At 44.9% G+C, this 144,179-nt stretch overlaps 1 protein-coding gene across 1 annotated transcript; it reads right to left on the bottom strand.

Moving 5' to 3' along the window:
* Positions 1 to 104,688: 104,688 nt before the first annotated feature.
* Positions 104,689 to 143,708, bottom strand: srd5a1 (steroid-5-alpha-reductase, alpha polypeptide 1 (3-oxo-5 alpha-steroid delta 4-dehydrogenase alpha 1)). Its single transcript, XM_068050631.1, has 5 exons — positions 143,286 to 143,708; positions 120,589 to 120,755; positions 108,845 to 108,946; positions 108,579 to 108,729; positions 104,689 to 104,940 (listed from the first exon to the last, which is right to left on the bottom strand). The coding sequence occupies exons 1-5, from the start codon at positions 143,609 to 143,611 to the stop codon at positions 104,874 to 104,876; spliced, it is 813 nt and encodes a 270-aa protein (XP_067906732.1). The 5' UTR covers positions 143,612 to 143,708; the 3' UTR covers positions 104,689 to 104,873.
* Between the last annotated feature and the right edge of the window lie 471 nt (positions 143,709 to 144,179).

The following is a 144,179-nucleotide window of genomic DNA, read 5'->3' as shown; positions in this document are numbered from 1 at the left end:
CTTGCTCTCAGGTCTGTGAGGAGAACTCCATTTCCTCATCAGTACCTCATTCTTTAAATAGTAGCAATCAGGGGCTCCATCTGCTTCAATTTCAGACTGTACAGCCTGTGTTAACTCTCGCAATACTGGGTCAGCTCGCTGAGCCTCTGCTCGGGAAGATCCAATAATTCATTCCCTGGGTCTCCTAACTTTCCAAAGAAAGTCTCAGACAGGCAGACTTCATGGTCATCCACCTGCAGTGCCAATGCAGTCTCCTCTGGGGGAGCTGGTTTGATCATTGCCTGATCCACTACACATTCAGGGAAACTGCAGGGGTCCATCTCCCACCACTGCCCTGTCTCTCTGACCTCCTGCGGTCACTACAGTGGCTGTACATGATGGTATACGAAAAACCAAAGCCCGCATAAGACAGCAGTCTAGCTGGTCAAAACTCCACAAAGATGTGGTGGAGTACAACAAGAGTTGCCACATGTGCCAGGTTGAGGGGAAACCCCAACCTACTTTGAAACCTGCACCCCTAAGTCCCGGTGTTAGGAGGACCCTCCAGCAGAGGGCTGGTGAACTGTAAGGGACCCCCCACCGAAAACAAAAGGGGACAGGCACATGGCTAGCAAAAGGGGAAAAAGTGACCAAGAGGGCAGGTTAAAGGAAGTCCAGGAGGAATCCCGGATGAAAACTCCTGTTGTCTGGTCAGCCAACTTCAAAAAATTTGAAAAGTTAGACACCACATCCTCCTACGTAAATGCAGAATCTAGAAGTATCCCACCAGAGTTGCCACCAGCATTTACGGGAACCTGCAGGGACAAAGAAAGACCTCTACGGGGCAGAGAAACCATGAGGGTGATGCCTCACCTAGTCAACGTGCCGCAGGGGAGTGCAGTAGAGTCTGCACAAATACCTGCAGAGTGGATTGTCCCAGAGAACAAAGGGGAGATTAGCAAAGAATCTTCCCCCACAGTCAGAGAAAAAGGGAACCACCCATCCCCTGAAGTCAAAAGCCTTTGCATGACTCAGCAAAGCACTGAAAGTGAGTTCAGTATAGACCCACCCACTACTGTCTCTCTTGGAAAAAAAATTCCAATTTAGGGCTAATTAAATCTAATCCCCCAATCCCCCCTCCCCCCCCCCGCCCCACCCTGCGCCCAATCCTTGGCAGACCTCAACAAGAACAAAGACCCAAGGCAGTCATGGCAATGGGCAAACTGAAGAAAAACTTCCTCAAAGAACCACATGGTTACTGGGATGCCAAAAAGGGGAAATTAAAGCAGCACTGGCACCAAGAAAAGACAATTTTAATAAGCTTTAGGATTTATGAATGAGAGAAATGCATGCTTTTTTCTGTATCTTATATATTTTCTCTTACCCCTTTTAATGAAATGCGCCTTTTCTCAAATTGCATTTCATTCTCCTGGGTGTGGAGGTGTCATGCAGGCCCCCACCTGCCAAGAATGAGGCACATTCATTTTGCCACATGGACATTAAATTTCAAATTGTTGCTGAGAAGAAGAGAAGGCCTGTGACAAGGGGTTGCCAGGCCCCTGGCTGAAAAGACATTTTTGCATTTTAACAGACAGTGTTGGAACAAAGGAGCTATTCCCTGCTCCAATACAATCCACAAACAGACCTGGTCAAACCAGTTAGTCACATGACTAACCTGCTTGTCAGTCTGGGCTTTTTTCCTGAATTGTACAGTTTGAACTAAAGCCTGCAGAAAGCTCTTTGCTCCTGGATTGAAAAGACCTCTCCTGGCTGGCTCGCCACAGCCTCTCCTGTCTGTTCCCATCTCTTTCTCACGGAACTCCAAAAACCAACTGAAGACACACAAACCCCAAGAGAGAAAAGTCTCCTATAGTGAACAAGGTTTAAGAAGAATACTGGACCCCACTGAAAAGCAAGAACTACCGACAAGCAAGCAGTCTACAGTGAGCTCGAAGAACCGTAACAACTCGTCAGATATTGCCTCAAACCTTTCCATTTTATTTTTCTTCTGCTCTTTTCTGTCCCTATTTGCCTGTGTGTATCGCATATGCATGCTAGCGTGGGTGCGTTATGTATTCGTAGGCGGCAACCAAATTAGTGTTGAAGTTTAATAAAATTTCACCTCTCTTCTTTAAACCTTAGAAAGCCTGTTTGTGCTGGTTTCTTTGCCTTATAATTGGAAAGTGGTGAACAAGGATTCACCAAGGGGGAACCAAAAACACAATGTGTTTAAAAATAAAACCCTGTTACAGTAAGACCAGGTGAAGGCTGAAAGGGAACCCTAGACCTCTTTCTCACCTGGTTGTGACACTATTCAACTGTGACAGACATGTCACCCAAATACATTGTACCACAATCACTGACATACTTTTCTCGCTATTTCAGGATAAAGTGGTCCAGAATAGATACGGCAGGAGGCAGGCATAGCAGCATGTGCTGACCCCTGTTGGGGAGATGCTGCTGGGATAATTGGAGCAGCAGTCACAGAAGCCATGGCCAGCGGTGTCACCAAGCCATCGAGGATGATGGTATGTTTCTGCCTAATCCACCTTCTCAAATCCCATTCACCCTCATCCCCAATTTGTTATGATGTTGTTGCGACCAGGTGAGAAAGAGGTCTCGGGTTCCCTTTCAGCCTTCACCTGGTCTTACTGTAACAGGGTTTAATGTTAAACACACTGTGTTTTTAGCTCCCGCTTGGTGAATCCTTGTTCACCATTTATTAAACTTAAACTTAAACTCTAATTCAGTTGACACCTATGGATACATGACGCGCCCACGCTAGCATGCATACACGATACATACATGTAAATAGAGACAGAAAAGAGAAGAAAAATTAAAGTGGAAAGTTTGAGGCACTATCTGAAGAGTTGTTGTTCTTCGAGCTTACTATAGAGTCCTTTTGTAGGTGGATCTTGCTTTTCATTGGAGCCCAGTATTCTTCTTAAACCTTGTGCACTGTAGGAGATTTTTCTCTCTTGGGGTTCATGTGTCATCAGTCGGTTTTTGGAGTTCCGTGAGAAAGGGATGGGAGCAGACAGGAGAGGCTGACCACGTCTGTTTGTGGATTGAATTGGAGCAGGGAATAGCTCCTTTGTCGACAAGCACTCTCTGTTAATATGCAAAAATTTCTTTCTAGCCAGGGGCCTGGCAACCCCTTGTAACAGGCCTTCTCTTCTTCCAAACAACAATTAGAAATTTAATGTCCATGTGGTGAAATTAATGTTCCCATCTCTTTCTCACGGAACTCCAAAAACCAACTGAAGACACACAAACCCCAAGAGAGAAAAGTCTCCTATAGTGAACAAGGTTTAAGAAGAATACTGGACCCCACTGAAAAGCAAGAACTACCGACAAGCAAGCAGTCTACAGTGAGCTCGAAGAACCGTAACAACTCGTCAGATATTGCCTCAAACCTTTCCATTTTATTTTTCTTCTGCTCTTTTCTGTCCCTATTTGCCTGTGTGTATCGCATATGCATGCTAGCGTGGGTGCGTTATGTATTCGTAGGCGGCAACCAAATTAGTGTTGAAGTTTAATAAAATTTCACCTCTCTTCTTTAAACCTTAGAAAGCCTGTTTGTGCTGGTTTCTTTGCCTTATAATTGGAAAGTGGTGAACAAGGATTCACCAAGGGGGAACCAAAAACACAATGTGTTTAAAAATAAAACCCTGTTACAGTAAGACCAGGTGAAGGCTGAAAGGGAACCCTAGACCTCTTTCTCACCTGGTTGTGACACTATTCAACTGTGACAGACATGTCACCCAAATACATTGTACCACAATCACTGACATACTTTTCTCGCTATTTCAGGATAAAGTGGTCCAGAATAGATACGGCAGGAGGCAGGCATAGCAGCATGTGCTGACCCCTGTTGGGGAGATGCTGCTGGGATAATTGGAGCAGCAGTCACAGAAGCCATGGCCAGCGGTGTCACCAAGCCATCGAGGATGATGGTATGTTTCTGCCTAATCCACCTTCTCAAATCCCATTCACCCTCATCCCCAATTTGTTATGATGTTGTTGCGACCAGGTGAGAAAGAGGTCTCGGGTTCCCTTTCAGCCTTCACCTGGTCTTACTGTAACAGGGTTTAATGTTAAACACACTGTGTTTTTAGCTCCCGCTTGGTGAATCCTTGTTCACCATTTATTAAACTTAAACTTAAACTCTAATTCAGTTGACACCTATGGATACATGACGCGCCCACGCTAGCATGCATACACGATACATACATGTAAATAGAGACAGAAAAGAGAAGAAAAATTAAAGTGGAAAGTTTGAGGCACTATCTGAAGAGTTGTTGTTCTTCGAGCTTACTATAGAGTCCTTTTGTAGGTGGATCTTGCTTTTCATTGGAGCCCAGTATTCTTCTTAAACCTTGTGCACTGTAGGAGATTTTTCTCTCTTGGGGTTCATGTGTCATCAGTCGGTTTTTGGAGTTCCGTGAGAAAGGGATGGGAGCAGACAGGAGAGGCTGACCACGTCTGTTTGTGGATTGAATTGGAGCAGGGAATAGCTCCTTTGTCGACAAGCACTCTCTGTTAATATGCAAAAATTTCTTTCTAGCCAGGGGCCTGGCAACCCCTTGTAACAGGCCTTCTCTTCTTCCAAACAACAATTAGAAATTTAATGTCCATGTGGTGAAATTAATGTGCCTCATTCTTGGCAGGTGGGGGCCTGCATGACGATGTACAAGCTGCAGATGATATAGCTATGCACCTCTTGCTTCCCTCCCACCTGCCTCACCTCAAACCTTCACTTGTGCATTTAAGCTTTCAGATCCCAAGAGCTGTCATCTGGGGTGGAATTTTATGTAAATAGGCCCACACACAGCAGGGAGGCCAGTAGTGAATCGGGAACTCATTTGTTCTGTCAACTGGCTTTGCCGTGGCTTATAACTCAGCCACGGCATAAGCATCCCATCTCTGGATTTCCCGACCAATTGGAGAGTCCAGGCAGGATGACGAACCACATCTGTCAAAGGGACCCTAGCAGAGTTAGAATGGCTGAATTGTACATTGTTCCCCATGGCTTCAGGAACCCACGCCAAGGTGGTGCAGTCCAAAGCTGAATCTTCAAGGCCCAGAGCCCCTGCAAGGCCATCTGCAGTCTCCCTCACTGAAAGTCAGCAGCCTTGCACCAGCCTTGCTGCAGCCAATGAGTGGCACAGTGTAGGAGCACTCGGCCAGGCAAATGCACTGCAAAACAGGCACTAAAGGAATGCATAAGAGTGATTCATTGAGTGTTATATGGAGTATTGGATGTATTAGATAAATTTAGTATGAAATGGTTGTTTGTGCTGTATTTTATTTCAGGATTGTGGCCAAGCGGGCCTGTGATTGTCCGGCACAGAGCGATGGTAAGGTGGGAAACTGCTGAACAATGGGAATTTGGGGTTTCATCAGGGGAATCACAGTCTGATGGTGTTCTCACGGACAGCCTATCTGGAATGCGGATGTGACAACTGCCTCCTCCCTTCCTCCACCTTGTGACCGAGCAGCCACCCTCTGGTTTCAACGTGGTAGCTGGAAGATTGCTGGAACAGCGGACTGGTACAAAATGGAATGCATCATCATAGGATAGCGGGCATTCTCTGGGCGTGGTCACATGTCAACTGAATATTAAATGAATGTTACCCTTTGGGGCTGCCATCCATTTCATCATTGAGATGTGGCGCCTGCAAAGCCACGTGTGTGCAGTCGATGTGCCCTGTCCCATTGGGAAGCCCACTATCCTGGCAAAACCATGTGTGCATTCCTCCTGCTTAAGACAATGAAGTCCTCTCTCCTGGCCTACAGAGCCTCTGTGACCACCTGGATGCAGTGATGGATGGCGAGCTGTGAGATGTTTGCTATGTCGCCTGTTCCAGCCTGGAAGAATCCGCTGATGAAAAATTCAGACCCTCGGTCAGCTTGACGGTCACTGGCAGTGCCATCCTGACCCTGCTCGGAGGCTGCAGGTCAAGTTCCAAGAGGTGAACGCCTCCTTGGTGAATCGCAGATGTCGGACACACTGCTTGTGGCTAAAGAGCAGGTAGAAATGCTCCCTGAAGACACTAAATGGGTAAGGCCTCCTGCTCAGGCCTCCACCTTCTCCTTCCTCTGCAAACAGCTTTCCTTCTTTGTTGCCACTGCTTCATCTCCCTCTGATGTTGCAGCCTAAGGGGGACTGCAACTATACTCCCATGACTGCAAGCAATTGGTGCACTCACGGGCCTTTCAGTAACAACCATGGCCTTCCCAATGTCCAGCGCCACTCCCTACAGATTTTACCCATTTTTCTGAACCCTTCCAAAAACTCAGTACTTTCACAAACTCTTGAAGAGCCAGTATATAATAATCAGCAACGAACCTGCAAGTTAGAGGGATCACTTTAAATAACGCTGCTGCGGGGCACCCTTGTGCAACTGAACTCATGTTCAGTTGTGCATATTTAAGAGAAGGCGATAACTAGAATGGTGAGGTCCCAGTGGCAAGTCGTGCGTCAATCAGCATTGGATGCTGACTAACGTCATGATCTCTCTATTCTGCATACTTCCAGTGTGTGCATGTGACTCCCACACTATCACTGTTTTGTTTGTCAACAACATGATGATTGGTGCATGCCATGCCGGAAGTGGTCGGGAGAGGAATGGCCTCACCTTTCACCCAAACTGGCACCCATAACTCCATACCTACTGCTGCTATGGAGATGAATTTTGTGGCCACCAATTAGGCAAGGAAATCTACAAAACCTGCTCTCTCAAAAAGTTCAAAATAACCAAGTAGCCAGCTATCTCAGAGCTGATATTGTGCCAGTTTTATTATGTTCTCTCAGCTGATCAAGAAACGCTCTTAACATGCGTTTTTATAGACATTCCTAAAACTGTCCCCAAGCTCTGGTTAAGTGACCTACTTGATACAGGTGTGCACTGAAGGCTGAGAGATGTAAAATAAATAATCCACACTTGCTTGGAAGAAACTTACCTATAAAAGTTCAAAAAGCTGTACCTCATCAGTCACTGACAGAAATATGCCAATTCTTATGTCTTGCTGCAGGAATGTGCATAGTCTGTTTACAGAGTCCTCTGGGAATCTCAGTCTACACAGGCAGCTGTCTTTGGATTGGTTCAAAAATGAGGATCTGGTCCTGTACACATGAGTGATGGCGTACTGACAAGTTTGAATGGTGCATTGCAACTGCAAATGCACCTGTCTGCTGTGCCTTCCATGATAATCCTCTTTAGAACATGCAAATAGAGAGGTATGCCAAAATGTATGCTTATTGTTGTTATAGAAACAGGCATAGATAACAGATGCACTACAGCTTTAATAATCATTCAAGGACGCTGCAAGGGTTTCTCCCAACTCTCTTTGTTCAGGATTAAAATAGTGCTACCACTAAAAATTACAACAATAAACTTTAACAAGGACCTGTTTGAAGTCAACAAGCTTTCCTTCCAGTGTCTGTTTTTTGTGGGTACTTAGCCTATTGGATGTTGCTTCGGCCTCAAGATCACATGATCATAATAGGTTTTTTTTTTAATAAGCCTTGTTACCTCTATAAATGTACGAGGATTCAAGTAGACTTCAGGTCTTCATATCCTTTTTTGTCTCAGAATCTATTTTGCATGATTATGCCTCAGTGAAGAACCTTAGGACATTTTCCTACATTAATAATGCTAGATAAATGTAAGTTGTTGCTGTCCAATAATATGACCTTCTTTTGCCAGAAGCATGGGCTTAGTTGACCCCAGTCACACCATTCTGCAAAGGAAAATACCAAAAACTATACATCTTGCTCCACTCTCCCAAATTCAAGACATGGTTGTGGAAATTCCTTTAGGCCGGAAGCTAATTCCTGGTGGAGGATGGTGGAGGTATGTAGCAACATCAGGGAAGGGGCTGATTGTGAGTATTGTGGAGTCAGGGGAGAACCTATGCTCCTTTAGGCCAACAGTTTGTCAAGTAAATTTCTATCACAGGTTGTTCTGTTGGAGCTACACTGAATTGGGTATGCCTTTTTAATGATAAGAGATATGGCTGAATCACATCATATATTGCTGATTTTATCTCTGTCATATATCATGTTATTTCCAATAATATGTATGCCAATGGTGACAATTTTTGAAAGGGCACATGTCCCAAAGGATTTTTTTCAGCCTGAATGAAGCTGGTAGCTCAGTGGTGCTCCTCCAAAGAGATGCGAGAGTTAAGCAAGTTGTCACATTTAACCAACTGTGGGAGTGGAAGCTGATATCAACTGTTTTGCTACTATTTTGTTAGTTATAGTTATTTCTTATTGAAAAAGTCACAGTGAGCTGAAAATTATTACAGAACACGGGACTATATTGGTTATTGGAATAAATTGCTGTGTGCAAGAAAGATAGTATGAAGCATTCTAATAGAAATTGTGAAATGGCATGTACACACTCGATCTCATCCACACGCTTAACTCTACTTCTCCCTTCCCGGCTTGGTTGAGAATCAGGACTATTTTTCATTCAGTAAGCTAGTTTTATAATTTTTTTGTGAATTAATAAATTGCTTGATGAATTGAAGACTAATGTGATAAATAAGTATTTCCGATCAGGAGATGCAACATTTAACAGGGCCAATTTTAACTCATTGAGCCGGGTTAGAACAGAGCATTAGCAGCAGCTCCCTCTCTTCCCTCCCTCCCTCCCTCTCTCTCTCCCCCTCCTGTCCCTCTCCCACTCTTTCTAACCCCCCTCTCTCTCGTCCCTCTTCTGCTCTCTCTCTCCCCCCCTCTCTTCCCCCATCTCTGCCCCCCTCTCTTCCCCTCCCTCTCTCCCCCCTTCCTCTCTCCCCTTCCTCTCTCCCCTTCCCTCTCTCCCCCTCCCTCTCTCTCCCTCTCTCTCCCCCTTTCTCTCTCTCTCCCCCTTCCTCTCTCACCCTCCCTCTCTCTCACCCTCCCTCTCCCTCTTTATCTCTCCCCCCTCCCTCCCTCTTCCACCCCCCCCCCTTTCTTTCTCTCTCTGACATTTGCAGAGAGTGGGAATTCTCCCCAGAGCAATTTTGTGATTGGCCATTTTTAAAAAACATACACAGCCCTTAGTTTCACAACTGACAGGTGTTTAGAGCGGGAACAGTGGCTTCCAAACTCAGGACAAGTTTGGGGTTTTCAGCAGGTTTTTAAAAAAAAGGGAACCCGCCGGAAAACCCTGAACTTGTCCTGAATTTGGAAGCTACTGTCCCCACTCCCAGCTCCTGTCAGCTGTGAAACTGAAATTGACAGCTGTGAATTTGTTTAAAGTCAGACTGAAATTTTCCATCCCTTAATTGCCAGTTATGGACCTCAAAATTTTTACCACGGACACTGGTGTCCGAGTACGGACAACTTGCCAACCCCTGTATACAAATCTTGTCCTATGATGTACAAAGGACCCCATTGAAACTTCAAAGTCTACGTTGGTGGATTGTACAGTGTACATGTTCTACCCAGTTGTGACGGGGAATAAATTGCCGAAGCAATGATCCTTAAAGTGGCTGCTGGTTGTTAAAAAATTGCTCAAGAATTTTTTTTAATATTATGTTTTTGTGGAGCCAGGAGGATCAGGAGTGCCTCCATTTGCTCTGGAAAAGTACTAGGGGTCACTCCAGGCACACTTACCACCCCACACCTGCGCCTCCAAACCCGGACTTACCTGTGGCCAGCTCATTGTATGAACTGGTCGACGTTGTGCCAGCCCAGCACTGGCAAGCTGTAATGGGATGCCTTTTTGAGGTATGCAGCTCACTGGCTGAATGGAAATGAGGCCTGGGCTCAGGTCTTCTGCTGGCAAAAATAAGCAGGTGTTCGAGGTGCTCTTACTGCTGTCTGCCTATTCTCGACTGGCAATTAAAATCGACCCTAATATGTCTCTCATCTCTGGATCTTTCTTGCAAAATACTAATTACAGAAGAGACTATTCCCATAGTGTCATGTTGTAAAATGACTAAAGAAAACTCCAGTCACCAAACAATTTGTATTTAATAAAAATGACCCTGCAAGAACTAGTTCCTACCACTAATTATCTAATCATGATTTAAAAAAAAAAATTTCTACACAGTAAAACACATTTCACAGTATGGTAAATATTTTCTACTCACCCGACAGCAGAAATAACTGCTTTAGAGAGACTATTAGCAGTATTTTGTCACTGGTTGATGACGCCAAGGTGAAAATGTGGAAATATTAATCTTGCAGATCTTTTATTAAAGTATTCCATTAGCCTGCTAAATGAAAAGAAAATGATAAGTTTGGATGCACAGATACGGACTGTAGTTAGAAGCTGTGGATCCATGACATTATCATGATGACAAAATTCTACCATCAATCTCTTTTCATTAGATCATGTTTGTTGTAACGTAGGCAAAAAAGCATGCACTTTGAAACTAGCTTTCATTGTATAGTTTAAAAAATGACAATTGGGGAATTTTAAGATGGAGGAGCGTGGGGTTTAGGTGGGGTAGGGTTAACATTGGTAAAAATATGATTGTGACCGGAAGCCGGCTCCCAAGCATGGAGTTCTTGTTTTAACTCATGTGCGTTTGGCTGCATATGTGTAAACCCCTCTAGAGAGGTGAGTTAGCAATTTGAATATTTGAAGCCATGAACTACAGTGATATTTTAATTGCCATTTAAATTTAACGATGCATGCACGGGTTTCCCGGGCTCCCTGAAACTCGCCATTGAAATCAAGGGATGATGTTCACAACAGCAATTCATTAGGCTCATTGAAGTCAGGCAAAAACTGCAATAAATACTCAGTGCTCATAGCTGCTTTCTTACCTACCACTGGGAATAGGTTGTTGAGAGCAATTGTGGTGAGAGGGTTAACTTATGTACTTTGGAAGTATTGTGGTTCAAGATCAGGATGGTGGTGCCATGGCTGCCTTAGATTTGGCCTTGGATGAGCAGAGAGATGACCATTAGCAGTGGCAATAGCCTCCTGCAAAGAGACTGGCAGGTGGTCGGTAGAAAGGGGAGTAGCAGAGGTGTTAACCTCACAGGAGGCGCTAACAAGGTGTACAGTCAGAGGCTCAGCTTTCTTCACCTCTCAGAAGAGCTGTGTGTCCAGAAGCTGAAGTTGTCAGGTCAGGTGGTCATAGACATATTCAGACTCCTAGAAGAAGACTTTCCCGCTGATGGATTTGGTGAGTACATATTACCAGTGGCTGTGAAAATAATGACCACCCTCAATTTCATTGCCTTTGGATCCTTTCAGGGCATGGTCTAAACATACCCAGGATCTCCCAGTCTGCTGCGCGTCACTGATAGGTTGTTTGCCAGGGCCAGCAATTATGCCAACGTTGCCTGTGATGGCACCAGTCAAAATGAGCAGATGCTTGGGTTTATATCTCTGGTTGGATTCCCACAGGTCTCGATTGCACTCACATGGTAATCCAGGCACCCCCAGATCAAACAGAAATATTCATAAACCACTGGCTAGTGTGCAACCACAAGAAGAGGTTTATAATGTGTGCACCAAATTCCTAGAGACCTGCCATGATGCTTTCATCCTATGAGTTCAAAGTCCATGTTCTCTTTGTGGCTGCTAGGAGACAAAGGATCCCCCCCACTCCCCACCACCACCACCCACCCCCCCCCCCCCCCCCGCCTTCAAACTTGGCTGATGACACCCGTGAGAAACTCAACCAATAAAATCCAAGAACAGTACAATGAAAGTGATATGACAACCAGATGTGTCATTAAACAAGTGATCGGCATGCTCAAGATGTGCTTCAGGTGCTGGACAGATCATGAGTTGCCCTTCTGTACTCACTAGGCAAGGGTTTCTGAATGATTGATTGTGTTTTGCTGAGCTCTGCACAACATTGCATGGCAGCGAGGGTTGGAGCTACAGGACGAATAAGGTGCTGAACACACATCATCTGAGACAAATCCAAGGAAAAAGAGGAGAAGGAGGTAAGGTTCAGTTAGTTACCACAACTGGACCAATGTCACAACCACATCTAATGGACAGTCTCCTCCCATACCCCGCCCTAATCCCATTGACACAAAGCAGTCCTATAACCAGTCAACCACCCACTGCACCACCCAAATTCTTGTCTTAACAATTCATCAACAAACAACTAAAAGGGTGAGTTGCCACCCAGCAACCAGGAATGGGCAATATGGGAAACAACCATTCCATAATGACTTTATCCAATAAAACATCCAATATTCCATACAAAACTCAACCAAGAACCCTTGTGCATTCCCTTAGCACCTGTCTTGTGGGTGCCTTTACCTGGCCTTGTATTGTTCTGTAGTGCTATCTCAGTGGCTAGAAAAGGGCTGACTTTCACTGGGGGAAACTTTGGGCCTAGAAGGCCTGGCTTTGGACTGCATCATCTCAGCATGGGCAGCAGCAGTCTGGGCAGGCTGGTGGACGAGTAACAGCATGGGCACTGGCAGAGTGACACTTGGGTTGGGTGACTTCTGCTTGAGCTGCAATAGCTGAGACATCGGCCATCAGGCATTGCTACATGGTTGGATCCATAAGTGTTTTCATGGAGTTGGCCATCACTTCCACACTGGGAAGGAGGGGCTCCAAGGTCTATGTAACACCCTATGCCAGGTTGGAGTCGTACTCCTCCAGGCTCCTTGACAGTGGGAGCATGCTCTGTGGCAGGCCTGCCAATAAAGCAAGCATTTCTGTGTGCATGCCCATTAGTCTTTTTCTGTATGGACATATGAATTAGGAGCAGGAGGAAGCCACTCGGCCCCTCGAACCTGCTCTGCCATTCAATAAGATCATGGCTGATATGATTGTAACTCGATTCCACATTTCCGCCTACTCCCGATGACCTTTCACCCCCTTGCTTATCAAGAATCTATCTACCTCTGCCTTAAAAATATTTAAAGACTCTGCTTCCACTGCCTTTTGAAGAAGAGAGTTCCAAAACTCACGACCCTATGAGAGAAAAAAATCTCTCATCTCTGTCTTAAATGAGCGACCCCTTATTCTTAAATCCCGAGTTCCAGATTTTCTCACATTCACCCTGTTAAGACCCCTTAGGATCTTATATGTTTCAATCAAGTTGCCTCTTACTCTTCTAAACTCCAGCCTGTCCAACCTTTCCTCATAAAACAACCTGCCCATTCCAGGTATTGGTCTAGTAAACCTTCTCTGAACTGCTTCCAAAGCATTTACATTCTTCCTTAAATAAGGAGACCAATACTGTACGCAGTACTCCAGATGTAGTCTCACCAATGCCCTGTATAACTGAAGCATAACCTCCCTAGTTTTGTATTGAATTCCCCTTGTAATAAACAACATTCTATTAGCTTTCTTAATTACTTGCTGAACATGCATACTAACCTTTTGTGATTCATGCACTAGAACACCCAGATCCCTCTGCATTTCAGAGCTCTGCAAATCTCTCATCACTTAGATAATGTGTTTCTTTTTTATTCTGCCTGCCAAAATGGACCATTTCTCATTTTCCCACATTATACTCCATTTGCCAGATCTTTGCCCACTCACTTAAACCTATCTATATCCCTTTGTAGTCTCCTTATATTCTCTTCACAATTTACTTTCCTACCTATCTTTGTGTATTCAGCAAATTTAGCAACCATACCTTAGGTATCTTCATCCAAGTCATTTAGATAAATTGTAAAAAGTTGAGGCCCCAGCACTGATCCCTGCAGCACACCATTTGTTGCATCTTGCCAACCAGAAAATGACCCATTTATGCCTACTCTCTGTTTCCTGTTAGCTAGCCAATCTTCTATCCATGCCAATATGGTACCCCCTACACCATGAGCTTTTATTTTCCGCAATAACCTTTGATGTGGCATCTTATCAAATGCCTTCTGGAAATCTAAGTACAGTACATCCCCTTTATTCACAGCAGAAGTTACTTCTTCAAAGAACTCTAATAAATTAGTTAAACATGATTTCTCTTTCACAAAACCATGTTGACTCTGCCTGATTACCTTGAATTTTTCGAAGTGCCCTGCTATAACGTTTTTAATAATAGCTTCTAACATTTTCCCTAAGACAGATGTTAAATTAACTGGCCTGTAGTTTCCAGCTTTCCGTCTTCCTCCCTTTTTGAATAAAGGAGTTACATTCACTATTTTGCAATCTAATGGAACCTTTGCTGAATCTAGGGAATTTTGGAAAATTAAAACTCACACATCAGCTATCGCACTAGCCACTTCTTTTAACACCCTAGATTGAAGTGTATTAGGACCCGGGGACATGTCAGCCCGCAGCTCCAATGATTTGTTCAGTACCACTTCCCTGGTGATTGTAATTTTCTTGAGTTCCTCCCTCCCTTCCATTTCCTGACTTATAGCTATTTCTGGGATGTTACTTGTATCCCCTATAGTGAAGACCGATACAAAATACCTGTTCAATTTATCTGCCATCTCCTTATTTTCCCTTATTAATTCCCCAGGCTCATGTTCTATAGGACCAACATTCACTTTGTTAACTCTTTTCTATTTTAAATATCTATAGAAACTCTTACTATCTGTTTTTTATTTCTAGCTAGCTTTCTCTCGTATTCTAATTTTTCCTTCCTTATCAATATTTTAGTCATTCTTTGCTGTTCTTCTTATTCTGTCCAATTGTCTGACCTCCCACCCATTTTTGCACAATTACATGCTTTTTCCTTAAGTTTGATACTATCTTTAACTTTTTTAGTTAACCACGGAAAGTGGGTCCTCCTTTCTCAATGGAATGTATCTATTCGGTGTATTTTAAAATATCCCCTTAAATGTCTGTCACAGCATCTCTATTGACCTATCCCTTAACCTAATTTGCTAGTTAACTCTAGCTAGCTCTGCTTTCATGCCCTCACAATTGCCCTTATTTAATTTTAAAATACTGGTCTTGGACCCATTCTACTCTCCCTCAAACTGCATGTGAAATTCATCATATTATGATCACTGCTACCTAGGGGGCGCCTGCACTATAAGGTTATTAATTAATCCTATTTTGTTGCACAATACCAGGTCTAGTATAGCCTGCTCTCTGGTTGACTCCAGAATGTGCTGTTCTAAGAAACTATCCCGAAAACATTCTATGAACTCCTCACCTAGGCTAGATTTGCCCATCTCATTTTTACACTCTATATGTAGATTAAAATCCCCCATGCTTATTTCTATATCTTTCTGACAAGCTCCCATTATTTCTTCTTTTATACTCTGTCCTACCGTGTGGTTACTGTTAAGGGGCCTGTACACCGCTCCCATGAGTGACTTCTTGCCTTTATCATTTCTCATCTTGACGCAAACCACTTCTACATTGTCATGCAGGCCCCCACCTGCCAAGAATGAGGCACATTAATTTAGCCACATGGACATTAAACTTCAAATTGTTGCTGGGTAGAAAAGAGGACCTGTTACAAGGAATTGCCAGGCCCCCTAGCCGGAAAGACATTTTTGCATACTAAGCAGATAGTGTTGGAACAAAGGAACCAGTTCCCGCTCCCATACAATACACAGAAGAGACGTGGTCAGACCAGTTTAGTCACACGACTAACTGGCTGTTGCAGAGTTTTGAACTGAGAGTTTTAAATTGGAGAAACTGTTTTGAAGACAGAAAACTGTTTGATCCTCTCTTCTGCCTGCTCCCATCTCGTTCTCACAGAACTCCAAAACCCACCGAAGACAAATGAATCCCTAGAGAGAAAAGTCTCCGACATTGAACAAGGTTTAAGAAGAACACTGGGCCCCAACGAAAAGCAAGACTACCTACAATCAAGGACTCTACAGTGAGCTCAAAGCACAGTAACAAACCCCCTTCAGAGATTGCCTCAAACTTTTTCACTTTATTTTTCTTCTGCTCTTTTCTGTCCCTATTTGCATGTGTGTATCGCGTGTGCATGCTAGCATGGGTTTAAGTTTAATAAATTTCACCTTTCTTCTTTAAACCTAAGAAAGCCTGCTTGTGCTCATTTATAATTGGAAAGCAGTGAACAAGGATTCACCAAGGGGGAGCTCAAAACACAGTGTGTTTAAAATAAAACCCTGTTACAGTAAGATGAGGTGAAGGCTGAAAGGGACCCCAGACACCTTTCTCACCTGGACGTAACAATATCCTGGTTTCCTGAACTTAGGTCATCCCTCTCTAATGTGCTAATACCATAATTAATTAACAGAGCCACCCCTTCACCTTTTCCTAGCTTCCTGTCCTTCTTAAATGCCAAGTGCCCTTCAATCTTCAGGTCCCAATCTATGTCATCCAGCAGCCATGTCTCTGTAATGGCTATCAGATCATACTTATTTATCTCTATTTAGAAACATAACATAGAAAAATAGGAGTAGGAGCAGGAGCCTGCTTTGCCATTCAATATGATCATGGCTGATCATCCAAACTCAGTAATCTGTTCACGCTTTCTCCCTGTATCCCTTGATTCCTTTAGCCCTAAGAACTATATCTAACTCTTTCTTGAATATATTTAATGATTTGGCCTCAACTGCTTTGCGTGGTAGAGAATTCCACAGGTTCACCACTCTCTGGGTGAAGAAATCTCTCCTCATCTCAGTCCTAAATGGCTTACCCATTATCCTTAGACTGGGACCCCTGGCCCTGGACTTCCCCGCCATCGGGAACATCCTTCCTGCATCTAGTCTGTCCAGTCCTGTTATAATATTGTAGGTTTCTATGAGATCCCCTCTCATTCTTCTAAACTCTAGCGAATACAAGCCTAATCGACCCAATCTCCCCTTATACATCAGTCCTGCCATCCCAGGAATCAGTCTGGTGAACCTTCGCTGCACTCCCTCTATAGCACGAACATCCTTCCTCAGATAAGGAGACCAAAACTGCACACAATACTCCAGATGTGGTCCCACCAAGGCCTTGTATAATTGCAGCAAGACATCCTTGCTCCTGTACTTGAATCCTCTCGCTATGAAGGCCAGCATACCATTTGCCTTCTTAACTGCCTGCTGCACCTGCATGCTTACTTTCAGCGACTGGTGCACAAGGACACCCAGGTCTCACTGCACCTCCCCTTTCCCAATCTATCGCCGGTCAGATAATCTGCCTTTCTGTTTTTGCCACCAAAGTGGATAACCTCACATTTATCCACATTATACTGCATCTGCCATATATTTGCCCAGTCACTCAACCTGTCCAAATCACACTGGAGCTCCTCTTCATCCTACTCACAACTCCCACTCCCACCTAGCTTTGTGTCATCTGCAAACGTGGATATATTACATTTAATTCCCTCATCTATATCATTAATATATGTTGTGAATAGCTGGGGTCCTAGCACTGATCCCTGTGGTACCCCACTTGTCACTGCCTGCCACTCGGAAAAAGACCCGTTTATTCCTACTCTTTGTTTCCTGTCTGCCAACCAGTTCTCTATCCATGTCAGTACCTTACCCCCAATCCCATGAGCTTTAATTTTGCATGCTAATCTCTTATGTGGGGCCTTATCGAAAGCCTTCTGAAAGTCCAAATACACCACATCCACTGGTTCTCCCTTATCTATTCTACTAGTTACATCCTCAAAATATTCCAGTCGATTTGTCAAGCATGATTTCCCTTTCGTAAATCCATGTTGATTTTGTCCGATCCTGTCATTGTTTTCCAAGTGCTCTGCTATTACATCTTTTATAATGGACTCTAGCATTTTCCCCACTACTGATGTCAGGCTAACCGGTCTATAATTTCCTGTTTTCTCTCTACCTCCTTTTTTAAATAGTGGGGTTACATTAGCTACCCTCCAATCCATTGGAACTGTTCCAGAGTTTATAGAATTTTGAAAAATGACCAGCATCTACTATTTCTAGGGCCACTTCCTTTATTACTCTGGGATAAAGATTATCAGACCCTGGGGATTTATTGGCCTTCAATTCCATCAATTTCCCTAACACCATTTCCCTACTAATACTGATTTCATACAGTTCCTCCTTCTCACTGGACCCTATGTTCCCCAATATTGCTGGGAGGTAATTTGTCCCCTCCTTTGTGAAGACAGAACCAAAGTATGTATTTAATTGCTCTGCCATTTCTTTGTTCCTCATTATAAATTCCCCTGTTTCTGACTATAAGGGACTCAAATTTGTCTTCACTAATCTTTTTCTCTTCACATATCTATGGAAGCTTTTAGTCAGTTTTTATGTTCTCTGCAAGCTTACTGTCATACTCTATTTTCCCCTTCTTAATCAATCCCTTTGTCCTCCTTTGCTGAATTCTAAACTGCTCCCAATCCTCAGGTTTGCTGCTTGTTCTGGCCATTTTCTATTTCTCCTCCTTGGATCTAATACTATCCCTAATTTCTTTTGTAAGCCAAGATTGAACAATTGTTGTAATTCATCCATGCGCTCTTTAAATGCTAGCCATTGCCTATCCACTGTCAACCCTTTAAGTAATGTTCCCCAATTTATCATAGCCAACTAGTTTCATACCTTCATAGTTTCCTTTATTTAGATTCAGGACCCTAGTCTCGGAATTAACTCTCTCACGCTCCATCTTAATGAAGAATTCTATCATGTTATGGTTGCTCTTCCCCAAGGAACCCCGCACAACAAGATTGTTAACTAATCCTTTCTCATTACACAATACCCAGTCTAGGATAGCCTGTTCTCTAGTTGGTTCCTCAACTTATTGGTCCAGAAAAACCATCACGTACACACTCCAGGAATTCCTCCTCTACAGTATTATTGCTAATTTGGTTTGCCCAATCTATATGTAGATTGAAATCACCCATAATTACAGTTGCACCTTTATTGCATGCATCTCTAATTTCCTGTTTAATGCCATCCTGTACATCACCATTGCTGTTTGGGGGTCTATATACAACCCCACCAACGTTTTCTCCCCCTTGGTGTTTCTTAGCTCCACCCATACAGATTCCACATCAGGATTCTCTGAGCTAATATCCTTCCTCACTATTGTATTGATTTCCTCTTTTACTAACGACACTACTCCAACTCCTTTCCCTTGGATCTAATACTATCCCTAATGTCTTTTGTAAGTGAGGAGATGGGAGGGGAAGTAAGAGGTGCATGCTTTCACCATCAGCAACTTGCATATCATAAGAAATTATGGGATAAGTGGGAAGTGAAACGTGAGAAGGTGAATTAGGTAGGAACATACTGTCATCTTCTCTGGTCTCGACCCTGCCACTAGCAACAGTCTCAGCGTTGGCTGCTCCAATGATGGCAACCACTGTCTCCTCTATGGGGTTGAGGACATGCTGCCATGTCTGTTCTCTGCCGTTTAGCTGCTGGTGCGTCTCATTGTATGCCACTTTGTTATGCAATAGAGAATGAAGTGCGTCAGTGAGTGTGGTGGAATGTGTTAGGGTTATGTGACTGTCATGGTTGAATTGCTAGCAGTGTGTACAAGTTGTGACATGTGCATGTGAGGCTAACAACAGTGCTAAGTGTGTGGGGTGAGGTGTATCTATGAATATGAAGCTTGAGTCACGCTTAATAATCTTGACAGGTGAGTGATGGGGGTATGGTGCATTGAGCACTATGTGAGACCAGTGGCTCAGTTGTAAGGGTATGACAATTGAAGATGAATTTACTGACCTTGATCACTCATTTGAGGTCAATGAATTTCTTTTGGCACTGCAGCCAGGTCTTTGGGGCGACTGTTATGACCAGGTGAGAAAGAGGTCTGGGGTTCCCGTTCAGCCTTCACCTGGTGTTACTGTAATAGGGTTTAATTTTAAACACACTGTGTTTTTAGCTGCCCCTTGGTGAATCCTTGTTCACCACTTTCCAATTGTAAGGCAAAGAAATCAGCATAAACAGACTTTCTTAGGTTTAAAGAAGAAAAGTTGAAATTTATTAAACTTAAACTCTAATTTGGTTGACGCCTACGGATACATGCCACGCTAGCATGCATCCGCGATACACACATGCAAATAGAGACAGGAAAGAGAAGAAGAAAAATAAAGTGGAAAGGCTTGTGGCAATATTTGAAGAGTTTTTGTTACGGTTCTTCGAGCTCACTGTAGAGTCCTTGATTGTAGGTACATCTTTTCGTTGGGGCTCAGTATTCTTCTTAAACCTTGTTTGCTGTAGGAGACTTTTCTCTCTTGGGGTTCATGTGTCTTCAGTGGATTCAGAGGCTTGTGAGAAAGAGATGGGAGCAGACAGGAGAGATCTTCTCAATTCAGGAGCAAACAAACTTTCTCAGTTCAAACTGTTTGTACAATTCAGAAAAACCCAGGTTGCCAAGCAGGTTAGTCATGTGACTAACTGTTCTGACCACGTCTTGGATTCTATCACCTTAGCAGTGCTCCTCTTACACATAATACCTGGTGATCAAGGTCCATTGTGGGTTGAACCTGTCAGGGAATGGTTCTTTGTCCTTCTAATCACTGTCTGTTAATATGCAAATGTCTTTTCCAGCCATAGCTGATCTGTTTAACAAGTCTTTTCTTTACTCCAATAACAGTTTAAATGTTCATGACAAAATTAATGTGCCTCATTCTTAGCAGATGGGGGCCTAGCATGACAGAGACACTGTTTGTATAGACTTCTGTGGCTATCGGTCTCTATTCCTTTCCAAGGGCTTGGCTGGAGGGTCTCCTGGCACCCTGTGGGAGGAGGCCCTCTCTCCTACTGGCTACCTCCTGCACCAGGGACTCAAGCGGAAAATCTGTGAACCTGCTCTCTGCCATGCTTTGCCATCTTTACTCTTCTGGCAGTCACAGACTTTTCAGTAGCAACTTCCAGCTGTAGTCAGAATGTGCCTCCCATTTAAGAGGTGCAGTCTGGCTTCAAGTAGTGAAGGCCAGCTTTAAATGGTGCTAGCTTCGCATGAAGTTGGGCCCCTGCTGAGGCATTCAGCCACTCAGCAAAGCATTTAGCCCTGGACTGTATGCTTCTATCATTTAAATGAGCATGCAGCAAAAAGTTTGTATGCTGTTTGCATTACCTTAAGGGGGTGCGGGTTAATTGTGTGTCACAATCTCTGCAGCCATTTTTGGGGACAATTGAATTTTTAGCTCTCTGTATTAAATGATCTTTGCTTTGACCACGACAAAAACCACTGCATCTCTTTCCACACCTGCTTTGCAAAGACACATTCCAGAAAGAGGTAGGCAACCATCTCTTTCCCCACTACAGCCATGGCAAGGGCATTGTGCAGAGGGTGTGAGACTCCGGGCGTGCAGGAAGGATCTGACAGGGAGGGCTCTTCTCACCACCAGCCAAGCTATATCTTGGTGCTTGTTTGAAAGTTCTGGTGATGAGGCATTCTGCCAAATGACTTTGGCAGTCTGCTCAGGGAACCATCCGACCGGATCCACCATCTCCTTTTCCCGTAGGGCCTTGAGGACATTCCGTGCAGACCACTGCCTGATGGATTGGTGGTCAAAGGTGTTTTTCCATAGAAACCTTTCCACGAAGGTGGTACAGCACGGACAACTGGATGGAGCATTCTGCGGCAATGTGACCAGACCCATACTTCGCAACACTGAGTCATAGAGTCATAGAGAGATAGAACCTGAGCACGTAGTGACACTCGGAGTTTACGTACTGGGGGTCTATGCACATTTTGATGCAGCCACACACAAAGGTGCAGTGGTTTTTTTGTCGAGGTTCATCCCAAGCAGCTCTGTAACACAGGAGCCTGTGCTCTACGGGCTGTTCCCAGGGACGCACACTGAGATAAACATCAATTGCTGCTGGAGGACTATCAATCCGGTGAAAGACGCCCTTTGGTCTGCCTGAAACTTGTTGGTCTTCCAGCGCAAGGAGTTGTCCACAACCAAATGTTGCGGACTGGCACATTCCAAGGTCCAGGACTACGTGCTGAGAGACGCACTAAAGCTAGGGGCAGCCGCAGCAAAGCCTCAATGGGGAAAGACCACTGTGTAAGGTTCCCCCACCACGGTGAACTGAGGGGCTGGACCCATGGAAAACCCCTTGAACTGTAGCCAGAAAATATTTGTTTGCTGTAAAATGTACATGGCCTGTAAAATGAAATGGAAGGGTTGTGAGGCAACTCACTCCTGTATTGAAGGAAACTGATCTCCTTTGCACTCTTTGTATTGTGCTTTTTGGAACTGTTATGTAATGTATTTTTTACAGATTTTATGAATAAAGTATATTTTGGAAATAAAAAAAACTTTGCTTTGACCAATATATTTCACTTCTGTTCTACCTTAATGTTTTCATACAAATAATTAATTAAATTGCTATGCTAAGCATTTTATCATCTAAAATTATTGAGAAGAAAATAAAGTTGTAATAGCAGGGTGACAGCCTGCAAAATATGCTTGTGTTATATTTCAAGGAATAGATCCAGAACATCAACAGGGTTCATTAGGGAATTTAAAATATGTGTTTATAGGCAAACAGCTGTTTGCTGCTACTTGTGGAGATTACAGAATTTCTCTACCATAAACTAAGAGGCGAATGAATGACAAAGATTGAAATACTTCGTACAGGAAGATATGTTTTCAAGAGAGGAAGGGAAGTTGTTTTCTGAAATGGCTGGGAGTTGGCAAAGCAAAAAGGATAAAGAGGGACTCAGGTCACCAAATGTAAAAATTAGCAAACATCACATATTGGAATGGAGATTGGAAAACAGTGTTGCAAAGTCTGGGAGAGCAAAGACAACAACATCACTGGAGCAAGGCCCAATCAATTTTAATGGCAGGGCCTCATTATAATATGACTGGTGGCTGGTCAGCCAATTGCAGAAGCAGGAGGCCACTCACCCACTTTTTTCACATTTTCCAGTGGGAGTATTGAGGCAGCATATTTAAAGGATGAATGTACCTCTTAAAGGAAGATTGTATTCATTGAATTTATACATTGCATTCTGTTATGAATTTGATTCTGCTGAATGCTCGAGATGGCTGGCATGAGGGGAAAGGTTACCCTCACGTTTTCAGATGTCTCCTAGGAGGTGTTGTTGGTCAGTGCAGGAGGAATATGCCTTTCCCAAAAAGTGGAAAGAAGGTGCCCAACATTTTTGCTAAGTAAGCTTTGATGGAGTTTGCAGATGATGTGGGTTTAGGAGCTTGGATACAGAACAGGATTCAATGACTTGACAAGTTCAGCCAAGGTGTGTGCAGTTCTTCCTTTCCCCAGTTCTTGCACGCAATTTGGCCACAGTCCCTCTCCTGACTCCTCCAGTATTCAGAACTATTACCACCCATGTATCATGTCCCTCACCAACAATCACAATGCACAATATCCTACCTCCCATTTTCACTCCTAACACACAATGATCTGCTACTTTCTGCCAGTTCCCCCAGGACCACTCATCTCCAGACCTCATTAGAGCCTTGATCCAAACATGGACAAAAGAGCTGAATTTCAGAGGTGAGGTGAGAGTGACTGCCTTTGACATCAAGCCAGCATTTGTCCAAGTGTGGCATCAAGGAGCCCTAGTAAAATTGAAGTCAATAGGAATCAGGGGGAAAACTATCCTTTGGCTGGAGTCATACTTAGCACAAAGGAAGATGGTTGTGATTGTTGGAGCACATCGCTGCAGGAGATCCACAGGGCGGTGTCCTTGGCCCAACCATCTTCAGCTACTTCACCAATGACCTTCACTGCATCACAGGGTCAGAAGTAGGGATGTTCGCTGTGTTCAATTCCATTCGTATTTCTTCAGATGATGAAACAGTCCGTGAACGCATGCAGCAAGACCTGGACAACATTCAGGCTTAGGCTGATAAGTGGTAAGAAATGTTTGTACAAGACAAGCAGCAGGCAATGATGCTCTCCAAGAAAAGAGAATCTAACCATCTCCCCATTACATTCAAGGGCATTACCATCGCAGAATACTCCACTATCAACATCCTGGGGGGTCACCATTGACCAGAAACTTAACTGGAGTAGCCACATAAATACTGTGGCTACAAGAGTAGGTCAGAGGCTGGGAATTCTGGGATAAGTAACTCATCTCCTGACTCCCCAAAGCCTGTCCACCATTTACAAGGCACAAGTCAAGAGCGTGATGGAATACTCTCCACTTGCCTCGATGCGTACAGTGCCAAAAACATTGAAAAAGCTCGATACCATCCACGGCAAAGTAGTCCACTTGATTGGCACCCCATCCATCATCTTTAACATTTACCCCCTCTATCACTGGTGCACAGTGTCAGCAGTGACTCTAATCTACAAGATGCACTGCAGCAACCCACTGAGGCTCCTTTGACAGCACCTTCTAAATCCGCAACCTCTACTGCTGAGAAGAACAAGGGCACATGGGAACATCACCACCTGCAAATTCCCTTCCAAGTCACAACTCATCCTGACTTGGAACTATATCACCGTTCCTTCATTATTGCTGGGTCAAAATCCTGGAACTCCCTCCCTAACAGCACTGTGGGTGTACCTACAGCACATGGACTGCAGTGGTTCAAGAAGGTGGTTCACCACCACATTTTCAAGGGCAATTAGTGATGGGCAATAAATGCTGGCTTTGCCTGCGATATCCACATCACATGAACAAATAAAAAAAAGCACCTGACATCATGGCCCGCATTTATGCGGAGCAGGAAGCACTGGAAATAAGTGGGATGGCAAGAGCTGGCAGCATTGGAGATGGTGAGGCAGGCAGCTTCTCTGAGCATGGTGACTGCCTTTTACTTGTATCCCTTCATGTACTATATCCAATTAAACCTTCATCGAGCCCTCAAAATCTCAACCGGTATGGTCAAGCCTTTCATGTGCTACTAGTGTTCAACCAATCATTGCCACCCTTACTCTTTTCCCTTTGCTCTTTCCTCCTGGTCCTTCTCAGCAGCAAGGACTTGTTCAAGAAGCTCCTGAAAAAGGAAACTCAAAGGAGGATAGCCGTCCTGAGGAAAACCATCAGGCCACCTTTTGCTGCTTTGAGGGAAGCTCAGATGGCTGCCAGCCAGACTCTGGGTTCCATCGGCTGTTCCACCTTGGAGGAACTAGTGCACCAGATGGATAGACTAGTAGACCATATGAGCAGGGACTTCCAAGGCATAACTTATCTCCTGCAGTCTGCTCTTCCTCAGATCAGGGAATTAATGAACCCCAGCCCAGGGGAATGATGGTGGTGCTATGAAACAGGCAAACACTGACCTCTCAGAATGACAGCATTTCTGCTTCCTCACCACTCCCTCAACCAATATCCACCATAGTGCCTGAAAGCCAGCTGGGCAGACTGCTGGAGAATCTATGGAGCTACAGTCTGCAGTCATGCCCTACCCCAAGAGGTCACTGGCCATGAGCATCTCAAGGATCCCATCATCATCCATGTCAGCCTATATGATCCAAGGAACTGAACAAAGGGAACAACCAGGGAAATAAATGTTAAAACTTCCCAAAACCAAGAGTTGAGAGCTGAAATTGTCAATTTACTTTTCTGGATTGCTCCTTTTTCTGCTGGAGAAAGGAATCGAATTCATAATATATTTTGGAATAAATTCCTGTTGTTAGGGTTCATTAAGGACATTTTAATAAACTTTTAGAGAAAGACTCAATAATTTTTCACAGTGAGAAATGAAAATGGCCAGCTGACAGATCACCCGCCTAGCTGGAATTCATTCAATAAAGCAAAAGCTAAACTTTTTTGGCAGAGTATCTGTTCGACATGGATTTTGTTGCGATTATTACATTAATGGTTCAGTGTTGTTGTTGGTGGTTTATGTTTGCCTGGGAATGCATGTTCCACCAGAGAATAATTATCCATTTTGCCAACTACCTTTGGGGCTTTTAAACTGTTTGCTGTGCTTACCATACTTGAATCAAATGAACAGGAAGATGCTTAAAAACCCAACTCGTCGTTCAGCCATACATTTCATTCTCACTCATGGGAATTGAAAATCTCAAAGTTTGTTTTCAATAAATCATTACAATTTTAAATGTAGCTAGAACTAAACAAGAAATGAATTTAAACACATTTTTGCATACAAACTACATGAGCATATTTTGTACACAATTTATAAAACTTGTTTTGTTAGAATCTTTGTTTTCAATAAAGCAAAAGTTAATTATATACATAGGAGCAAATATTTTGGTTCTAATATATCCAGATTTATAAATCAGCTGAATTGGAATGTCATAGTTCACTGCTTTGTTTGTTTCTGACTCTCCAGTACTAGTTTTTTGACTAGTTAGGTGGTGTTATGGACAGGTGGTAAGCGGTGTGGGTAACGTCCACTTAATTCCCAACTAAGTGTAATTGTGTTTGGTTGAAAATTGGTGTGTTAGTCCCTGAGTGCTTTAGGGTCAAATAAACAGATAAATGACAGGCTTTCTCGTAGGTTTAAAAAAGATTACATTTAGCTAAACAGTAAAAACCCGAATTTCGCAACCTTCACCCACCCACGCATTCACACACACACATGCATACACAGGCATAGATAGATAGAGAACGGGGAGGATGCAATTTAAGTTCAAGGGTGGTAAGAGTTCATGGTTCACAGAAAAACTGCTGTATCTTCTTGGGGGGAAAAGTCTTTTCAAAGGTTCAGGTCTGGATGTTTGTAGTCATGAATTTGCTAGGGTGTTGAAGATTTCTGGTGGTTAAAACTTCAGACTGGAGGTGGTGGTCACTTTACGTTCTCTGCTGCAGCAAGTTGAAGTGTAGAATTAGCAGGAGGGCTTCTTCCATGTCCTGGTCCTATCTCACAGCCTTTGGCTGGACTGGCTTTCTTTTTTTGTATCAATCTCCCCTTCTCTCTCCAGGGGGCTACCTTTTAAGGTAAAACTCCATCACCTGTGATTTTCTATGGGGTGACACATGGCCCTCTTCCCTGGACCAGGATTTGGAAACCATGACTATCTGTTGTTTCTGAATGGGGACCATTCTGTTACAATGGTGCTACTCCACAACTATGCATTTTATTTTGGGCTGTGAGTCAGCTTGTCTCCAGACCCTTTGTTAGTTCGTTCATGTAGATAGGAGTCATCAATATGCAATGGTACTCCTTTCAATTTCAATGGGTCCTCCACAGAACTATTCAGACACAGTTAATGAGTTTTGTCTTTGCAGACAGGTTTGTTGATTTCCAGTACAAGAGGGATCATGCAACCACTACACCATTTTGTCTGTGGTACAAGTGTCCATGTTCTTGTGGTTTAGTTGAACAGTTGACTTTTTATTTTCATAATTCCTCCAACTTATTGTTCATTTCATTGCAGCTCTTTCCGTGCATGGCAGTGGCTACTAGGCTATTTGCGAGGCATTCAATGAACAATATTGCAGAAGAGCCATGATTAGCCGGATTTCTGGTACGAAGGCAAATGAATACTATTCAATAAGCTCACCCCAAGATAGTATAAATATTTAATAATTCTATTTATTCCCATTAATTATTTTTTAAAAGCAACACTAATACCCACCCCACAAACTTCTAAAAGCAGAAAACTTAGCCCAGATTGGTAACTAAAAGCAGAAAAAATTGACCTTGAAATTAGATAAGATTAAGAAGTGACAGAAAATTATATATAATGCTATTTGTTGTGTTATAATAACTTTCACACAATAATATGCTACTTCTGTGATACTTATTTCTTAACTGGTTGTGCTATTTTGCTGTGTGGAAGATAATTTATTCTTAGTGAATCGCTTTGGGATGTTTCAGAGAACCATAATACAGCATATAAATACATAATGCTACATAAATACATGGTCCCTGATATTTACTGGGGTGGGATTTCTGAGCGGAGAGGAGTTTTGGTAGGTACTTTGCAGTTTTAATGTCACAGCATGTGTCTTTTTATTCCCAGCAGATTCCCCGCCCAAAAGACAGGCTCATTGATAGGCTTGGCTCCTTACTTGGCGGTGAATCCTCTGGAGAAGGATTGTAGCTGAGTTAGTGGTAGCATGGGTGGGGGGGAGGGGGGTCTGTATCTTGGGAGGCGAGGGAACCACTGAGCCCTTGTGGGGCGGGGGAGATCCGAAGGTAGGCAAGGAAGAGATAAGCTTGCTGGGCTGGAAGGAAGCACTCCTGGCCCACAAGCAGTGCTTAACTTTACCATAGAGCAGTCCTCGCCTTCCCTCAGCTTCTGTGTTTCTCAAGGCCCGAGAAATCCAGCTGGCCAGGGTTCAACCTGAAAGATAGGTTAAATCTGAGGCACACATTCTCTTATAATATTTAAATGATCAAGCTGCTTCCTGGGAACAGGTTGGCTGCTCGCCCCCCCCCCCCCTCACGTCTCAGTTAAAACTGGAAGTTGGTTCGTCAGAGGTGGGTTTGAAATATTTTTAAATGTTCATATGTCACCTGACACAAACCCACCCATTTTTGGGGGTTAAAATGCCCTCCAAAGGTCTTTTTCCTTCTTCAACTGTTTAAAAAAATGAACAGTTTCTGTAAGGATAACATTTAGCTCCTTGTATTTAATAACAAAGGAGGATGGCTAGCAGAGAACTGTTCAAGAGTATTTCTATCTGAGAACAAATAATTAATAAAGCAGTAGCTTGAGAATTTTTGTATTTACTTGCCAAATGTACCAATTGAACTTTACAAATATTGTTAGCAATGTAAGTGTTGTAACTGGCAGCATAAAGGCTAGTTTAACTTTGGACTGAATGTTCAGCTGTTTTAGATTAAATATGTGAAAGTTGGGAGCAAAATTTATTCTGAGTTGCATGGGATAAACTATACTGCAAAGCAAAGAACTAGAGGTGGTTCAAACACCGTGCACTGAGTCAATGGTGGTAAGTATACATCTGCTGCTAGTTGTAGTTGGCTCCAGTTCAACAAAAATTCCTATTGCTTTGTATTTACAAAGTGTTGTTTGAATCATTCCTTGTTCTCTCTTTGTTGTACAGCACAGCCTGTGTACATGCATTTCATGCTAACATATAAACATTTTTAAATTGACAAATGAGCATGAAGGGAAAAGGCACAGATTGCAGTACACCAACACTGAGATTTAGAACAGCAGGAACAAAAGTAAGACAAATAAGTAGTGGTTAATTTACACCAATTGAGCTTTCAAAGCCTGAAGATTGTAGCAGGAAGGAAAGACTAAGAAAGAAAAGAGGTTACTTTGGCCAAAGGATGGAAACAGGTGCTAAATGCAAGGCTAGTAAAATATGCCTGTTTGAAAGTCTGAATTTAGCACACAATTGCTGATTACCAGAATTTGAACTTGTCTGGAGGTGCTAAGCCAGAAAGCCACAGGTTTAGTACTCAAATGCTAACTAGATGCTTTTTTTGTAAAGCAGTATATGTGGGTTTCTCGCACCCACTTCCACTGAAGTTGTGGAGTGTGTTGGCTGGCACACAGTGGTTTGTTGCTGGAAGGCTGAAGAACTGAGGAAGAGAGAACATAGGTTCTCAGATGCGGCACTGGAGGTCTTGGTGGAGGAGGTCCAAAGGAGCAGGGATGTCCTGTACATCGGGTGGGGGTGGGGAGGGGGGTGGTGGGTAGGGGGGAGACGAAGGCGTCCACCTCACCCTCTCCCTACTTCTGTCCCTCTCTCCTACAGCAGCTAGTGCTGTTGTGCCTGACCTCAATCCTAGTCCAGACCAAGGGGGCCCCTAACAATATGCCAATGACTCCCTTTCTCCTGTTGACTCGTATAAGGTGGCAACACAGCACTGATTCTTTTTAGGTGGAGTCCTCAGAGAATTTCAGGGATTCATGTCCTTAAAGTGTTGGTGAAGTCATGACAAAGTTTCCCAGAAAGTCTCCCGATGCGTTTATTATGAGAGGAATTGAAAATAAAAGTATGGATATTATGCTTCAGTTATACAGGGAATTAATGAGACCACATCTCGAATACTGTGTGCAGTTTTGGTCTCCTTATTTAAGGAAATATGTAAATGCATTGGAGGCGGTTCAGAGGAGGTTTGCTAGATTGATACCTGGAATGCGTGCCTTGTCTTATGAGGAAAGATTGGACAGACTGGGCTTGTTTTCACTGGAGTTTTGAAGAGTAAGGGGAGACTTGATTGAAGTATATAAGATCCTGAACGGTCTTGACAAGGTGGATGTGGAAAGGGTGTTTCCTCTTGTGGGTGAGTCCCTAACTAGGGGGCACTGTTTTAAAATTAGGGTCACCCTGTTAGGACAGGGATGAGGAGAATTTTTTTCTCTCAGAGGCTTGTGCGACTTTGGAACGCTCTGCCTCAGGTGGTGGAGGCAGGGTCATTGAATATTTTTAAGGCGGAGGTAGATAGATTCTTGTTAGGCAATGGAATCAAAGGTTATCGGGGAGTGTAGAATTGGAGACACAAACAGATCAGCCATGATCTTATTGAATGACGGAGCAGGCTAGAGGGGCTGAATGGCCTACTTCTGCTCCTAATTTGTATGTTCGTATGAAATGGATGTTAGATTTTCCTCTGTGCCAGATTTAGTGCTAGGAGTAAATCCAGTCGGCATTTCCAGACACTGGTGTTACATTACCAGGAACTAACCTAATTTTCATTGATTCATTAAATAATCATGGTGATCTCCCAGCGATAATTGTGCTTCCCAGTGGGAGTCTTCTGGTGGGGTTGGGGAGGGAGGCAGGGTTGGGGAGTAATCCAGAACTACTGAAACAGCTGAAAAGGCCATTTTGTGTCAGTAAGGACATGACTCACTCCAATGGCTAGGGCCATTGCACCATCAGAGCACCAAGACGACAAATTTAAAAACTCTTCAGTTGAGGTTTTACCATCTGTAAATTGGCAACGATCCAAGGAGGAAAAATTCAATTGCTCCTGTTAGTGGCACGGTGGTCGTGATTAACCCACGCCTGGTCCTGTTGATGCAAACAGCATGCAAACTTTGTGCTGCTTCCTCATTTTAATGATTGTAGCATTCAGCCAAGCACAAGCTGTGCTGCTGGTTGGCTGCATGCTCAACAGAGGGCCCAGTCTAGCATGTGTTTTCGCTAGCCTGCACCTCTTAAAGGCAGCCCGTCGCTCTTAAAGGAGAGCTACACTCATTATAAGGAAGCTGCTGCTGACTGACTGTGCAGGTATTGGCTGCAAGGAGAAAACCTCCAAATGGAATAACAGCCAAGAGAGAGGGCCACAAGTTTTTCTGTTGTGGCGCTGGAGGCACGAGTCCACAAGGTCAAAAGGAGGAGAGAAGCAATGTTTCTGCAAGTGGACAGGAGGCAAACCTTGAGAAGGGAATGGGAAAAGATGGCCAGACTGGTCAATTCCCAGAGTCTTGCTGTAAGGACATGGCATGACCTTGCATGGATGATCATGGTCAGTGATTGTATTATCACCTGAGATCTCCGACCCACTGCACCACCAACCTCCCACGCTGCTCAATGCACCACACTTAAGAACATATGAACATAATGAATAGGAGCTGGAGTAGGCCATTTGGCCCTTTGAGCCTGTTCCGCCATTCAGTAAGACCATGGCTGATCTTCTACCTGAACTGCACCTTTCCGCACTATCCCCATATTCCATTAGTACCCAAAAGTCTATCGACCTTTGTCTTGAATATACTTAATGATTGAGCATCCACAGCTCTCTGGGGTAGAGAATTCCAAAGATTTGCAACCCTTGAGTGAAACAATTTCTCCTCACCTCTGTCTTAAATGGCCAACCCTTTATTCTGAGACTGTGACCTGTACTCTAGATTCCCCAGCGAGGAGAAACATTTTCTCAGCATTTACCATCTCAAGTCCCTTAAGAATTTTACGTTTCAATTTCTTCTCATAGGGCAATCCGCTCACCCCAGGAACCAGTCTAGTGATTCTTTGTTGCACTGCTTCTAGGACAAGTATGTCCTTCCTTAGGTAAGACGACAAAAACTGCATACAGTGCTCCAGGTGTGGTCTCATCAATGCCCTGTACAATTGTAGTAAGACTTCTTTATTCTTATACTCTAATCCGTTTGTAACAAAAGATAACATACCATTTGCCTCCCTAATTGCTTGGTGTACCTGCATGTTAACTTGCTGCGATTCATGTACAAGGATACCCCGGTCCCTCTAAATGCAAACATTTCCCAGTCTTTCACCATTTGAAAAATTTTCTGTTTTTTATTTTTTTCTATCAAAGTGGATAACTTCACACTTCACCACTTTGCATTCCATCTGCCATATTCTTGCCCACTCACCCAACCTGTCTACATCCCCCTGCACTCTCTTTGCATCCTCCTCACAGCTTTCTTTCCCACCTAACTTTGTATCATCAGGAAACTTGGATACATTACACTCAGTTCCCTCATCTAAGTCATTAATAAATAGTATAAATAGCTGTGACGCAAGTACTGATCCTTGCGGTACCCCACTAGTTACAGCTTGCCAAACCTAAAAAGTCTTGTTTATTCCTACTCTCTTTTCTGTCTATAAACCAATCCTCAACCCCTGCTAATATATTATCCCCAATCCTAATTTTATGTAATATCCTCTTGTGTGGCACCTTATGCAATACACACCTTTCACTCACCCATCAGCAATCTCTAACAATCAGGACTCAAGCCTAACTTTCAGATACTCCACCTTACCCTCACACAGCTTCCAACACTGTCAGCCTCATCCCACCTCTTGCTGCCTTCCCATACCTTTAGCTATTCATCCATGGCAGGAACATCGCCTAAACACAATGTCCTTGCAGGACAAGGTGATCCATAATCGGAGGGAGCAAACCAAAACTGGAGAGGAACTGGCATGCCTGCATCACCTAAGGCCTCTGGAGGAGATGGTTCTCCGCGACCTGGGGATGGCTATGCCAGAGACTGTTGCATCTGCTGTCACTGTGAACATTCACAATGACAGTATGTTCCTGCCTTATGCCCATTCTCAAGAGCACCTCACCCTCATCTCATTATTTGGCATGATGTGCAAGCTGCTGATGGTGTGTCCGTGGACCTCTTGCTTTCACCCAACCTCTTTTCCCTCACTCCAACCCTTTCCTTCTGTATTTGTCCTTTCAGATACCTAAGAGCTGTCACCTGGCCAACTACAGCAAATCCAGGCAGAAGAGAGAGAGCAACCACACACCATGATGAGAAAGTATTGTCAATTGATCTGATACTGGAGTACTCCCCCACGCAGTGGAACCATTGCTTGAGGAAGTCAATGGTCTGCTCCACAATGTTGCATCGGTTACATGGTTCTCTTTATAGGTGCATTGTTCTTGCATAGTCGGGTGGCAGAGAGAGGCTATTAGCTAGGTGTATAGTGGGTATCCCTTGTCTCCAAGCAGCCAGCCTCTGGTTCATTATCGTGACCTAAAGATGGTGAGAATGGCTAACTGTTTCAGAATGAAAGTGTTGTAGCTGCTGACAGGATAGTGGGCATTCACCAACATGATGTTCTGGGCATGGTTGCACACCAACTGCACATTGATGAAGTGGTGGCCCTTGCAGTTCCTGCACATCTCCCTGTTTCCATGTGGGGCTCATAGATTGGCTCCCTGCACCATTGGGAATCCACTACCCTGGCAAAGCCACATGCCCAATCTTCCTGTTTATCTCTGGAATATGATGAAGGCACCTCTCCTGACATACTGGGCCTCCATTACCTCAATGATGCAGCAGTGGACGGTGAACTGGGGAATGTTGGCTTTGTCACCTGCTCCCGCCTGGAAGGATCTGCTTCCATAGAAGTTGATAGTGATGGTGACTTTGACAGCCATGGCAGTACCGTCCTCGCCCTGCTGTGTGGCTCTAGGTCTTGTTGAAGGAGTGACCACCTTCTTGGTGAATCGTAGGTGACTCACTGCTGAGCTGGAGGTAGGAGAGGTGCTCCCTGAGAACCCTGGATAGGTAAGGCCTTCTGTGGGGAACCCTCCTCCTTCTCCCTCTGCACACATCTTCCCCTCTTTTCAGGCTATGCTCCATGTCTCTGCCATATTGTAGGCCAAGAGGGAGTGCAACTACAGCCCCCATAGCTCCAGCAGACTTTCTGTACACAGGGCAGAAAACATCTCCCATCTCCATGTAAGGGTGTGACAACACTCTCTTCAAAAGACATCAAGTCACCAAAACTCCTCCAAGAACACACCACAGTATTTCCACAAACTTTGAAAAACAAAAGTAAGTCAAAAGCACCTAACCTGCAAGTTGAATGGCTGGCCCTTGAAATAACACTAGTGGGTAGTCCCTCATGCAGCTGGGAGTGTTTAGGACATGACGTTAATTAGACCTGCCTGATGCAAATTGGCAGAATGTGCACCAAACCATCCTGAAAGGCTGTTTGACATCACAATCTTCCTACTGTCAATGCTTGTAGTGCCCGGCTTGCCCTCGCTAGCACCCTTATTGACATGGTGCACCACGCAAGCATGCTATTTTTGGCAACTCCAATTTCCATAGAGACTATTTTCCTTCCATTTTCAGTCCCAGTGATTTAGTCCTCAGGGTAGGAGACCCAGAAAGGATATGATCTGGGCCCATAGAAAAAGGTGGCCTTGACTGTGAATCTTACTTCTAGCAACACCCATGCAGCTACTCAAATGCTGGAAGAAGTTCTCTGACCTCTCCAGGGCAGCCTAGTTCACTGTAGGCAATGTAACAATGCATTGCAATAACCATCTTTCCCAGTGGCTGATACCTTGTATTCACTGCATTGAACATCAATACAACTTACCATCAATATAGGATGAGGTGCCACTATACCCTTAACTCCCCCATTCTTCTGTAAGTGTTTAAGATTGAAAATCAGGCCAGACTGGCCTGCTAGTAACAAAAAGAGAAAAGATTTATATTCCTGAATAATTCATTTGGCTATTTTTGATTTTTCTTTAAATAGTGAGTACTGATGACAGATATGGAGGGAAATAATACTCAGACTTCACAATGAATAGAGGCAGACTTTTGGGTGCTATTCAGGTGGGCAGGGACTGTAAAGGGGGTGGGGGTGGGGGTGCAAATCCACTAAATCCCTGCCCATCTTTGTGCATGCCCAATTATATTTTATTTCTGGCAATGGAGGAAGTGACTGCTCTGAAATGTGTGAATGTTTGTGAAGGTGACACCATTTTCCATATGCTCGGGACCAACCATGCCTGAATAAAATTGGCATCCGACTTTCTACATACTATGGAAGAGGTGGAACTAGATTTAAAGGGCCCAGCAGGTACTTTATAACGATTGACAGAAAACTTCTTCTGCAGCTGATTTTGTTTTTTGTTGTGGAAAACTGGTTTACCTTCTTACTTTGTGACTTCTCCATTTCTTACCCTCTCTATCTTTTGTTTGTTGAAGAATAGGAGCAATTGAAATAGGGCAGATTGGCTAGGTACCCACTACCACACCAGAATATACAAATTGAGGTGCTCCTGTTTTCAGTTGACCCAGGAACAGTTCTTGGGACAAGATGAAGAGAAGATAGAAAGGGTTATTGAGGATCAGAGCTCACAAGTAATTTTGAGTGTAAGGATTGTTATGAAGGTTTCATTATCTAGTTGCTGACAGGTACTGTGAGGTACAATAGGATGACAAGGAGGAAAAGCGAATGTCAGAGTAAACCTGCAGCTGGCATCTGCTCTTTTACTTCCCTTTCTCCAACTCCTTCGACTGCCTGCTTCCCAGGTGCTCAGGTGCTCCAGTTTCCCTTTGTATGGCATAAGAAGGTGCATAATTTGGGCATGGCAAGTCCACCACTTGTTGCCAATCTCTCTCTTGGTTATGGACAGTCTTATTCTTCAAAAAGAATACAATGTGTAAGAATGACCTTTGGGTGCCATTTGATGCAGTCAAACCCAGAAGTCAGCTTGCAATACAGGTGATGCTTGTACGGCTGTGAGTGGGTGTAAAGGGCCCTGCATTACCTGCTGGCCATTAATGGTAAGGTCTTCCAGCACTTTAACACATTGTTGGTGGCATACATGTGCATCCTTTGAAAGTACAGTTGGTTCTCTCACCTTCCAGACTTGGTAAAATCACTAAACTTTTTGGGACACTGAGTTACTGCATGTGAGGGTATGGAATTGACACTCAATGACTGTTCTGGTCTCCTTATTCCAATGAGAGTAAGCAAACCACTTTTGGAACCCTTGACCCAAAAAGAACCTCCCTCCTGTGCCTCACTCAGTCAAGCAGCAATTCTACTCCTACATCGAAGAATCTGATGGTTCTGTGACATTTTGCAGAAATAACAGACAATTTTTAGTATCAGTCTTTACTCCTAAACTAATCTTTGGTGTGCCTGGACCTTTAAGCTGCTGCTGGCATTTAAAACCTACAGCAGCACTTAATTCCCCAACTCAATGTGGAAGCTCCCTATGAGAAGAAATTATAACAGCTGGAGCATAATCTTCATATATTTATTAAGCTGATCAGAACTAGCACAATCAGGCTGATGGAATTCTCATTCTGTCACTCTTCCAGCGGGGATTGCATCCCATTTGAAAATCTTGGCTAAGAAGTCCTCATAGGATGAGAAAGTTGAATTAATATAATCCAACAAAATAGTGAGATAGCAGAAAAACTCAGTAATTACTGACTAATAATATCAATCTAGCTGTCTCATAACCTTAGACACAACAGTTCTAAGAATATTATTAGCACTCACTATTCAAATAAAAACATTCAAAAATCAAGATATTCAGAAAAACACACCTTACAGTTAATAATGTTTAAAAGAGGTGCTGATGCTGAGGCCATCTTACCCTAAAACTAATTTGAATTTATGGGTAAATCACAGCTTTAATGAAGAGGTTACTTTCTTTTCAAAATTGCACTTTTGCAATGAACTAATGTGAAGGGAGTTTGCTTCAATATTTCCAGACAAAACAATAGAAGTACTATTGTAAATATGAAACACATACAGCATGAAATTCTGTTGGCCAGCTCATGTTTCCGTTCAATTTCAAAGTACTGTAAGTGGGACTGATCTGAAGTAAAATAGCTTTAATGTGTATATTAATAATAGTAGAATCACTGCATAATCATCCAAATTGTCCATTTTACTTTGCAATACACTAACTGGATCATTAGTCAGTCTGAGTGCAAACAATTGCCTACAAACCAGATGGCTGTAGATTTGTGTTTACCTATCAGCCAGATTTATCTGCCTGAATTGGATCTGTTTCGTTTTTGAAAAATAAATTACATTCTTTTTTCAGTATGTAAGTTCAATCCAGTTTCCCATAACAGTCCAACAAGGACCAGCTCCACTACATAGGAAGACATTTATAATTCAACCTGCATGTATTTTGTTACATTAAAGCTGCATACTACTCTTTTGTCTTATCTACTCACAACCTCTTCCCAAGTGCCGTATAGGAGCTATTCCTCACAACATCTCAGTTGTCCCATTCTACCTACACTCTCCAACCAAGTGCAATGGGACAGGTTTATTCTTTATGATAATCCTGATTTAAACAAAGAAGATACTGGCCAATTGTCTCAAGTTTTGAGTGCATGAATTTTCATACCCCTCTGAATCAAAAAAATAAAATTTTGGTTTTAGGTTCTAATTGATTGTGCTGCAGTATTTATAGATTTAATGACATATGAATGGATCTTCAAAATGACCATTACTGGATAGCCCTCAAAAGAACAGGCACAGGAATCATGATGCAAAATTAACACACACCCTTCAATGTAATACAGGCAGCATGGCAACTTTGTGCCACCTGCTCATTTCCATGAATGCTGCAGTCAACCAGTGTGAACCGTGCTGTTCATTGACTGTCTACAACAGCAGAAGGCCCAAAATCATAACCTGTCAGCACCACTTAAAGCTAGCATGCACTGCTTAAAGCTAGCATGCACCTCTTAAAGGGGAGGTACATTGTGGCTATAGCAGGCCCTTGCAGTTGTGCATTAAGTGAATCGAACCTGGAAATAGTGAATAACAACATGGAAGAGAGTGGGCTCCAAGGCTTTTCGATGCTGGTGGAAAGTACGAGAGATGTTCCATATCCACAGGAGGCTCTCCTGACACACGTTCAGATGGGAGCAGATAGCCATGCAGCTCAATACCAGGAGTCTAGGCCCCAAGAACCTGGATGCAGTGCTGCAAGAGGTTCAATGACTTCAAATGAGTGGTCAAGATAAGTGAATGCATCTTCAAATGCCATCTCCCACCAACTGAACCACTAGCCTCAGTTACTGTCCAAATCACCACACCCTCATGTCGTATCATGCCCAGTAAAGACATATCATATTTCTAACTTTTAAGATACAAAGTTTATTCAATGTGGACTCCTTGAAATTGACTTTTCCTTTAAAAGAAGACCGCAATTGTTGACAACGCGATCGGTAGGTGGCGCTGTTTTGGCACATGCGCAGATACAGCATGTGCCACGAAAACGTCACAGCCTGCGACTGTTGCAGCTGCCAGGACTAAAGATGGCGCTGCTCAAAAAATCACAGAGATGAAACCTAACAAACACGTGGCAGAATACAATGGCCGGAGTGAGAGAGTGGAGCGGGCCAGGGAGAGCAGCGCGGGGGGCGGGGAGCGGGGAGAGCAGCGCGGGGGGCGGGGAGCGGGGAGATCAGCGCGGGGGGCGGGGAGATCAGCGCGGGGGCCGGGGAGATCAGCGCGGGGGCCGGGGACAGCAGCGCGGGGGCCGGGGAGATCAGCGCGGGGGCCGGGGAGAGCAGCGCGGGGGCCGGGGACAGCAGCGCGGGGGCCGGGGAGATCAGCGCGGGGGCCGGGGAGATCAGCGCGGGGGCCGGGGAGATCAGCGTGGGGGCCGGGGACAGCAGCGCGGGGGCCGGGGACAGCAGTGCGGGGGCCGGGGAGATCAGCGCGGGGGCCGGGGACAGCAGCGCGGGGGCCGGGGACAGCAGCGTGTGGGCCGGGGAGAGCAGCGCGGGGAGACCAGCGGTGCCGGGGAGGGGGGGGAGAAAGAGGGAGAGGGAGAGAAAGAGGGAGGGGGGGAGGGGGAGGGGGGGAGAAAGAGGGAGGGGAGGGGGGGAGAAAGAGGGAGAGGTAAGGAAGGGGGGAGGGGGAGAAAGAGGGAGAGGGAGGGAGGGAGAAAGAGGGAGAGGGGGAGAAAGAGGGAGAGGGGAGAAAGAGGGAGAGGGGGAGAAAGAGGGAGAGGGGGAGAAAGAGGGAGAGGGAGAGAAAGACGGAGAGGGGGGAGGGGGGGTGAAAGAGGGAGAGGGAGAGGTAAGGAGGGGGAGAGCTGGGGGGAGAGGGAGGAAGGGGAGAGAGTGGGGGGGGGAGCAGCGGAACGGAAGAGGAGTGCCTTTTTCTGTGCATGCGCCATAAACACAACAGCAAAAGACTTACTGGCCAGTCCCTGGACCCGGTGACACCAAGGTCTTCGCACGCTCGCTCCCCACGGCTCTCTACGGCCTCTCGCTTCTGGCCCTCTCCATTCAGCCGTTCCCTCCAGCTGCGGATGCCCAATCCAGTTGCTTTCTCCCCTACCCAGTTGCTTTCTCTACTTCTCCTCAGTACTTCAGGCATTGCAACTGTTTGGTCCCTGCATTTTGCATGCTCCCTCTCCCCACCCCTCCCCTCACTCCCCACCCCTCCCCCTCTTCACCCACCCCTCCCTCTACCCTCCCACCACAGTTGAATATCTGAAGTGCAGTTGCAAAGTCGGGGAAATAGCATGCAAAACAAAACCTCAACAATTCTGGGTTTAATTATTGAAAAGTTTTATTAAGTTCATTAAGTATCCGAGGAACTGCTGTGCATGGATACATCAGTTTTGTGTCCAGCATTCCCATTAGACAGACAGGCCGAGTCTCTGCTATGCACAGCTAAAGAGATTGTTCCTGGAGAGCCTTGTGGTGAATAAACGCTTGGCTCTCTATTCCACTACTGTATTGTCCATGTGAAGAAGGCAAAGTCACAAGAGTCTGAGGTCAGTCTATTCTTGGTGAATGTTCCCCAAGCGCATCCCAATGTGCATTCCCAATTCATCCATAAATGCAATGTTCCTTTCCACATCGTGATGAGCTCCGCAGCATGATCCAGTTGCCTTCGTTGCTTGAATGCTGACCGTAAGTCTCGAGGATTGTTTTCTCGACGGCATGTTTTACATGAAAAGAAATAAAGCAAATCAGAGTCAGAGCTTGCCTCCCTCCATCCACTGAAATTACTGTTGCGCACACCTTTTTAAGTTCTGCAGTGAAGGCACCAATTGATAACGTCGCCAATGAAGCACTTATTACCCACCTCAGATGCAGGAATCAGCACATCCTTGCGTCCTCTCCCGCACTGCCTCCTTTGCTTGAATGCCGTCCTTAAGTGTCAAGGATGGTTTTCTCAAGGGCACGTTTTACATGAAAGAAAATAAGGAAAGAACATCAGTGTCAGAGCTTCCCTCCCTCCAATGGAATTACTGTTGAGCATGCTTTGTGTTCTGCGGTAAAGGCATGTACTGATAACACCGCCAATGAATCATTTAGTACCCACCTCAGCTGTAGGAGGCAGGATGATGTTATTGCCCCTATCTTGTGATGGTTCAATGCTGCTCTCAGGGAAAACATGAATGATGTGAGGGTGCTGGAAAAGAAGCAAATTTCTTTTGGGCTATGAACATAAAGCTGGCCATTTAGCCCAGTAGTTCCCTGCTAGTGGTTATGTTACTCGTGCATCTTCCCATCCATTCCCATTTAATCCTGCCTACTACTATCACCAGTTGTGTTCACAGCAAGAGCATTCACATTTCTGCTACCACTGGACACGGCATGCTTGTTTCTTTTAGTGCTCAGTCTCTTCTTGCTGAATGTTCCCCAAGTGCTTGACCCCTTTGGACATCCTCTCTGCTTGACAGGCAGCAACTGGCAATTGCGGAGTCTCACAAGGCTCTGCATGGTTGTTTCAACGTCGGATGGGGAAACAGGTGGCTGTGTGTCCATGAGCACTGCTCTGATGGGTGTAGGAGCAGGTAACTGTTTGTCCATGTGCACTGCCCTGATGGGTGTAGGACAAGGTAACTGTGTGTCCATGTGCACTGCCCTGATGGGTGTAGGACAAGGTAACTGTGTGTCCATGTGCACTGCCCTGATGGGTGTAGGAGCAGGCAACTGTGTGCCCATGTGCACTGCCCTGATGGATGTAGGAGCAGGTAACTGTGTGTCCATGTGCACTGCCCTGATGGGTGTAGGAGCAGGCAACTGTGTGCCCATGTGCACTGCCCTGATGGGTGTAGGAGCAGGTGACTGTGTAACTGAGCAGCAAGGACAGGGTACCGCAGGTAGGGGAAGTGGAGATTTGAACAGGCAGGCATATGTATGGTCCATCAGATCATTAGGCCAGGGGGTGAGACGCTCAGGATCCAGGGTTTGTGACACGTGACTGATGTCCAGCGCGCAGCCACCTCCATCCGAAGGTGCTTCCGGGCAATTGTTGGGCATAGTAAATGGCTCCATCTCATCAGCCAGTCCTTGCTGCCAGCGGAGAGTCTGTCGCCGCAGCCAGTCCAGTCTCCTCATGAATGCTGCCGTTCCACTCTGCAGAACGGCCTGTTGTAGCTGGTACAGTTGATCTGAAAGCAAGCAGTATTTTTCATTGTGGCTGAGGGGCCTTGGCTGTTACTCTGTAATCACAATGGCAGCAGCCATGCCTGTCGTCGTTGGTGTCTGAGATGCACGCCAGCGACAATTGGGGGCGAGCCTGTCCAAAGGCAGACCCAGATGCCTCTGCACAACAACAGCATGTTTGCAGGGCAACAAAGTCTGAATGGAGAAGATGCAGCTGCAGGTAGCCTGGCCATCATGTATCTGCAGTGTGTACTGTTTGGCGCCAGAAATCACAGTCACTGTGCCTTCATCCTGCTCCTTGACATTTACTCGATGAATGTGGCTATGATCCTGATGCATCAGCTTCATAGCATGACCGGTGAATCCCGTGTAAAATGATTGCAGATCTGCTGGTGCCTCTGCGATGCGCTTGAAAGAGGCTCCCTGCAGGAATATGTAATAGGCACGCTCCCGATCCAGGACACTATTGTGGAAGATCAGCACTGAGATGCATTCCTTCATGGATGAGGAGGAGTGGAGCAGGTGCTTTATCTTGCCATTCTCTGACTCAATGCGATTGTTGGTGTTGTTCCCAAACGTTAGGACTTTACTGCGTGAACATGCTGCCCACATCTCCTTCTGTGGAATCCAGTTTGTAAGCAGGTAGTCCTGCAGGGGTGGGTAGAGGTGTCCAATCCTTTCTACACAACTAGTGAGCTTCTCCTCCAAAGGTGCATGAACCATTTCCTTGCAGATCATAAACAACTGATCCCTCAGTTCACCATTCAGTGGGTAGCTGCTGATCTTCCTCCTCATGCTCTGCATCACATGAAACTGACAGAGGAGAACCGTTGCAGCTGGGAGATGCTTCCTGATCTCATTGATCTCCTTATCCACAATGGCTGATCTCACGCGGCAGGCGCTGGATCCCATGAAATCAACAAAAACACCCACAATCTCGTCCAGCATCTGAGCCGTCTCATTCCTCACCATGGCATAGAACACAGCCCTGCCCCTACCAACATTGTCCTGCACCATCACTTGGTACAGAGGGTAGCCGCATTTGTTCACCTTGTACGTTCCGTCCATGAACAGCAGTTCAGGAAAGGCCTGCATGTGGGCCTTCATGGCTGGTGTCATGAAGGCAATATAGAGGATGCTGCTTCCCTGCAGGCCAACCCGCACTGCAGCCCCGTCCTGCTGAATCTTCTCCAGCGTATCACACAGCGCATCCATGCTGTCATCCCCTGTCTTGAGCCGGGATTTTACATTTCTAATGTCACTAAGGGTCACGGTCTTATTGAATGAACGCTCGATATAATCCTTCAGCTGTTTGTTCCCAGCCTGCAGCTTAACCAACTCTTCTACCTTCTGCCTTTCATCGTGGTTCAGTTGTCGTCTCCTTGCATAGAAGCGTAAACATTCTGGATGCAAAACATGACTGGTATGCACAAGATGGTAGGAGCTAACACACAGTTTGTTCTTGGTCGTATTGAATTTCACACTAATGAAGACCTCACAGCCCAGGGCGAGATACCTGAAAAATAACAGACATTCAATGAGCACGCCCCACGTGCCTCGTGCCCTCACGAAAACGCCAGCCATCCCCAGGTGTGTTGCTGGCAGCAGTTTACATGTGCACCATGACAAGGTCCCAACATCTGGTGCGCACCTGTTTCGCAGTCCAGAGGAGGTTGCGCTGAGGTGGTCGCCCAGCCATTGGTCTATCCAGGAAATCACAACAAAGGCAGTCCGTAGACACGGGGGCGGTATGCGCGTGGCTTTGTGGGCACAGGATCTCACTGACGAGATGTATTGATACTGCAAATCGAATCTTGGTTCAATGCACATCAAGGAACAGCTTTACAGGACTGACAAGCTACACAAGTGGAAATGTAGTGACCGCAGCACCTACCTCTGATTCGGTCTCACTCCAGTGGAACGGATGCGTGGCTGCCCATAGTGTACACAGCACAGCCTCACTGAGGCATACTTAAAGCGGATGGGAATTTCGACTCGCCGTCTCTTGTTTTCCCTCTCAAGCGTATGGGTGCTCACTTTTTTAAATAGACTCCCCGTTGCCTGTAAGCACAACAGTAAAGCGCATTTAAATAGCATTGTTAACATAGTGAAACATAACAAGGCACATCACAGGATGTGCCTGCAGACCATGCTACCTGTTGAAACATCTCAAGTTTACTGCTGAAGTCGTCATAACTCTCGAACTCCTGGGTTGTGAAGGTGGCAAGGAACTGCTCTGTGGAATCTACTGACGTTGCCATGACCGAAGTTTGAGGTTCAGGAAGGCTATTAAGGGACCACACGGGAAACATGAGATGAGATAAGAAATACAGAATGCACTCCATTAAAACGTTACAAAAACGAAAGTGACCGTTAAGATGGTAGGTTGCAGCACATGTACTGCCTGCACACAGCAACTCACAACAGGGACTGGAGAACATGCGGTGGCCCAGACAATGGAAATGTTTTCAGAGCAACTCACAACAGGGGCTGGAGAACATGCGGTGGCCCAGACAATGGAAATGTTTTCAGAGCAACTCACAACAGGGGCTGGAGAACATGCGGTGGCCCAGACAATGGAAATGTTTTCAGAGCAACTCACAACAGGGGCTGGAGAACATGCGGTGGCCCAGACAATGGAAATGTTTTCAGAGCAACTTACAACAGGGGCTGGAGAACATGCGGTGGCCCAGACAATGGAAATGTTTTCAGAGCAACTTACAACAGGGGCTGGAGAACATGCGGTGGCCCAGACAATGGAAATGTTTTCAGAGCAACTTACAACAGGGGCTGGAGAACATGCAGTGGCCCAGACAATGGAAATGTTTTCAGAGCAACTTACAACAGGGGCTGGAGAACATGCGGTGGCCCAGACAATGGAAATGTTTTCAGAGCAACTTACAACAGGGGCTGGAGAACATGCGGTGGCCCAGACAATGGAAATATTTTCAGAGCAACTTACAAAGGCAGAGCAACTTACCTTGGAACAATCTCCTGTGTCAAATAAAAATGAAGCAAGTCTCCAAAGCGAATAAATAATTCAGATAAAATGCGAGAAAATGCCCGACGAAACCTCTCCTCCTTCCACTTTCAAAAAGTCGCGCCAAAGCTTTGACGCATGCGCAGAGGCCAACCTGGCGCGTTGCCCGAGGAAGACGACGTAACGCGATGACGTCATCTACGCATGTGCACAACGGTCCTGGCATGTCGGACCGCAGCGCATGCGCAGAGATGAGGAGACTGTATGCGCATGTGCGCACCGCGGCGCATCCTGATGACGTACGCGAGAAAGTAGCATTGTCATGAATTACTTTGTTAAAAGAAAGTGGACAATGTGCTGCAAAGATGGCCACCGACGGTCAGATGACCTGGCCTGTGTATTCAAAAACTGCCTCACTACCGCAAAAGGACACATTCCAGACTAAGTGGTGTTAACTATATCCATTCTGAAACCATCAAAAGACATTCCTGAATTGACTCGGTTCTTCTGAGATAAAGAATGTGTGAAGTACCCACATCAAAACAGAATGATACCCATCCAGGCATCAATAGATAACCATGGATTTTTTCTATTCGTTCATGGGATGTGGGCGTTGCTGGCCAGGCCAGCATTTATTGCCCATCCCCTAATTGCTCTTGAGAAGGTGGTGGTGAGCTGCCTTCTTGAACTGCTGCAGTCCGTGTGGGATAGGTACACCCACAGTGCTGTTAGGAAGGGAGTTCCAGGATTTTGACCCAGAAACAGTGAAGGAATGGGGATATAGTTCCACGTCAGGATGGTGTGTGGCTTGGAGGGGAACTTGCAGGTGGTGGTGGTGGTGTTTCCATAAATCTGCTGCCCTTGTCCTTCTAGATGTTAGAGGTTGTGGGTTTGGAAGGTGCTGTCTAAGGAGCCTTGGTGCATTACCGCAGTGCATCTTGTAGATGATACACACTACTGCCACTGTAGGTTAGTGGTGGAGGGAGTGAATATTTGTCAATGGGGTGCCAATCAAGCAGGCTGCTTTGTCCTGGATAGTGTCGAGCTTCTTGAGCATTGTTGGAGCTGCACCCATACAGGCAAGTGGAGAGTATTCCCTCACTCCTAACTTGTGCCTTGTAGATGGTGGACAAGCTTTGGGGAGTCAGGAGATGAGTTACTCGCTGCAGGATTCCTAGCCTCTAACCTGCTCTTGTAGCCACGGTATTTTTATGGCTACTCCAGTTAAGTTTCTGGTCAATGGTAGCCCCCAGGATGTTGATAGTGGGGGATTCAGCGATCGTAATACCATTGAATGTCAAGGGGAGATGGTTAGATTCTCTCTTGTTGGAGATGTCATTGCCTGGCACTTGTGTGGTGAAAATGTTACTTGCCACTTATCAGCCCAGGCCTGGATATTGTCCAGGTCTTGCTGCATTTCTACATGCACTGCTTCAGTATCTGAGGAGTTGCGAATGGTGTTGAACATTGTGCAATCATCAGCAAACATCCCCACTTCTGACCTTATGATTGAAGGAAGGTCATTGATGAAGCAGCTGAATATGGTTGGGCCTAGGACACTACCCTGAGAAACTCCTGCAGTGATGTCCTGGAGCTGAGATGATTGACCTCCAACAACCACAACCATCTTCCTTTGCGCAAGGTACGATCCAACCAGTAGAGAGTCTTCCCCCGATTCCCAGTGTCTCCAGTTTTGCCAGAGCTCCTTGATGCCATACTCGGTCAACACATCCTGGTCCGTTGTTTGGTCACACGAGGGGAGAAGACCATGTGTCAACTAGCGAATGCTATTGTGATAGATTTTGAGCTTAAAAGGTAGCTCTCTCTCGAGAGAGAGAGGAGAGATCAAGAAGCATCACAGAAAGCAGTCCAGCCATGGGCTGTGGAAAGCAGTCCAGCCAGACAAAGAAGGAGCACTGCTGCTAATTCTACATTTCAACTTGCTTCAGCACAGATCTGAAAGTGACCACAACCTCCAGTCTGAAGAATTAACCACCAGAAATTTACAACACCTCAACAAGTTCAAGACTACAAACATGCAGGCCTGCACCTTTAAAAGACACTGTCCTTCTGGGAAGATTCAGCAGGTTTACTGTAAACCACGAACACCTACCTAACTTTAAAACACTTATCCCTTTCCTCTCTATGTATCTATTCTTGTATATGCGTGTGTGAGTGAATTTGCGCGTGAGTGTAGTTATGACCTTTTCGGGAATTGTATAAAAATAGTCATCTTTTGTTTAACCTATGAGAAAACCTACCATTTGTCTGTTTATTTGACCCTAAAAACACTCAGAGACTAACTCAGCACTTTAAAAAAAACATGATTGCGGTCAGTAGAGGTGAACAGTGGGAACCACCCACACCCCTTACCACCTGTCCATAATATGCACCTAGCAATGATTGCTATCAATCAGGACTCATGCCTAATATCTATATGCTTCACTTCACCCTCACACACTTAACACTGCTGCAAACCTCACACCGACATGTCACCGCTTGCACACACTGCCAGCTATTCAACCATGACAGCCACATTAGCCAAACAGATTGCACAATATTCACTAAAACAATTCCATCTTTCTTGCAAGAAAAGGTGCCGCACAGTGGCGCAGTGGTTGGCACCGCAGCCTCACAGCTCCAGGGACCCGGGTTCAATTCTGGGTACTGCCTGTGTGGAGTTTGCAAGTTCTCCCTGTGTCTGCGTGGGTTTCCTCCGGGTGCTCCGGTTTCCTCCCACATGCCAAAGACTTGCAGGTTGATAGGTAAATTGGCTATTAGTAATTGCCCCTAGTATAGGTAGGTGGTAGGGAAATATAGGGACAGGTGGGGATGTGGTAGAAATATGGAATTAGTGTAGGATTAGTATAAATGGGTGGTTGATGGTCGGCACAGACTCGGTGGGCCGAAGGGCCTGTTTCAGTGCTGTATCTCTAAACTAAACAACTGGAGATAGCAGACTCTAACAAGAGGGGGCAGGCAGAAACGCATATCCTAACTCCCGTGGACGAGATGGCGCCTGCCATTATTGGAATGCACAGTTGCAGAGGCCGTATCCAGCAGCAGCACTGAACCCATCAAAGATGATGGTATCCTCTTATCTAATCCTCCTTCTCCCCCTCTTTCTCCCCCTCCTTCTCCTCTCTCTTCCAGCAGTTTGACCTGCTCTGCATTGCCTCTATTCATTCGCCAAATATCCAAAGAAGGGGCAGAAAGGCACTCAGCAGGAGGCCCGATCCACCCAGGGTGTTCAGGGAGCAATTCTCCTACCTGAATCTTAATGAAGAATAGTGTGTGAGATGTCTATGCTTTAGTAAGGATGTCCTCACCCAAATCTGCCAGCTGCTGCAGCGACAACTGCAACCTCAGAGCAAGGCAAGGACCCCATTGCCTGTGGCTGTGAAGGTGGCAGAAGTGATGAACTTTTATGTGTTGGGCTTCTTCCAGGCTGGAGCTGGAGATATCTGCAACATCTTGCAGTTTGCCACACACTATTGCTGTATTCGAAGGGGAATGTCTACTAGTGCACCCATGCCCTTAGGCGCCCATTTTATGCCTGTAAAGTGGATACAGTGTAATCCAATTTCTAGGCCACATCTCCTCTGTGGCTTTAAATTTAATGCATTTATTGAGTGTGAAATAGATAGGAACACAAAAACAGCAGAGAACAATATGGTGGAAGTATTTAAATCAGGCAGTACATATTGACCTGGGTTTTGCAACGGTAATGATGGTGAAACTGTCAGCATTTGGCTTCATTACTCCACTGAAACTGACAGCAATTCTGGAATTCACACATGCACAGAATAACAGACAAAGCCAGAAGTTGCTTTTAGTGATTCTACGCTTCCCCAGAGGGTGCACTGTTGAGGGGCCTTCCCCCTCCCCCACCCCCTAGACTGCAATCAATGGGAAAGCAATTGAATTGCTGAGAATTTCCTTATGCTGTTAGTCTCACTGTAAAAACCTTGAAAATGTTACACCTTGTTGAATAAGGTATAACTGAATTTTTAACAGTGTACTAACTTCATAATTATTGCTCAACACCCTCACTGGCCCTGAGAAGCTATTTTTTTAATTGTGCAACGCCAAATTTCTCCATAATGATTAAATTTCCACGCCTTTAATTTTGTTTAACGTTTGTTTATCTTTATTTTAGTTTCTTCTTTGGCCTCCTTATCTCGAGAGACAATGGATACGCGCCTGGAGGTGGTCAGTGGTTTGTGAAGCAGCGCCTGGAGTGGCTATAAAGGCCAATTCTAGAGTGACAGGCTTTTCCACAGGTGCTGCAGAGAAATTTGTTTGTCGGGGCTGTTGCACAGTTGGCTCTCCCCTTGCGCCTCTGTCTTTTTTCCTGCCAACTACTAAGTCTCTTCGACTCGCCACATTTTTAGCCCCGTCTTTATGGCTGCCCGCCAGCTTAATCCAATCATAACTATTTATATCACCATCTTAAAATATAAATTAAAAGTGAAGGATATATGTTTTTAACTTCCTGGTTGGCTGTGTGTGAATACTTCAATGTGATTGTCGCTTGTTGACGTCACTGCTGCTATGCGCTAAGAGATCCCCTTGATTTGGCAGATATAAACTGCTGTCAGGAGAGGGTAAAACCATGACACAGGGATCACTAGATCTTTACGGACAGCTTTCTTGGATGTCAACGATAAGTGTCATTGCTTCGCTGCTGACCGTAAAATCCAGACCAATCTCATACATCTTTTTAAAAAAGAAAAAACTTAAATTAAACCTTAAATTAAATCTTGACAGGGTGAATGTGGAGGGGATGTTTCCTCTTGTGGGTGAGTCCAAAACTAAGGGATACTGTTTGAAAATTAGGGATTGCCCTTTTAGAACAGAGACGAGGAGAAATTGTTTCTCTCAGGGGGTTGTGCGACTTTGGAACTCACTGACTCAGAAGGTGGTGTCGGCGGGGTTATTGAATACTTTTAAGGCGGAGGTAGATAGATTCTTGTTAGGCAAGGGAATCAAAGATTATCGGGGTAGATGGGAGTGTGGAATTCGAGAAAGAAACAGATAAGCTATGATCTTATTAAATGGCGGAGCAGGCTAGAGGGGCTGAATGGCCGACTTCTGCTCCTAATTCATATGGTCGTATGATCGTATAGTAAAGTACACATATGCCATCTCAGTAGCTGGCAATTCTCAATCAATTAACATTCCTCAAATACAAGTTTAATAACATAATCAGCTCTCAGAATATAATTTACTCTATTTTGGCCCAATTTTACTATATTGGTGGAGGAGTGAAGGTAAGTTCTGGTTTATATTTACAAAGAAACTAAGCCAATGCACATATGCCAACAATTATGCAATGGCAATATCAGTTATTTCTCAGAAATAAGAAGAACTAATTTTCTAGTTTTATTCTCATAATACACTTTGGAGAGTAGCTCCTAACAGTAAAGTTCTAAATAAATTCCAGGCTGAATTAAACTCTTTGAAGAATAGTAGAGCATAAAATTCCTTTTCTTTAGACGGAGACAGATGGTTCAATAGTCGTGACAACCAGAAAGCCACTTGGGAAGGAAACGTTGACAAATACCAATTGAATTATTTTTGAAAGAATATTTGTATGGCTGCAAACGCACCAGCGTGCAGTATCTTTTCACTTTGTTTTATGTGTTCTATTTAATTGCTCAAACATTTGCACAGATTTTTATTTTCTTACCACATTGTTATCTGATAGGTTTATTGTGTTGGCATTGTTTCCTCTCGGTGGAAATGTTAAAGGTAGAACTTTGTTATTTCTGGCACCGGGATGATGGCATGACAGTGTCCTCCCTCTGCTAATCATAAGACACCTAAGGCAGGGAGACAAATAGCAAGGCAGAGTTACAGAGCATAGAGCCAAGACAACTGAGGGCTCTGGCAGTGAAGATTGAGTGGAGGGAGAGAAGGATGGAAAAAAGAGGTGGAAGAGCAGACAGCATGGGCTAGTACATAGAAAGAAGAAGACTGCAAATATAGGATGGGGTATGTGGTGAGATTTGTAAATAACCACAAGGATGCTGAATTCCCTGCAATCACTCCTGCCCTGCAGTCATCAGAAACTCTCTGTACTATGAAGCATAAAAATTCACAACACTATTTCCTACACCACCCAACCCCCCCTAGGAAGAGTGGACAAGATGGCTGAGGGTAGACCAAAGGCGGCCCGTGCTTCAGTAATGCCTCACTACAGATTCTCCTCCAGGCTGCAAGGAAAAGGCGAGAGGTTCTCTTTCCTAGCAATAGCAAGAAGAGGTCCTCCCACCTTACCAAGCAAGCCTGCATGGAGATCACAGACGAGGTCAGCAGCCATGGTATCACCTGATGCAACTGGGTCCAGTGAAAGAGGAGGGTCAATGACCTCTGGCGTTCAGCCAATGTGAGTGCTACGTTCCAATACTCTTTTTGAGCTTTGCGTGTGATTACAGGGTGTGAGACATGGTGGGGTGCCACTGACAGTATGTTGACAGAGAGGTTATAACCTCATCATTACAGATGCATGGCTGCATCTGGGCCACACGCTAGCCTCAATTATATCTCACTCCCAGTAAATCCCATGACAACGTGCATCATCATGAGACATTTCAGATTCCCCATTTGCGGATGAGGGGCCCATAGTAGCAGAAATGCCAAGGTGATAATTATTCCAATTTATAATTTCTCCATCCTTCCTCCTGCAGGAGAAGAGGGCCCAAAACAGGAGGGAGGTGTAGGGGTCCCTGACATTCATCCTCTAAGCCATGGCGAGGAAGAGACTTTAGAACTGGTGAGAGGAGCCAGGGCAGACACGCAATATCTGATGGGGAGACTGGAGTCCCTGTGCAAGAGAGTGATAATTGCTGTTCATCGATAAATTCGTGAATTATGGAGAACCACATCCGGCATGTTTGGCATAACAGGATATGTGCTGCCTAACCCACACATGTTTTTGTTCTCTCATGCAGGTTGGTGTTCGCAGGTGACTGCAGCCACAGAGGGACATCTGTCAACCTCTGAGGAGGAGGACCAATCAGTGGATGCACCGTCCCATGACTCTCCTGCACCTTCCATCAGTGCAGATACTTCCAGCTCGATGGGGAATTGATCGGCACTAGAATGGTGAGCACACCATACACAAACTTGAGCAATTGGCTGAGGCTGGGACAGCTGAGACCTCTGACAGTTGGAGGACTGTGGGTGGCCAGGCCTCTGCTGAGCCCCACGCTGATGACGAGCTGTTGGTGTCGACAGCACAGGGCATTTTCTTTAATTCATTTCATGGGATGTGTGTGTCACTGGCAAAGCCAACATTTGCTGCCCATCCCAAGTTGCCCTTGAGAAGGTGGTGATGAGCTGTTTTCTTGAACCACTGCAGTCCATCTTGTGTGGGAACACCCACAGTGTTGTTAGGGAGAGTGTTCAGGATTTTGAACCAGTGACAGAATCGAGATATATTTCCAAATTAGGATGGTATGTGGCTTGGAGGGGAATTTCCAGGTGGTGGTGTTCCTTCTAGGTGGAAGAGGTCGCGGGTTTGGAAGGAGGCATAGTGAGTTGTTGCAGTGCATCTTGTATAAGGTACACACTGCTGCCATTGTACATCAGTGGTGGAGGGTGTGAATGTTGAAGGTGATGGATGGGGTGCCGATCATGCATGCTGCTATGTCCTGAATGGTGTCGAGCTTCCTGAGTGTTGTTGAAGCTGCACTCATCCAGGCAAGTGGAGCGTATTCCTTCAAATTCCTGTCTTGTGCCTTGTAGATGGTGGACAGGCTTTAGGGAGTCAGGAGGTAGGTTACCTGCTGCAGAATTCCCAGCCTCCAACCTGCTCTAGTAGCCACAGTATTTATGTGGCTGGTCCAGTTCAGTTTCTGGTCAATGGTAACCGCAGGATGTTGATAGTGGGGGATTCAGTGATGGTAATGCTGTTGAATGTCAAGGGGAGATGGTTAGATTCTCTCTTATTGGAGATCATCATTGCCTGGCAGTTGTGTGGCACAAAAGTTATTTGCCACTTATCTGCCCAAGCCTGAATGTTGTCCAGGTCCTGCTGCATATGGCCATGGATGGCTTCAGTATCCGAGGAGTTGCGAATGGTGCTGAACATTGTGCAATCATCAGAAAACATCCCCACCTCACCTTATGATGGAGGGAAGATCATTGATGAAGCAGCTGAAGATGCTGGGCCAAGGCACTGCCCTGAGGAACTCCTGCAGCAATGTCCTGGGGCTGAGATGATTGACCTCCAACAATCACAACCATCTTCCTTTGTGCTAGACATGACTCCAACTAGTGCTGAAGTTGTAGAGAGAGGTAAGACAACATCTGGCAGAGATGCCAGAGGCCGTGCGCAGCCATGAACCGGAGCAGTCCATCCATGCCATGCCTGCTGTCATGTCCCAGGCATACAAGCACATCTCCTACATTAAGAAGTTGATGATCCTCATGGAGAGCCAGATACTACAGATGCGTGAGGACCTGCACACCATCGCCTTTGCCATGAGCTCAACTCAGCAGTGGCAAGGCAAGAGAAAGACCAGGAGCCTGGAGACTTCTCCCATTCCTTGTCCTTCTCTGGTGAGCAGGGAGGTTCCAGCGAGCCTTGAAATGGAGCAGGAGAGGCAGCCTCCACATCTGGGGGCTCCCCTAAGGGTACTCTGAGTTTGGACACCGGCTCCTCAGCCCCTCTGCCAGTAAGCCCAGCTCCAGCAGCTGCGATGCCTGAGGAGAGTCCTGCATCAGTGCAGGAAACCCTCAGGCAGCTGGGGCCCTCCAGGCCTCAGACAGCCAGAGAGCGGCCACTGAAGTTATCATAGCCCAAGCCTCCAGCACAGCTGCTAGCGCAGGGGTCACACTGTGTAGGAGCACCCGCAAACGTGTTGCAAATATATTCTTTGATATTTAATTAAACATTCTTTTGTGACAATCATTAATCAGCATTGTGTGAAACCCATGTTCTATCAGGCCTTAATTGTAAGCTACTGACTTCCATCCTACTCCTTAGTGCAGTGCCAATTTGACCAAAGCTCTCATTATGGCAATGTGACTGCAAATCTCATTAACATGTGTTCTCTCATGGGCATTAGCATGCATTGCAGCTGGTCAGTATTCAGAGAACACATATGGAAAGAAGGCAGAAGACTACATGCATGAAAGTGAACTTTTATTGGATTCTCAGTGAGTGGACATCATGGTGGCTGAAAGCAGGTCATTATGAGGTTGTCTCTTACCTCCTTTGTGCATCACTCAACATGTCTGGCCTCCATCACCGTGTTCGTATCATCCATTATTGCTTGCCCCTGTCTCTCCTCTGCATCAGAGGATGATTGTCCCATAGGGATAGCTTTCTCATGTAAGGCCTCCCCCCTCTGTAGTGCTAGATTGTGTCACTACCAGGCACGAGACCCTTGACGAGATATATTGCAGGGCTCCACCAGATCGATCGAGGCAACGGAACCTCACCTTCAGCAGCCCAATGGCCTATTGATGGTCGCTCAGGTGGATCCAAGGCAAGTGTTGTACCTCTCCTCTGCTTCATTGCGAGCATTCCTCACAGGTGTCAGAGCCATGACTTCAATGGGTACCCCTTGTCCCCGAGAATCCACCCCAAAGGTGAGTGGGGGGGTGGATTGCAAAGCTGAGGCATTGTGGCTGTTTCCCGGGAAGCAGGTGCACACCTGCAGGAAACGTTTTCAGTTGTTGCAGATCAGTTGAACACTGATTGAATGGAAACCCTTCCTGTTGATGAAGACAGCTGGTTGGTCCATTGGAACCTTGATGGCCACATGCGTGCAATCTATCACATCTTGCACCTGGGGAAATCCAGCAATGGCCCTGGTTCTGATGGCCCTCTTGGCCTGACTGTTAGGGTCGGTCCGATAGCACACATAGTCACCGGCCCTCTTGAATAGGGCATTGGTCATTTTATTGATGCAGCAGTGGGCCATTGTCTGGGAGATCCCACACATGTCCCCGGTGGGTCCCTGGAAAGATCCATATACATAGAAGTTTATTGCTACGGTGATCTTCAGGGCCACTGGCATAGGGTTACCCATAAATCCCAGAGGTTGCAAATCGTCCTGCAAAAGTCCGCATAAGTCAGTGATGGCCTCCCTGGAGAGCCGTAGTCTTCGCTGACAGTGTCGCTCAGACATTTGGAGGTAAGTGATGCAAGCTCTGTACACTGTCGTGCTTGAGCCCTTCTTGGCCTGGCCGACCGCTGCTCCTCTCATCATGGAGCTTCAGGGTCAGGCGCAGCTGCCTCTTGTGTCTGTCTCCGTTGGAGGCACTTCAACATACCAAGGGGATCCAAAATCACAGGGTGTATGAAACCCATTGCAGGTGTCCTGGGGCCTTCGGATCGCTTCAGATGCAGAGATGACCCTGCCCTAGCAACTATGCTCATCACTGATTGTTTGACAGAATGCCTGACGAACCTCAGAACTCAAACTTACTGATGGGCCACCACCTTTTCCAGTAGTGTGAGCCACCACACACCGTAACACAACAACTATGAGACCATCTAATGCCCACCCAAACCCAACCAAAACTCTTGCAGAGCCCTCGATACACAAAACCCCCTTGCAGAGCTCCTGATATACACAAACCCCTTGCAGAGCCCTGGATACACACAACCCCCTTGCAGAGCCTACATTAGCAGAGTGACAATGGCCTCAAATCCCACCACTTCCCCTATGCTACAATGGTCAGGATACCTCCCTCTCATGGCACTGACGGCTCTCGCCTCGGTGCCGCCCATTTTAACGGTTGCAAAGCTGAAGGCACGTGAGTACCGTATGCCATTCACAAAATCACCTTTAAATTTATGTTAAACAGCATTTCAGCAATTTAAAATAAGCTTCCGTCACGTCGGGGTGTCAATTCCGCCATGGTACTTCACCGCCTCTGACAAATAGGGAACCTACATAACAACACCAGATTTCAGGGCAGACAGCTCCACTGCAATTCTCTGTCCCCTCCTGGCACTGGACCCAACTTAAACGGCCGCACAAAATTCAGCCCTATTACTCTGTGAATCTTGACAACTTGTATGGGTGAGACCCAAGGGGTGGGCCCATCCTTAACATTCTTAATGATGTCAAGGTATGCAGGCACTGTAGTTACTTCTCTGTCTGCTTTCTGAGATGGAATGGTATTCGTCTATGTTGACGCATGACTGGAAGCACCTTGGGTTCTATGGTTTGCTGTGAAGCGGTCAGCATACAGTTCAAGAACATTGTTAGTACACATAGGAACTGCCTACGTGACTGCATTAATGTGCAGATCTGTTGCTGTGTGGAAATTGATGAGAGTTTCACTTTCTCCAGATATGACATAGAATACAGCATTCGTTCTGGTGTCTTTGAATGTGATTGGCATTTCAAAAGTCCTAAAAACTTTCAGTAGTTTGTTACTGTTTTGGGGAAGATTTTTGTATTCCCTGGTTTGGAAACGATGGAGCAGTCCTGAAGTTTGTTGAATGTTTTATCGCCCATGACATTGACAGATGCTCTTGTATCTATGAGAGCATCTACTTTTGAGCAACCAATGGTCACTGTTACACATGGCTGATTACTGTGTCCAAAGAGAGCACAGAAGTATATTTAGGGTCATCCATCTCTACTGTGGCTACATTCTCTCACCCTTTTGGTGCGGTGTGCATACATAACACCCTTTTGATAGTATTGGTTCTGAACAGTTGATTTTGCTGTTGAGCAGCAAACGCAAGCAAAATGGTTGAGTTTCCATAAGCTTTATACTGCTTGCCAACAGCAGGGTATACTGTCTGCTGTGGATAAGTACTGCCAGAGTGGAAGCATTGCTTGGACAAGTCATGATCCTGTTTGTGAGATTGCTGTTGTTGCTTTGCAGATTTGCAGATGGTTGCCTGGCACATGAGCAATGAACACTGTTCACAGGATTTGAATTGGAAATGTGGCAGTTGCTGTTGGCAGTCTCAACTTCAGCAGCTCTGGACTCTGAAAGGGATAGCGATCTTGCTAACTCCAGCAGCTCTGACAGCTTTCGGTCTTTCTCGAGTGCTTTTCTGCATATTTGACTAGAGAGAAAACCTTCAATTGTTTGTGTTTTGATTTCCTGTTCGACATGTTCGATGTTATCAAAGTCACATTTGGTTGCCAGTTGTCTCAATCATGCCCAATATTGATCAATTGTCTCATCTGCTTCTTGCTTGGTTTGTCGAAAAATAATTGTTTCGAATATTGCTTTCTTCTTGGGTGTGAAATAAGTTGTCAGTGCATTTTTCTGCTGAGTCATAGTCATCTTGTGCAGGCATAAGTGTCTCAAAAATATTTTCCAATTCTTTACCTCCATAGTGGAAAAGTAAGGCCTTTTTTCTCTTATCATCAGTGTTTCCAAAACACACCATTGCGCCCTTGAATCGTCACAGCCACTTCTGCCAACATGGGAACACAGATGAAAGCTGGGAGTGCATGTCGAAATGTGATCGGTTGGGCATAGCTGCCACCATCTTGATAGTCAGTGCATTGATAATGCCTGATCAAGGATCTAGGATAGAGTTCCACAATCACACAGACGACATCAAAAGTAATAATGGCAGGTGGAAGAAACAAATGCACCGTTTGTGGAGTGCTACAATCCTGCACTAAATTCTTCTCTAAGGTTTAAACAGACAAAACTACCTGAGCATTGGTGTATGAGATAAAATGGCTGTACTGAATTAGCTGCACAAAGATACAAGGCTGTGGTGCAAAAATCCCAACACTGTTCGTATTTGACAGTTTGCATTACCTGGAGTTCATGACTGAAAGCATAGTGAATTATACCTGACTAGAAAATAAATGCAGATTCCGTTCTCATAGCCATTGTGGATCTGCTATTGTAAATCACTGGAAGAAACACACGGCACTACCTTCTGGATTGCTGCTGTAAACTGAATCTTGACTATCAACTCCCTCTAGAGGCACACTGCGCATGCTACACCATGCATGTACAGTGGCCTCAAATGAACAATACACTACACTATCCTTCTCACTGTTGACTGCATTTCTGAGTTTCGTGTCATCGCCAAACTTCAAAATTATTTCCTGTATACCCAAATCCAGGTCATTAATATACATAAAATACATCAAAGAAATCCTAATACTGACAACTGGTGGACACTTTCCTCCAGTCAGTAAAAAAACTATTCACCCCCATACACTCTGCTTTCTGTCCCTTAGCCAATTTTGTATCCGCTGCCCCTTTAATTCAGAGGGCTTCAATTTTGCTGACAAGTTTATTAAAACTTTATCAAACACCTTTTGAAGTCTAAATACACAACAGCAACTACACTACTCTTATCAACCTGTTGGTTAATTCCTTTCTTATACTTTTAACAGATCCAGAAAGCGAGAAATTGAGTACTGTGTGCAGTTCTGGTCACCTCATTACAGAAAGGTTGTAATTGCACTAGAGAGGGTACAGAGGAGATTTATGAGTGTGTTGCTGGGACTGGAAAAATGCAGCTATGAGGAAAGATTGGATAGGTTGGGGTTGTTCTCCTTGGAACAGAGAAGACGGAGGGGAGATCTGATTGAAATGTACAAAATTTTGAGGGGCCTGGATAGAATGGAGATGAAGGGCCTATTTACCTTAGCAGAGAGATCAGTGACTAGGGGGCATAGATTTAAAGTGATTGGAGAAAGATTAGTGGGGAGATGAGGAAAAGGTTTTTCACCCAGAGAGTGGTGGGGATCTGGAATTCACTGCTTGAAAGGGTTTATTTTCTTTTGGGCCTCCTTATCTCGAGAGACAATGGATACGCGCATGGAGGTGGTCAGTGGTTTGTGAAGCAGCGCCTGGAGTGGCTATAAAGGCCAATTCTAGAGTGACAGGCTCTTCCACAGGTGCTGCAGAGAAATTTGTTTGTCGGGGCTGTTGCACAGTTGGCTCTCCCCTTGCGCCTCTGTCTTTTTTCCTGCCAACTACTAAGTCTCTTCGACTCGCCACATTTTAGCCCCGTCTTTATGGCTGCCCGCCAGCTCTGGCGAACTCTGGCAACTGACTCCCACGACTTGTGATCAATGTCACAGGATTTCATGTCGCGTTTGCAGACGTCTTTATAGAGGAGACATGGACGGCCGGTGGGTCTGATACCAGTAGCGAGCTCGCTGTACAATGTGTCTTTGGGGATCCTGCCATCTTCCATGCGGCTCACATGGCCAAGCCATCTCAAGCGCCGCTGACTCAGTAGTGTGTACAAGCTGGGGATGTTGGCCGCCTCGAGGACTTCTGTGTTGGAGATACGGTCCTGCCACCTGATGCCAAGTATTCTCCGGAGGCAGCGAAGATGGAATGAATTGAGACGTCGCTCTTGGCTGACAGACGTTGTCCAGGCCTCGCTGCCATAGAGCAAGGTACTGAGGACACAGGCCTGATACACTCGGACTTTTGTGTTCCGTGTCAGTGCGCCATTTTCCCACACTCTCTTGGCCAGTCTGGACATAGCAGTGGAAGCCTTTCCCAAGCGCTTGTTGATTTCTGCATCTAGAGACAGGTTACTGGTGATAGTTGAGCCTAGGTAGGTGAACTCTTGAACCACTTCCAGAGCGTGGTCGCCAATATTGATGGATGGAGCATTTCTGACGTCCTGCCCCATGATGTTTGTTTTCTTGAGGCTGATGGTTAGGCCAAATTCATTGCAGGCAGCTGCAAACCTGTCGATGAGACTCTGCAGGCACTCTTCAGTGTGAGATGTTAAAGCAGCATCGTCAGCAAAGAGGAGTTCCCTGATGAGGACTTTCCGTACTTTGGACTTCGCTCTTAGACGGGCAAGGTTGAACAACCTGCCCCCTGATCTTGTGTGGAGGAAAATTCCTTCTTCGGAGGACTTGAACGCATGTGAAAGCAGCAGGGAGAAGAAAATCCCAAAAAGTGTGGGTGCGAGAACACAGCCCTGTTTCACGCCACTCAGGATAGGAAAGGGCTCTAGTTAAGGCAGAAACCCTCAATTCATTCAAAAGGAGTCTGGATATCCACCTCAAGTGCCGAAATCTGCAGAGCTATGGTCCAAATACTGGAAGGTGGGATTAGAATGGTTGGATCGTTTTTCAGCTGGCACAGATACAGAAGATCATAAGAACTAGGAGCAGGAGTAGGCCGTCCGGCCCCTTGAGCCTGCTCCGCCATTCAATAAGATCATGGCTGATCTTTTCCTGGACTCAGATCCACTTACCCGCGCTCTCACCGTATCCCATAATTCCTTTATTGTTCAAAAAGATATCTACCTTAGCTTTAAAGACGTTTACTGAAGAAGCATTAACTACTTCACTGGGCAAGGAATTCCATAGATTAACAACCCTCTGGGTGAAGAAGTTCCTTCTTAATTCAGTCCTAAATCTGCTCCCTCTAATCTTGAGGCTATGCCCTCTTGTCCTAGCTTCACCTGCTAGTGGAAACATCCTCTCTACTTGTATCTTATCTATTCCCTTCATAATTTTATATGTTTCTATAAGATCCCCCCTCATTCTTCTGAATTCCAATGAATATAATCCCAATCTACTCAGTCTCTCCTCATAAGCCAACCCCCTCAACTCCGGAATCAACCTAGTGAACCTCCTCTGCACCCTCTCCAGTGCCAGTACATCCTTTCTCAAGTAAGGAGACCAAAACTGCACACAGTACTCCAGGTGCGGCCTCACCAGTACCTTATACAGCTGCAACATAACCTCTCTGCTTTTAAACTCAATCCCTTTAGCAATGAAGGACAAAATTCCATTTGCCTTCCTAATTACTTGCTGTACCTGCAGACCAACAGTCTGCAATTCATGCACAAGGACACCCTCTGCATAGCAGCATGCTGCAACTTTTTACCATTCAAGTAATATCCTTTTTACTGTTACTCCTACCGAAATGAATGACTTCACATTTATTAACATTGTATTCCATCTGCCAGACCTTTGCCCACTCACTCAATGTATCTATGTTCCTCTGCAAAGTTTCACAGTCATCTGCACACTTTGCTCTGCCACTCATCTTAGTGTCATCTGCAAACTTTGACACCCTACACGTGGTCCCCAACTCCAAATCATCTATATAAATTGTAAATAATTGTGGTCCCAACACCGATCCCTGAGGCACACCACTAGTGACTGATTGCCAACCGGAATAGCACTCATTTATCCCCACTCTCTGCTTCCTGTTAGTCAACCAATCCTCTATCCATGCTAATACTTTACCCCTAACGCCATGCATCCTTATCTTATGCAGCAGCCTCTTGTGCGGCACCTTGTCGAAGGCCTTTTGGAAATCTAGGTACACCACATCCACTGGGTCCCCATTGTCCACCTTGCTCGTAATGTCATCATAGAATTCCAAAAGATTTGTCAAGCATGACCTTCCCTTCATGAACCCATGCTGCGTCTGCCCAACGGGACAATTTCTATCGAGATGCCCTGCTAATAGACTCAAGCATCTTCCCCACTACAGAGGTTAAGCTATATAATTCGAGTGGCCTCTTTCTGTGCTGTAAACTTTCTATGATTCTATGAGATAGCAATATGTCTGATCGTTAACTTACTTGGTACAAAACATTAATCTTAAACCCTCATACGGAGGAATTCACATCAGCTTTACATTCATAAGATTTATTGAGGAACCATGAAAATGCCTTCGCCAAGCCTGTTCATGCCACCTGGTCTTGAAGATAGTAATAGTCTTCCTGTTGAGTCAAATGTTGTACCCCTTTTAAAACATTTTCTACTTCTTGCTAGATATAACACTTGTTATGTCTTGCCGTTTCCAGAGCTTCTTAACTAAGCACACTTTTGATACAAATACTGGAGCTTGCATCGAGTATATTTTTTTCACATTTCTCCATGTATGGTGGAATGATACAATGTTGTTCGATACACAGGTTGCAGTGCAATAGTGAGTAATGTGGCATTGTGGAGATATATATACATACACTTGAATAATGTAGTTTCTAAGTCATTTTGGATAATGTAACAATATAACATCCCTCTTTCTTTAAATAAAATTGCAATACCTTTTCCTATTAACATAACTTTTCCAAACATTAATTTTTCTTTTCTTTTGGCTAACTAAAGAAAAATTTACAATTAAATTTTACAATTAAACTTGTAATTCTGAACACTTTATTCACGATATTGTTTCAGCGGTAAGATGTTGTGCTTCCATTTCGTGGATTTGTTTGTTGTCATCCCTGTCTGCGATGAGTTGGCATACAACAGTGTTGTATGTATTGCTCCTGGTGTGGTAGAAGTTTTGCTTGATGTTGGTGATGCTGTGTTACTTGCTGGTGATGTTGCTGATGTTGTACCACTTGCGGGTGATGATGCTGATGTGTCGTTTGTTGGTGATATTGTTGATGACCTTCTCTGCTTTACCAGTTCTGGTGTCGGCTGAATATGGTCTCTGTTCCTTCTCATCTGCTTACCGGTTTCAGTCTCAGTGATGTATGGTGCCTCAGCTTTACAACCTTTGCTGGGTTCCAGGTTTTCAGGATTGGGTCCTGTGCATGCACAATTTGTCCTTTTAACAACTCAGGCAATGATTTAGCATGTTTGTTGAAGTGCTGACTTCCTTCTACCTGTGCATCAGTGATTTGTCATCATACTTCTTCATTGTCATTTGGAGGCTGTATTTTGCTTGGCAGAGTTGTCTTGTATTTTGTGACATTCATTTGCTCTGCAGGTGATTTCATTTCGGCCTTGAGAGGTGTAGCTCGGAGTGACAATAAGGCAAGGCTTGGGTCTTCCTTTGTCTCTTGACAGTCTGGATGTGTCTTTCTATAAAACTTTGTCTCCTTGGTAATGTGGTAATGAGATTATGCTGTTGAATCCATACTGTTCAGCAAACTTCTTAAACTCTGTGGAGGTGAATTGGATTCCATTATCACATATGACCCTCTCCGGAATCCTTTGCTCAGCTGTGGTGATTGTTGTAGCTCTCAAATCTTTTACCTTGCTGATGAATGAGAACCTTGAATAATAGTTTGCTGCTATAAGATACCATTCTTGGTTGTGCGTGAATAAGTCGGCTCCCACAGATTGCATGGTCTGGGTGGTACCTCACTAGCCATCATCTCCTCTTTTGACTGTGATTCTATACTTCTGGTGTACACTGAAGGTAGATACTATTCTTTCAATGTCTTTGTAGATGCCTATCTAGTACACAGCTGATCAGGCTCTAAGCTTACACTTCTCCATTCCCATGTTCCCTTCATGTATCTTTTGGAGAGGTTCTCTCTGCATTGTTTTGGGTACAATGATTCTGGATCCAGCCAGCAGAACACCATCTTCCAGTGAGATGTCAGCTCTGATTGACCAATACTGTTGTATTACAGGTTGTGTTTATTGTAAAGGCCTGCTACCCGACCTGAACCCGAAGGGACTCAACGACATGTGTCGGGCTCAGGTCGGACTGGGCTGGACACGCTCTATCACAGGTAAGTGGCTCCACTTTTAATTTAATTTTTGGACTACAAAGTTGGTTTTGTTACAGTTATTTTAAGCTTGTACAGATCAGCAAGAAAGTGAAAAATGGAAGGTAAGTTAACCGATGGTCAGGTCGGGTTGGGTCGGACGCGGGAAAAAATGGAAGGACTCAGGCCGGGGTCGGGCTTGGGTTGGATGCAGTTCTGTTGGACTCGGGTCGGGTTTTTTTTGCAGACCCGATCAAGTCTTTAGTTTGTTTCATCTTATTTGGTCATCCATGAATCATTTGCTGAGACAGTTTCTTCATCTTTACTGGTCTCATTTCTGATTTGACTCAATTTTGGTGTTGTCATATTTACTATGTGATGTATCTTTATACCTAAATCTTTTATCTTGTGTTTCTCCTGTGGTGACAGACGAGATAGGGTATCTGCTAGCACCATTTCCCTACCTCACTTGTATTTCAGAATGAAATTGTAACTCTGAAGCCTCTTGAGTAACCCCTGAGGTCTTGCTGGTGCTCTAAACAGATTTTTCTTGTAGATCTGTTCTAGTGGATGATGATCACTCTCCAGCATGAATTTTCTCCCATAGAGATATGCATGGAATTTCGCACATCCATACACCACTGCCAAAAGCTCTGTTTCTATGTTGGTATATCTGGTCTCTGCTGATGTTACAGCTTTGGATGTGAATGCTATCGGCTATCCTTCCTTTACCAGGGCCGCTGAAGTCCTTTCGTAGAAGCATCTACTTGCAGAGTGACAGGTTTCTCTCTGTTGTATTGTGACAGACTTGTCTCCTTGCATATTACTTCTTTGAGTTTACTGAAATTCCTCTCATGTGACTCTGACCACTGTACTCAACATCTGTCATTAGCTCTTGTAGGTTTGCTGTGAGCTCTGACATGTGAGGTATGAAAGAACTCATGTACTGGATCAAACCAAGGAAACTGCTTAGCTCTTTCTTGCCTCTCTGAGTTTCCATCTTAGAGATAGCTGTGAATTTTTCAGGACTCAGCTTGACATCTTCAGTTGTGTACACCATTCCAAACAACTGGAATTCTGTCCCCTTTTACAATGCATTTGTTTGCAATTAGCTTTCGTGGTTCTCTCCATGGCTTCATGTAAGTGGTAGTTCTGGTCTTTCCCAACAACCATAGATCTGGATTTCATCAGCTGTGCTGATTGTTCCTTTGCATCCCCTGTATGTCTTGTCTACTTTCTGCTGGAACACATCCTTGTTCACTTTAAGGCCAAAAGGTAGATGCAGGAATTTGTCCCATCCAAAGGGCGTGTTGAATGTTGTCAACAGCGAAGTTTCCTCATGAAGCTTCACATTCCAATCGCCATTTCTGGCATCAAGCTTGATGAAAACTTTTGCCCCTGCCAGTGCTGGTGTCATCTTTTCTAGTGTTGAAGCAGGGTAGTGATTCCTTTTTATTGCTTGATTAAGATCTTTGGGATGCAGGCAAATTCTTAGCCTTCCATTTGGCGTCTCTCTCACCACGATGGAATTTACCCCATCTGTATGCTCTGTAACCTGGCAATCACTTTATTTTCTTCCATTTCTTTGAGTTCACTTTCAAACTTTCCTTTTAGCTCTATTGGTACTTTAAGTGGGGGATGAATCACTGGTTTCTTCTCTGGATCAATGATGATGTGATATGATACAATCTTCAAAGCATCCAACCATCTCATCAGAATACCCTGGATATATTTGGACCATATCTTCCTTGCTTCTGATTGGAGGGTGCTTTTCAATGGGTGTGTTACCTTCAACCTTCATTGATGCCTCCTTCATCTCATGGTTTACTGAGATCAGCTGCAGCTCTTTGCAACTGCTCAACCCCAGGACAGCTGGACCATCTGTTTCAGTGATGTAAAATATACAATTAATGTATTTTCCTTTGTGCGTCCCTCTGATTTGGGTCATTCCCAGCTGTTGAATTTCAGTTTCACCATATGCCATCAGCATGATGTTGCTTGGTTTAAGAGCATCTTTATTTGGATAACCATCCTTGTCTCAATTTTCAGGAAAGATCTCCTGGTATTTTCTGAGTGCAACGATGTTACTCTGTGCTCCATGTTATGATCAGGTGAGGAGGGGTCAAAAGGCTCCCCTCTTGTTCCTCTCCTTGTTTGACCGCAACGGGTTTATTCCTTTTTAAACAGTGGATGTGCTTACCAATTCAATGAGTGTTTAACCCTTTATGTGCTATGATCATAAAGGAACCAATTGGACAGGTTTTCTTGAGTTTAAACAAGAAAGAGGTTAGTTTATTGTACTTAAAATCAAATCCCAATCTAAGTTAAGATAATAAACTATGCTCCAGCTTTCACACATACACACGCATGAGAATCACACACACACACTAATAGGTTACAGAGTGATGAAGAAGAGTTTGGTTGGATTACAGTCCAGAACAAATAAAAATAATATACAGTCTGTGGGGTCTGGGAATTCAGTTGTCTTCCGGCTGAATTCATGGTTCTGAAGTCTCTAGCTGGTAGAATTGCACTTGCAGCTGGTCCACCTTAGTCAGGGTTTTCTTGGAGACAGTGATGTAGGTGGCTTTCACCCCCAGGGTTTCTGTCTGTAGCAATGGTAGACTTGGATGTTCCGTAGCGGCCAACTTGCCATGTTACCTGGAGAGAGAGATACACACACATGCACAGCCCCACTGGGGTCTTGATTGGTTAGCTGTCAAAGCTTGTTTGCTATGTGTAACATAAAAACTCGAAGCTCACACAGCCTGGGGAGGCTGTCACATGGTTCTCTCAGTATTCTCTTTTTTCTTTCATGAGGTCCAAAGTCTAAGAATCCCAAATCTCTCTCAGGTGGTATTGTTTTAATATTTAACCCCTGGAGGCATGTCTCCACTGGTGAATGCTCCAAGATGGCTTTGAATGTCCTGCTAACAAGGGTGATGCTGGTTAATTTACTCAACTCTTCAAACCATTCTCCTGGATGGGAGCTTTTCAGACATGTGTCTCCACTTCAATGTCCTGGAGTGTGAGGTATTTCAATGCAAATTGTGGTGGCCATCTTAACTGCTAGTTTTTTTAAAAGTTAAATGTAGGATTCCAGTTTTCTTTTTTAAAACTTTAATGTAGGTTTCCAATCAATGAATTAAAAATCCTCATTCAGCACAGCATATTTTCTTGACATCCAGTATCAAGCTCAGCTTCAGATTTATAGTTGTGGGCTTATATCTCACCTTCTTCATGATCCATACGGTTGTGTAAATTTCTTTTCTTTGGGAATTTTCGCATGCAGACATTTCATGTGAGTCTATGGTTCCTTTGTCTATTGTGTCCTCAAACTCCTCATCATCTTCCAGGGTATAAATGTTTTGATCTCTTTTATTTCTCATTTACCCTGTTACTCTGCCTCTGGTAATTTCTTTACCATCTACTTTCTTTGTCTTGCACATCTTTTCCCAGTGATTGGGCTTTCCACAGCTCTGCAGTTTGATCAATATGCGGAACATTTCTTTCTGTTTGTGAACTCATGTAGTCATCCACATCTCTCTCACATCTTTCTCTCTCTTTCTGGTGTGCATTCCTTTGTTGCTGTTTCATTGCATCAACCCTGCTTCCTTTCCCTTGACTTAACTGAAGGCTAGCCTTTTGGATAATCAGCATCTTCATCTGTCTACTCATGGCTTCATGTGCTCTGGCAGTATCTACAGCCTGCAATATTGCAAGTTTATCCTTTCCAATTAAAGCTTTTGTACATCAGGGTGTGCAGAGCCCTAAATGTGCAGATCTACCAGCCTTTCAGCCGTGTCCTTCAATTTACATTGCTGGTTACGTTTCTCAATCTCATTAAAAAATTGTCAACAGGCTCACCTTGTTCCTGTCTCAGACTCTGAAATTCATCATGCTAGTTTTAATTTGGCTGAAGATATGTCCTGAATTTCTCAAAAATCTTGACCGTGTTTTTACTATGGTCCTCATTGAAAAGATCTAATCCTTTCTTTCATGTCCACAAAAGGATGTAGCTGACCTGTTCCACTTCACTAGTGCCTTTCAGAAAACTACTGAATGTCAATTTGCACTTTTGCTTAAACTTTTCGAATGCCTCCATGACATCGTTGGCCTCCTAATTCATAATGGGCTCAACTGTGTGTTCATTACTATGGTGGCTGCCCTCTCATTTTTTTGCCTGATTTACACAGTGTTTCTTATTTTTCTGGCAATAATTCAGGTTGTTTTCACAATCAAATTCAGCATTTACATTGCTCATAGGGTTTGAGTTTTACTCACAAACATCTTGCTACCACTGTATTATGTTTTGTAATGCAGTAATGAGTGATATGGCATTGTGGTAATATATATCATACACTTGAATAATATAGTTCCAAAGTCATTTTGGTAATATAACAATATAATAACACTGTTGGGTGTTTATTAATTCTCAGTTTTTTGAACAGATAGCTAGACAGGAATGAGAGGCCTGATGTCTTTTCATACCTTACTGTTACTTCCTATCATTGCTTTTCCTGAGCCATAGCTTATGACAAACTATTGTCTTTTATAGCGCAGTAATCTCCTCTCTTACATTAACCCCCTTCTGTGATCAAAAAACTGTGTTTTAAAAGCCTCTGGGGTTTAAACTGGATAACCCCCAAAAATGGGCACAAGAATCACCACATGCGATTAACCTGGGCCCATTGATTGCAATATTGACAGGACACCAACTTCATGCTGCCTGCTCATTTCCATGACTGCTGTGCGCAACCAGCACTCCCTGCACTGTTCATTGCTGCATACATCAGCAGGGGGCTCAATACTGTGAATGCCCAGCACTACTTAAAGCTAGCCTGCACCTCTTAAACGGAAGATGCGTTGTGGCTGCTGGTGATGCTGAGATCATTCAATATTGTGTTGTGGAAGAATCAACAATGGCTAACCATGGCAGAGAGAGGGCACCAATATTTTTGGATGCTGCACTGGAGGCCTTGGTGGAAGAGGTAGAATGAAGGAGCGATGTCCTGTACCCTCAGGGGCTGGAGGCCCTCCAGACATATGCTCAGAAGGTAGTGGGAAGAGTTAGTGGCAGAGGTCAATGCCAGGTGTGTAGCCCCCAATGACCTGGATGCATTGCAGGAAGAAGTTTAATGATCTCACACGAGTGGTCAGTGAATGCATCTTTAAATGCGATATCCTACCAACTGCACCGATAGCCTCATCTACTGCTCAATTCACTACACCCCATAACTCACCAACCAACAATCTCGATCAATCAGGACTCATACCTAATATTTATATTCTTTAGCTCATCCTCACATGCTTAGCACTGTTGCAAGCCTTGCACCCATATCACACAGCTTGCACACGCTGAAAACTATTCAACCATGACAGCAGATCACCGAAGCATATTGCACAACAATCCCTCTTTTCCCTCATTTCCCTCTTTCTTGCAAGAAAAGGTGGCGCACAGCAGGAGACAGAAGCAATTAACGGGAGGGGAAAAGATATGCCTGCAGGTATTAACCCCCCCGCCAAACCCCCTGGAAGGAACAGTGCTGGCCATTATGGGAAGGGCCATTGCTGAGGCCGTGGCCACCAGTGGGGCTGATACCATTGGAGATTCACATACCTGATCCTCCTTCTCTCATCCCTCTTCTCCCTCATCCTTCAATCTCTTCTGACTTACAAGCTGCAGATGGCGGAAACATGCACTTCTTACTTTCTCCTCTCTGCTCACTACAACTCTTTTTCCAAGATCTAGAACTTGACCAGGCAGTACAGGAAGAGCAAGAAGAATGTGAAGATGAAGGGAAACCGTCACTGGATTTCACAGTTGCAGCATCCAGCTCAGTTACTGACACTTCATGTATCTTACAGGATATAAAAAGGCGGGATCAGCACGTGGTAAGACACTGGATACAAGTGCATAGGAACCAGGGTGGGGAGAAAAAATACATTAGTTCTGCTGCAGAGGACACAGATGAGGACTTCAATGGGTCAGGCCACAGAAGAAGGCTGATGGGTGTACACACCCAAATGCTTGGTGCACTGGGAAGACTGCTGGATAGCCTGTGTTCAGTGTCGGGAATCATGGAGGAGTCTAGCAGCAACTTGTGACATGGCTTTGCACGGAGCTTGGAGCTCATCTTTTCCAAGATGGAACAGATGGCCACTTCTATCAACACACCTGTTGAGCAAACCATGATGCCGCTTCCATTGCAGTACAACCAGCAGCAAGCCAATGTCTGAGTTCTCCCATGGAAGCTCAGATTGCAGTCATGCAATCTTAGCTTGCTGCCATGGAAGCTCAGACTGCTGCCATTATGGCTCTGGATACCTAGAGATCCGCTAGCCTATCCAGTGTTCTATCCTCTAGCCCATCCAGTATTCTATCCTCTCGCCCATCCATTATTCTATCCTCTAGCCCATCCGGTATTCTATCCTCGAGCCCATCCGGTATTCTATCCTCTCACCTATCCAGTGTTCTATCCTCTAGCCCATCCAGTATTCTATCCTCTAGCCCATCCAGTATTCTATCCTCTAGCCCATCCAGTATTCTATCCTCTAGCCCATCCATTATTCTATCCTCTAGCCCATCTGGTATTCTATCCTCTAGCCCATCCATTATTCTATCCTCTAGCCCATCTGGTATTCTATCCTCTAACCCATCCAGTATTCTATCCTCTAGCCTATCCAGTGATCTATCCTCTAGCCCATCCAGTATTCTATCCTCTAGCCCATCCATTATTCTATCCTCTAGCCCATCCGGTATTCTATCCTCTATCCCATCCAGTATTCTATCCTCTAGCCCATCCAGTATTCTATCCTCTAGCCCATCCGGTATTCTATCCTCTAGCCCATCCGGTATTCTATCCTCCAGCCCATCCAGTATTCTATCCTCTCGCCCATCCATTATTCTATCCTCTACCCTATCTAGGTATCCAGGACATCACAGCACTCCAGCAATCTATTATCCAACAGAGTACTAGGATTGCTGATGTGCCACCCCAGGAGGATGGCAGTGACTCCATGGATTATGGAATTGCATTCCTCTCCCTGACAGCATTCGTGCTGCCTTCCCTTGCCATTCCACCAGTGTCTCTTCTGCTGCCTGTTAACCAGCCAGCCCAAGCTGTTTCCCAGGCTGAGCTGGTGTAGTCTACAGCTGGGCCTTTTAGGCCCAGAGCTACTCAAGATCGATCTCCAAGGCCATCTGCAGTCTTTTCCACTGAAATTTCAGCAGCCTTCCAACAACCATGCTGTCACCATTGGGATTGCACCTAGAAGGAGCATTAGGATAGGAAAAGGCACATAGAAAAGGCACTAAGGAAATGCACAAGGATGATTAGTTTATTTTTGTATGCACTATAGCGTGATTTAATTTATAAATTTGGATTGGGAAGTGTATTTTGTGTTGTCTTTTATTTTTGTGTGATGAACGATGTGATGGTCAGTGATGGAGGAAAGGTGAGGAGTGTTTTAGATTTAGATTTAGATTTAGAGATACAGCACTGAAACAGGCCCTTCGGCCCACCGAGTCTGTGCCGACCATTAACCACCCATTTATACTAATCCTGCACTAATCCCGTATTCCTATCACATCCTCACCTGTCCCTATATTCCCCTACCACCTACCTATACTAGTGGCAATTTATAATGGCCAATTCACCTATCAACCTGCAAGTCTTTTGGCTGTGGGAGGAAACCGGAGCACCTAGAGGAAACCCACGCAGACACAGGGAGAACTTGCAAACTCCACACAGGCAGTACCCAGATTTGAACCTGGGTCGCTGGAGCTGTGAGGCTGCAGTGCTAACCACTGCGCCACTGTGCCGCACTGTTGGTGATTGGGTTTAAGGTTACTGATATCGCTCATAGATCATTTGCTCGCATTTAACCTGGAAAGAAAGGGGCTGAGTAGGTTGCAGACTCTCTTTCTGTTCCTCCTCTTCCATCTTCCCCTCCTTCACCTCCTCCTCCTCCTTCCTTGTGCTCCTGCTTCTCTGCTGGATAGGTGGTGGCAAGGGCTGCTCTCCTGTAATGGCAAGGTTGTGCAGCATACCACGACAAATTTTGTGTCCTGCTTAGTTGAGTATGGCAGGGTTCCTCCAGAGTGGTCCAGGCAGCAGAAGCATTGCTTGAGGACAGTAATGGCATACTCTATAAGATTGCTTATGGCAGCATGGCCCTCACTGCATGCCTGCTGTGCACGTGTGTGTGGGTTCTGGACCAGAGTCATGAGGCATGTCATAATTGGAGAACCCTTGTCACCCAGTAGCCACCCAGTAGCAGTCTTTGACATGCCTTGGTGGTTGAAATACAGCTGACACAGAGAATTGCTGTAGAATGAACAAATTGTGACTGCTGCCAGAATACTGGGCATTAACCTACACGATGTGCTGCCAGTGGTTACACACCAGCTGTATGTGGAAGGAGTAGAATCTCTTTTGTTTCAGATAAATTACCAAGTTCACATTATGTGCACCAGAAGTAACGTGCATACGGTCAATGGCATCCTGCACCATGGAGAAGCCTGCAATCCTTTCAAACCCTGATGCTTGCTCTGCCTGCTTGTCTATGATAAGAGGGAATAAGATGACGTTGTCTCTCTTTGCAGCAGTGCACTTCAAGGACTCTACATAGAAGACCCTGCAACAAATAGTCTTAGCAATGAGCCTGGATGTTACAATTTACAAAGCAGGTGGTCACAGTGTTGTGTCACCTCCTTCACGTCAACTTGGAGTCTCAAAGCAGGGCAATGATGGCCCTCCCAGTGGCCATGAAGATCACCGTCACTCTTATATTCTATGGCACAGGATCCTTCCAGGTGGGAGCAGATGACAATCAGCAATGGATCACAGTTCACCATGTGCAGAAGCATCAGGAAGGTCATAGAAGTACTGTACAGAAGGAGAGAGGGCTTCATCCTTTTTTTCCTGAGGAGAGAACACCAGGATGAAAGGGCATGTTGACTTGTCAGGATAGCAGGGTTCCCAATGGGGCAGGGTGTCATCAACTGCACGCACATGACTCTGCAGACCCCGCATGCCAACGGGGAACAATACCGCAACCACAAAGTCTACCATTCTCTGAAGGTGCAGTATGTGCACAGCCCCACCAAAATGTTCATCTCAGTGTATGCCCACTATCCTGGCAGCACCCCCAACGCTTTTATACTGTACCAGTCTGCAAAACCGTCCATCTTTTTGCCTCCAAGACACACGGCAGGATGGCTGCTCGGCAACACAGACTACATCCTCCACACATGGGTCATGACCCCCTTCTACCATCCCACCACACGAGGTCAGAGGACCTTCAACGAGAGCCATGAAGCACCTGCAACACCATAGAACAAGCAATGGTCTCCTGAAGCAAAGATATTGCTGCTTAGATCGGTGGGGGAAAAATCTTCTGCCTGTTTGTGGTGGTGTGCTGCACCCTCCAGAACCTGGCAATTCTAAGGGCCTAGCTGCTAACCTCCTGGCATCTGGAGGCCACCCCAGGAGGAAGAGGAGGAAGAAGAAAAGGAAGAGGAGGAGGAAGCAGAGGAGGAAGCAGGAAGGAGACCACATCCACCACGGACAGAGTGAGAGGGAGTGCATTGTGAGGTTTTGCTTCAGTTGAAATGAACTTCCCACCCCAAAACAGGCCCAACATTCCCTAACAGTACATCCACATCAGACTCCACAGCACAAAGTCCCTTTGGCCAACATCATTCAATAAAGGCCAAGAGCAAATACCTTCACTCAACAACTTTATCCAGCAACTGATTAATAATACCCTTTTGGATCCCTATAGTGCCTGTCTTGCATGTGCCTTGCCTGGCCTAGTGCTCAAACGTAGTGCTACTTCAGTAGCTGCAACACAGCTGTTGGAAGGCTGCTGGCTTTCAGTGGCAGAGACTGAAAATGGCTATGAAAGATGCCCTCGAGCAGCTCTGGGCAGCAGTTTCATGCTGCACGGTGCCACTGCCACTCCCACAGTGCAACATCTCAGTAATCTTAGTAGTCTGCTGGAGGATAGATTGCTGGACTGCTGTGAGAGCCTGCACGCCCCCATTGAGCACTGCGATTACGACTGCCAGTGCCTGATGGCAGCATACTGAAACTGGATGATATCAGTCTGAGCCTGCATGCCAGCAGCAAGGGATCTCATGACCTCCATCTAGGCAGCACTGATACTTTGGGAGGGCTCCACCTGTGCTGAAGCTGAAACAGTGACCAGCAGCCACTCCATCATGGGTCAGTCAGCCAGTGCTGCCATGCTCTAAGTTCTGTGCAAAGCCCTGTGTTATGGTGGAGCTGGACTCTTTCATGCTCCTATCCAGGGACTGGAGGCTGTCTGGCAGGTCTGTCAATGCACCAAGCATCTCAGCATACATGTTCATCAGTGTTTTCTTGTGGTCCACCTGAACAAAGACCTCATCTGAGTCCTGTGCAGCAGAACTCATCTGCAACCGGGCAGTTCGCACACGAGCTGACCTATCCTCCTGGCCTGGCCACAGCACCACTGGCCTGGTGACTCAGCATTGTTGATCCTGTCTCTATACTAGACTCTAAGTCGCGCGTAGTGCCAGTATCTGAGCTGGTGGCTGCGAATGTAAGATCAAATGATGGTGCTTCTTCCTCAGAGGTCTACTGTTGTTCTCGCCTTTCCTCATCAGGCTGCACTTGCTGACCAGGTGGCAGTTCTTGACTATCTGAAAGCACAAAAGCATAAGGCGAGGTCAGAGGGAAGGGTGGGTGGGGAGGAAAGTAGCAGGTCTACAGTCACTCCATCTGCAGTTTGCACTGCATGGCATCTTTCAGGATGAGGGTGAGGAGTATGTGGAGAATGTGCATAAGGCAACAACTGCTGGCATTCAGAATGGTCTCGGCAATGGTCCCGGGAATTCTATGGTCCATCTCCTCAAGGGCACTGTGGGGATGCAGGTGTACTGGTCTTCTGCTGGTCGTGTGTATTTCTCTCCTGTTGTGGGCTGCTGCCTGCCATAGTTGAATAACTGTAGGTTTGTGGAAGCATGGAGAGGTGTGTGTGCGGCTGGCAACATTGGAAAGTGTGTGTCTGTGAGGTTCAGTATAGGGGTGAGTTCTGAGTGCCAGGGAGTGCTGCTGGTTGAGTGATGAGGATGTGATGCATTGAGCAGTATGAGAGGTGGGTGCTGTGGAGGGTCTGAGATGTGATGTGCAGATGCATTCACCTTGACCACCCAAGTGAGGTCATTAAACTTCTTCTGGCACTGCTGCCATGTCCTGAGTCTGACACTTTGGGAATTAACTGGTCTTGCCACCTGTTCCAATTTGCTTTGTGAAGGCTTCCTGACCCCGCCACCACCCTCCCTCTACCACCGGCGGAAACATGGCCTCCTTCCTGGCCTCCACCTGTCTGACCAGTGCTTCCAGGGCAGTGCCACTGAAGTGGGGCAGCTCTTTTCCTGGCATGGCATGACATCCTCCTTGTCCCTTAGTGCTCTAATGTGGTTATACAGCGGTCTGCAGCTTCCTTTTTCTAGGAACTGCACCTTTGAAAAGGGGAGGCTGCTGGCAGCATGTGGTTTCTACAGAAAGCTACTCAGCCCCCTAAGGTGCGCAAAGGCCACTGACAGTGCTACAGAGATCAGTTCAGTGTGGGAGCTGATCGTGCCCACACTACGGATTTTATGTGCTGCCAGCTCTGTTTCCAGCTGGTGTGAATAGGTCGCGAATTTTAACTCCCATGCCTAAATAAATGGCACAAACCAATTTCCAGCCCGTTGTCTCTAAAGGTTTGCCGACCACCGCCACTAAGCTGCTGTTGTCGGGTTTATCCCTCTCCCATTTTTTGAACAAGAGTGTAACATTTGCAATCCTCCAGTCCTCTGGTGCCACTCCCATATCTAAGGAAGATGCAAGATTGTGCCCAGAGCCTCAGCAATCTCCACCCTTACTACCCTCAGCAATGCAGGATGCATCTCATCTGGCCCCACTGACTTTTTTACTTTGAACGCTGCAGCCTTTTTAAGTACATCCCCTTTACCTATTTTTATCCTATCCAAATTTTCTGTTACCTCCTCCTTTACCGTGACATTGGCAGCAGCCTCTTCTTTAGTGAGGACAGATGCAAAGCAATCATACCTCAGCCTTGCCCTCTGCCTCCACAAGGTTTCCTTTTTGGTCCCCAATCGGCCACATCCTTCATTTAACTATCCTCTTACTATGTATATGTTTGTATGTAAGCACTGAATAATCCCTTTAAGTAGCTTTATTGTGGGATCCTATCTGCCTGTTAGTACCCATGCTTAGCTAGACGCATTGATCATGTGGTCATGTGCTGGTGCAGGTCAATATCAGAAAGGGATCCGTCATAGCATGCAGCCCTTCTTTAAATATTTTAATTTGCTATTTTAATAGTTCTGAAAACCACCCTAGATACCTACAGAAAGCCTGATCCAATATGGAGGTGGCAACTTTCTGACTTGTAATAAGAGAATGCACCATGCCCCCCATATTGAATGCTCAGGCATCCATTTTGTGTCTGAAAAATGGGTGCAGCGCAATTGAATTTATGGGCCATTTATTCTCAGATCTTGTAGTGCAATGCTGTGCATGAAGGCAACCTTTTATTGCATCCTTTCCTCTTTAGCTAATTTCTCTATTTGAATGTTTGCTCTGCGTGAGTCACCAGACTGAAGTAATTCACTCTGTTCCAGGAGAACACTTCCAGTTTGTACCTCAGCTGCCATGTGGGCAGCTGAGAGGTTTTGAAACATGCCTCAGGACTGAGATAACTTCCTTACCCCACCTACAAATCACCTCTCTGCTACTTATATTCCCCAAAGACCCTTAAAATCAGTTTTCCCAGCTGTAAAACTTTACTTTTGAGAAAAATGTATTTGGAATTCACATTAGATGTTAAACTTATTGAAATTCACTTTTTACCCATATTTTATGTAGAATAAAGAATAATTTCTTTAATTTCTTTATTGCCACATATTTTAATTCAGCATCATTCTAGAGAGCCTCACTATTCTTTGAAGCAAATGTGTTAAAAGAAATCGTAAGTACATGATATTTAGTTTTGTCATTGCTTAGGAAAATAAAGAAGTATGCCTACATACAGAATCATCCATAATTCCACCTATACAACAAAAGTGCTATAAAAGCTTCATTACATTATGTATAATTTTGCTTTGGACTTTCATACCAAAAATATCTTGTGTACATTGTGATGATTGATTAATGTCAATTTTCTTCATCTTCACTGATGAAGTGCTTATGGGTTGAATTTCCATAGCGGTTATCCTGATCCACCACTGTAACATCGGCGAAGATCTAAATTTGTGCCAGTGTGCAGGCAGCCAATTAGGAGGTCGCCTTTGGGAAAATAACTCCCCCAGTCTGGCTCTCAAGTGCAGACTTGGGCTGCCCATTTGGTCCAGATGTCGGGGTCCCGAAGCAAGTGGTAAAATCCTGCCCTTCCTTCTCACTTCCACACCTTACCTCTGAAGCCCTCCTTGGACCTATGCTTGGCCCCTTCAGTGACATCTTTTGAAAACATAGTGGCCGCAAAATTGGATAGGACTCTAAAATGGGAACAGGAATTGTGATGCGCGATTAACCCACGCCTATTGCTTCTGATGCAGGCAGCACTTAAACTTCATGCTGCTTGCTTATTTAAATGATTGTTTTTTTAAAATATATTTATTCAGGGGATGTAGTGTTGCTGGCTAGGCCAGCGTTTATTGCCCGTCTCTAATTGCCCTTGAGAAGGTGGTAGTGAGCTGCCTTCTTGAACCGCTGCAGTCCTTGGGGTGTAGGTACACTCACAGTGCTGTTAGGAAGGGAGTTCCAGGATTTTGACCCAGCGACAGTGAAGAAACAGCAATATAGTTCTAAGTCAGGATTGTGTGTGACTTGGAGGGGAACTTGCAGGTGGTGGTGTTCCCACGCATCTGCTGCCCTTGACCTTCTAGATGGTAGAGGTCGTGGTTTGGAAGGTGCTGTTGAAGGAGCCTTGGTGCATTGCTGCAGTGCATCTTATAGATGGTGCACACTGCTGCCCCTGTGTGTCAGAGGTGGAGGGAGTGAACGTTGAAGGTGGTGGATGGGGTGCCAATCAAGCGGGCTGCTTTGTCCTGGATGGTGTTGAGCTTCTTAAGTATTGTTGAAGCTGCACCCATCCAGGCAGGTGGAGAGTATTCGATCACACTCTGGACTTATGCCTTATAGATGGTGGACAGGCATTGGGGAGACAGGAGGTAGAGGTACTCGCCGTAGAATTCCCGGCCTCTGACATGCTCTTGTAGCCACAGCATTTATTTGGTTGGTCCAGTTCAGTTTCTGGTCAATGGTGACCCCCAGGATGTTGATAGTGGGAGGGTTCAGTGATGGTAATGCCATTGAAGGTCAAGAGGAGATGGTTAGATTCTCTCTTGTTTGAGATGGTCATTGCTTGGCACTTGTGTGGCGTGAATGTTACTTGCCACTTATCAGCCCAAGCCTGGATGTTGTCCAGGTCTTGCTGCATATGGACATGGCTGCTTCAGTATCTGAGGAGTCGCGAATGGTGCTGAATATTGTGCAATCATCAGCAAATATCCCCACTTCTGACCATATGATGGAGGGAAGGTCATTGATGAAGCAGCTGTCGATTGTTGAGCCTAGGACACTACTCTGAGGAACTCCTGCAGTTATGTCCTGGGACTGAGATGATTGACCTCCAATAACCACAACCATCTTCCTTTATGCTAGGCATGACTCCAACCAGCGGAGAGATTTCCCCTTGATTCCCATTGACTCGTTTTGCTCAGGCTCCTTGATGCCATACTCTGTCAAATGCTGCCTTGATGTCAAGGGCAGTCACTCTCACCTCACCTCTTGAGTTCAGCTCTTTTGTCCATGTTTGGACCAAGGCTGTAATCACGTCAGGAGCTGAGTGGCCTTGATGGAACCCAAACTGAGCGTCACTGAGCAGGTTATTGCTGAGCAAGTGCCACTTGGTAGTGCTGTTGATGACCCTTTCCATCACTTTGCTGATGACCGGGAGTAGACCGATAGGTCAGTAATAGGCTAGGTTGGATTTGTCCTGCTTTTTGTGCACAGGACATACCTGGACAATTTTCCACATTGCCGGGTAGATGCCAGTGTTGTAGTTGTACTGGAACAGCTTGGCTAGAGGCGTGGCTAGTTCTGGAGCGCAAGTCTTCAATGCTATTGCTGGAATGTTGTCAGGGCCCATAGCTTTTGCAATATCCAGTGCCTTCAGCTGTTTCTTGATATCATGTGATTGTATCACACGATTGTAATGTGCAGCCAGCACTAAGCAGCTGTAGAGTGGCTGAACGCATGTAACAGTGGATGCAAAATCGTAAGAAGCTAGCATGAGATCAAGCAAGTCTGCACAACGTAAGCTGCTGCACCTCTTAACAGGAAAGTGCATTTTGGCTGGAGCAGGGGCTGAAAGCCATTGTAAAATTGAATTTGAACTGGGAATGACACAAGAATGGCAAAACATGGCAGAGCGTGAGCTCCAAGATTTTCCAATGCTGCCCTGGAGGCTTTGGTGCAGGAGGTGGAGAACGAGAAAGGTATCTTCTATCCACAGAGGATCTGGAAAACCTTTCAGACAAAATTTGAGAAGCCAGTGGCCCCAAGTAGCCATGGAGTCAAGGCCAGGAGTCGAGCCCTGAGGACCTGGGTGCAATGCCATTAGCAAGTTCAATGACTTCATACAGGTAGTCTAGGACAGTGAATGCATCTTCAAATGCCATATCCCACCAAAGGCACTACTAGCCTCACACACTGCTCAATGCTCAATACATCACACCTCCTTCATTCACCTACCAACAATCTCTATCAATCATGACTCATACCTAATATTCATAGCTTCATTTCACCCTCACTCACTGAGCACTACTGCGAGTCTCACCCCCACACCTCACAGCTTGCACACACTGCCAGCTATTCAACCCTGACTGCCACATTACCCAAACGCATTGCATCACATGCACTGACCTACTTCTCTCTCTCTTGCAGGACAGGGTGGAGAATAATCGGGTGTAGCATAGGTGTGGCTGCATACTCTAATCCTGCTGGAGGAGACGGTGGCCGCCATTATTGAAGCAGCCATGACTGAAGTCGTGCCTGCCATTAATGGGATGCACACTGTTGAGGCTGTGTCCAGTGACGGGGCTGAAACCATCAAATATGACAATATTCTCATACTTAATCCTCCTTCTCACAATCCACATCCCCTCGTCTCACAATCTTTTCTGATTTACAAGCTGCTGCTGGTACAAGCATGCACCTCTTGCTTGTCGCCCGCTTTTGCTCACCACAACCGAAGCCTTGTGCCTTTCTACAGGAATATAGAAACATAAGTAGGACATGTAGCCCCTTGAGCCTGTTCTGCCATTCAATGAGATCATGGCTGATCTGTGACCTAACTCCAAATACCTGACTTTGTCCTTTATCCCCTAATATCTTTTGTTAACAAAAATTTTAAAATTAACAATTGATCTAGCATAAATTGCTGTTTGTGGAAGAGATTTCCAAGCTTCTACCACCCTTTGCATGAAGTTGTTTTTCCTAATTTCATTCTTGAAAGGTCTGGCTCTAATTTTTAGATTATGCCCCCTAGTCCTAGAGTCCCCAACTAGTGGAAATATTTTCTCACAATCTATCCTATCTATTTCCCTTAATATCTTGAAAACTTTGATCAACTCACCCCTTAACCCTCTAAATTCCAGGGAATACAACCTTAATTTGTGAAATCTCTCCTTGTAGCTGAACCCTTGGAGTCCAGGTATCGTTCTCGTAAATCTATGCTGCACATGAGGTGAATGAGGTGAGTGTGACTGCCCTTGACATCGAGGCAGCATTTGACAGAGTATGGCATCAAGGAGCCTGAGCAAAACTGGAGTCAATGGAAATCGGAGGAAAACTCTCCGCTGGTTGGAGTTGTACCTAGCGCAAAGGAAGATGGTTGTGGTTGTTGGAGGTCAATCATCTCAGCTCCAGGACATCACTGCAGTAGTTCCTCAGGGTAGTGTCCTAGGCCCAACCATATTCAGCTGCTTCATCAATGACCTTCCTTCAATCATAAGGTCAAAAGTGGGGATATTTTCTGATGATTGCACAATGTTCAGCACCACTGGCAACTCCTCGGATTCTGAAACAGTCCATGTAGAAATGCAGCAAGACTAGACACTATCCAGACTTGGGCTGATATGTGGCAAGTAACATTCACGCCACACAAGAGCCAGGCAATGACCATCTCCAACAAGAGAGAATCTAAACATCTTCCCTTGACATTCAATGGCATTACGATCGCTGAATCCCACACTATCAACATCCTGGGGGTTACCATTGACCAGAAACTGAACTGGAGTAGCCATATAAATACCGCGTCCACAAGAGCAGGTCAGAGGCTAGGAATTCTGTGGCGAGTAACTCACCTCCTGACTCTCCAAAGCTTGTCCACCATCTACAAGGCTCAAGTCAGGAGCATGATGGAATACTCTCCACTTGCCTGGATGGGTGCAGCTCCAACAACACTCAAGAATCTCAATACCATCCAGGACAAAGCAGTCTGCTTGATTGGGACCCCATCCACAAACATTCACTCCCTCCACCACAGATGCACAGTTGCAGCAGTGCGAACCATCTGCAACGCACCAAGTGGGGGGGAAACGATGGCGCTCTGGGGCCACAGGTGCAAATCCTACCACGGCAGCTGGTGGAATTTAAATTCAATTGATTAAAAATCTGGAATTGGAAGCTAGTCTCAGTAATGATGCCATGAAAATATCATCAACTGTCATAAAAACCCATCTGGTTCATTAATGTCCTTTAGGGAAGCAAAACTGCCATCCTTACCTGGTCTGACCTACATGTGTCCAGACCCACAGCAATGTGGTTGGTTCTTAACTGCCCTCTGAAATGGCCTAACAAGTCACTCGGTTCAAGAGCAATTAGGTGTGGGCAACAAATGCTGGCCTTGCCAGCGATGTCCACATCCCATGAAAGAGTAAAAAAAAAGAGACACTGGTGTTTTGAACTTACAAACACTAGGCCTTGGAAAGATGGTAAAACTTAGCTAAGTTGAAGCATAGTGTTCCAGCAAAGTATAAATATCTTTTTCTGGAAGATTAACTGCACGGGACTTCATTTCATGGAAAATTAACAGAAGAAGCCAAAGAAAGATGGACAGCTTTCTGGACTGATTCAAACTACATGGTTTAACAAAGAGCACAGAATAGAATTGGGTATTGTGCTTTTAAAAGAAGCATCATAGGATGCTATGGCCTGTCAATATAATAAACTAACCCCAACCCCTGAAAAGGGTATAAAATGTTGAACACATTGGAGATCTTGGCTGCAGTCATGAGAGACAAGCACTGCAGTTGAGGGAAGGAGACTTTGGCGAAGTGTCAGAAGGAGATCTCAGGAGAGGATGCCTGGCTGATCACCAAGAAGAGAACCTACAATCAACAGGAGCTGGCCACTTTGGCTGATTGTGCAACTAATAGTTAATAACACATTTGAGCTAGATATTGGTGATGTATTTACTTGCTGGGATTAAAGTAACAAAGCAGTTTTGTTCCTTATTTTTCTTTTCTTTTCTCTTCTTTCTCAACCTTTTAAATCTGCAATCATTTTCCTAACCATTTTAATTTTCCTGTAATCATTTTAAATCTGTGCCCATTTTAAATCTGTAATCGTGGGTACAAATAAATTAACCCATTAAGCATAAGAATCTTTTGAATAAGTCATCAATTTGTTCACCAGTAATTCAAAACAAAGTATAAGTTTGAATGAGTGTTTTTAAAAAACATAGTAAGTTTTACAGGGCTTTGGCGGCCAACTCCACAAAGATACTTGTGGACCCATCCATGGTGCAGTATTTGATGGCTGATGTCTCAACTTCCATTGCAGCACAAGCAGAAGCAACCCAATGTCTGGTTGCTGCAGTGAACACTTCGATTCCTCTCATCCAACCTCAAGCTTGCATTAACAAAGGCTATGACTACTGCCATCATAGCTGCAGATATCAATGTTCAAAGGAGCTTGCAGGGTGTCACAGAGGTCCAGCAATCTGTCCTCCAAACATTGCTGAGATGCTGCCCTGAGGAAATGGTAGTGGCTTTGTGGAGTATGAACCAGCTTTCCTCTCTCAGGATGTCAACATTAATCCTCTAACCACTGCCATCCCGCCAGTGCCCTTGCTATTGCTTGTTAGCCAGCCAGCCCAGCCTGCTGCCACCCATGCCAAGATTATGTTGTCAAAGCCAGGCCTTCTGGGTCCGGGGCTGCTCCAGGTCATCCTCCAAGGCCATCTACAGTAGTCCCTGAGTGAAAATCAGCAGCCTTCCACTAGCCATGCTGCAGCCACAGGGGCAGCTCTGCATAGGAACACTAAGACACACAAAGGCACATGACATACAGGCACTAAGGGAATGCACAAGGGTGATCAGTTGACCTTTGTATGCAATACGGCAATGTTTGACATAAATTTGTGTTGGAATATTTGTTTTGTGGTAGTTCTTATTTTAGCATTGTATCCAAGGACACTGAAATGGTCACAAACAGAGGGAAGATACGGTATAAGACTGTTGGTGAATGGGCAATTGGGGTCACATTCACTGGTACTGTGGTTGGATGATTCGATCACACACAGCCCAGCAGAAAAAGGTCTGTGTTGGTTGCCTCCTCCCTTCCTCCTACTCCTCCTCAGCTGGTTACTGTATACCTGGTGGCAAAGGTTGTGCCCTCATGATGGTGAGGTTGTGCAGCACTGAAGACTGCCATGAGTCTTGGCACTCATTCTGCCCAGCACTGCAGGACTCCTGATGAGGGTTCCAGGCAGTGAAAACGTTACTTAAACACCCCAATGGTCTGCTCGATCACATTTTGTGAGGCAGCATGGCTTTGGCTATATATTGGTGTTATGAGCCATGTGGTCAGCAGATAGCCCTTGTCACCCAATAGCTACCCTCTATTTTTCTTGGTGGTTTCAAGAGTAGGTCAGCGGTTGGGTATTCTGTGGCGAGTAACTGATCTCCTGACCCCCCTCCTCCCCAGCCCTGAAACTTTCCAACATCTACAAGGCCCAAGTTATGATGGCAAACTCTTCACTTGCCTGGATGAGTGCAGCTCTAACACTCAAGAAACACCATCCAGGAGCAGGGATAGGCACCGACATGTTACACCACGGACATTTGACAAAATTATTGACTTAACCATGGACATGGGAGCAATTAATTATATATAAAGTGTATAGCCAATCCAATGCCATCAAACACATTTCTCCCTATAAATGAAGTAGCTAAGCAGACAAACATCAATGGAGAGCAGGACAACTATTAACTATCTAGCAAGCAAAATAGTATGCAATGCCAATGCGAATTACTTTTGTTGACAGAATAGAGCTAGCTACACCATGTCATAGATGGTAGATGGACCTTATCGGATTACCTCTGTGCATTCACACTGTGTCAGGAGTCAAAATTCATCCAATAAACCATGAAACTCAAGGAGAGGATTGTTATTCTGGTTATTGAGGTGAGGCAGTAGAAAAATCAGCAATAGAAAGGTGGACAATTTCTCACATTGCTATTGTCACAAGACAATTTAACCCATGATGTTTGTGCAACTTCTCCACCTGCTAATATGTTTCTGAAGACAGGACAGCCAACAAAAGGGCAGTGATCTCCAAATCAGGAGAATTTTATAGGATGGAGCGAATAGTACTTCAGAAGAGTCATGTAAAACAGAAAAGCAGAGTGGGACAGTCGGGACAGAGAGATTAATGGTTGGTAGCCAAGACTAGTTTATTTATCTTGACAGGCTGTTAAACTAGGTCCAGGATTCTAAAATACAAAAACAACAGAATCTCTCATGGACAAAATGTCACTTGCTCACCAAAGCTAGTGACAAAATTAGATAAGCACAATTACAAATAAAGAACGCTCTTCAGTTCCTCCAATTAAATGATTCTCTTAAATTCACTTATGTCTATATCTCAGTCTATCACTGTCGATTCGGATTCAGCTCTGACAAGATAATTAACAAAAAGCTCTGCTACAAAAAGTTGAGTGGTTGTTACTGCATATATTATTCAGTTACAAATTGTTTACTCACTAGCTGTAAGATTGTATTCCAGACTAACCAATTTATGCCCAAGCTAAATCCTGTTAGCAAAGGTGCACTTTTAACATAATGCAATTATGTGATACGGACAACTTTCAACTGACATTGATCACTCAGGTTATATGCTCTCAAACTGAATAGTAAATGAGGCACATTGCAGTTACTGATCTTTGACGTACTTGTAAAACTTGTCCTTTAATCCAATTCGCAGCAAAAAAACAGTTAATAACTGTTTCTAACATGGTCATTGAAACATATTTTTTTTTACTATGTCTTCCCTGACAGTTTTTAAAACTGAAAATGCAGCATGGATTTTGTTAAGGAATTGTAGAAAGTTCATCATAGATTAAGATTTATTAAAGCTATCCATTACTTTCTATTTACTATCTATTTTATATGGGACAGCAGCATCCTGTTTTTGCCAATATCACACAGCCCCATTACACTGTACTCTTGTATTCATGAGGAACTTACAGTGCTGATTTCTGGCGATCCCTTGGATTTTCTTGCCTGTTTTCCCCTCAATACAAGTTCTGGAACAATGAGATTCCAAATGGATAGCAAAAGTCACTGAGCTTGTGTCCCAGATGAAAGTGATGTGTGCCAGAGTATAGAAATCTAAACACTCTGTAAGTGACTTTTGCCATTTTAAAATGAATTACATAACACAAGCCTTTAAACTTGTGTTTTAAAATAATCTAGCTGCTAGGTTATTTTAAAACACAAGGTTAAAGGCTTGGAACAGGGGTGTCCAACCTTTTTGCATGTGGGGCCATATTACAATTTTTGACTCACACAGGGGGCCAGTGAGACAATTTCGGAAAGATTAAGGCATTAAAAATGTATCTTACTATTAATCAAAACAACCATAAATGTGAAATTTTGTGAAGAAGCTTTAAATGAGAAGACTAATTTATTGCCTTGCTTTCTCGTTACTATGTTGATTTAGTGAGATATCTGACTTTTTTTTGCTTGCACAAGTAGTCACTGTCTGCCCACACACTTCTTGTAGCGATGCAGAATATTACAGTTTGATGTCCATCTATCTTGCTCATTCTCTCTCTCTGTCTGTCTGTCTTTCTCCCCCTCCTTCTCTGTATTCTCCCCTTTATGTTGCCCCCCCCCGCGGTGCCCCCCCTCTCTCTGACCTTTCTCTCTCTCTTTCCCCTCTCTCTCCGTCACCCTCTCTTTTTCTGCCCACTCTCCCCCTCTTTCTGCCCTCTGTCTCTTTGTTCTCCCACTCTCTCTGTCCCTCTCTACTGTTCCCCCTCTCTCTCTGCCCACCCCTTCTCTCTCTGCCCATGGCCCCTCTCTCTCTCTGCCCCTCCTCTCTCTCTGTTCCCCCTTTCACTCTTCCCCCTCTCTCTCCACCCTCTCTCTGCCCCCTCCCCTCTCTCTCTCTGCTCCCTCCCTTCTTTCTCTCTTTGTCCTCTCCTCTCTGACTCTCTGCCCCCCCCCACTCTCTCTCTGCCCCCTCTCTCTCTGCACCCTCCCCTCTCTCTCTCTATCCCCACTCTCTGTCCCTCTCTCTATTCCCCCTCTCTCTCTGCCCCCTCCCCTCTGTGTCTGTCCCCATCTCCCTCTCCGCCCTCTCTCTTTGTCCCCCTCTCTGCCTCTCTCTCTCTTTGCCCCCTCACCCCTTTCTCTCTCTCTGCCCCCTTTCTCTCTGACCCCCGCTGTCTTTGCCCCGTCCCTTTTCTCTGCCCCCCCTCTCTGACCCCTCTCTTTCTCTGCCCCCTCTCTTCCCCCTCTCTCTCTGCCCCTCTCTCTCTGTGCCCCTCTCCATCTGTCTCTCCCCTCTCTCTGCCAGCCTTCCACTCTCTCTCTGTCCACCCTCTCTCTGTGTCCCGCTCTCTCTCTGCCCCTCTCTCTCTATGTTCCCCTCTCTCTTTGCCCGCCACTCCCTCTCTCTCTCTGCCCCTTCTCTCTGCCCCTTTCTGTCTCTCCTCCCTTCTCTCTGCTCTCTCTCTCTGCTCCCAACACTGCCCACCCCTCACTCTCTCTCTCTCTCTGTGCCCTCTTTCTCTCTTGATTTTCCAATGGGCTTTAAAAAAAAATCGGAACCCGCCAGAAAACCCCAAAGCTGTCCTGACAGGTAATGGGAGTGGGAACACTTGTTTCCGAACTTCAGACAGATTTGGAGTTTTCCGGCAGGTTCCGTTTCTTTTAAAAGCTCGCCAAAAAACCTTGAATCTGTCCAAAGTTCAGAAGCCGCTGTCCCCGCTCTCGTGCAACACCTGTCAGCTGTGAATATGGAAAGGAGTGTTAATGAGCATTGGATAAAGATCTGAGCGTAGAAATTCCAATTGAGCTGTGAAACAGACAGTGTGGTTTTTTTTAAAGCCAGCCTGATCGGAAAGAAGCCAATGGGAAATTTCTCATCTCTGAAATTAATAGTCATGGACCTCAAAATGTATTACCACGGACACTGGTGGCCATGTACAGACACGTTGCCAACCCCTGTCCAGGACAAAGCAGCCCACTTGATTGGCAGCCCATCCACCACTTTAAACATTCATTCCCTCTGCCACTGGTACATCATGGCTGCAGTGTGTACCATCTACAGGATGCACTGCAGCAATCTGTCAAGGCTTATTTGACAGCACCTTCCAAACCCATGACTCTACTGCCTAGAGCAACAAGGATAGCAAGTACATGGAAACACCACCACATTCAAGTTCCCCATCATCTTGACTTGGAAATATAATGTTATTCCTTCACTGTTGAAGGACAACAAAGGGTTAATTCCTTGTTTGAGATTCTGTGTAGTTACAAGTTTCAGTGGAAGCTGACAGTCACATAGCCCATTCGAGAATTCAGGGCACAATAAGCATATATGTCTTGCAACCACAATAGAGGAAGGGATTAGCGCCTGATGACCTTAAGAACCAGACGAAGGAAGGAGATGGGCTCAGGTACTGTGTAAATCCAAGGATTCAAGAAGTGTGAAAGACTGGCCTTCCTGAAATTGATTATCAGCAGGAAATAGGTGATTCTGTATCTTTTGCAGAAGAGCTTTTATTTTAAAAAAGGAATAGCAAGAAGGAGGACATAAGTTGCCAATCAGAACTAAAGGTTTGGAGCAATTTGGAGACAAGATGGCCAAGCCAGCAGCAAGAAAATGGTACAAATGTAAAGGGAGATTGGGGTATGTTACTGTTCCTGTAGGCAGTCAAGGAAGATGGTAGAGCTTGGTCAATTCCACCGAGGGACCTATGAGCACCATCAGCAGACCAACCCAGGGGTGATTGTAACTATTAAGTTAGGAAATTAAGTTAGGAATAGTGATTTAGCCTCGAACAGGACAGGGTCCTGGGTAACGTAATTGTAGTTGCAACTGTAACTTGTGATTGCTGTGTGTAACCCTTCTCTAAGGATTGTGTATAATTCAACATAGTGATTGTGAGTTATCAGAAGAAACTTGTCTCACTGATTATTCTGTTCAAGTCATACATTTGTAATTCTGGTGTCACGAACATGAGTGTAGGGGGTGCCTTTGAGTGAGGAAAGGAACTCCCTACATGGTTGCTAGGTTACAATCCTGGAACTCCCTATCTAACAGCACTGTGTGAGTACCTTTACCACACAGACTGCAGTGGTTCAAGAAGGAAGCTCACCACCACCTTCCCAAGGGCAATTAAAGATGGGCAAAAATGCTGGCCTAGCCAGCGATGCTCACAACCCATGAACGAATATAAAAAATGCAGATGATACAGGGGGCCTGCTGCAGAATGAAAACATCATGACTGCTGTTAGGATACCAAGCATTGAGCTGGATGATATACTGGATGATATGGTGGATTATATGCTGGATGATATGCTGGATGATATGATAGATGATATGCTGGATGATACAGTGGATGATATGCTGGATGATACATTGGATGATGTACTGGATGATATGCTGAATGATATGGTGGATAATACGCTGGATGATATGCTGGAAGATATGGTGGATGATATGCTGGATGATTTGCTGAATGATATGCTGGATGATATACTGGATGATATGGTGGATGATATACTGGATAATATGCTGGATGATATGCTGGGGATGATATGCTGAATGATATGGTGGATGGTATGCTGGATGATATGGTTCCACACCAGCTGGTTATTGAGGGTATGGAATCCCTTTTGGTTGCGGTACATCTCAGAATCGACATGCAGCACCCACAGAGTAACATATGTGCTGTCAATAGCACCTTGAAGTTTGTGAAGACTGCAGTCCCCACAAAACCACACGTTCACTCTGCCTGTTTCTCTCTGGGAAGAGAGAATGAAATGTAAGTAGCTCTCTTTGAATAGAGAACCTCAGTGACCTCCCTTATGCAAAAATAGGGGCTGAATTTTCGCCTTGGTGATGGGAAATTGAAGTCGGGACTGTTTTCGGGTCCTGGATCCACTCCTGAAGGAAGAAGATTAACTCACAATTTCTGCAGGACAACCCTTTAATTGGATTGGAGTCAGGTTCAGCAGCCAATAGAGGCCTTGAGGGTGGAAGCGGAAGTGGGCCAGATGAAGTGTGGGCCTGATTTAAACTCCCCATGGCAGCCATTGCTGTTGCTGCTGTTTGAATCCTAAGGAAGTAAGCAGAAGAGTTCCTGTGAGATTTAGAGTGGCCTGCAGTGTGCAGTGATATTAATGGAAAGCCAGAGGCCTGGCACCTGGGGCAGGGCAGCCCCTCCCAGCTCTCAGATAACAATCTGGAGATGATGCTTGAGGCCATGAGGGAGAGGAGGGAATACATTTTCCTGGAGGGTGGCAGGAGCAGGTCAGACTAAACAAGCCTGGGTTGAGATAGCTGGCAATGTCAGCGGAAGAAGCATTGTGAAACAAAACTGGATCTAGTGTAGTAAAAGGTTCAATGACCTCATACATTCTGGCAAAGGTGTGTGCAACCACCAACCTTCAGGATAGGCCTCTGGGTTCACCCTCCAGCAGATACAACAGCTCAGAAGCCTCAGGGCGCATGCTGCTCCTGAACATGGGAGCAGCGTGTGCCCAGGGCACTTATTGGCCCCTTAGAATGGATCAGAGCCATAGTGCTACTGAGAACCTGTCAGCACTGAAACATGCAGCTTCTAATGGATAGGGTCAGACTTAAAAGTAAAATTCTATCATATTATAGTCACTCTTCCCTAAAGGCTGCTTTACAATGAGATGATTAATTAGCCCTATCTCATTGTACAATACCAGATCTAAAATAGACCATTCTCTAGTTGGTTCCTCAAATACTGTGTTTACTGTAGAGTTTAAATCGGGCCCGCACTTCAGTTGGCCTGCCTCCATCCCCCTGCCCCACAGCTACTAATTGGCCACCAAAATGTGTCTCCATATCAATCAAAGGGTTGCTTCATGAAACTTGAGACTCATTTCTGCTTCCCTGCCGGGGACAGGTTCAGGACTCGTAAACGGTCCCAATTTTCATTTCTTGTCCCCAACATGAAAATCCGGCCCACTGTTCCTCACTGATGCACAGGTAGAAGAAATACTCCCCGAACACTCTGGAAAGATACAAAGTGATTACTGACAACGCAGCCGGCAGCTTACGTCATCCAACTGCGCCAATCTGCGCACATGCGCAGATTTGTTCCTACCCTCTGCGCATGCGGTGCGTTCCGCAGTGCCGGGACTGGTTGGCAGATGACGTCATCGCGTAACGCGGACAAATGGTGGGGGGATCCGGGCCGGAAAGAGCAGGGGTGGGGGGAAGAGGGGGTCTGGGGAGTGGGGAGAGAGCAGGGGTGGGGGAAGAGGGGGTCTCGGGAGCGGGTAGAGAGCGGGTGTGGGGAGAGTGCGGCCGAAGACATTGCTGGTGACGGGTGCGCTCTCCTCCTTCCCCCCGCTGCCCTCTCCTGACCCCCGCTGCCCGCCTGCTCGCTCACCCCCCCCCCCCCACCCGCTCGCTCACAGCACCCGGCCCGCTCGCTCACCTCCTGCTTGCCACCCCCCGACCACTGGCTCACCCACCCGCCAGCTCGTTGACTGCCCGCCCACCCACTTGCTCCCTCCTCTCCCGCTCCCTCCCCGGCCCGCTCGCTCCCTCCCCTCCCCGGCCCGCTCGCTCCCTCCCCGGACCACTTGCTCCCTCCCCTCTGGCCATTGCGTGCTGCCATGTGTTTAGGTTGCCATCGTATGATTATTTGAGCAGCACCATCTTTAATCCTGGCAGCTGCCTGACATCGCAGACTGTGGTTTAGTGGCATAGGCTGCAATTGCGCATGTGCCATTGCAGCGCCACCTAATGGAGGCATTGTCAGCAAACGCAGCCGGGAAGATATGGCCTCCTGCTGAGAGCTCTGCTCCCCCCCCCTCCTCCTCTCTCTTCCAGCAGCTTGTCACCTCTGGTTAGCATCATGTTGTAGGCCAAGGGGAATGCAAAGTACTGCACACATGATTGAGAGCAATTGGTTTCTGCAGTATCCCTGAGGTCAGACCAAAATCCTTCAGCACGTGCCATACCATTTCCTGTAGACTTCAGTAACATTAAGCAACTCTGGAAACCAACAAACACTTCTACAATCGCAGTAAGAGACAACTGAAGTCTATCAGCAACTAACCTGAAAGTAGTTGATGATCCCTTTAAATAGCAGCTTTTTCCAGCTGACCACGTGTTCAGCTGTGCAAGATTAAGGAGGGTTATTAGCTGGAGCGTTGAGCTCCAAAATTGCAGCACTGGCCCTAAATCAATATTATCTGCTGATTGATGTCATGATCTGCTTTCTCTGCATACTTCCATTGGATGCTCCCTGCATGTGGACTAATGCCCTGACCAAAATAGTGCCTGGTTAGCCAACCAGTTGTGTGTGCTTGAGCTGTGGACGCCATTTTGGAGACAAAATGACACCCGTAGTGCAGACAAAACAAGCTCTACGCAACTGAATTTTGTGGCCAATGTCCGCTTCCACATGTATGCTGATGACATCCAGCTTCACCTCATCACCAGCTCTTTTGGCCTGTTCACTGCCTCTGATTTGTCACGCTGCTTGTCTGACATCCAGACTTGGATAAACCAAAATTTTCTCCAGCTTAATGTTGGGCAGACTTTGATCTCCACCAGAACTCTGTTCTCCATCACTTTTCCTGGACGCTAATCCTGGCAATTCGCAAACTTGCCATTCTATTTGACCCGAGAAGGTCTTCCAACATCTTATCTGCTCCATCACCAAAACTACCTATTTCCACCTCTGTAACATCGTCTGACTCTGTCCCTGCTTCAACTCATCTGCTGCTGAAACCCTTTGTTACTTCTAGACTTGAATATTTCAAATACTGTCCTGCCAACCTCCCACTATAAACTTGAAGTCATCCAAAACTCTGCAGCCTATATCCTAATTTACACCAATCTCCTCCAGTCCTACAACCCTTCAAGATCTCTGCACTCCTCTAAATATGGCCTCTTGTGCATCCCTGATTTTAATCGCTCCACCATTGACAGCCACGTCATTAGTTGCCTAGGCCTGAAGCTCTGAAATTTCCTCCCTAATCCTTTCTGGCTCTCTCTCCTTTCAGATGATGACACTCCTGTGAAGCGCTTTGAGATATCTGTAATGAACATCAAAGATCACAACTCTTTCTTTGAAAGGCACTGTATAAATGCAAGATGTTGTTGATACCCTTACCTAATAAGATCTGTTGATCCAGAAGTGTGTTCGGGGAAAGAGACGCGGGTGTTAAGCTGATGCTGGTAGGGAGGCAACTTAACTTATTTTCAATGTCAAACATTGAGCTTCAGTTGTGAATCCAGCTGTCAGGAGTCCAGGATGAAACTCAAACTATTAGGTTGCATGTAATGAGGTCCACACTTTGGATCATTTACCAGAAGGAATTCAACTGTGCCATTACTGCTTATAATTTGTATTTATATAGCACCCTTAATGTAATAAAACACCCTGTGGCGCTTCACAGGGGCTTTATAAAACAAAATATGACGCCAGATGAGCTTGGTCAAAGAGGTAGGTTTTAAGGAGTGTGTTAAAGAAGGAAAGCAGGGAAGCAGAGAAGTTTAGGGAAGGAATTCCAGAGCTTAGGGCCCAGGTAGCTTAAGGCACAGCCTCCAATGATGGAGCAATTAAATTTGGGGATGTTCAAGAGGCCAGAATTGGAGGAGCGGGATATTTTGGAGGGTTGTGGGGTTGGAGGTGATTACAGAGATTGTGGGGGAGGGCAAGGCCATGGAGGGATTTGTAAACAAGGATGAGAGCTTTAAAATCAAGATGTTGCTTGACCAGGAGCCAATGTAAGTCAGCGAGCATAGGGGTGATAGGTGAACGGGATTTGGTGTGAGTTAAGGCACGGGCAGAAGTGTTTTGGATGACCTCAAGTTTATGGAGGGCAGAATGTGGGAGACCAGCCAAGTGTGCATTCGAGTTGTCAGGTCTAAGGGTAACGAGGAAAATGGAAAAAAAAAGTGTGCTTTAAATCTGTATCTCATTTTTTAAAACTTCTTGATCTTTTTATTGTGCCATGAGAGACAAAACATAACATCAATGTCTTATTGTTCAGATATATTTTGCAGCAAGATGACCTATGACTGTGATTCTTTATTCTTGTTAAAATGTTTTTAAAAATAGTCTTTCGCTGCAGTGCAAGTGTCCTGTTGACATACAGTACAAGAGGGTAACAAATGAGTGCTTTCTGAGATGTAAAGTGTAATGTATTGATATGTAAAATTGGATAGGGATTATTGCCATCTGGTGGTTCCAGTTTGTAATCAGAGAGGAAGCACGACTTTGACCTGAAAGTATCAGGAGGGTGTGAATATGGTAGGAAGGCTTTTGTAATGATAAAAAGCCTCATTTTTCTGAGTTACTGTTGGAGGTGGGCCTGATGTGATTTAGCACACACAGTTACTACCAAGATATTTTCATGAAAACAAGGATAAGAAAAAAGAAATAAAAACTATGTTTCATTAACTCTGTTTCTCTCCATTGATGCTGCCAGACCTGTGGAGTATATCCAGCATTTCTGTTCATATTTCAAATATCCAGCATCCACAGTCCTTTGCTCTCTGGATAAGAAAAAAACAAGCTTTGTAGATTACTGGTGAATTTATTGCTTTTGCAGATTATTAGGCTATAAGTAATGTTCAAATGTTGTACATCGGGAAACCACTAAATATGATGCAAATAATAAAGGATCTTGAATTGTGTTTGGAATGGCTAGAGTACTGGATGGTTGAAAATGAGGACAGTATTTTGTTATGGTTATCTACCTCCATGTTTATTAACAACAACTTAAAGACCCTTGAAAAGACCCCAAAAATCTTTTGAACAATATTACAGGCTGAAATAAAGCCTGGCTCAGGTATAAAATTAAAACCCGACCCGACAACAGCCAACCCCAACCCGACCTGGGCCCGAGTCCTTTAATTTTTTTAAATGCCCGACCCGACCCGAACCCGACACGTAATCGGATTTGATTGGGTAGCCAGGCTTTATTGCAGAGTGTGCATTCCAGACTGCACATTTCCCGCCTTGATGTCCTGAAGGTTCATTTGTAGAGCAAGGCAGCACTGTCCACATCCAGCCCGACTTGACTCGAGCCCGAATGCTGGAACCGGAAGAGAGACCCGACTGACCTGAACCCGACACACGTCGTCGGGTCTGGTCAGGTTCGGGTGGGTAGCCACGCTTTAGGCTGAAAGCCTTATGATCACAGATGGCTCACAAATGCAATCACACTGACCTTCCTTCAATCATAAGGTCAGAAGTGGGGATGCTCGCTGATGATTGCACAATGTTCAGCACCATTTGTGACTCCTCAGATACTGAAGCAGTCTGTGTAGAAATGCAGCAAGACCTGGACAATATCCAGGCTTGGGCTGATAAGTGGCAAGTAACATTCGCGCCACACAAGTGCCAGGCAATGACCATCTCCAACAAGAGAGAATCTAACCATCTCCCCTTGACATTCAACGGCATTACCATCGCTGAATCCCCCACTATCAACATCCTGGGGGCTACCATTGACCAGAAACAAAAATGGAGTAGCCATATAAATACTGTGGCTACAGGAGCAGGTCAGAGGCTAGGAATCCTGAGGCGAGTAACTCACCTCCTGACTCCCCAAAGCCTGTCCACCATCTACAAGGCACAGGTCAGGAGTGTGATGGAATACTCTCCACTTGCCTGGATGGGTGCAGCTCCAACAACACTCAAGAAGCTCGACACCATCCAGGACAAAGCAGCCCGCTTGATTGGCACCCCATCTACAAACATTCACTCCCTCCACCACCGACGCACAGTGGCAGCAGCGTGTACCATCTACAAGATGCACTGCAGCAATGCACCAAGGCTCCAAACCCGCAACCTCTACCAACTAGAAGGACAAGGGCAGCAGATGCATGGGAACACCACCACCTGCAAGTTCCCGTCCAAATCACACACCATCCTGACTTGGAACTATATCGCCCTGTGGGTGTACCTATCCCACATGGACTGCAGCGGTTCAAGAAGGCAGCTCACCACCCCCTTCTCAAGGGAAATTAGGGATGGGTAATAAATGCTGGCCTGGCCAGCGTCGCCCACATCCTATGAATGAATTAAAAAAAACAATGAAGGGAAAACTGTTTACATTTACATTATTGCTTTAAAACAGCTAACCTCCTTTAGGCATTTTTAAAAACATGCTTCTACAAGATTATTTTGACTATGGGCTGAGGAGTGAATCTGTTCAAAAGAAGCTTCTATCAGAAAAACATTTAACTTTCAAGTCTGCTAAAGATCTTGCCCTTGCGATGGACATGACAAATAACATATGTGAATTGTCAGAAAAAACAAGTTCGCCAGTCATTAGGCATAAATATGGCTAAATTACTGCCCATAAAAAATAAGTCGTATCCTCTGATGTAACTTCCATTAAGAAAGGTAGATTTGAAAAAATATATGAATTAAATGGAATAAAGCTGTTGTCGTAGTTAGAGGTAAGTACTTCTTAACTTGTACAAATATAAGGATGTAAAATGGCACATATACTCAAAAGTTGGATATATGATACAAACATGCAGAAGTTAAAAAAAAAAACCATTGGCAATATGCAACTGATGGTACTTAACTTGGGTAACTCAGCACATGAATAGTTCTGGGAGTTGACAGTGTTTGCCAGTGGGAGTGTGGTGGTAGGGTATTTACATAGAATTACAGTGGGATGGAACACCATGGGCATGGCACAGAATCCATTTATAGACATAGCTCACCACATAAAAAGTTTGATGTGAAACCGGGAGGAGCAGGAGGGAAGTAATCTGCTGGAAATGGGCGAGTTGCCTCAGGACGCGCTACAGGTGCTGGCAGCTTTTGCTAAGTATTCAAATGACGCCTGAGGTCCAATTTAGGCTGAACTTTGGGCCTCTGAGTTGATGTGTGAGCTTTGTTTGTGAAAATGGATCAAAACCAATTTCTAACCCAAGAAGATTTAGATAATGAAATTGTGTAGTATTTACAATTCATTGGTAACAATTGAAGCTGTTCTCTGCAATACAATGGGCTTGCTTTTGCTCAGAGTGCTGTTATACTCATACATAGACCTTTTATGGGCTTTTGCACTGGATATGCAAATTGCAGGGCAGCTGGCACCCATGTTAACAGGGCAACTATGTATCTCTTTAACCAATCAGGTTGAAGAATCTTTAATGAGCAGTGCAGAGTCTGAACAAGGAGGTGTAAGTGGGAATAGTGAATTCCTTTTCAAATTGGTTACAGAAAGCAGTGGTTAGCACTGCAGCCTCACAGCTCCAGCGACCCAGGTTCAGTTCTGGGTACTGCCTATGTGGAGTTTGCAAGTTCTCCCTGTGTCTGTGTGGGTTTCTGCTGGGTGCTCTGGTTTCCTCCCATGGCCAAAGACTTGCAGGTTGATAGGTAAATTGGCCATTGTAAATTGCCCCTAGTGTAGGTAGGAGAATGGTGGGGATGTGGTAGAGAATATGGGGTTAATGTCGGATTAGCATAAATGGGTGTTTGTTGGTCGGTACAGACTTCGGGGGTTGAAGGGCCTGTTTCAGTGTTGTATCTAAATAAAATAAAGATTGAATTATGACAGAGGAGATAAGACTCAGAAAATAGTAAAAAAGTTATAGTTTTAATAAGCTAATTAAAAAAAATTAAACTCTGAAGAAATGAGACTCCAAGCTTATAAAAGTTATTTTTCCGTGCCAGGCAGGCTGTTTGGTAGCCAATAAGATTCGCCACACTTTTAAAAGGGAATTTACACTTTAATGGAAAAGCCCTAACGTTTTCTGGTGAGTTTAGTGCATATCTATGAGGTGAGTACAGCAACTTCATGTACAACAATGTACAACAATACATTTGAATGGCAAGTCAGACAGCGAGATGACATTTTCAGTTAATTTACGGAGCAGCAGGATATTCTGGACAGCAACTTCCAGATTTCCATGTTTATTGTGTATGTAGAGTTAAGTCACAGATCAGAATTATATCATTGAATGGTGTAATAGGCTTGAGGGGGTAAATGGCCTACTCCTATTCCTATGTTTCTAACTGTGCATGTGTGGTCACTAGACGTTGCTGTCTGATTTGCATGTAAATAACAGTTTACAACAAAATCTAACCCATTGTATCAATTGCAATGAAATTGGTCAAATGACAAATAAAAAAAAGAAACAAGATGAAGCCATACTTATAGAAATTCAATTATATTATTTTACAGATAGCTCCTAATCTTCAATAGTCCATCATTCTCAGTGGTATTATCTTGTTTAAATACAATGTCCCAAAATATCTAGAGTAACATGCCTAAAAAGTACAGAATGACAGCACATTAAAAGACTTCTGCATCAAGCGAAGTAAAGTCATCGGAGTCCAAAAACTGTGTCACAGATGCGTTCCCAGACAACATTCCTGTTTTGCTTTTCACCTCACAGAGTTTTGCTCTATGTATTCTATCTTCCACTAACAGACTATTTTCATCATATTGATTAAGATCTTGTATTCCTTCAGTTGAATTTTGTGACAAGATAGAAACATAGAAAATAGGAGCAGGAGTAGGCCATTTGGCCCTTCGAGCCTGCTCCACCATTCATTATGATCATGGCTGATCATCCAACTCAGTAACCTGTTCCCGCTTTCCCCCCCATATCCTTTGATCCCTTTCACCCCAAGAGCTATATCTAACTCCTTCTTGAAAACATACAACATTTTCGCCTCAACTGCTTTCTGTGGTAGCGAATTCCATAGGCTCACCACTCTCTGGGTGAAGAAATTTCTCCTCATCTCAGTCCTAAAAGACAGGAGGGGCGCCGGCTGGTGGACCTGTTCTCTCTCTTTGCGCACGCTGAGACTCAAATAAAAACTTAGTGACACCATGGGAAATCTGCAAGGTGATTGGTTGGGTGAGTAGCGCATTTAAATAGCTTACAAAAAGGGGAAAGTTTTTTTTGTTGAAAAAAAAAACCTCTAGTGATAAGGAGTACTACTAAAGTTTTTTTTTAATTCAGTGTAACTTATTAAGGACTATAGATTGTAGTGGGCAGAACAAGGCCCCTAGTGTAATTAGTATTTTTTAATTAAGGGAGTAGCTAATTAATCTAAGGGTAAGTCATGGCAGGAGAGCTCAGCCCCGTGATATGCTCCTTCTGCGCTATGTGGGAAATTAGGGACGCTTCCAGTGTCCCTGACGACCATGTGCGCAGGAAGTGTATCCATCTGCAGCTACTGGCTACCCGCATTATGGAGCTGGAGCTGCGGGTGGATTCACTCTGGAGCATCCGTGATGCCGAGAACATTGTGGATATCACGTTTAACGAGGTGCTCACACCGCAGATAATGGCTGCACAGGCAGAAAAGGGATGGGTGACCACCAGGCGGAGTAGTAGGCGCAGGCAGGTAGTGCAGGAGGCCCTGTGGCCATCCCCCTCTCAAATAGATATACCGCTTTGATACTGTTGGGGGGGGGGGGATGACCTCCCAGGGGAAAGCAGCAACAGCCAAGTTTGTGGCACCATGGAGGGCTCTGCTGCACAGCAGGGGAGGAAAAGGGGTGGAAGAGCTATAGTGATAGGGAATTCTATCATAAGGGGTACAGATAGTCGTTTCTGTGGCTGCAAATGAGACTCCAGGATGGTATGTTGCCTCCCTGGTGCTGTCAAGGTTGTCATGGAGCGGCTGCAGGACATTCTGAAGTGGGAGGGTGAGCAGTCAGAGGTTGTGATACACATTGGCACCAACGACATAGGTAGAAAGAGGGATGAGGTCCTGCAACAAGAATTTAGGGAGCTAGGTAGCAGATTAAAAAGCAGGACCTCAAAGGTTGTAATCTCTGGATTACTCCGGTGCCACGTGCTAGCGAGTATAGGAATAGGAGGATAGAGCAGATGAATGAGTGGCTGAGGCGATGGTGCAGGAGGGAGGGCTTTCGGTTCCTGGATCACTGGGTCTGTTTCTGGCAAAGGTGGGACCTGTACAAGTTGGATGGGTTGCACCTGAACCGGAACGGGACCAACATCCTTGCTGGGAGGTTTGCTAGTGATGTTGGGGTGGTGGGGTGGTGGGGGGGGGGGGGGGGGGGCAGCGGCATTTAAACTAATTTGGCAGGGGGGTGGGATACAGAGTGGAGGTATAGTAGGGGGTGAGGCACAGCCAAATATAGAAGAGAAACTGAGTCAGTCTGGAAGGCAGAGCAAATATAGACCTGTTAAGACACAAGTGAAAAAGGCCAGGCTGGATTGCGTATACTTTAATGCAAGGAGTCTTACTAATAAGGCAGATGAATTGAGGGCATTGATTATCTCATGGGATTATGATATTGCTGCTATCACGGAGACATGGCTGAGGAAGGGGCAGGACTGGCAACTCAATATTCCAGGGTATAGAATCTTCAGACGTGATAGCAGAGGGGATAAAAGAGGAGGTGGTATTACACTGTTGATCAAGGAGTCAATTACTGCAGTAAGGAGGGATGATATCTTAGAAGGTTCCTCAAATGAAGCCATATGGGTAGAACTTAAGAACAAAAGCGGGGCAATCACTTGGCTGGACTGCTCTCCGAACAGTCAGGGAGAGATAGAGGAACAGATATATAGGCAAATCTCAGAGAGGTGTAAAAATAATAGGGTAATAATAGTAGGGGATTTCAACTTACCTAATATCAACTGTGATAGTCTTAGTGCAAAAGGCTGAAAGGGGGAGGAATTCTTAAAATGCATACAGGAGAGCTTTTTGAGCCAGTATGTAGAAAGTTCTACAAGAGAAGGGGCAGTACTGGACCTAATCCTAGGGAATGAAGCTGGACAAGTGGTAGAAGTATCAGTGGGGGAGCATTTCAGGGATAGTGACCATAACTCTAAGATTTAAGGTAATTATGGAAAAGGACAAAGACAGGCCAGAAATAAAGGTACTGATTGGGGGAAGGCCAATTTCAATTTGATAAAACAGGATCTGGCCAAAGTGGACCGGGAGCAGCTACTTGTAGGAAAGTCGACATCAGGCCAGTGGGAGTCATTCAAAGAGGAAATAGTGAGGGTTCAGAGCCAACATGTACCCATTAAGGTGAAGGGTAGGACCATCAAGTCCAGGGAACCCTGGATGTCAAAGAATATAGAGTATTGGATCAGGAAAAAAAAGGAGGCTTATGGCAGATTCAGAGCACTGACAACAGCGGAGGCATTAGAGTATAGAAAGTGTAGGGGTGTACTTAAAAAAGTAATTAGGAGAGCGAAGAGGGGACATGAAAAAACATTGGTGGTCAATATCAAGGAAAATCCTAAGGCATTTTATAAGTATATTAAGGGCAAGAGGATAACCAGGGAAAGGGTAGGGTCCATTAGGGACCTAAGTGGCAATGTGTGTGTGGAGCCGGAGGACATAGGTGAGGTTTTAAATGATTACTTTTCGTCTGTTTTCACTGTGGAAAACGACAATGTAGGTGTAGAGATCAGGGAGGGGGATTGCGATATACTTGAACATATTCACATTGAAAGGGAGGAAGTATTTGATGTTTTAGCGGGCTTAAAAGTGGATAAATCCTCAGGCCCAGATGAAATGCATCCCAAGCTGTTGTGTGAGGCAAGGGAGGTGATAGCAGGGGCTCTGACCACGGGAAAGGTGCCAGAGGACTGGAGGACAGAGAATGTGGTGCCATTATTCAAGAAGGGTAGCAGGGATAAACCAGGTAATTACAGGCCGGTGAGTATAACATCAGTGGTTGGGAAAATATTGGAAAAAATTCTGAGGGACAGGATTAATCTCCACTTGGAGAGGCAGGGATTAATCAGGGGTAGTCAGCATGGCTTTGTCAGGGGGAGATCATGTCTAACTAACTTGATTGAATTTTTCGAGGAGGTGACTGGATTGTAGATGAGGGTAAAGCAATTGATGTAGTCTGCATGGACTTCAGTAAGGCTTTTGTTGGGAGATTGGTTAAGAAGGTAGGAACCCATGAGATCCAGAGCAATTTGGCAAATTGGATCCAAAATTGGCATGGTGGCAGGAAACAGAGGGTAATGGTCGAGGGTTGTTTCTGCAAGTGGAAGCCTGTGACCAATGGTGTACCACAGGGATCAGTGCTGGGACCCTTGCTGTTTGCAGTGTACATTAATGATTTAGACGTGAATATAGGAGGTATGATAAGTAAATTCACAGATGACGCAGTGATTAGCACCGCAGCCTCACAGCTCCGGGTTCAATTCTGGGTACTGCATGTGCGGAGTTTGCAAATTCTCCCTGTGACCGCGTGGGTTTTCACCGGGTGCTCTGGTTTCCTCCCACCGCCAAAGACTGACAGGTGATAGGTAAATTGGCCGTTGTAAAATTGCCCCTAGTGTAGGTAGGTGGTAAGGAATATGGGATTACTGTAGGGTTCGTATAAATGGGTGGTTCTTGGTCGGCACAGACACGGTGGGCTGAAGGGCCTGTTTCAGTACTGTATCTCTAAATAAATAAATAAAATAAATAAATGATGCAAAAATTGGTGGTGTCGTAAACAGTGAGGAGGAAAGCCTTAGATTACAGGATGATATAGATGGACTGGTAAGATGGGCAGGGTTGTCTGAGGTGATGCATTTTGGAAGGACTAACAAGGCAAGGGAATATACAATGGATGGTATGAACCCAGGGGGCCAGAGGGACCTTGGTGTACTTGTCCATAGATCACTGAAAGCAGCAGCACAGGTAGATAAGGTGGTTAGGAAATCATATGGGATACTTGCCTTTATTAGCCGAGGCATAGAATACAAGAGCAGGGAGGTTATGATGGAGCTGTATAAAACACTAGTTAGACCACAGAGCTGGAGTATTGTGTACAGTTCTGGGCAATACACTATAGGAAGGATGTGATTGCATTGGAGAGGGTGCAGAGGAGATTCACCAGGATGTTGGCTGGGCTGGAGCATTTCAGTTATGAAGACAGACTGAAAAGGCCAGGGTTGTTTTCCTTAGAACAGAGAAGGATGAGGGGGGATATGATTAAGGTATACAAAATTATGAGGCGCATTGATAGGTTCCATAGGGAGAGACTTTTTCCCTCAGAGGAGGGGTCAATAACCAGGGGGCATAGAATTAAGGTTAGGGGCAGGAGGTTTAGAGGGGATTTGAGGAAAACATTTTTCATCCAGAGGGTGGTTGGAATCTGGAATACAGTGCCTGAAGTGATCGTAGAGGCAGAAACCCTCACAACATTTAAGAAGTATTTAGATGAGCACTTAAAATGCCATAGCATACATGGCTAAGGGCCAAGTGCTGGAAAACTGGACTAGAATAGTTATGTGCTTGATGGCCGGCACAGACACGATGGGCCAAAGGGCCCGTTTCTGTGCTGTAGAACTCTATGACTCTAGGAAAGGTTTACCCCGTAACCTTGGACTACGACCCCTGGTTCTGGATTCCCCCACCATCGGGAACATTCTTCCTGCCTCTACCCTGTCAAGTCCTGTTAGAATTTTATAGGTTTCTATGAGATCCCCCCTCACTCTCCTGAACTCCAGTGAATATAATCCTAACCAACTCAATCTCTCCTCATAAGTCAGTCCCACCATCCCAGGAATCAGTCTGGTAAACCGTCGCTGCACTCCCGCTATAGCAAGAACATCCTTCCTCAGATAATGAGACCAAAACTGCACACAATATTCCAGGTGTGGCCTCACCAAGGCCCTGTATAATTGCAGCAGGACATCCCTGCTCCTGTACTCGAATCCTCTCGCTATGAAAGCCAACATACCATTTGCCTTTTTTACTGCCTGTTGCACCTACATGCTTACCTTCAACGACTGGTGCACGAGAACACCCAGGTCTTGTTTCATATTCCCCTGCATTTGCCCACTCACTTAACTTGTCCAAATCACCCTGAAGCCTCTCTGCGTCCTCCTCACAACTCACCCTCCCACCCAGTTTTGTGTCATCTGCAAATTTGGAGATGACATTTAGTTCCCTCATCTAAATCATTAATATATATTGTGAATAGTTGGGGTCCTAGCACCGATCCCTGCGGTACCCCACTAGTCACTGCCTGCCATTCGGAAAAAGACTCATTTATTCCTACTCTTTGTTTCCTGTCTGCCAACCAGTTTTCTATCCATCACAATACACTACCCCCAATCCCATGCACTTTAATTTTACACGCTAATCTCTTATGTGGGACTTTGTCGAAAGCCTTCTGAAAGTCCAAATAAACCACATCCACTGGCTCCCCCTCATCAACTCTACTAGTTACATCCTCGAAGAATTCTGGTAGATTTGTCAAGCATGATTTCCCTTTCGTCCGATTCTACCACTGTTCTCCAAGTGCTCTGCTATAAAATCTTTGATAATGGACTCTAGAATTTTCCCCACTACCGACGTCAGGCTGACTGGTCTATAATTCCGTGTTTTCTCTCTACCTCCCTTCTATATAGTGGGGTTACATTAGCTATCCTCCAATTTGTAGGAACTGTTCCAAAGTCTACAGAATCTTGGAAGATGACCACCAATGCATCCATTATTTCTAGGGCCACTTCCTTAAGTACTCTGGGATGTAGACGATCAGGTACTGGGGATTTATCGGCCTTCAATCCCATCAATTTCCCCAACACCATTTCTCTACTAATACTGATTTCCTTCAGTTCCTCGCTCTCACTAAGGCCTGGGTTCCCCAACATTTCTGGTATGATATTTGTGTCCTCCTTTGTGAAGACAGAACCAAAGTATGCATTTAGTTGGTCAGCCACTTCTTTGTTCCCCATAATAAATTCCCCTGTTGCTGACTGTAAGGGACCTACATTTGTCTTCACTAATCTTTTTCTCTTCACATACCCAAGAAACTTTTACAGTCAATTTTTATGTTCCCCATAAGCTTACTCACATACTCTATTTTCCCCTTCTTAATCAATCCCTTGGTCCTCCTTTGCTGAATTCTAAACTGCTCCCAATCCTCAGGTCTGGTGTTTTTTCTGGCGAGTTTGTATGCCTCTTCCTTGGATCTAATGCTATTTCTAATTTCCCTTGTAAGCTACAGTTTGGCTACCTTTCCTGTTTTACGGGAATAAACAATTGTTGCAGTTCATCCATGTGCTCTTTGAATATTTGCCATTGCCTATCCACCGTCATCCCTTTAAATAACATTTCCCAATCCATCATAGCCAACTCGTGCCTCATACCTTCATGGTTTCCTTTATTAAGATTCAGGACCCTAGTCTCAGAATCAACTATGTCACTCTCCATCTTGATGAAGAATTCTATCATATTAAGGTCGCTCATCCCCCAAGGGGTCTCCCACCACTAGATTGTCAATTATTCCTCTCTCATTACACAATACCCAGTCTAGGATGGCCTGTTCTCTAGTTGGTTCCTCAATGTATCGGTCCAGAAAACCATCCCTTATACACTCCATAAATTCCTCCTCTACTGTATTGTGACTAATTTGATTTTCCCAATCTATATGCAGATTAATGTCACCCATAATTACAGATGTTCCTTTATCGCATGCGTGTCTAATTTCCTGTTTAATGCCATTCCCAACATCACCAATACAGTTTGGTGGTCTATATGCAACTCCCACTAAGGTTTTTTCCCCTTAGTTTTTCTTAGCTCTACCCATACAGATTCCACATCGGCAGAGCTAATATCCTTTTTCACTATTGCGTTAATTTCCTCTTTAACCAGCAATGCAACTCCACTCAGGCCTTTTACTTTTTGTCTGTCCTTCCTCAATACTGAATACCCCTGTATGTTCATTTCCCATCCGTGGTCACCCTGCAGCCATGTCTCCGTAATCCCGACTAGATCATATTGTTTACATCTATTTGCGCGATTAATTCATCCACTTTATTGCGAATGCTCCATGCGTTAAGGTACAAAGCCTTAAGGCTTGTCTTTTTAACATTACTTGTCCCCTTCCCACTATGACCCTGTTTGATTCTGGCCCTTGATTTCTCTGCCTATCACTTTTCTTATTCTCCTTTTTGTCTCTTGTTCTTGTCTTTGATCCCCCCTCCTTTGACTCCTTGCAAAGGTTTCCATCCCCCTGCCATTTTAGTTTAATGATGATACAATTGTGCACTATGCCAATTATATTAGACAGCAGCAATTAATTGGAAAAGCAGTCAAGTTAGTTGCTGCAGTCGATTTCAAGAATTTAATTGAACCAAATTTTGCTCTCAGCAGCAAACAAATGAATTAATTACATTTGTTCATAGCCTTTTTCTGGGATTTAATTTACTGTAAATTAGACAGCCAAAAAGTGCAGCTCCCTCTACAGCTTATCTGGGACCTATGTGAACAGAACAAGCAACTGTGTATTTCTTTAACCAAATTGAAGAATTGTTAATGAGGAGTGCAGTCTGAACCAGGAAGTGTCAGTTAGAATATTGAATCCAATGTCAAATCAGGTACAGAAAGTGAAATTCAGAAAGGGAAAGAAAGATTGTATTAAGAGAGAGCAATAGAAGGGTCAGAAAGAAAACATACAAAAAAATTAAGTAATTTAAAAAAAAAATCTCCTAAAACAATTAAAATCCAAAGCAATGAGACTCCACTCCAATAAACTTGTAAAAGTTTACTTTCAATGTCAGAGGGGTTGTTTAGAAGTAATTAATACTTATCACACAGTTAAAAGAGTACTTAAACTGGAATGGATTAGCCCCAAATTTTCTGGTGCATTTAGTTCCTATCTCAAAGTTTAGAACACCAACTTCTCACTGTTTAATGCATTTATTATCAATGAGCATAAGTATTTAACATTTCAATATAAGAAAGGTATTAAGGCCTTTCTTGACTTTGGATAATCTTCAAACTTTTCCAAATACCATCTGCAATGAAAAGATAAAATATATTTTGAAACAAACGGAAATATTTCACAACATTAACTCACTTTTCTTTTTTTATAGTTCAAAAATATTTTCAATATCTTTATTTTTTACATGTTTTAAACAGATGGTACAGTTTGCAGTTGACAAAAATTCACAACTCCAGTTTAAACTAAAATAAAGATTGGTACTATAGAAAAATCAAATATAAATACAAAGCAGTAGGCCTATATCAAGTGTGGCTGCTTGAACAGGCTTCACAAAGTAAGATCTACATCAGGTTCAAAAGTTTTCTTCTCAGAAATATTGGTGAAGGGCCAAGGTTCATGGTGCAGGACACCAAAGTTGAAAAGAATAAGAAGGAAGACAGGTCAAATCGTGAAAAAGAGGTTGCTTCACACATTTTTGAAAAGGAAGAGAGAATAAAGGTCCTGAGGAAGAGTTGGTTAAGAGTAGGTGATAGTGCAATGATTCTTTACTTCAACACAGGTGAGGATCAGGTGGGCACCAGGAGAAAGCTCAACCTTCAGGTGCAAGGTCTTCCGTGTATTCTTCTGAGAAGCATGAGGACAGTACTAGAAAAACCTTTCCAGAGGTTAGAGCTGGATTCAAGTCTTGGAAAGATTTAGGCTCTTTAGAGAATGCAAAGTTGTTGAAAAGAAAAATATTTGGCAGTTTTAGCAATGGAAGAGATGTGTGAGTTCTATTTGAGATCAGATGAGATAGTAAGACAAGATGTCAATAAATAAATACGTGAGTTGATGGAAAAAAAAAGAGGTAGAGGCTGATTCATTAACTACCCTCACATCAAGGCAATGCTAAATGAATCAAGAGATGAAACAATAAAGGTAAAGGTTGGTAACTGTTGGTTGGACTTATAGAAGACATGAAGAAAATGCATATTAAAATAATTGAATGATTTTCAGCTCCTCAGTGAATGACATAACAGGAATAAAGAAACCTTGCTACAATTGTACAGGGTTTTGGTGAGACCACATCTGCAGTACTATGTGAAGTTTTAGTCTCCACAATTAAGAAAGGATATACTTGCATTGAAGGCAGTGCAGCAAAGGTTCACTAGACTGGTCCCTGGGATGAGCAGGTTGTTCTATGATGATAGGCTGAGTAAATTGGGCTATTTTCTCTGGAGTTTAGAAGAATGAGAGGTGATCGCATTGAAACGTACAATATTCTGAAGGGGCTGGATAGTGTAGACACAGAGATTCTTTCTGCTGGTAGGGGAATCTAAAACACGGGGGCACTGTCTCAGGATAAGGGGTGATCATTTAGGATTGAGATGAGGAGAAATTACTTCACTCAAAGAGTTGTGAATCTTTGGAATTCTCTACCTTGGAGGGTTGTGGGCGCTCCATTGTTGAATACATTTAAGGATGGGAGAGACAGATCTTTGGTCTCTCAGGGAATCAATGGTTATGGGGAGTGGGCAAGAAAGTGGAGTTGAAAGCTAAGATTAGCCATGATCGTATTAAATGGCGGAGCAGGCTTGTGGGCCATATGGTCTACACCTGCTCCTATTTCTCTTGTTCTTGTGACATGGAGAAGATCAAGAGTGTAATTAAACACTGCATATGAGAGGCATGAATGTTGTGTGCACTGAATGTATGCAGTCTGATTTAAAAAAAGAGTGCAGGAACAGAACAGAGCCCAGGAAAATACCTGAGTGGATGAAAAAAAAAGAGGTAGAGGCTGATTCATTAACTACACTCACATCAAGGCAATACTAAATGAATCATCAAAATGTTTAGCAGCAGAGCTGCAGAGGTAGGTAAGAGTACATAAATGATTAAATTGCAATGCTGTAGGTCATACTGACACATGGATTAGACCAAAACTTTAGAAGTGGCCAATTTGAAAGTTAACACCAAACTTTCATAATTTTAGAAAATTCAGAAAGACAATGGGGCAGCTGTTGGAAGATGATTAACCATTCTTCTTCAAATTGATCCAATGGTCCCTTAAAGATCATCTCTGCCTCAACCATGCCATGCTCCAACAACCCTGTGTAAATAAATTTTCTTCTATCCTTTCTCCTCAATCTCCTGGAGATAATTTTAAATTTTCTTATCATTGGCTGCCCAACCAGATAAAATAGTTTTTTTCCTATGAAAACCCTTCATAATTTTAAAATCCTCCTTTAAATTTCTTCTTAGCCCCCTTTGTTCCAGCTGGAATAGTTCTAGGATCTTATGTTTGTCCTCATAACTATAGTTTCTCATCCCTGGCATCATCCTGGTGAGCTTTATTTATGCTATATGCTCTCTATAGCTTTAATGCCCTTTCTATTATGAGGCACCCAAAACTGCACACAGTGGCCGGAACTTAGTCGGCGTGGCAGGGGCTCCGACGACAGACCCGAAAGCCAAGGGCAACCTCACCTTGGCCATTTGTGGGACCCCTGGCAGCATTTATTGGCTGTCTAGCAACTAATTAGTTGTCGTCAGGGCTCCCATTCCTTTAAAGGATGGCATGAGCCAGCAATGCAGCAGTCTCAGCAATGCCACTAGAAGAGATGGCCACTGGTGGGACTGCACCTAGCAGAGAGGACACCATGGGAGCAGGCTGCCCTCTGAACTGGTAAGTGGGAGATAGTGGTGAGAACGGCAGGGGGGGCCCCTCCATGGGCCTCAGAGTACCTGATTTGAAGGACCCCTGCCGAGCCTGCAAGGAGGCCACCAGGGTTCATCAGACAGTCTCCCCATGTAGCGGAGGGCCTACCCGCCGTTGGTAAAATGCCAGTGGTGGTGGGAAGAGACCCTTAAATGGGCACTTAAGTGGCTCACTTGGTCTCTGGGCAGGAGGACCGTCCTCCACCTTCTTTGCCGCTGGTAAAATGCCATGGCAGAGGGAAGGCAATGGGCACTCCAAACCCTGCCTCTCCTCACCATTTTCTGGGCCCCATGCCCCTCCTCCTCCCAGCCCGTCCCTAGAGGGCTAGTAAAATCCAGCCCAGTTTTTCATCGTAGCTGAACTAACGTTCTGCACAAATGTATTAATATTTTTCTCTTTTCTTTTGTTCACTTTTAATATATATTTGAACCTCTAGATCTTTCCATTCATCCACCCCCTTCAAATCTTTCCATTGAATATATACTTGTCCAGTATGAATGACCTTACATTTATCCATATTAAACTACAAGTTCCAGTTGCCAGCCCATTATGCTAACCTGTCTGAACACTTTTAGGCAGCTACCAGGGATACCCAAAAATAACGAGGACCTCTGTGGTGTCAGCTATGCTGCTTGCATCCAGAGATTGGTATATGTTTTGCCCTTTGTATTCTAGAGGTGACAAAAGAGTATATAAGGGTTTTAGCAACAGTGGGACGAAGTGGGAACAGAGGCAGGCAATATTGCGGAGGTGTAAATAAGTACCCTTGTTAATAGCTGTGATGTAGTTCTTCCCATCGAGGCACAGCCGAGTTCAAAAATTGAAGCTGTGCCTTCCCCTCCATGGGTCAAGGTGCCTATTGCATCACTCCACCACGCTGAAACTAGTTCTCCCACAAAACTAAAGCAGCAACACAGAACATGGGTACTTTCCTCTTGGCATTGTTATATTTTCTCATGAAAATAATTTGAAGTAATTAACAGACAAGATACTGAATTTAACTTGAACCTTACCGGTGATGTTGTGCAGCCCGAGAAGCAAGAATGAAGAATCCAAATGCAGCGAATGCTGCACTTGGTAGTGACCAGCAAGCTATGGCAAACCCAATCCATTCCACTATTTCTCCAAGAAAATTAGCAGCAGACACGTATTCAAACATTCCTCCTTTAAAATATCAAAGAAATTAATATGAAAAAAAATATTTACAAAAATATATAGTCTAACTTACTATTAAGTATTAAAGGCCCAGTAGAATGTTGTTTTTAAAAAAAAAACTCACCCTGTGGGATTTTATATCCTGTTTCACCAGGTTTTCGTAGTTTTCTGAGGACATAGTCAGAATGCAGGTTTACTAACAATCCAAAAAACCAGAGTGCGAAGCCTAAGAACAAGAGTTTACAATTAATAATTACTTCAGAAAATTCCTCTGAACTGCTCACGGATTTGTTTGGGAAAGAAATAAGGAATAGTCAGCAAAGAAAAACAAGGGTTGCAGATGGTGCTAGACAAAATAAGAATAGGATGTACAAGTATTTGTATGATTGAGTAAAGTGTAAACACTAATGACACTTGATTAGGTCTAGGGCAAGCACCAAGGGCAGAATTTTCGAATCAGGTTGAAGATGGGACCAAAGGCAGGAGGGCCAGAAAATTGGCGCCAGACAGCAACGTGCCAGTTTGTCAGCTTGTTCCCATCTCCAACCATTTTGGTAGAGGCAGGTTTGGGGGGCAAGGCGGGGATGCAAGCGGCGGGTAGCCTATTAAGGCAATTATGGAGCCTATTAAGGCCAAAGTTCTGAGGCCTGGCCAGATGCACGGAGGCAGCCTCCTGGCGGCAGGCTAGGGGATCAGCGCTCCAGCATCGTTTAAACCGCCCCCCCCCCATAGCCGATATATCGAGATGGCCACAGACTGCCCTACAGAGGGGTTCACCCTCTACAATGGCGATCATGCAGCTGTAACACCTTTTGTTTGAAAAGGGTGGGGCTGCCGCTCTCTCAGCGCCGGAGGACCTCCTATTGGCCCGCCTACCACCCTTAATTGGATGACGGGCACACCCTCTAGCCACGTCTCTTTCAAGATCATGTCACACGTCAGATGATGCAGTGCAGGGTCGGCCCAATAATGACCTCAATTCCAAAATGAAAATTTAGCCCCAAGTTTAGAACCAGCTCCCTTATTTGTAGCAAGAATAATGGTGAGGCTATCCGCGCTCACAGTTATGAAGAAAATAGGACAGCAACTTCCAGTGACTGCACATGCACAGTTAAACACGGAAATCAGGAAGCTGCTGTTCGAGTTGCCCTGCTCCTCCAGAATCTTCACTCTTGCCAAATGACTTGCCACTCAAATACATAAAGGACATGAAATTGGGGACCTTTCCTAATAGATACTCACTGCACTATGGAAAATTCACTTAAATGGACAAGACCTAACATTTTCTGGTGTTTAATCAGTCTTCATTACTGTCAAACAACCTCTCTGGCATTGAAAATTTATTTTTAAAAACATGGAGCCACATTCCTTCAGATTTTAATTATTGCTGGAGATTTTAGAAAATTTCGTTTTACCCTTTCTTTCTGTCTTTTTTATCTCTCTCAATTAATCCCACCTTTGTTACCTTCTCTTTATATCACTTTCTGTACATGATTTGGCATTAAATTAAATATTCCAACTTAAATTTTCCTGGTTTAGACTCTACATCCCTGATATTAACTCAGAGGCATTGGGAGCGCTGGGGGGGTCGAAGGAGGGGGGGTCCAATATAGAGTCGGAATCCTGGAAGTAAGTACAGCGTTAGTACAATAGCTAAATACTGTGGATGCTGGAAATCTGGAACAACAACACAAAATGCTGGAAGTACTCAGCAGGTCAGGCAGCATCTGTGGAGAGAGAAACAGAGTTAACATTTCAGGTCTGTGACCTTTCATCAGAACTGGGATTACCATTTGTCTCTTCTACCTTGTTCACTGTTCTGTTCACTAGCTGGAGGGGGCACAGGTGGTGAGTAGTAAGAACGCTCCTGGATTCAGTGCAGGCAGCACTTCAATGACTTAATCAGATCTGGAAGGACAAGTACAGTTGTACATTCACACGCATCCTGCTGTTCGCATCACCCTACCCCCTCACTTAATCTTGTCAAGCCTACTCCATTGCATCATTCCTCACACCCACTTAAATTGCACACGTTCCCATTTTTCCTCTTTTTATGCACTTCCTCACAATTCCATCTAACCATTGCTCATACTCACCCTCACCTTATGCAATTTCATGCCTCTCCCTCAAAGTCAGCCTCAGCAAATGCACTGCATCCATTGGATGAACATATGATCTTTGTCTCACTCATAGGTCTGTTGCCAAATAGAGCACAGAATCTGAGAGAGAGGAGAGAACTGGCGCTGGGCCTGCACAGACTTTGCAACTTAGAAGTGCAGGGGATGAGGAGCTGGAAATCAGTGGAGTTTCAGTGTCCCTGAACATCGGAGATGGGGACGGGGAGCTCTCAGCTACCTGGCGACACAATTGAATATTAGCTACCCACATCATACCAAACTCAGTCATGCTGAATTGATGGCAACAGTGAGTGAAACATTATCATGTTCATAATAACAACTTTCAAAATATTTATCTTTCACAGTTTTCATCTCCCACAGGACCCTCCCATGTGCGGTAGGAGTTGATGGAGGTCACGGTCGACAATTCCTGGGAGGAACTCAATCACCCTGAGGATTCACCATCACAGGACCTATGCCAGCCATGCACCAGCTCAGATATTCACATTGAGTGGGACCAGATCGACAGAGAGCTGGTTTTTCACACTTCACATGTGAGGAGGAGATGGCAGGAACAGCAGTGGAAAGTAACTGTCGAAAGGCATAGCCCTCAGGTGGACACAGATGCTGCACCTCAGGGTTGATGATGAAAAGGAGAATCATTGAACAGTAGCAGGCAATCTGCAATATACCGACAGGCCTTCCAGGCACACTAACCACGACTGCAGAGAGAATGGAAGAGTTTGCCTCAAGCTTGAGTGGGTTGATGTCGCGGGGCATCACCATATTTTGTTCTTGTATGGATACTGTGGCTAGCTCCGAGAAACATTCAAACATGTACATGCAGGCTTTGACCACAGCCATGTAGACGCTGGATGCCAACATGTCTGCTACATAAATAAGGATGACAAATACTTTAGCCTTGGCCTTACACTGAACTCCACTAAAGTGCTCACCATCACAGTGGTAGTGCAATGCAACTGGGCATGGCAGGGATGATGGTAAAAGGGGGCATGGAAGTGGGGACTTCAGTCAAAGTCTGTCCACCTCTCTCCCTTTGCCTTTGCTCAGCCAGTTCTGGACCTGCTGTCTTGTCTCCTGTTGGTCGAATCTGCCAGTGCACAGGTGCAGTTGGAGCAGTCTTTGGCGAGGCCCTCACAGGCACAGAAAACCCAGAGGATATCATCCAAGAGCATCTAAGTAGTCAGAGCAGGGATCTAAGCAGCCTACTTCTATCTCTGCTGAAGGCACAGGGGTTGGGCCATGTAGGAGCAATAGGAAAGGGAAGCTTTATCATTGCATAAGGATATGCACAAAGGTATGTGAGACAAAGTTGTGTTGTTTCGTTAGGTCACATAAATATTATTATTTGACACCACTTTCCTATCTTGCCTATCCTTGATTGTTGGGATGCAAATCATCTTTTAATTTGTTTGATGATGAATGAGAAGACATGAATTGATGGGGACTAATGGCAGGATGTTCAAGGTGTGATTGGTTGTTTGCAGAACTGCGTTATGTCTGTGGTGTGTGGTGAGGGGTGGTGGGGGAGGAGTGGTGGGGGGGTTGGTAGAAGGAGGGGGTGGGAGTTGCATGTGCTTGTGACATCAGTTCACTGATGAACTTTGCATTAATAAGGACATTTCTCACATCCTGGCCAGTAACGTGAGCAGCTGGGGGTGTATTGCCCTCAATACCTTCCTTCTCCTCCTCTCCATCTGAAGTCTCGGAGGAGGATCTGATCTCTTCACCTTGTTCCTTCTGCAGGTCCTAACCTCGCTGCTGTGCAACGTTTCACAGAGCACAGCAAACCATGACCATTCCAGACTCCAAACTTCAGTCAATTCTTGCACAGACGTTTAGGTTCAGAATGAAGTTGGTGTGACCAATACTGTGCAGAGTAAAGGGAACCTAGGTGAGCTAGAGAATGAGGATCTGCAGAAACCAATCTTATCCAACAAGTACATTTTACTTACTATCTGTGAGGATAAGGACAGCCAGGATGTGGATCATGGCACCTTGGAGCAGGAGGCTGTACAAAGGGGAAGGGGGGGGGGGGAAAGGAGGAAGGGGAAGGGGAATCGTAAAGTGCTAGTTGTAGGATATTCAATAATTAATGGGACAAATAGCATCCTTTGTCAGTAGAATCGAGAGTCCCACATGGTACGTTGCCAGGGTGAGGGACATCTTGATCCAGCTTAAAAGGTTATTGGAGAGAAAGGCAGAGGATCCAGTCACGTGGTCCATGTTGGGATCAACAACATAGGGAAGAGTAGGCAAGAGGTCCTGTTTGGAGAACACTAGGAACTAGATTAAAAAACTGAACCTCAAGGGTTATAATCTCTGGATTATTAACCAAGTTATGTGAAAATTGGCATAGGGATAAACCAATTAGTGAGGTGAACAGGTGGCTGAAACAGTGCTCCAGGAAAGAGGGGTTTCACTTCACTGGAGACTGTCAGCAGTAATGGGACAGAAAGGAACAGTACCATTAGGATGGGTTTCACCTGAACCAGGCTAGGACCAGGGTCCCAGTGGAAAGGATTTTAATCTATTAAAATAGATGGGCGGGGGATGGGGGAGGGCTCAGGTGGAAAAGATAGTCTAGATAATAGTTTGAAAACAAGTGAAAGGGAAGATAGTAAATTAAGAGTCAGAAATTGTGCTTTAGGCACTACAGTTAAAAAGAAAAATTAAAAGATGCAAAGTAATTAAACCAAGAGAGAGAAGTAAGAAATCTGTGAGGAAAACGTTACAGCAGAAGGACAGATTAGGGTGTGTGGCCCAAATAAGCATTCTTTATACAAACGCACGGAGCGTAAGGAACAAAATGAGTGAATTGCAGGTGCAAACTCAACTTGGAGGGTATAAATGGTGTGCATTACAGAGACATGGCTATAAGACAGTCAGGACTGGGAACTAAATGTGCCAGGTTAAAAGGTCAACAGGAAGGATAGGGAAAATGGTAGAGGGGAAGCCTTAGTAATTGTAGTAGCTGTGAGTACCGAATATTTATTGGCATATTTCCATGAGTTTGATTCAGCCTCTCAATTGCCACGGTGCACTCACCCAGCTTTCTCTGGCCTGAGAAATCAATGGATGCACGGTGAAATTTGCAAGTGATTTGATAGATTGCTCCAATTGAGTGATTAACATGTTAATCTGCAACCAGCCTCTCCCCGAGGGGTTGCATGCAAGCAGCCTAATACACTTGAGTTAAACCCAGAAGTCAGTGGGTTTAAGCTGGTTTTCCAACACGCTGACGTTTTTGCCAGTTTTAACACCCTGCCTTCAACCACATGCTCCTTCAGTTTAAACTTCCCCTCTGCGTGTCTCAGTAAGGAGTCTTCAATCTGACTGGTTGAGGAAACACTGTTGTTTGTCCTGTTCACACAGATCCCAACGACCCCTGTAGAGGCTGCTGCACTCTTTCAGATTTCTAATTATTGCAAGTCACAGTGTAAAAGTGCACAGGAAGGGCTGAATTTAAGGGACCCCCGAGGGTTTAGAGGTGGGGGGGAGCGGCCCATAGAATTGTGACAGAAGGCAGGGGGGTGGAGGGCCTTCTTGTCGCAACACAATTTTGTCGGAGGTAGTATGGGCCGATGACAGCCTTCCTGCCCATAGGCCACCTGAGGCCCTTAAATGGCCTATTACCGACCTCTTAAGGACCTCTTTCTGCTGCCATTGGGATTTAACCACTGGCGGGAATTGGGGGCGGTGGGGGGTGGGGGGGGAGGGGTGCCTCTATCACACAGGGAGGTTGCTCATTAAAATGAAGTGACCTCCTTGCGGGCTTGTGATGGGGGCCTCCTCCATGGGCAATCTGTGGCCCATGGAGGGCCCCGCTGGGAAATGACTCACCTCCCTGAACCCCTTTCCCCCCTCTACTAAATGCCCACTCTCCCTCCCACATTGCCGGGCCTGCCAATCTGGCCCCAGCAGCCGCCTAACTTACCTAGAGTCTGGCCCCAGTGCTGGGCCTGGGTTCAAGGCCTCCTTGTGGCACTGCTGATTCTACTGAGCTGCCAGCCCTCAGTTTGGCCGGCAGTTCTTGAAGGTGGGATCCCCGTCTTCAAAGGGACTGTTACCCAGCACCGGGCTGTTTGTACGGCACCAGGCTAATTATCAAGCTGGGAGTGGAGGGTGTGCTCCAATGCAGGCAACTGCATTGTTTGCAGCATCTTAGACAGTTCTCAAACAAAACAATTAACCAAACTTATAAAAAAGCAAAAATAATTCCTATTATACAATCCTGTGTAGATTTTTGTAAATTAAGAGACAACTTTAGGACAGCACACAGGATGCGGTACATATATAGAACATATATAGAACTGTACAGCACAGTACAGGCCCTTCGGCCCACGATGTTGTGCCGAACCTTTAACCTACTCTAAGATCTAAGTAACTACCTACCCTTCATTCTACTATCATCCATGCACCTATCCAAGAGTCGCTTAAATGCCCCTAATGTATCCATATCTCCATATAAACCACAGAAACACAGTAATTATTCAGCAAAGGCTTGTTTAAAAACAGCTCCTAAACAGTCTATAAACAAATTGTGTTCCCAGCAGTGTGAGAACAATTATCAGTGTGAAAATTCAAATTCAGAACTGGAAAACTTCAATGGACAATAATAAAATCAGGAATTACTGTACTATTGTTGAGATGAAAATTTATATTCTGAACAACAACAAAACATACAAAACAACAGAACTACGAAACCTCAATCAAATGGTACAAACGTATTCAAAACCAGAATGACATGCCAACTTAAGCAACCCAGACCACATATCAGAACAAAAACATAAGACTTCCAATTCAAACATTTACTTTCAAAACCAAGTCCTTATTTTCCAAAGACTACACAACTGGAAAACATCAACTCAATTATCTAAAATAACTGTTTCTATCAAATGAAGGACTGGAAGACAAATGTTGGAGATATTTTCCAGTTTGCGTACATTCTAACAAATTCACAAGTATATTTATAAACAATGTACTATAAATTAAAACTAACACAGAGAGAACAACATTAAGGTGTATTTTGAAGTAAGGAAATAAATTGATCAGCGGGTCGGGCTTTTTTGTAAGATTACTATAGTTGGAGTAATAGTTCGAAGTTTCAATTTGTTTTTTAAGTTCGAATTTTTTTCCCCTCCAGGAGTGGATTAGTGGTCTCTTTAGCATTTTATTTGTGATAACATGCAGTTCAAACTGCAGTACCAGGCAGCAACACATTCAGTGGTTGAGAGCTCGTGATATCAAATCAACATAATGAAACTCAAACAGTTTGTCAGTGCCATCCTAGGTGCTCACCTCAGCTTGCGTTAGTCCATATAACAGATGACATAGATTTTAGAGTCAGTTTTATTCCATTTGTGGTGAGTTTTTGTTGGTGTAGATGTCACGGTTGATGTTTACAGACATCAGTGAATCACAGTACTACTGCACTGCAGGAACTGAACTATAGTGGGGTCAGATTTTATTTCACAACATGTTACAAGGTAACAGCATCACCTGTATTTATCACTGCTTGGGGCAGGATTTGCGCCACTGGCATCTGAACCCCGCTGTCAGGCTCAAATGGGGATCAAAATTGGTAAATTTGGCCAATTAGTGGCCGGAGGGTGGGGTTGCTGTCCAATTAAGGATGATGGGCAGGCTCTCGAAGCTGGAGAGCGAATAGGCCTTCCAACTTGAAAGCAGCAGCAGGATGCCATGGCAGGGAATTGAGAGACAGGGTGCCCCAAATTTAAAAAATGGCCTTTGCTACCAGGCCAGCACTGTGGGAACTCCTCCAAAAGGCGGCCTGCGAATGCTACTGGACCCCGGCAGGCAGAGAGGGCCTCTAAGCATACCTGGAACATTGGCTCCCTGGTCTGCTGCTGGGAGGCCACCTCCAGGTAGCTAAACTGTCCCCCATTGCCTGAGGGAACCTGGAGGTCGACTGGAAAATCCCAGTTGGCCTCCTTCAATAGGCCTCAAGTAGCCCTTAATGTGCTCAATTGGCTATCAACCACCTATGGGCAGGTAGTCCTGCTGCCCCTCTCCACCCTCCCATCCTGCCTCAGGGAAAATTGCTCGGGGTGGCATGGAGCTGGGGGAACCAGCACGCAGGCCAGTGGCACGAAATTCCGCATCCGCCCGCCTCTTTCCAGTCCCTAGCAGGGGCTATAGGTCAAGCCCTTGGGATCCGATGCAAAATTAGCCACATCATCTTGATGTGCTGAAGTGCATACATAGGTTTATAAACCTATGACTAAAAATGTGTATATTCCTTCTCCCGATAGTAGATTTACTTAACAGTCTCTAAAGCAGAGCTCACACTCAATGGTGGCTGTGCTCAAAGATCCACTATCAGTTTATTTTGCTACTTCAGGCTGTTATGAAAGATTTCCACAAGGTTCACAACCTGATGGTTCAGCATATTAATATTCAAACCTCGTTATATCATCTGGACATTAGTACTGCTTCAATACTACATATTTTTCCTGCAAACTGGAAGATTGAAGCCAATGTTTTTGGTCCAGCCACAAACTCCGTTTCTTAGCTACCAACTCCATCCCTCTCCCTGGCAACTGTCTGTGACTAAACCAGACTGTTTGCAAAAGCAAATTCTGATGAAAAGTTATCAACCTGAAATATTAACTCCGTTTCTCTCTCCACAGATGCTGCTTGACCTGCTGAGTATTTCCAGCATTTTCTGTTTTTATTTCAGACTGTTTGCAACCTCGGTGTCATATTTGGCCCCAAGATGAGCTTCGGACCACATATTTGTGCTATTATTAAGACCATCTATTTCCACCTTCGTAACATCGCTTGACTTCGTCCCTGCCTCAGGCCATCTGCTGCTGAAATCCTCATTCATGCCTCTAGACTTGACTATTCTGACGCACATTCTACCCTCTGCAAACTTGAGGTCATCCAAAGCTCTGCTGCCTGTGTCCTAACTAGCACCAAGTCCCGTTCATCTCTCACCCCTGTGCTCACTGACCTACATTGGTTCCCAATCAAGCAACATCTTGATATAAAAATTCTCATCCTCGTTTTCAAATCCTTCCATGGCCTCGCTCATCCCTATCTCTAATCTCCTCCAGCCCCACATCATTCTGAGATATCTGCACTCATCTAATTCTGGCCTCTTCAGCATCCCTGATTTTAATTGCTCCACCATTGCCTAGGCCTTAAGCTCGGGAATACCCTCATTACACTTCTCCGCCTCTCTCTCTCTTCTCCTCCTTTAAGTGACTCCATTAAACCTACCAGTTTGACCCAGCTTTCGGTCATCTGACTTAATATTCCCTTATGTGGCTTGGTGTCATCTTATTTCATAATGCTCCTGTGAAGTGTCTTGGGACATTTTATTATTTTAAAGGTGCTATATAAATACAAATTGCTATTGTTGTAAATAACACTACTGTCAAAATTCCACCACTTACAAAACACCTTTTAAGTTCCTGCCCAGTCCAAATGATACAACATTAGTTTAGATGCAATTAAGGGAGGAAACTGCTGGCGCAGGATTATGCTTTGTGTCCATGCTCTTATTGAACTAAATACTCAACAGAGCAAGTATGTCGAGTCCCTGTCATTCAATAAAATAGTGACAGCCACACATTTTGGTTATTAAAAATGTATGCTGGATTCAGAAGGATCTGTGTAACCGCAATGGAAGAAACCGTTAACTGTGACCGCAAAGTCACTAATAAATTTTAAATCTAATTAACAGCGAGAGAACATATATATTTATTTTAGATTAGAGATACAGCACTGAAACAGGCCCTTCGGCCCACCGAGTCTGTGCCGAACATCAACCACCCATTTATACTAATCCTACACTAATCCCATATTCCTACCAAACATCCCCACCTGTCCCTATATTTCCCTACCACCTACCTATACTAGTGACAATTTATAATGGCCAATTTACCTGTCAACCTGCAAGTCTTTTGGCTTGTGGGAGGAAACCGGAGCACCCGGAGAAAACCCACGCAGACACAGGGAGAACTTGCAAACTCCACACAGGCAGTACCCGGAATCGAACCCGGGTCCCTGGAGCTGTGAGGCTGCGGTGCGAACCACTGCGCCACTGTGTCACAGATTTATGGAATGAGCAAACACAATGAGCTGAACGACCGCCTTCTGTGCTGTAAATTTCTATAGTTCCTTGTGATTTTCTTTGCGGTTGTGTGTCTGTAGTGAGTGTCACCACATGCCTTTTGATCTTTCTGATTGGTCCAATGTGTGTATTGGGATGGTTGGTGATGAGATGAGGAAAACAATACAATACCAACATAGGAGGTGTGTGAGGAAGGTACCAAAATACATTTTCAAGCTCCTGGCCTTAATCCCTCTGCCTTCCACCACACCCCACCCATCCCCAGCACTGTCTATAGTTTCTCCCTCAATTGTGGATGTTATAACAGCTCCCAGGCACACTTTCCCTGCCCAGTCCAGGCTACTCCCCAACCAAACTTAGTACCCACCTGCCACATGGTACTTAAAGGCTGTTATCTTCTTACAAAATACTGGCTTTGAAAATTTGCACCAAGTATATACGCCACTAATTCAACATAAAAATGTAAATGAAAACATACAGATAGCACGGGAGACCTAAAGAGACAGAGATGGACAGACTTACAAAAGGAGGAATGGAATTAAAGTGAGGAAACAGTCAGAGACAAACAAAATGATATAGCAATGACAACAAAAAATTGTATGACAGGGAGACAGAAAAAGAATTAGAGAATGGAGAGAATCAAAGAAAATGTTACAGGAAGAGAATCAGAGATAAAATTTTTGTTTTCATTTGTGAAAATTGCAATGGGTGAAAAACCAGTACAAGAAGATATTTTAGGGCTCATTTTAATTGGGTGCAGAGTGGAGACAGATGGCAACGAGTCAGACAATGTAGCATGAGGTCCAGGAGACCTTCCCACCCAAAACCAGTGAGTTGTGGTAGTTGGCTGGTGGGGAGGAGCAGGATGCTGGGCGGCAGGAGACCTGGGATGGACTCACGTAGGTTGTTGGGAGGGTGATCAGGATTGAGGACTGTGCACTCAGGGGAGAGGACAGGAAGCCCAGATATCCCAAGCCTTCCTCATGCTCCTCCTGAACAAAGCAAAATTAAAATTAAAATGCACTTGCCTTTCTGGGCTACCTCTGGACCCAGTTCCTCTTGCCACCAGGCTGTCCTAGCAAGGAAACTATAAAGGCTTCCCCATGCAGGGCAACTGTTAAAATTACAGTCGAGCCCCAACGACATCATCAAAGCCCAATCTGCAGATTCAAAGAAGGCCCTGATGCTTTCCGGGATGTGTCCCTCTTGACTGCTGGAAGAGCAGGTCAAGATAGCAACCCATGGGCAGGTGGAAGGATCAATGCTAGAAACACACACAAGTCTTTAGATTTCCAACTGATAATTGGGCCAATTTTAACTCTGCCTATGTCTTTCTGTAGAACCTTATGAGTGATGTCCCTCTTCCAGCCTCGTGTGGGCATGCTGCAAAAATAGGGTCTCGATGGCATGCTATTGCAGATTAGCTGTGCAGCTATTATGTAGGCACCATCTCTTATTGGATGATTTTACCAGTTAGAACTTGCATCTGCCAAGACTGCATTATATCCTGGGCATGTTGTTGCCCTGCTGTTGTTACACATCTGACAACAAATAGGTTTAGCAGCCTAACAGTACTGCATAATCATTGTTCCCCAAAAATAAAATTTTACATCAAATTAAGATTACCTGTGAGGAAGCGTGGATCAGTTATCCAGTCTGAGGCGTAGACAGCATACTTGCTTAGGAATCTAGCTTGCAGATATCCATTACATAAGCAAAATGTGAAAGCGGATACAAAAGAAATGAAGGGTGTTGCCTTTCCTCCTCTAATTAAAAAAGGGTATATCAGTGACCTGTAACGAACAGATTTTGCAAAAAAAAATTCAAATGTGAAAGTAGTCTGCCACAACATTTCTAAGCTCTCATAATCTACTACTGCCCATTTAGTGCTCTTCATTTTCATATCTCATGTTTCCTCTTATTATCAGATGCCCTCCTAATTTGTTCATTTTCTTACAAAGCAGTAGGCTACTGGGTCTTGAAAAGTATTATAATAAATCCCTGAAGCAAAGATTTTAAATGAATTTTATTGAACTATAAAGCCATTTGCAGATGTTTGGATGCACCTGCTTCTTACCCATTTGTATACATACTTTCACCAAATGGGTTCAAAAAACACAGGAACAACCTGAAGCAATTTAACTCATAAATTAAATGGGCTGTTAGTAGGTCTGTCCCTGCAGGAAGGGGTGCTGGGCAGGGATGCCTGTTTTTACTGTGCTTTGTGCTGGTAGTAAAATTCCTGACCAAGGGAATGGCAATCTGGTAGTGAAGTGAAAAAAATATTTTTATGCACGCACTGCTCCATCAGAATCCTGACAATGGAACTGCTAGTGTGCTGCACCTCATAAATACATCTGCAAGAATCTCTGTGAATAAAGTTAACTGAGCGAAATTTGAGGTTCTCACCTTTAACAGGAACTATATCAGTATGGGGTCTGAAGGGGACCTCTTTGCATAATAACCAGGTGTACTTCTGGTGTGGTCTGTGCAGATCACCATGCTTGGAAGGGTGCCAATGCACATGGTGCCACGTGCATGCCAAAAGCATGTAGAATAGGCAGATCGTGATGTCACTCATCGACCTGCCATTTTGGACCTTGTAGGTCCTACTAGCATCCTCTCCTAAACACTACCAGCTGAATGTGTGTTCAGCTACACGAGGGACCCCACCCACCATCTCCACCCCTACATCGGCATTTAGCGCTTGGCTGCATGCTGCAATCATGTGATGGGCAGGCAACACTAAGTTTGTGTGCTGCCTGCATCACCTCAATCAGGTGCTGGCTGATTGCGCTTCAGCCCGAGTGAATTTTTAGCCCCACATATCTAAGGTTGTAGCTGCAATAGAAACAGATGTAGCTTCCACTGATTGGCCCCACTATTTATAGGAGGCAGGGAGGAAACATGGGGTACCCGGCAGAGGGGGATTGCCCATACCTCAGGCTGGGAGGCAAATTAGGTTGTGAAACAGGGAGATTAAGACAGAGGGAAGTGGATGCGGGGCAGGCTGCAGATTGGACTTTGGTGATGGTGGGGTTTGCCAATTGCAGCAGGGCTAGAGGAAGATTGCAATTGGCAGAGCAGGGGCTGGAAGTTTCCTGACCCATAAAGTCATAGGAGTATAGGAACAGGAGGCCATTTAGCCCCTCAAGCCTGTTCTGTCATTCAATGAGATCATGGCTGATCTGCAACCTAACCCATACATCCACCTTTGCTCCATATCGCTTAATACCTTTGGCCAACATAAGAACCAGGAGCAGGAGCAGGAGTAGGCAATTTAGCCCCTCGAACCTGCTCCGCCATTCAATACGATCATGGCTGATCTCATCTCAGCCTCAACTCGGCTTTCCTGCCCGTTCTCCATAACCTTTCAACCTATTACTAATTAAAAATCTGTCCGTATCCTCCTTAAATTTACTCAATGTCCCGGCATCCACCGCACTCTGGGGTAGAGAATTCCACAGACTCACGACCCTTTGAGAGAAGTAATTTCTCCTCATCTCTGTTTTAAATCTGCCACCCCTTATCCTAAAACTATGACCTCTCATTCTAGATCGCCCCACCAGAGGAAACATCTTCTCTAGGTCTACTTTGCCAATCTCCTTAATCATCTTATATACCTCAATTAGATCTCCTCTCATTCTTCTAAACTCTCGAGAGTAAAGGCCTAAACTGCTCAATCTCTCTTCATAAGACAAACCCCTCACCTACTGTGAACTGCCTCCAATGCAACTACGTCCCTCCTCAAGTAAGGGGACCAAAACTGTATGCAATACTCCAGGTGCGGTCTCACTAATGCCTTGTACAGTTGCAGCAACACTTCCCCACTTTTATACTCTAATCCTTTAGCAATAAATACCAAAATGCCACCTGCCTTCCTTACTACCTGCTGCACCTGCATACTGGTATTTTGCAATTCATGCACGAGGACACCCAGATCCCTCTGCACCGAAGCAGTCTGAACTTTCTCTCCATTTAGATAATAATTTGCCTTTCTATTCTTCCGACCAAAATGGATAACCTCACACTTATCCATGTTAAACTCCATCTGCCAAATTTTGGCCCATTCACCTAACCTATACATATCCATTTGTAAGTGTCTTATTTTATTTCTTTCTTTAGTGATACAGCACTGAAACAGGCCCTTTGGCCCACCAAGTCTGTGCCGACCATCAACCACCCATTTATACTAATCCTACATTAATCACAGGACATGCGCGACGCCAATATCATCACCCTCTATAAGAACAAGGCAATGACTGCAACAACTACTGTGGAATCTCCCTGCTCAGCATAGAGGGGAAAGTCTTCGCTCGAGTCGCTTTAAACTGGCTCCAGAAGCTGGCTGAGCGTGTTTACCCTGAGGCACAGTGTGGCTTTCGAGCAGAGAGATCCACCATTGACATGCTGTTCTCCCTTCATCAGATACAGGAGAAATGCCGTGAACAACAGATGCCCCTCTACATTGCTTTCATTGATCTCACCAAAGCCTTTGACCTCGTCAGCAGACGTGGTCTCTTCAGACTACTAGAAAAGGTTGGATGCCCACCAAAGCTACTAAGTATCATCACCTCATTCCATGACAATATGAAAGGCACAATTCAGCATAGCGGTGCCTCATCAGACCCCTTTCCTATCCTGAGTGGCGTGAAACAGGGCTGTGTTTTCGCACCTACACTGTTTGGGATCTTCTTCTCCCTGCTGCTCTCACATGCGTTCAAGTCTTCAGAAGAAAGAATTTTCCTCCGCACAAGATCAGGTGGCAGGTTGTTCAACCTTGCTCGTCTAAGAGCGAAGACCAAAGTACGGAAAGTCCTCATCAGGGAACTCCTCTTTGCTGACGATGTTGCATTAACATCTCACACTGAAGAGTGTCTGCAGAGACTCATCGACAGGTTTGCGGCTGCCTGCAACGAATTTGGCCGAACAATCAGCCTCAAGAAAACTAACATCATGGGACAGGACGTCAGAAATGCTCCATCCATCAATATCAACGACCACGCTCTGGAAGTGGTTCAAGAGTTCACCTACCTAGGCTCAACTATCACCAGTAACCTGTCTCTCAATGCAGAATTCAACAAGCGCATGGGGAAGGCTTCCTCTGCTATGTCCAGACTGGCCAAGAGAGTGTGGGAAAATGGCGCACTGACACAGAACACAAAAGTCCGAGTGTATCAAGCCTGTGTCCTCAGTACCTTGCTCTACGGCAACGAGGCCTGGACAACGTACGTTAGCCAAGAGCGACGTCTCCATTCATTCCATCTTTGCTGCCTCCGGAGAATCCTTGGCATCAGGTGGCAGGACCGTATCTCCAACACAGAAGTCCTCGAGGCGGCCAACATCCCCAGCATATACACCCTATTAAGCCAGCGGTGCCTGAGATGGCTTGGCCATGTGAGCCGCATGGAAGATGGCAGGATCCCCAAAGACACATTGTCCAGCGAGCTAGTCACTGGTATCAGACCCACCGGCCGTCCATGTCTCCGCTTTAAAGAAGTCTGCAAACGCGACATGAAGTCCTGTGACATTGATCACAAGTCGTGGGAGTCAGTTGCCAGCGATCGCCAGAGCTGGCGAGCAACCTTTAAGGCGAGGCTAAAGCGTGGCGAGTCGAAGAGACTTAGCAATTGGCAGGAAAAAAGACAGAAGCGCAAGGAGAGAGCCAACTGTGTAACAGCCCCGACAACCAATTTTATCTGCAGCACCTGTGGAAGAGCCTGTCACTCTAGAATTGGCCTTTATAGCCACTCCAGGCGCTGCTTCACAAACCACTGACCACCTCCAGGCGCTTACCCATTGTCTCTTGAGACAAGGAGGCCAAAGAAGACATTAATCCCATATTCCTACCACATCTCCACCTTCCCTCAATTCCTCTACCACCTACCTATACTAGGGGCAATTTATAATGGCCAATTTACCTATCGACCTGCAAGTCTTTGGCTGTGGGAGAAAACCAGAGCACCCGGCGAAAACCCACGCAGTCACAGGGAGAACTTGCAAACTCCGCAAAGGCAATACCCAGAATCGAACCCGGGTTATTTCTTTATTGAAACTTACTATCCCACCTATTTTAGTGTCATCTGCAAATTTGGTTATAGTACCTTCTATCCCTGCATCAAAGTCATTTATATAGATTGTAAATAGTTGGGGCCCCAAGGACCAAACCCCGTGGCACCCCATTAGTTACATCTTGCCAACCAGAAAAGGACGGCACAGTGGTTAGCACCGCAGCCTCACAGCTCCAGCGACCCGGGTTCGGTTCTGGGTACTGCCTGTGCGGAGTCTGCAAGTTCTCCCTGTGACTGCGTGGGTTTCCTCCAGGTGCTCTGGTTTCCTCCCACATGCCAAAGACTTGCGAGTTTATAGGCAAGTTGGCCATTGTAAAAAAACTGCCTCTAGTGTCGGTAGGTAGTAGGAGAATTGAGGGAAGGTGGGGATGTGAGAGGGATATGGGATTAATAGAGGATTAGTATAAATGGGTGGTTGATAGTCGGCATGGACTCAGTGGCCGAAGGGCCTGTTTCGGTGCTGTATCTCTCTATGACCCATTTATCCCGACTCTCTGTTTTCTGTTGGTTAGCCAATCCTCTACCCACGCTAATAAATTGCCCCTAACCCCATGTGATCTTACCTTGTGTATTAACCTTTTGTGTGGTGCCTTATCAGATGCCTTCTGGAAGTCCAGATATACTACATCTACAGGATCCCCACTATCCACTTTACTTGTTACACGAGGGCGGCACAGTGGCGCAGTGGTTAGCACCGCAGCCTCACAGCTCCAGGGACCCGGGTTCGATTCCAGGTACTGCCTGTGTGGAGTTTGCAAGTTCTCCCTGTGTCTGCGTGGGTTTTCTCCGGGTGCTCCGGTTTCCTCCCACAAGCCAAAAGACTTGCAGGTTGATAGGTAAATTGGCCATTATAAATTGTCACTAGTATAGGTAGGTGGTAGGGAAATATAGGGACAGGTGGGGATGTTTGGTAGGAATATGGGATTAGTGTAGGATTAGTATAAATGGGTGGTTGATGTTCAGCACAGACTCGGTGGGCCGAAGGGCCTGTTTCAGTGCTGTATCTCTAATCTAATCTTCGAAGAACTCTCGCAATTTAGTCAAACATGATTTACCCTTCATAAAACCATGTTGACTCTGATGGACTGCGTTTTGACTTTCTAAATGTCCTGTTATTACTTCCATAATAGTGGATTCTAACAATTTCTCAATGACAGATGTTAAACTAACTGGTCTATAGTTTCCTACTTTCTGCCTCCCTCCCTTTTTGAATAAGGGCATTATATTAGCATTTTTCCAATCCACTGGAACCTTTCCCGCATCCAGGAAATTCTGAAATATCATAACCAAAGGATCTACTATCTCTGCTGTCTTCCTTTCAGACCCTAGAATGTAGGCCATCAGGCCCTGGGGACTTGTATGCCTTCAATCCCAATAGTGTGCTCAGTACTTTTTCCCTAGTGATGATGATTGTTTTAAGTTCCTCCCTTTCTATACCTTCTGCATTACCTGTTACTATTGGGATGGTACTAGTGTCCTCCACCGTGAAAACTGAGGCCTAGTGTCTCCGCCATTTCTGTGTTCGCCACTATTAACTCCCCAGTTACATCCTGCAAGGGACCAACATTCACTTTAGCTACTCTCTTTCCTTTTATATACTTATGGAAGCTTTTGCTATCCGTTTTTATATTTTGCACTAGTTTTCTTTCATAATTTACCTTTGCTCTTTTTATGGCTTTTTTAGTAACCCTTTGTTGATCTTGAAAAGTTTCCCAATCTTCCAGCTTGCCACTGGCCTTTGCAATATGGTATGCCTTAGTTTTTGTCTTTATGTTATCCTCAACATCCTTGCTTAGCCATGGATGTTTTCTCCCCCTCTTACAATCTTTCTTCCTCTCTGGAATATATTTCAGTTGGGAGAAATTGAATATCTCCTTAAATACCTGCCATTGCTCATCAACTGTCCTACCTTTTAGTCTTCCTGCCCAGTCCACTAGGGCCAAATCTGTCCTCATGCTGATGTAATTACCTTTGTTTAACTGCAGAACGCTAATGTGCGACTTCAGTTTCTCGCCCTCAAACTGAATCTGAAATTCTAGCATGCTATGATTACTCTTCCCTAGAGGATCCTTAACTAAGAGATCATTAATTAATCCCAACTCATTACATAATACCAAACTGCCTGCTCCTTGGTTGGTTCCACAACATATTGCTCCAAAAAATAATCTTTAATACATTTAATGAACTCTCCCTCGAGGCTACCCTTGCCAATTTGATTAATCCAATCTATACGCATATTAAAATCACCCATGATTATTGCTGTAACTTTCTTACAAGCCCCCAGTATTTCCTGGTTTATGCTGTGCCCCACTGCGGAACTACTGTTTGGGGACCTATAGATTACTCCCACCAGGAACTTCTTTCCCTTGCTATTTTTTATTTCTACCCAGACTGATTCTGCAACTTGATCTCCAGTGCCTATATAATTTCTCACTACAGTACTGATCTCTTCCTTTACTAACAAAGCTACACCACCTCCTTTTCCTTTCTGCCTATCCTTCCGAAATACTGAGTACCCTTGGATGTTAAATTCCCAAACCGGATTTCCCTGCAACCATGTCTCAGTAATCACCGCTAAATCATACTCATTCGTCTCTAAAAAAAACCTTAATCTCAGATTTAAAATGAACAATCGATCCAGCATCAATTGCCGTTTGCAGAAGAAGATTCTGAACCTCTTCCACCCTTTGTGCGTATAACTGTTACTGCTTATTATTCCTGAAAGGTATAGCTCTAATTTTTAGACTATGCCCCCCAAGTGCTAGAATCCCTGACAGGCAGAAATTGTTTCCATCCATCCTGTCTGTTCCCCTTAATATCTTGAAAAATTTGATTAAATCACCCACAACCTTCTAAATTTCAGGAAATACAATCCTAGTTTGTGCAAGCTCTCCTCGTAATTTTTAACCCTTGGAGTTCAGGTATCATTCTTGTAAAAATGTGCTGCACTCCCACCAAAGCCAAAATATCCTTCCTAAGGTTTGGGGCCCAAAACTGCTCATAGTGCTCCAGGTGTGAACATAGAACATAGAACATAGAACATACAGCACAGAACAGGCCCTTCGGCCCACAATGTTGTGCCGATCCTTTGTCCTCTGTCAAGGACAATTTAATCTATACCCCATCATTCTCCTTTATCCATATACCTATCCAAAAGCCTTTTGAAAGTCCCTAATGGTCTAACTAGGGCTTTGTATAGCTCAGGCATGACGTCGATCACCTTGTATTCTAGTCCTCGAGATATAAAGGCCAGCATTACATTAGCATTTTAAATTATTTTCTACACTTGTTCAAGATATTTTGATGGACCCCCTCCCCCATCCCCTCCTCCAGGTCGCTTTGGACCATCATTCCCTCTAAAACCACTTACCTTCTGGAGCCTGCAGCTCCTGCCTCCATTTCGCAGCCAGCTTGCCTGAGCCTTATAAATCCCTGTTTCTTCAATTAAATTTAAATCACACTGCCAATTGCACTGTGGGTGCATAATTTAAATATAAAGTGTCCTGCCTCTCCAAGGCATGCTAACTGCCATCATAAAAATGGTGACAGCCTTATAATAATCATGTTGCAGTTGCAGATTGTATTTTTAAGCACTGACCACCACCACCCTCTGTCCCCACCCCCCAACCTCTGCCCACCCGTCATGAGGCAGGCTAATCTTGAGGCCATTAACTTGCTATCACATGGGTCTATGATATGCTAAAAATCTTCAATTTACACATACTTCCTGCCTATGATACTTGACCTATTTTTGTCACACACTTTGCGTCAATTTAGAATTACATAGAACATATAACACAGAAACATTTGGTCCAACTGCTCCATGCCAAGTATTTATGCCTTACTCGAGCCTCCTCCCACCCCTCTTCATTTAACCCTATCAGCAAAACCTATTCTTTCTCCTCATACACTTATCTAGTTTCCCCTTAAATGCATCCATGCTATTCACTTTAACTGCTCCTCGTGGTAGCAAGTTCCACATCTTAACCACAGCCTCGGTAAAGAGGTTTCTCCTGAATTCCTAATGGATTTATTAATGATTATCTTACATTTATGGTTCCCCAGTTTTGGACTCACCCAAGAAATGAAAACAGTTAATCTACATCAACTCGATCAAACATTTTCATAATGTTAAAAATGTCTATCACGTCACCCTCAGTCTTCTGTTTTCCAGAGAAAAGAGCTTCAGCCTGTTGAGTCTTTCCTGATTGGTATAACCTCTCAATTCTGGTATCATCCTTGTAAAAATTTTTGTACCTCTCCAGTGCCTCTATGTCCCCTTTATAATAGAGAAACAGCCCAGTTTATGAGCTTCCTTCAAAACAAATTGTGAACTATTTTGTTTTATCTGTAGGTAAGTTTTTGTTTCAGGTTTTAGGTTTACCTCCATCTTTTTCTATTTTATGGAATGTTTCAGCCTGTTCATTTCCTGTTGTATGTAAATTAGTTCTTTCCCAAGATGCATCTTTCAGCTTGACTCCCTCTAACATAGTGTTCATATAGTCTGCACAGTCATCACATTCTCAAAATGGATTCATTGACAAGACTGCCACAGAAAGTTATGGGGGGGAATTTTATGCTTTCCCCTGTGGCGGATTTCGAGGCGGGGAGAGCAAAATTCAATTGGGATAGTGCTGCTGCCAAAATTAAGGCCTGTGAATGACCTTCCCGCCCTGCCACCAACTAAGACCTTTAACTGGGCAATTAATGCCCAATTAGGGGACTCATCCCATTGCTGCTGCAATTAGCCATGCGTCAGGTGGCCCTGCTGCCACATGGCACGAAAAACAATGCTGGCTGCTTTCTGGCTCCAGGTGGTGGTACCTTGTTAAAAGGCACTTAGTGTCTGAACGAGAGACCCGGCATCAGGAAGGGGGCGGGGGTCCTGCTAAGAGCCACCCCGTGCAACCGACCCCCCTATACCCCCACTCCCCCGTGACCTGCAGCCCGCAAGACCCCGCCCGCCCTGTTACCTGGACGGCTCCTGGACCTTGGGTAGGTGCTCCACTGGCAGCAGCTACTGCCTTCATGGCAGCGTTGCTCAGTGAAAGAGCTGCCAGCCTCTGATTTGCCAGCAGCTCTCAGAGGGCGGGACTTCCATCATTTGGATCCTTGAACCTGTGGAAAGCCCACTGCTGTCCACTTAAAGAGCCAAGTTGGCACTAGATTCATCCGGCCTCCCACAGAAGAGGCGACACTGGGTTCTTGGTGTTGCTTTCTCTGGACGTCGAGACCCCCATTGCCAGGATAAAATCTTGGCCAATGTAATACATCAATTCAGATTAATCTGATCATAGACATCAATCTCTAATGGCCTAATGTGAAGGAACCCTATGACAAAACAGCTGATGTCATCTCCATTTCCCGGCCATAGTTGGCTGGTCACATGCTACAAATGAAAACCCCACTAAATTAGCAAAAACAGATAAAATGGCTCAGATATCTAATACTCACATTTTTAGCTGCCTTGGATTTTGAGGTAATGGATTGTATCCAATAAATGCTTGCATTTAATTTACTATTGTTCTCTCAGTGGCAGTATTCTATCAAACTCCTGCTACCCTCACATAAAAAGGGAAGAGAAAGCGAGAATGACAAGACTGGACTTGTAGAATGCTTTACAGGCAATGGAATACGTTTGAAGTATAATCACTGTGGCATTATCTCTGGACAAGGGCGGGAAAAATGTACCCAACGTGGCCCTCATCCTGATGACCACTTTCGTGTGCGGCTGCATCAAGCTGTGTGCAGACCTCCAGTACACAAACTCCAAGTGTCACTACATGCTGAGGTTCTATCTGTCCCCAGTGTTGCGAAGGATGGGCCTGGTCACATTGCTGCGGAACGCTCCATGCAGTTGGACCATGCCGTACCACCTATCCTTCATGGAGCAGTTTCTGCGGGAAAACACCTTTGACCACCGATCCATCAGGCAGTGGTCTGCATGGAATGTCCTCAAGGCCCTCCGGGAAAAGGAGATGGGGGATCCTGTCGGATGGTTCCCCGAGCAGACCGCCAAAGTCATTTGGCAGAATGCCTCATCACCAGAACTTTCAAACAAGCACCAAGATGTTGCTTGGCTGGTGGTGAGAAGGGCCCTCCCCGTCAGATCCTTTCTGTACGCCCGAAGTCTCGCCCCCTCCGCACAATGCCCCCGTGGTGGCTGTGGTGGGGAAGAGACGGTTACCCACCTCCTCCTGGAATGTGTCTTTGCAAAGCAGGTGTGGAAAGAGATGCAGTGGTTTTTGTCGAGGTTCATCCCAAGCAGCTCTGTAACACAGGAGTCTGTGCTCTACGGGCTGTTCCCAGGGACGCACACCGAGACAAACATCAACTGCTGCTGGAGGACTATTAATTCGGTGAAAGACGCCCTATGGTCTTCCAGCGCAAAGAGTTGTCCACCACCGAATGTTGCAGACTGGCACATTCCAAGGTCTAGGACTACGTGCTGAGGGACGCACTAAAGCTTGGGGCAGCCGCAGCAAAGGCTCAATGGGGAAAGACTACAGTGTAAGGTCCCCCCACCAAGCTGAACATAGGGGCTGGATCCATGGGAAACCTCTCGAACTGTATCGGAAAAATTTTCATTTGCTGTAAAATGTAAAAATGCTAATGGCATGACAAATGAAATGGAAGGATTGTGAGGCAACTCATGATTGTATTGAAGGAAACTGATCTCCCTTGCAATGTTTGTATTTTTTGGTGCTGTTTGAAACTGTCAATGTAATTTTTACAGATTTTTATGAATAAAGTATATTTTGGAATTAAATAAAAAAAATAATCACTGTGGCATTGTACAGCAATGCATAAGCCATTCACACATAGCAAGATCCCACAAATAGTAATGAGATCATGATCAGATAATCTGTTTTAGATGTTGGGTGAGGGATAAATGTTGGCCAGGACTCAGGGAAGAGCACCCCTGCTCTTCTTTGAATGGTGCCGTGAGATCGTTTATGTTCACCTGAGGGGGAAGACCAGGCCTTGGTTGAACAACTCATCAGAAAGATGGCCTCTCTAATCATGCAACAATGAAGTATCAACCTAGATTTTGTGCTCAAGTCTTTGGAGTGGCACTTGAACCCACAATCTTCTGACTCAGAGGCAAAGGCAAGGGTGGGGAAAGGAGAGGGAGACACGAAAAGAGCAGGGCTGAGTGGTGTTTTTAATGTTGGGTAGATTTTGTCCTATTGTAACCTACTGGCGGCACAGTGGCGCAATGGTTAGCACCGCAGCCTCACAGCTCCAGCGACCCGGGTTCAATTCTGGGTACTGCCTGTGTGGAGTTTGCAAGTTCTCCCTGTGTCTGCGTGGGTTTCCTCCGGGTGCTCCGGTTTGCTCCCACAGCCAAAAGACTTGCAGGGTGGTAGGTAAATTGGCCATTATAAATTGTCCCTAGTATAGGTAGGTGGTCGGGAGGATAGGGGCAGGTGAGGATGTGGTAGGAATATGGGATTCGTGTAGGATTAGTATAAATGGGTGGTTAATGGTCGGCACAGACTCGGTGGGCTGAAGGGCCTGTTTCAGTGCTGTATCTCTAAATCTAAAATCTAAACGAGAGGGCTTTTACTATCGATCAAAGTCTCGGCAGAGAAGCTAGAGCTGTTTTGAAGACTGGGTCTCATTTCTCTATGACTAATAAACTGTGAGCACCGTGAATGCCAGCATTCATTGGCAGCTTGACAGTCCCCAAGAGGACTGGGGGTGTGCAGAAGAGACAATAATTCTAACAGCTCCTCTGTAGAGCAGAATTGGGCATAGTGAATTGAGTGATGGTGTGGCAGTCATGGGGGAATGGTGCGGAGAGACAGCAGGGTAGAAAATTTATGTGATGTTCCTCCTGAGCCTACATAAATCTATATTAAACTTGTCCTTACCTCTTTCTGAATGGCCTGCAGGTATCCTTTTAAAGACAGCTGGTTAGACTGCTCATAAACAATACATGCTCTTCATATTGGTACCTTCAAATTGCATTGGAGTCTACGTATGTCATTGGCCCCTGATTAGCACATGATAAGAAGGTTCCCACCCGAAACATGCAAGCTTCTGCACTGCCTCGGTAAAGACCCAATGAAACCACTTGCAGGCAGATCAGGAGGGGGAATGATGGAGTAAGTGTTTCACCACAATTGTTGTGGCACTACTCCTGCCAAGTAAGGCCCTTAAACTCAGCTCGAAAGTCTTTTTTTCCCATTTAATGTTATTTAAATTTTTTAAATGCTTAATTTTGAAGTCAACTAATTGTCTCACCAGCATTTTGTTGGCCATAAAGGTCAATGCTAGTTACATCTGAGAGATAGAGATACCATGGGCTAGAAATAGGTTCATGTAGCACCGCCTCAAACAGTGTCAGAGAGGCCTATCACTGCTTCCCGGGGGCATGATGTGCAGCTGGCCGCTTCCTACATGGCCCATGGCAAACTGAGGGGTTCTACTTCAACATTTCCCCCATTCCAACATGGAGCCACCATTCACCACTGTCACATCCATTACACACTCCACATTACATTGCCTTGGCTAACACTGAACATTAAAAGCCAACATCCAAAACCTTCACGAAATATCTTCACAGAACAACACATCCAATTATATAAACAACAGTGAACTATCCACCCTTGTACATTCCCTCATTGCATGTCTTGTGGTGCCTTTGCCTGTCCTAATGCTCCTACACTGTACAGGGCAGCACAGTGGTGCAGTGGTTAGCACTGCAGCATCACAGCTCCAGCGACCCGGGTTCAGTTCTGGGTACTGCCTGTGTGGAGTTTGCAAGTTCTTCCTGTGACCACGTGGGTTTCCGCTGGGTGCTCTGGTTACCTCCCACAGCCAAAGATTTGCAGGTTGATAGGTAAATTGGCCATTGTAAATTGCCCCTAATGTAGGTAGGTGGTAGGAGAATGGTGGGGATGTGGTAGGGAGAATGGGATTAATGTAGGATTAGTATAAATGAGTGGTTGTTGGTCGGCACAGACTCGGTGGGCCGAAGGGCCTGTTTCAGTGCTGTATCTGTCTATGAGAAGCTAAAGTTCTGTACTACCCCAATGGCTCAGCATGGGTGGTAGCAGTCTCTGGGCTAACAGGCACAACAAGGACAGTGGTGGAGTGGCAGTGGTGGGAGGACAAATGCTGTCATTGTGAGAGAGGGCAGCAGAATCGTGCTTGATGGTGCCACTACCACTATCCACCCTCGTGCATTCCCTCATTGCATGTCTTGCCGTGCCTTTGCCTGTCCTAATACTCCTACACTGTACTACCCCAATGGCTCAGCATGGCTGGTCTAAAGCTGCTGATCTTGACTTGGGGGAGACTGCAAATGGTCTTGCAGGCCACTCTAGTGCTGCTCTGGACCTTGAAAGCCCAGCTTCAGACTGCACCACCTCAGCATGCGTGATAGCAGTCTGGGATGGCTGGCTGACAGGCAATAACAAGGACAGCGATGGAGTCGCATTAGAGGGAAGACAAATGCTGTCATCATGAGAGAGAGCAGCAGGATTGTGCTCGACAGTGCCACTGACACTCTCCTAGGATTGCATTTCAACAATCCAAGTAATCTGTTTGAGCACAGATTGCTGGACTGCTGCCAGAGCCTGCATGCTCCTTTGAGCACGGAGATCTGCAGCCATGATGGCAGCAGTCTGAGCCTGCATGGATCTCATGAAATAAAAACAGAAAGCAGGTCTGGGAGAGTGAAAGAGTATTAATCTTTCAGGTGAATGACCCTTCATCAGAACCAACCATGAGATCCATGCTTGCTGACACTCCATTATGGCTTGTGCTGCCATGAAGTTGGCCACCACTTCCATGCTGGAAAGGAAAGGCTCCAAGCTGTGCATGATGCCCACTGCCATGTTGGAGACGGACTCCTTCATGCTCCTAGGCAGTGACAGGAAGCAGACCTGCCAATGCCCAAGCATCTTGGTGTGCATGCTCATCAGTGTTCTACTGTTTGCCACTTCACTGAAGTCCTCATCTGAGTCCCCTGGCTCTACTGAGGCTGTCCAGGTGTCTGGTCTTATCTGAAAGCATATGAGCAGAAGGGGAGGGTTGGTGTGATGGAAGGGTTAGTGGGGTGGAAAGCAGGGGTTCCGTGGTCATACCATCTGACGCTTCCACTTGATGACATCTCAGAATGAGGGCAAGAATGAGTTCAGAAGGGGTACAAGGCAGTCACTTAACATCCTCCTGGACAGCCTCTGTGGTGCCAGATGCCACAGACTGTGTCACCTCCAGGGCCATGATCTCATGCACCATTTACTTCAGGGGGCTCAGGTTATGAAGTCTTGGAGCCCTCCATCTCTGGGTCTCCCTGTTGTTGTGCTACTTGTTCCTGCAAGGAAGAGGGTGGACTCAGTGATAGTCTGGCATTGTGCTTGGGTGATATGCCTACCATAGCTGAATAGCTGGGGGCAGCAACAGGTGGGCATGATGCTGGCAGCACTGGAAGGCTTGTGTGGGTGAGGTGCAGTATGTGAATGTTGGATGTGAGTCCTGAGTGCCAGGGAGTGCTGCATTGAGCAGAGTGAGAGGTTGGTGGTGAGGTGAGTACAAAATGTAATGTGAGGATGCATTCACTCATGACCATTTGTGAGGTTATTGTACTTTTACTGGCACTGCTGCCTTGTACTGTGGGGCAGATTCCAGGCATTAACCTCCCCAGTGACAAACTCCTACTTCCTTCTTAGGCTTGTGCATGAGGGACTCTTGCCCACTTGGTTCACCTCATTCACCTGTGAGTGGCACCTGAGGACACCATGTGTCAGCCTCACTGAAGAAACAAAATGGTGTCTATGGAGATCAGAGTTATGGCCCCTGATTCTTACAATGTGGGAGAATTCTTCCTTTTGTGCTGTACCATTGTGGTTCCTGGAATCTTCCAAGTTGACTTTCCAGCAGCCTTTAGCTCAGGTGTGCACCCTCCCTTTAATAGTGAGTGAGCCTTTAAGAGTAGCCTGCCTGCACCACATGGTCTGCAAACAACACTGCCAGGCCCCAATGCAGAGCACAGTGGCTCTAGGCAGCTTGAGCAAAAAGCAGCAGCACAGGAGCCGCTTGGGCAAATGGTATAATCATTCTGATGAGACTCAGTGCTTGTGTGGCATTGTGCTTGGGTGATGTGCTGTATAGCTGAAGCCAGCAACAGGTGGGCATGATGCAGTATTGGAAGGCGTGTGTGGGTGAGGTGCAGGTATGTGAATGTTGGACGTGAGTCTTGAGCGCCAAGGAGTGCTGCTGGTGAGTGATGGATGTGTGGTGCATTGAGCAGAGTGAGAGGTTGGTGGTGTGGTGAGTACGAGATGAGGCTACACTAAGTTTGAATGTTGCTCACCTGGATCTGAATGGGTATGGACAGGTTGTGAATCACAACTCCTGCACCTGAATAACAAGTGCAATCTAATTTTTAGACTGTGCTTGCACCTATAAACTTAAGAGAGAGAGAGAAAGACATACAGACAGCTATCCAAGGTAATGATTTCCACCTCATCAGTATGTTTGTTATTTTTGAAGACTTGTTTCATTTTTGCCTCTTTGATCCTGCAAAGATATGTTTAAACACAAACATTTTCTTTACAACTTAGTGTTATGAATGCTGGACTTTGTAACATGATTATGTTTTTAAAAACCCTGATTTTCAAAATTTTAAGATTGAGTCCAAGAAGTCAGGTGACCTCACATCCACTCTGCTTAATGATATGACAGAAATCTTGGTTACCAGGACAGTAGAGAACACGGATCAAAGACTTCATATAAAAAAAAAAGACTGCAGGGCTAACACTAGAAAAACAATAGATTTCACCCTCCCGTACCTTGGATTCTGAAGATGGAAATGTACCAGGCAGCTGTTAACACCTGGGAACAATGGAAGGCCCAGGTGGCTCGGCTGAAACTAGACTTCTGGATTTTGCCTCTTGTAAAAGAATAAGCAGCTATTGATGCTTGGTTCCAGATAAATTTAACAGATTTCTGAAGCCAGACAGGCTGTAAGGAAGATGACCAGCAGCGGAAGCCTCAGAGGAGGCTGTACGAAAGGAAGACAACAGGCAGTGACAGCCCTGAGAGAGGGGGGGTGGAAGAGAAAGAGAGAGAGAGAGAGAGAGAGAAGCTGCTCTCGGAAGCCTGATACAGCGAAGGTGGCAAAGACTCAAACCTGTTTTGAAAGTTGTAGTTTGCAGAGAAGTAAAAGCCTAACAGGATTACCAGACAGCGCCTTATTCACGGATGTCCAGATCGAAAGTGCTTGGAGATGTGAGTAAAGAGGACATTGAGTTTAAAGCGGTCTGGGCGATCCAACCCATTGCAACTGGGAGGAATTTGGGGCTTTTAACTGCAAAGATTTTATCATCAAAGAGGACTGAGCAAGTGTGGTGTGAGGTTTTCAAATATTTTCATAAGAAAATACCCTTCTTTGTAATTTGAGGTATCAGCTACTTACAAAGTACTAGTTAGTTCAAGGGGATTTCTTTTAGTTTACTTGTTATAGTAAAAGTCTTAAAATATAAAGTCTTCTTGTGCAATTCTTTAACTTGGTCTGGAGATTCATATCTTGTATTTTAAACGTTGATGGTCTCACTGAGGTCGTAACACTTGGTCCCCAAGGCCAATTAGTCTCTGAACCATTCCTAAAGCATCTATATTATTTTTGAGATAGGTTGATCAAAAATGTATGCCATACTCCAGAAACACCCTCTCCACTGATATGTCACTGCAACTTGTTCGAACTTCTAATCCAATGTCTTCCTGTACCTGATTTGCCTCATTAATATCTATCCTATCCTGTTTTCAGTGCATAATAAATGATCACTCCCAAATTGTTTTCCTTTACAGCTTGCACAGAATTTGACTTTGCTGTGTTATCCCAGATGGACCTTGAACACCAACATATAAGGATAAATTTTTATCTTCACTGCTTGGGCAGTAATCTTACAGAATATTAATTTAAATGGAGAGAAAATTGGCTGGGTTCTACTCCATGCGGATGATCTGTTCTTCCATATTACTGCCCAGGCCTTGAAGACAAGGATTTACCCTATGACTTCCAGCACTTCACTTGATACCATTGTGGACACCACATTAAATTTTGGTTTTAATCTCTCCTGATAGTACCACTTCAATTTAATTTATTTTAGTTATTTTCATCTGAAAATCTATTTGGGTAGGCCAAACCATTTCTACTGATATCACCTAGTACAGACCAGCACTTGATTCCATCCTTGTACAGTTGGCCTTGCCTGGATTTTGACCAGCTTACTGCAAATTAGTTCTGATTTTTGTCATTTTAATTGCTTTTGAGAACAAGTTTGTGTAGATTCACCTTCCTTGACACTTTAATAGTGCCAGTCCTTTGGGTAGGCACCTCTTGCATGTTGGTGGTGCTACATTTAGTGCAGTCCCACTATTCCTAAAAGCATATTTTAAAATTGACTATTTTCATGTTAAGGTTTGAGTTACTTTTGTTACTTTGCTTTGTTTGAAAACCAGTTTCGGCAGGTCAGCCCTCTCTGCAATTTACTGGTTTTGTGCCTGGTGAATTCTGGAGAGATTGGGCATTTATCAAATTTGGAGTACCATTATTTCATATTACACATGTTTACTGTTACCTGTTCCTATGTGTTTTACCCCACATTTATCAAAACTGACATTGACATCCATTTGATCAACATCCTGGGGGTTACTATTGACCAGAAACTTAACTGGAGGAGCCATGTAAATACTGTAGATATGTTTCTTTCTTTCTTTTGGGCCTCCTTGTCTCGAGAGACAATGGATACGCGCCTGGAGGTGGTCAGTGGTTTGTGAAGCAGCGCCTGGAGTGGCTATAAAGGCCAATTCTGGAGTGACAGGCTCTTCCACAGGTGCTGCAGAGAAATTTGTTTGTCGGGGCTGTTGCACAGTTGGCTCTCCCCTTGCGCCTCTGTCTTTTTTCCTGCCAACTACTAAGTCTCTTCGACTCGCCACAATTTAGCCCTGTCTTTATGGCTGCCCGCCAGCTCTGGCGAATAGATATGTAAATACCAGTAAAGACCAGGCTCAAGCATTTGCATCCATCCTCAGCCAGAAGTGCCGAGTGGATGATCCATCTTAGCCTTCTCCTGAGGTCCCCAGCATCACAGATGCCAGTCTTCAGCCAATCCAATTCACTCCACATGGTATCAAAGGAAGGCTGAAGGCACTGGATACTGCAAAGGCCATGGGCCGTGACAACATTCCGGCAACAGTGCTGAAGACTTGTGCTCCAAAACTAGCCACGCCCTTAGCCAAGCAGTTCCAGTACAGCTACAACACTGGCATCTACCCGGCAATGTGGAAAATTGCCCAGGTATGGCCTGTCTGCAAAAAGCAGGGCAAATCCAACCCAACCAATTACTGCCTTATCAGTCTACTCTTGATCATCAGCAAAGTCGACAGTGCTATCAAGCAGCACTTGCTCAGCAATAACCTGCTCACGCTCGCTCAGTTTGGGTTCTGCCAGGGCCACTCAGCTCCTGACCGCATTACAACCTTGGTCCAAACATGGACAAAATAACTGAACTCAAGAGGTGAGGTGAAAGTGACGGCCCTTGACATCAAGGCAGCATTTGACTGAGTGTGACATCAAGGAGCCCTAGCAAAACTGAAGTCAATGGAAATCAGGGGAAAACGCTCTGCTGGTTGGAGTCATACCTAGCACAAAGGAAGGTGGTCGGGTTGTTGGAGGGCAATCATCTCAGGCCCAGAACATCGATGCAGGAGTTCCTCAGGGTAGTGTCCTAGGCCCAATCATCTTCAGCTGCTTCATCAATGATCTTCCCTCCATCATAAGGTCAGAGGTGGGGGTCTTCACTGTTGATTGCACAATGTTCAGCACCATTCACGACTCCTCAGATACTGAAGCAACCAATGCAGCAAGACCTGGATAACATTCAGGCTTGGGCTGATGTGTGGCATGAATGTTACTTGCCACCTAAGTGCCAGGCAATGACCATCTCAAACAAGAGAGCATCTAACCATCTCTCCTTGATGGTCAATGGCATTACCTTCGCTGAATCCCCACAATCGACATCCTGGGGGTTACCATTGACCAGAAATTAAACTGGATCAGCCACATAAATGCTGTGGCTACAAAACAGGTCAGAAGCTGGGAATTCTGCAGCGAGTAACTCACCTCCTGACTTCCCAATGCCTGTCCACCATCTACAAGGTCCAAGTCAAGAGTGCAATGGAATACTCTCCACATGCCTGGATGGGTGCAGCTCCAACAACACTCAAGAAGCTCAACACCATCCAGGACAAAGCAGCCCACTTGACAGGCACCCCATCCACCACCTTCAACATTCATTGCCATCACCACCAATCTATAAGATGCACTGCAGCAATTCACCAAGACTCCATCGACAGCACCTTCCAAACCTGCGACCTCAACCACCTAGAAGGACAAGGGCAGCAGATGCATGGGAACACCACTACCTGAAAGTTCCCCTCCAAACCACACACCATCCTGACTTGGAACTATATCCTGGTTCCCTCTCTGTCTCTGGGTCAAAAGCCTGGAAGTCCCTTCCTAACATCACTATCGGTGTACCTACATCCCAAGGACTGCAGTGGTTCAAGAAGACAGCTCACCACCACCTTCTCAAGGGCAATTAGAGATGAGCAATAAATGCTGTCCTAGCCAGCGATGCCCACATCTCATGAACGAATAACAAAAAATGTTCACAGATCCCTGAAGGTAGCAGGACAGATAGATAAGGTGGTTAAGGAGGCATATGGGATACTTGCCTTTTTTGGCTGAAGCACAGAGTAGAGGAGCAGGGAGGTTATGCTAGAAATTTGTGGAACACTAGTTAAGCCGCAGCGCGAATATTGTATACATTTCTGGTCACCACATTACAGGAAAGCTGTGATCACACTAGAAAGGGTACAGATGAGATTTACATGGGTGTTGCCAGGAATTAAGAATTTTAGCCATGTGGAAAGACTGGATAGGCTGTTTTCTTTGCAACAGAGGAGGTTGAGGGGAGATTTATTTGATGTATAAAATTAGGAGGGGCCTAGACAGAGTGGATTGGAAGGACTTATTTTCGTTAGCAAAGAGGTCAATAACCAGGGGGAATAGATTTAAAGTAATTGGTGAAGGATTCGAGGGGAGTTGAGAAGTAATCTTTTCACCCACAGAGTGTTGAGAGTCTGGAACTCACTGCCTGAAATGGTGGCACAGGCAGAAACCCTCATCACATTGAAAAAAATAGTTGGACATGCACTTGAGGTACTACAACCTGCTACAGACCAAGAGCTGGAAGGTGGGATTAGGCTGAGTAACTCTTTTTTGGCTAGCACAGACAATTGGCCTTCAGTGCCATAATTTTTTCTATGTTTCTAAGTAATTACAGACTCGCTGATGATTTCAGCTGCGGAAATTATGCCATTTATGGTGCCATTTCAGGTTGAAACCTGTGATTTCCGCATTAATTTCTTTCTTCTGGGGAAATGTTGAAACTATATATTTTACTGTTAAGTGACAACTATATTTGTCGTAATAGGGCAGAGCTATGATAATAACCTCCCAATTGCTTTTGACAAAGTTAACAATGGAGCGGTGCAAAGGTACCAGGAGAATACGGAGTGGCAGAATTAATGACATTAGACACTTCCTCTTTCTAGTGGCTCCAAAATTGCTGGAGTGGTGCATCTTCTGGTGAGCACTGTGAATTGCACTTTTACCCTCACTCTTGAGATCATATTTTTGCTGGAAATGCAAATTAATTATGGCATGACAAGGTCAATGTGGTAACTGGGACCTTTGTGAACATTGGGTCCAATGGACTATTGCCTTTAACAATGAAATTGAATGGTAGAGAAAGAAACAGAGAAAATGGTAGAGAAGGAAATATTGTGAATTATCATAGAATCATAGAATGGCTACAGCACAGGAGGCCATCGAGCCCATCACGTCCGTTCTTACTCTCTGGAAGAGCAACTCACCTAGTTCCACTCACCAGATAATTATCCAATTAGTGTGAAATTAGATACAGAAAGAGAAATAAAGGGAGGGAAAGAAAGACTGAATAGACAGAGAAGTGAGACAGAAAGGAAAAGTAAAAAAAATTTAAAAGATTAAAATTTAAAAACATATCAGAACAAATCTGCAGGAGTGAGACTCCAGTTTCAATTGTTCCCTTTCTGGAACTCCAAGGTTAAGTAGCATTGCAGGAACATAAATCACATCATTAATAGGGTACTTACAATGTGACATAGTAGATCTAAATATGTGTGGCGCGATTAATTTGCATTTACAGCGCAAATCCAGCAATTTCTTGACACTCATGGGCAAAATGATATCGAGCTACCCTTTGTGTGAGGCTAGCAGCGGAGCACTGAAAATCATCTACCAATTGACGGTGATTCGCAACTCATGGGTTATTTCTTCCTGACCATGAATTACTGTATTTTTAACACATTAATTGCGTGAGTATTAAACTCACCATTATTTTTCCAGCAATATCTGGGCCAACGGGTCGCTATGCCATTATTATTATTAATACAATATTATTAATGCCTCGGATTTTGCTGGTGTAATAACAGTGAACCCATCAACACACGCCATCATTACAATGGTGATACTGAGGGCAAGTTTTGGTGACCACACAAGCACAGTTAAATGTCAAAATCCAGAAGTTGCTGTTGGTGATTTCCTGCTCCTACACAGACTGCGGTGTTGAAGTTCTCATGAATGGAAATCTTCTGAAAATCACTTGAATTGATATGAACTTTCACTTTTACACTATTAGTCTTGCTGCAAAAATCCTTGAAAAAGTTACATGTTGTTGAATGAGCTGTAACTAGGTTTCTAGCAGCATACAAAGTTCATAATTACTGAACAACCTCACTGGCCCTGAAAAACTAGTTCTATATTTGTGAAATGTCAAATTTCTCCATTATGATAAAAAATTCCAGATTTTTAATTTTTTTAAATTGGCTTTTGATATTTCAGCTTCTACTTTAATCCCATGTGTATTTCCCAATCTTTATTTCATTGTCTGTAAATGATTAACAGGTGATGGATAATCAGTTGTGAAACTCAATGTGACTGGCCGCTTAGCCTACATCATTGTTATTGGACACCGAAGATCCCCTGAACAGTGCCAGAATCAAAGTAACATGGGGGGAAATGAAATCGCCACCATGGAGATAACTAAATTGTTGACTGCAAAATCCAAGATTTTTTTGTCCTGCCCATTCTCATTGATGTAGTTTAGTTATGAAACATGCGGCTCTTACCTGTGGATGTAGTGGCAGATGAACATGCCAAGGAGGAGCTGGTTGGGAAGCTGCAAAGGTCTAATATCACTGCTGAAAAACACTAGATAGAATGGCACAGCCAGGGACGGGATTTCCTGGATAAACCAAGCTAGCTTCACATTGACTGGAAACCCGAACTTCCTGCAAGCGTATCTCCCATACGGTAGATCAAAGAACCGCAGAACTATGAAAATACAGCCTCCGATGAGGAACATGAGCCAGGATAACCATTCCAATAGCAACTCGCTTTCACTATCGACACCCAAAACGAACCAAGACGTAAACTGCAAAAAAAACAAGAACATAATGAAGGGTTAATAAAGTCTTCCTTTATCTACAGGGGTGGTCACTATCAATCCAGTAATATTAAAACTGCCTGTCCGGAGCAAAAGGGCGATTATGACTCTAGTTTATTGAAGGGGTGGGGAGCTTGTGATTGACTTTCACATCAACCATTCAACAAAGGTGTTGTTTTGAGAGCCTCTGTGACGCTCTTAATTTGACTGCGATTCAGATTCAGCGAATTACAGGGCAGCGAGAAGCAAAGAGGCGAATTACAGCAGAGCAGCGAACACCACCCTGACAGTGGAGTCATCTCATTTGGTAATCACAAGTATTTATCAGCAGAACTTCCTTTTTCTTACTGCAGAAAGTAGGGAAATAGGAATAAAATATGTGTTTCATTTAGCATGCTGAGGGGTACGTTGGAGTATTTAGTATTTTTGAGAGTAGTTACAAATAAATTAAATTATCATGGGAAGTCAATAATGAAATAACTAATTGACAAATATATATAACAACTTATATTGATATAGCGTCTTTAATGTAATAAAACATCCCAAAGGCTTCACAGGAGTATTATAAAGCAAAATT

This window comes from Heterodontus francisci, chromosome 2 (genome assembly GCF_036365525.1).
Source record: "Heterodontus francisci isolate sHetFra1 chromosome 2, sHetFra1.hap1, whole genome shotgun sequence".
Classification (NCBI taxonomy): domain Eukaryota; kingdom Metazoa; phylum Chordata; class Chondrichthyes; order Heterodontiformes; family Heterodontidae; genus Heterodontus; species Heterodontus francisci.
This window is presented reverse-complemented; position numbering and strand designations above follow the sequence as displayed.

Bases quoted from the DNA above. Each gene is read 5' to 3' on its own strand.
- srd5a1 (XM_068050631.1), bottom strand. From the start codon at position 143,611: ATGTTCTTGTTTTTTTTGCAGTTTACGTCTTGGTTCGTTTTGGGTGTC. The intron at 120,756-143,285 runs GTAAGAGCCGCA...TGTTCGTTACAG, and splicing joins ATCTGCCACTACATCCACAG to GTCACTGATATACCCTTTTT. The intron at 108,947-120,588 runs GTAATCTTAATT...TCTTGTTCTTAG, and splicing joins TGATCCACGCTTCCTCACAG to GCTTCGCACTCTGGTTTTTT.